Source organism: Symphalangus syndactylus, chromosome 13 (genome assembly GCF_028878055.3).
Source record: "Symphalangus syndactylus isolate Jambi chromosome 13, NHGRI_mSymSyn1-v2.1_pri, whole genome shotgun sequence".
NCBI classification, from domain to species: domain Eukaryota; kingdom Metazoa; phylum Chordata; class Mammalia; order Primates; family Hylobatidae; genus Symphalangus; species Symphalangus syndactylus.
In genome coordinates this window covers 39,124,040-39,263,391 of record NC_072435.2, presented here as the reverse complement: position 1 = coordinate 39,263,391, position 139,352 = coordinate 39,124,040, and the positions used below count along the sequence as shown (strand labels likewise).

The 139,352-nt window shown below is 53.3% G+C and overlaps 7 protein-coding genes across 22 annotated transcripts in view; 3 read left to right on the top strand and 4 right to left on the bottom strand.

Moving 5' to 3' along the window:
• NFIX (nuclear factor I X) overlaps positions 1–61,391 on the bottom strand; it is a 103,670-nt gene extending 42,279 nt beyond the window's left edge. The window contains exons 1-3 of one of the 13 annotated variants that reach the window (XM_063616366.1): positions 32,194–32,446; positions 31,324–31,855; positions 30,468–30,625 (exon numbers count right to left, since the gene is read on the bottom strand). In XM_063616366.1, coding sequence (XP_063472436.1) covers positions 30,507–30,625; positions 31,324–31,855; positions 32,194–32,397 — 855 coding nt within the window. In that variant the 5' untranslated portion in view covers positions 32,398–32,446 and the 3' untranslated portion in view covers positions 30,468–30,506. Of the gene's footprint in view, positions 1–30,467; positions 30,626–31,323; positions 32,113–32,152; positions 32,447–32,841; positions 33,546–44,543; positions 44,633–60,997 lie in introns of those variants that run through there. The other 12 variants (XM_055235712.2, XM_055235718.2, XM_055235714.2 and 9 more) reach the window with 12 other exon arrangements.
• A 22,370-nt stretch (positions 61,392–83,761) lies between these two features.
• DAND5 (DAN domain BMP antagonist family member 5) lies at positions 83,762–86,990 on the bottom strand. Its single transcript, XM_055235745.2, has 2 exons — positions 86,667–86,990; positions 83,762–84,789 (listed from the first exon to the last, which is right to left on the bottom strand). The coding sequence occupies exons 1-2, from the start codon at positions 86,988–86,990 to the stop codon at positions 84,544–84,546; spliced, it is 570 nt and encodes a 189-aa protein (XP_055091720.1). The 3' UTR covers positions 83,762–84,543.
• A 13,729-nt stretch (positions 86,991–100,719) lies between these two features.
• On the top strand, positions 100,720–103,759 carry GADD45GIP1 (GADD45G interacting protein 1). Its single transcript, XM_055235742.2, has 2 exons — positions 100,720–101,110; positions 103,389–103,759. The coding sequence occupies exons 1-2, from the start codon at positions 100,761–100,763 to the stop codon at positions 103,705–103,707; spliced, it is 669 nt and encodes a 222-aa protein (XP_055091717.1). The 5' UTR covers positions 100,720–100,760; the 3' UTR covers positions 103,708–103,759.
• Positions 103,760–104,263: 504 nt separating this feature from the next.
• Positions 104,264–112,153, bottom strand: RAD23A (RAD23 homolog A, nucleotide excision repair protein). 3 transcript variants are annotated; one of them, XM_055235723.2, is made up of 9 exons: positions 111,871–112,153; positions 109,876–110,037; positions 109,527–109,708; positions 109,333–109,388; positions 109,072–109,199; positions 108,726–108,804; positions 108,477–108,610; positions 105,075–105,239; positions 104,264–104,992 (listed from the first exon to the last, which is right to left on the bottom strand). In XM_055235723.2, exons 1-9 carry the CDS (start codon positions 111,940–111,942, stop codon positions 104,879–104,881), a joined length of 1,092 nt encoding a protein of 363 aa, XP_055091698.1. In that variant the 5' UTR covers positions 111,943–112,153; the 3' UTR covers positions 104,264–104,878. The 3 variants fall into 3 exon arrangements, with proteins under 3 accessions (XP_055091698.1, XP_055091700.1, XP_055091701.1); XM_055235725.2 differs by having other exon boundaries at positions 108,477–108,607; positions 111,871–112,128; XM_055235726.1 differs by lacking the exon at positions 105,075–105,239 and having other exon boundaries at positions 111,871–112,051.
• A 1,267-nt stretch (positions 112,154–113,420) lies between these two features.
• Positions 113,421–119,414, bottom strand: CALR (calreticulin). Its single transcript, XM_055235722.2, has 9 exons — positions 119,155–119,414; positions 118,692–118,793; positions 118,298–118,501; positions 117,788–117,882; positions 117,483–117,692; positions 117,281–117,394; positions 117,048–117,191; positions 114,278–114,370; positions 113,421–114,194 (listed from the first exon to the last, which is right to left on the bottom strand). Exons 1-9 carry the CDS (start codon positions 119,243–119,245, stop codon positions 113,994–113,996), a joined length of 1,254 nt encoding a protein of 417 aa, XP_055091697.1. The 5' UTR covers positions 119,246–119,414; the 3' UTR covers positions 113,421–113,993.
• A 258-nt stretch (positions 119,415–119,672) lies between these two features.
• LOC129459248 (large ribosomal subunit protein uL13-like) lies at positions 119,673–121,909 on the top strand. 2 transcript variants are annotated; one of them, XM_063616136.1, is made up of 3 exons: positions 119,711–120,196; positions 120,838–121,041; positions 121,137–121,909. In XM_063616136.1, exon 3 carries the CDS (start codon positions 121,272–121,274, stop codon positions 121,881–121,883), a length of 612 nt encoding a protein of 203 aa, XP_063472206.1. In that variant the 5' UTR covers positions 119,711–120,196; positions 120,838–121,041; positions 121,137–121,271; the 3' UTR covers positions 121,884–121,909. The 2 variants fall into 2 exon arrangements, with proteins under 2 accessions (XP_055091719.1, XP_063472206.1); XM_055235744.2 differs by lacking the exon at positions 120,838–121,041 and having other exon boundaries at positions 119,673–120,196.
• Positions 121,910–125,646: 3,737 nt separating this feature from the next.
• Positions 125,647–137,612, top strand: FARSA (phenylalanyl-tRNA synthetase subunit alpha). The gene is made up of 13 exons (XM_055235721.2): positions 125,647–125,879; positions 129,285–129,422; positions 129,507–129,605; positions 129,684–129,802; positions 131,169–131,261; positions 131,352–131,480; positions 131,558–131,673; positions 134,890–134,974; positions 135,061–135,160; positions 135,257–135,425; positions 135,565–135,642; positions 135,828–135,942; positions 137,205–137,612. The coding sequence occupies exons 1-13, from the start codon at positions 125,655–125,657 to the stop codon at positions 137,341–137,343; spliced, it is 1,605 nt and encodes a 534-aa protein (XP_055091696.2). The 5' UTR covers positions 125,647–125,654; the 3' UTR covers positions 137,344–137,612.
• The last annotated feature ends 1,740 nt before the right edge of the window (positions 137,613–139,352 follow it).

The following is a 139,352-nucleotide window of genomic DNA, read 5'->3' as shown; positions in this document are numbered from 1 at the left end:
TGGGCTCCCCTGAGTGGAAGGACAGGCAAGAGGGTCCCACCCCATCCCAGGGAGGCTGAGTTTCAAATGAAGCAACCTAGAAGGTGGGACTCCACGCAGGATCTTTGTGAAAACAAAGTGCTCCTAACACCCTTTAACAGTAAGAGTGAATGTCACCGGGTGGGTGGGCCCACCGTATGCGGGCCCACCCTATGCAAGCTCACCTCTTTAAGCCCTCTGCACACAGTGAGCACCTCATAAGTGCAGCAGAACTGAGCAAGAGAGAAAGGAAATCCCTCCCCCACTCCCTCCTCTGCCTCCCAAGGATCAAACGGTCGGGTCCGGAGCTAAGCTTGACCCTCAAACTCCTCCCTGTGAGGCAGAAGAGACTCTTCAAGGTGTGTGCATATAGAACGGGGCTGGGGGGAGCCTGAGTCATGTGCAAAGCCCGCTCCTCCCCCTGCCCGCCTGCTTCCCCAACTCCTTCCGAAGGGCGGGTACTGCGGCAGCAAAGTTGGCTGGGGCTGGATGCAATTTCAGCCGCAGAGCAGGGCTCCCTGGCTGGAAGCAATTTTCTCATTAGGACCCCAAGCCTGCTTGCTCGTTGCTTTTCAGCCCTCACTCCCCTCCTGCGAAACCGCACCCCACAGGCCTCCCCACAGACCACTCACACGCACAGGGAACCACACGTGCATTGAGTTGGGGGGCAACTGGGGGGTCACCCCCATGGGGCTGGGTGCAAGGAGAGATTTGCTGGCCAAAGTCCCTGGCCAGGGAGGCTCGAGGTGAGATGAGGACTCCTCACCCAGGCTCCCACACCCAGAAGCCGGTCCCTCCTGGCCTGACCTACAGAGAGGATCCTAGACTGCAGGACCCAGAGGAGAGGCTGGGGAATCTGGGGCCAGCCGAGCCTGAGGGCTGGCCTCACTCGACACTCCCAAAAGAGACCCCCAAGCACTCAGCCCGCTCCCCTTCTTCCTCAGTTAGGCCTGGGGCGAGCAGATGGGCTCTCAGGAGGCAGACCCCCCCTCCCCCAGCCCTGAGGCTGCTCCAAGTGGAGGGTGGTCTTGACTGAGGGAGGAGGAGAGCCGAGGCCCCGTGAGGGGCGGCTCCTCACTCCGCAGACACATGTGGTTGGACTTAAAAAGCTATTAGGGAGCAAGGCACTGGCGGGAGTGCGGCCGGCCCTCGCACCAGAGGCAGGGGGAGGGCAGATGCCGAGGCGGTGAGCTCAGCACTGCCCTCCCTGGTGGGGCCCCCGGATGCAAGAAGGACTAGGGGGACCCTCACCCTGCGGGAGAGTGGGGCAGGCCCTCAGGGAAGGGCAGGCAGGCTGCCGGGCCTGGGTCCAGGCACAGATTCTGGGAAGCTTAGCAATCTGAAGACTCTAGGCCTGTGGGGGCCAACCTCTCAGTGGGAGGGAGGAGTGGGGGGGTGGAGGGTTGTGCCTGGCGCTTGGATGGGGCCCAGGAGGGCACAGACAGGTCCTCGGCTTTCCTCCAGCTTTCTTGGGGTGACAGCCGGCGGGAGGTCTCCTAAAGGGTGTGTGTGTTTGGTGAGGCTGGAAAGGGGGGATTATTAGGAGAGCGGGGGAGAGAGAGAAGGAAGGGAAAAGTGGGCCCCACCCATCACGAGGCCAGAAAGAACCGACGGAAAGTTCCCTAGAGCCGCCAGCTTGTAAAAAGCTCCTTTTCTTTCCAAATTATGAACATTTTTTAACAAGAGGGGGGGGAACCCCCCAGAGCAGTGATCTAGGACTTCATTAGGACCGTGTGTGTCTCTGTGTGTGACTGTGGCTGGTGACTGAAGGGTGTGCATCTGCTGACATTCGAAAGTGTTCTCCAAAAGCTGGGCCATCCTTCCTTGGACCCCCTACCCCCGCCCTCCTCAGGTCTGCTATTTTCAGGGCTCTAGGCACCAACCACCCTGCTATGCCTAACCCAGGGAGGACACCCCACTGCTGTTACAGAATGACATGGATGCCAGGAGCGGCTGGGGGCACACACAGCAGGACCAGGCCTAGGACAGGCAGGCCACTTGCTAGGGACCCAGCTCCAACTCTTGGAGTAGGACTCCCTGGGATACTGGCCTCAGCACTCCCAGGAGTGGGTCATAGGTTTGGGGGCCCCACAAGAGTGCAGGGAAACGTCCCACCCAAGACTCTGGAGACTCCTCTGAGCTCCTCAGCCACCCACCAAGCCCACCTCCAGCCCCCTAGGAACCCAGGGAGCAGTGCAGAAATGGGGAGCTCGAGTTACACACTGCCTCTTCCACTCTGCGGCAAGCAGGAGCTCTGTGTTTTGGAGACATTGAATCTGCCTGATAGCCCCAAGGGGTGGTTATTTTCCCCATCTTTACATATGAGAACATATCAACAGAGGCTCAGGGAAACCCACCAAAGTCAGCTGGAGCCGGGATGGAGTTGAACCTCCACTTGTCCCCCAACCCCCACCGAAGGCCCAGTGGCCAAGCTCCTGGGAGTTTCCTTTCTCTGTCCAGATCTGTCCACGGTAGAGACGGGAACTGGGGAAGGACCCTGGGCAGGACAGGAGAGGGGACTGCTCTGAGCCACCAGGAGTCAGGCCGGGAAGCAGGCTGGGTGGGGGAGGAGCTGACCACGAAGCTGGGATCCATGCTCAGGAAACACGCAAAGAATGCCGTTGGCCGCAGGCCAGTAGGCCAGGACCACAAAGAGGCCTTTGTTTTAGGAGGTGTCCAGGGAGTGGATGGACAGAACGGTAGAGGTGGGGGCAGCACCCCTTGAGGGTGGGACTGGGGGAGGGCAGTGATCCCTGTACTGTCCTCACACACCACCCCCTCCTCTCTGTTCCCCCACACCTCAACCCCAGCAGTGGCAGGTTCTTCTATCAGGCCCCAGACTCCCGGGGAGGGCGCCCTTGGCGACGGGTTCTCCTACTTCTCAGCTCCTGACCTCCCTCGGCTGGTGGGGGGATATGTCCCAAATCCACCCTTCTGAACCCCAGAAGTTCCTAGGTGCCCCACTGACATCCTTCTCTGCCTCTACCTCTACATGCTGCTGGGGGCTTTGGGAATGAGGATGGAGGATGGGCTGGGGGGTAGCAAGGGTGGGATGGTTAGGGGCCTTTCTGCCTTCCAGGTGGACTGTCTGAGGGCACCAGAGTCACCCTGCTCCCCTAGTTATCCTCGCCTCCAGGCGGAAGGGAGGGAAGGCCTTGGAACATTTCCTCTCCCCTTCCCCCCTCTGCAGTTGCAGTTTCCCTGGCCCCTTCTTGGCATCTGGAAAAGTTTGGGAAACTTAAAAAAATTTTTTTTGGAGTTTGTCTATTGCTCCCCAGCCCTGTGAGGGAGCTACAGCCAAGAGGAAGACAGAAAAGGGGTGGGTTGAGGTGATTAGGGGATAGAGAGTAAAGTCAAAGAGAAGCAGAGCACTCGGAAAGAGGGCAGCACCCAAGGGTGCTCCCTCAGCCAGCCTGACCCCCATCTAGGTTTCCTGGACCTATAAGAAAGACCCCCACAAAACACTGTCAAACCCACTCAGCACACCAGGCCCTGCTGAAGCCCTACTCCGCATTCTGCTTAGCACCTTCTCTGGGCCATCTCCTGCCAGGCGTGTGCACTCTGCAGGAGGGGCAGCCTGTGGCTGTGGGGCCACACGGAAGGAAGGGACGTCTTAAGGCTGGATGGCCAGAAGCAGTACCAGCAGCTTCAAGTGGAGATGGAGGAGAAGGCAGGTTTCTGTCTGGATTTCCACCTCCCTGTGAACAGGACGAAGGGAACATGGGAATACACAGACTCCTGGGGACTGGGACTGCAGTGCCAAGCAGAACAGAACTGTGATTAATGTCCCTGTCCCCATCATCCTCGCTCCTCTGGTCTCTGTGTGTGGACGGGTGCAGGGGGTGCCAACCTCATGGCCCTGGAGCCGTTCCAAGAAGCACAGAAGCGCAGCCTCAACTGGGTCGAGATGAGCACAGTATATGCAATTGGCAGGGTTAAGGCCAGGCTATGAACAACTCTAGGTTCAGCCCAAGAAAGGGCACATGTCTGACATGTGACTGTTTCTCTGAGATAATCTGGATTGTCTTATCTAAGCCAGGAGTATGCCCCCTTCACTCTGACATGGCCCTCAGCAGAGCCAGGGCCAGCAGCGCAAGAAGCTCACTGGCATGACCCCCAGTGACTCACGGTGGCCCTGCCTGGCAGCTCCTGCATCATCACAGGACATCCTTAGGTGACCCACCTGTGTTCTGAGAACAGGGGCATCACTCAGGTGGTTTGTGACATCCAGGTGGGCTCCCATCTGGGCTCTACCCCCAGCCTAGATGGCCAGCAGTGTGCCCCTACCTCTTAAGGATGGCTCCATCCCTGGAGACAAAAGAGCACACCTCAGAGAGGGGGCAGCTGGCAGAGGCAGGGGGACAGCCTGGAGGACCAACAGCACTTGGGTACTAGGTGGAAATGCAGACTCACGAGCCCTGCCCAGATCTACCCACTTGGACAAGCCCCAGGATCTGCATTTTAACAAGCCCCCAGAGGTGCAAGGGCAGGCAGCTGCATATCAACCCGGGCACCACCTGGATGCCTGGGGGCGTTTGGTCCCAAATCCTGCAAGCAGAGTGCACAGCAAAGGAAAGAAAGACAGAAGGGAAGTGGGGCACAGAGGAGTGGGTAATCGGCAGGAGGGAGGTCTGCAAAGGAAATGGAGAAACCTGGAGAGCACGAAGCCGGAGCGGAGAAGGCGGGCGCTGTGAGGAGGAGGCGGCGCCTAAGAAGTGCCTTCCTGCAGCCACCCGGCTGCTCCCGGGAGCCACCCCGCCCCCTCCAGGCACCTGCTAAGGCGGCAGCGGCGGGTTGTGTTTCTCTAACCCCTGGGGCCTGTTGACACAGATTAGTATCGCTGGTCAGGGGTCAATAGGGAAGGCTCTTGAGGTCAAGACCTGAACAACTGGAGTTGTAATGAGCCACGTGGGGAAGAGGCCCAGGGAGAGGAGAGGGCCAAGGAGGGAGGAGGAGGAGGGCTGGGCTTCTCCAAGGAAGGGCCTCTGGAGCTCACTCGCCTGAGAGGCTGTCTCCTCCCCGAACCTGCCTGACTTGAGGCTTGGAAAAAAATCTGGCTCACTGACCCGGGTGCGGGGGAGATGTCACTGGCTGACTAGAGCTGGAATCCCAGCTAGAGAAGGACAGGGGAGAACCAGCGGGAAGAAAAGGAGCAAAGGGCCACCTTGCAGGATGGCCGACTCGTGCAATGCTGTCAGGTCAGACAGCATTCCCCTCCTCTTCCCTTCCATCCCTAGTACCCTGAGTGAGCCCTGGGTAGTGGCCAGACATACCCCTCTTCCTCCTTGAGTCTTTGGCAGCACCGTGATGTGCCCACCTGAGGCATCTGCCTACCCTGGGCCACCTGGCAAAGCCAGAGCTGAGTGACTCATTTAGAGCCCTCTGGCCCTGAGTGGGGCTGGTATAGGGGCCAGACAGCATCCCAAACACCTGGTGAGACAGCCTTAGCCACACCTTTGTGATGAGATCTGCAGCACAGCACCCAAGCCATGGGGCAGCTGCTCCGTGGCTCCCCTGCTACTATCCTCCTGGAGGTATGCACCCTCCTTCCTCCACTGCCAAGTCATTACCAACAATACCAGGGTAGCAACTATGCTTTTCTCCTGGGACCTGGAGGCTGCTTTGGGGCCTGCCTTCTCCCTGCCCAGGGCCATCTCCAAGGGGGCTGGTCTGGATGGACGGAAGGGACAGGCCATCTGTCTGCAGGCTACTCAGCCACATGCTTAGAGGAGTGAAGGGAAAGACCTAAAAGACAGGTTGCATGTCCCCTGTGACCAGAGCTTCCCCAGCAGTCTGGAACAGTAGGTCACCTGTTTGGGTTAAAGGGGACTGGGTTTCCTCAGAATCACTCTGGAGTTCTCCAAGTCCTGTCTGGGTCACAGAGAAGCAAATGTGAGGCCACCGACACCCAAGGGTCCAGAGAGTAATGGGAGGTACACCTTGATTCTATATTCATTTGTATGTCTGCAGGGGCAGACATACAAATCTGTGTGGGTCACACACAGATCTGTGACATGCACACTTGGAAAAGCACATGCAGTGCCTTAAAGTTAATTCCACATGTGTTTGTTGGCACCTGCTAGACGCCAGGAACCACACAGATACAGAGCCAGAGAAGCTGCCTGGGTAACACCCCCCTGCAGCTGAAAGCTGGTGTGTAATGGACAAAATGGAGGCCCCCTCAGAGGGAGGGACTGGCCTCAGAGGATGAGAAGTGATGCGGGAGAAGCCTGCACCAAGGAGGTGACAGCCAGGCCGGGGGTAAAAAGATAGAGGCCGTCAGACAAAAGGGGAAGGGACCACGCCAGATACACATGAGCAGAAGCCCAAAGGCAGGAACAGCACAGCACACTCAGGGGCTTTAGAGAGCTCCAAATGCTGGAATACACAGTATAGGGGAAGTGAAGGAATGCGGTGATGGAAGGGTCAGCAGGGGCCCGACCCAGAGAGACCCTGGGTGCCCACTAAGGGGACAGCACCGCTGGGCAGACAAGATGCTCAAGGAAGGCAGTTACGAAACTCTAGGACAGGGCAATTCCTCTCTAAGTATATACCCTAGAGAATCCAAAACGTACATCCACATAAATGCTTGTACATGCATTTTATTGCAACATTACTCACACCACAAAGTGGAAAGAGCCCAAATATCCATCAATGTATGAATGGATAAACAAAATGTGGCACAGCCATACAATTAAATATTATTTGGTCTTAATAAAGAAGGAACTGGCTGGGTGCAGTGGCTCACGCCTGTAATCCCAACACTTTGGGAGGCTGAGGTGGGCAGATAACGAGATCAGGAGTTCGAGATCAGCCTGGCCAATATGGTGAAACCCCGTCTCTACTAAAAACACAAAAATTAGCCGGGCATGGTGGCGGGCACCTGTAGTCCCAGCTACTTAGGAGGCTGAGGCAGAAGAATCGCTTGAACCCAGGAGGCAGAGGTTGCAGTGAGCGGAGATCGCTACTGCACTCCAGCCTGGGTGACAGAGTAAGATTCTGTCTCAAAAAAAAAAAAAAAAAGGAACCACTGACACTTGCTGCTACAACATATAGGAACCTTGAAAACATTATGCTCCGTGAAAGAAGCCCGACATGAAGACCACATAGTGTATGATCTCATTTATATGAAACATCCAAAACTAGGCAAATCCATAGAAACAAAGCAGATTAGCGGTCACCAGGGCCTAGGAGGAATGAGGAATTGGGACTAACTACTAATAGGTATGGGGTTTCTTTCGGGAGTGATGGAATTGTTCTGGAATTAGATGGTGGTGATGGCTACACAACATTGTGAAGGTACTAAATGGCACTGAATCCTATGCTTAATTTTTATTTTTTTATTTTTTTTTAGAGGCAGAGTCTTACTCTGTTGCCTGCCCAGGCTGGAGTGCAGTAGCGTGATCATCGCTTGCTGCAACCTTAAACTCTTGGGTTCAAGCAATCCTCCTGCCTCAGCCTCCCAAGTAGCTAGGATTACAAATGCACACCACCACCATGCATGGCTAATTTTTGTTTTGTTTTGTTTTATTTTTAGACAGAGTCTTGCTCTGTCGCCCAGGCTGGGGTGCAGTGGCACGATCTCGTCTCACTGCAACCTCTGCCTCCTGAGCTCAAGTGATTTTCCTGCTTCAGCAACCCGAGTAGCTGGGATTACAGCCTGCATCACCACACTTGGCTAGTGTTTTTTTGTATTTTTAGTAAAGATGGGGTTTCACCATGCTGGCCAGGCTGGTCCCGAACTCCTGACTTCAAGTGATCTGCCTGCCTTGGCCTCCGAAAGTGTTGAGATTACAGGCATGAGCCACCATGCCTGGCCCTGTACACTTTAAAATACCGAATTTTATTATGTGAATTAAATCTTAATAAAATACAAATCCAAGTACTGCTAATTATTTTTTGTTTTTTGCAGAGATGAGGTCTCCCTGTGTTGCCCAGGCTGGTCTTGAACTCCTAGCCTCAAGCAATCCTCCTCCCTCGGCTTCCCAAAACACTGGGATTACAGGCATGAGCCACCATGCCTGGCCTTGTACACTTTAAAATAGTGAATTTTATTATGTGAATTATATCTTAATAAAAGAGAAATCCAACCTGAGGAGATGGGGAATTAAAAAAAAAAATACAAGAGAGAGGAGAAGATGCTGAGTTCAGAAAACAGCCTGGTGAAAAGGCAGGAAAGCTTCAGCCCTTTCACGGGTCTGTGGTTAGTCTGGTTGTGAGGGCTCAAGTGCTTGGCTAGGTGGTGATGCCCACAGCCAAGACAAGGAATGGAGCAGGGAACAGAGGGCAGCCGGGAGTACAGGGAGGTACCTTGTGGATATGGGGGCAAGCTGTCAACAAGGCGTCTGCCTAGTAGCTGGAAAGAAGAGTTTAGAGCTCACAGGGAGAAATCAGACCCTGAGATAAGCCAGGGTGGTCAGCAGTGAAGGGCAGATGTGCAGTGCGGGGACAGGCCCCGGGGCTGCTGCTCGCTAGCAGGTGGCCTTGAGCAAGGTTCTTCCATCTGCCAGCTTCTAGGTATAACACAAGGATTATAAAAGTGCCGAGTTCACTGGACTGTCATGGGCTTAAATGAGATAGGGTTCAGAGACACTGACAAGTGGCATTGCTGATTACAGGTGAAAACACAGGTTGAGAAGCAGAGCATGGGCAGACCCCAGGGAAATCAGCCTTTACCTTCATCGAGCAGATGGAACAAGAGGACCTGGGAAGGGTGCATGCAATTAACCGGGCCGAGATGCTGCCACCATGGGACAAAGAGAGGGGCCTGTCTTCCCCAAGTCCACAGACCAGCCATACCATGGGCAACTGCAGATGGAAAGCCAGGAGAGAGAGAGCATGGGACATGGCAAGTCCTCAGGTTCTTGACCCAAGGTACGTGGGGATGTCCGGGAAGCAAGGGTCTCCTCCCCATGGCCTCCTTATCCTATGCTTCCACACTCCTCACCCTGAGCAATAACCCTGCCCACAGTTCTGGGGCCTAGAGCTCAACACATGGCACCACTCAGTGGTTTCTGGCACCGAAGAGGAATTTATTTCCTGGACGAAGCAGCCAAAATCGTTCTGCACCTTTGTTCGCAAGCATGGTGTAGTCAGAGCCGACATTTTCTAATGGGGCCAGGGAAGAGCAACTCAAAATGGATTCAGGGAGGGTGTCAGCTGAGGAGCAGCTCAAAAGCAGAGCATTCTGTGGTCTGGAAAGCTGATGGTGGGAAAATGGATGTGGCCACATTTTTGAAATCAAATTGACCAATGTTTTTAGTGAGTTTGCTGTAAATAAAATCATAGGATAGGTAAGCTACCTGAAGCTTAACAAAGGAGCCCATCTAAAGCAACAAGGAGTCCTACTTTAAAAAAAAAAAAAAGAAAGAAAGAAAGAAAAAAGAATAAGGGAGTGGTCTTGCTGAGGAACCTGTCTCCAGGGAGAAATGAGTTTCCCATTCACGGTGGAAGACTGATATTGATCCCAAGAATCCAAGGCTCATCGTTGATGCTGGGCAGGAGAAACAGTCTCCACTATGACCTACCCTCAGAGCCTTAAGAGTCCTGGATAGGCCGGGCGCGGTGGCTCACGCTTGTAATCCCAGCACTTTGGGAGGCCGAGGCGAGCGGATCACGAGGTCAGGAGATCGAGACCACGGTGAGACCCCGTCTCTACTAAAAATACAAAAAATTAGCCGGGCGTGGTGGCGGGCGCCTGTAGTCCCAGCTACTCGGAGAGGCTGAGGCAGGAGAATGGCGTGAACCCGGGAGGCGGAGCTTGCAGTGAGCCGAGGACGCGCCACTGCACTCCAGCCTGGGCGACAGAGCAAGACTCCGTCTCAAAAAAAAAAAAAAAAAAAAAAAAAGAGTCCTGGATAACTAGACTTCAAGGTCAAGTTCCAGATCTGGCAGCCTTAGTGGGGAGTACAGCCCCATCATCCCATTCCAGCCCTCTGTGAATAGCCAACTCACAGCCACCTCGGATGGCAGTAGCTTCACTTCTGATGTTCTTCTTGACTCTTCAAGAGTTTGGAACTCTGACCCTCTTCTGATCAGGCTCTGTGATTTAGGCCAAGAAGGAAGAGAGCCATCCCAATGCCGCCAAACACCATCCCTCTTCTCTCTCCTCCCTTCTTCTTCCCTTCCCTTTCTCTCTGCTCCTGACATTCACATGCTTGGAGACATGCTCAGACACAAAAAGACGCTGGCATACACAGGGATCCATGTAGAATGACTGCCTCACAGCCTATTTACAGACATTTTACCAAACAAAACATCAACTCCCAATGTTTGACAGGAAGCCCCTCCCCTCCTGTCAGGAGCAATCCCTCCTAAAGGGGGTCCCCAGCGATGAACGGCAAAAGCCCCAGGAACGTGAAAGGGAAGAAAAAGAGTGTATGCAAGGAAAAAGAAGGTAAAATTATAAGGTTGGAGCTGTCAAGGCAAAAAAAAAAAAAAGCGGGGGGTGGGGGGGAAGGCAACGCGATTCCACTATTAGGGACGCGGTGTGAAACGCAGAATTCACAACAGCTGAAAATCTCCATGCTTTGTCTGCAGAAAACACAAGACACAGTGGCCCGAGGGCTGGGAGGGCATCAGAAGCCACCCTGCCCACAGCAAGCAGGCAGCACACATACCCTTAAACACAGGGCTGCGTTCCCACACCCATCTCACCCAGCCCCACAGACTATCCTCCACGGTGCCCTCCTAACCCACAGGCCTACCCTCTTTCCCAAGAACTCCTTGGTAGTGGGAGTCAAAGTTGAAAACAAAAGTGGAAAAGGAGGCAGGAGTGCTTGCAGGGATGCCCCTTTGATCAACAGGAATGAATGGTGGAAGAAGGCTTCCTACACTCCATCCAGAAAACAGCAAACGGGTTTACTTGCCAGGCCTCTGCCCCACCCAGCTCCATTTCTCAGAGCAGAAACTAGGCCAGATGTGTGTTAGGGAGAAGCCAGGGTGGGGCCTGTGTCCTTGCAAGATGGAAGCTGGAAAGTGTCAGCCCTTTCCATTTCTGCGTATCCTCCTCTGGACTCCTCCCACCTGGAGGGGTCCATGGGGCTCAAGCTGAGGAAGAATATCCAAGCCCTTCACTCCCAGGTGCCTCAGTCAGCAACGAGGACATGGAGAGGTGGGCAAGAGCAAATTCTCCAATCCTGGATCCAGCTCTTGCACTGGAGGAGGAAGAAGCCTACCAGAAAAGGGAGGGAGAACGGACAGGCGCAACCACAGCGTGTGGTCCCCTGATGCCCGCCATGGGGTCAACACAGTGCGGTTGTCAACCCAGTGTGCCTGCTGCCCCTCTCTCCTACCTCCCTGGCAACAGACTGCTGAGCACCGTGGGCCAAGGTCTCCAGACTCAGCATCAGGGAGTTCTTAGAGCCCTCCTTGGGCCTGGCTTGCCCTGCTGCCGTTCCTTTCCTTGGCTACAGTCAGGGTTTCTCAACCTCATTACCCCTCATGCTGGGGCTAGATACTGTCTTCTGTGGGAGGTCGTCTTGTGCAGTGTAGGACGGCTAGCAGCATCCCAGCCTCCACCCCACGAGATGCCAGTAGCAACCCCATCCCAAGTACTGACAACCAAAACTGTTTTCAGCCACTACCAAATATACCCTGGGGGCAGAACCACCCTCACTGAGAACCCCTGTGCTATCAGAAGCACATGCATCACACACAGCTCTGGGGCCCATGCTGGCCACAGACCAGGATACCTCTGTTTGTCCACCTAAATCCATGGTGGCTGTGGAGCTCCCTCAGAAGAGAGCCACTGTCTCACCCTGACAAGTGCCACCAGGTCTCTTCCATTCTATGCAGGTGAAGGCCTGTCCAGAAGTAAAGCAGCCTTCAGCATGGTGCCCATGTGGTCAGGGTGCTGAGCCCTGTGCTGCTCCCAGGTATCTGAGCTGCCGGCGGGCCACCGCTGTTCTCACCATCCTCAGTCCTGCAGTCATCCCGTGTCATCCCACAGCCTTCAGTGGGACCTTAGGCCACTCCTCACCCCCGGAACCTGACCTGCCTCTTGTCCCAGATCTCCTTAGGCCCCGGGAAGGGTTGTTGTCCTTGTGCCATATCCAAACAGAGGGCTTTTAATAGCAGCTTCCTGTGGGGCTGGGTTCCCCCCATCCCTTGCCTCTCACTCAGCTCAGTCCTGACGGTGGAGACGCAGCGCCCTGTAATTACGACAATTGTAATCTCTTTTACTAACAGGTAGATTAATAGCAAGGCAGGTTCACAAAGAACCCCAGAAAGGAACTGCTCAGCTGCTGAGCGAACGGGAAAGGCCTGACACTTCTCGGCAAGCACGCACGCCCTCTGACTCAGAAGCTACAGGCCACAGGGGCCAGGTTGGAGTTGGGCCCAGGGGATACATACCTGCTGTGCCCCCTACTCACTGCACTCCTACTACAGCTCATAGGAGTAACAAGAACTTGAACCTCATGACTGAGAAGTTTCCTCTTACATTCTTGGGGTGTGAATTAAGCTGACATTTATACACATACACCCCAACCCATACTTGTACACAGACACCCACCTCCTGACACTCAGACACCCACACAGACACCCGCAGGTTAGCACATCCTGAACACCCTGCAGAGGAAATAACAGAGCAAACCTCATGAACATATGCATCCCACCCACGACTGCATGGCCACAAGCCCTCTAGACACTGGATGGCCCACACTGCCATGCCACAGCCCCAGCTGAAGGAAGAAAGGGGAGAGACGATGCTGTCACCTCCCTCTGTCCTACACAACTACCCACCTCCACTGCTGCAATTCAAAAGCCTCTTGTGGGGCCTCAGGAGTCTTGAGGCAGCTCCCACCACCCAGGGCCTGAGGACAGTCAGGTTCTGGGTAAGGTGGAGTATCACAGAGAAAGGGTGGGGGACAAGGGTCAACAGAGGCTGAAGACACTTAAGCTTCCATGGGCCGAATAGGATGTAGAAAATGATATAAGGCCCAATTTTCTTTTTTTTTCTTTTTTTTTAAATTTTATTTTATAGAGATGAGGGTCTTGCTATGTGGCCCAGGCTTGAACTCCTGGGCTCAAATGATCCTCCCACCTCGGCCTCCCAAAGTGCTAGAATTACAGGTATGAGCCACCACACCTGGCCCTACAGCCGAGTTTTCGAGGTGAATAAGCATGCATATTCAGGCACACAGATAAGAGTGCCATGGCAGTGGGGACCAAGTCTGATGAGAGCATGCTCACTTACACACAGGGACTTGGGGCAGGGCACAAGGGGGCTGTGTGTCTCTGCCTGCATGGCCCTGGGGGACACTGTCTGGGATGCAAGGGTGAGAGAGTGGGTGTCTACGAGTGATGTCAAAGTCCACAGTCCACAGCAACAGCTCGCCCTCCCCTAGTCCCCCTTCAAGTCCTGGGAGGACACGTGCGACATTGGCAGCCCCAGGGGCCTGGCGGCAGACTGCGCAGCTGGCCTCAGGTGTCAGCAGCAGCTGCTTCCTCAGGAGGTCTCTGGCACGCGCTGACAGCCAGCATGGGCTTGCACCTCAGAAGTGGACCTGGGGGCTGCTGCCATTAAGATACCATGGCCAGCACCTGCTCACCACCAGACAGCCTCAAGAGCCACTTCTGCAGTCCCAAGGCCAGGAGCTGAGAGGAAACTGCCATGCCACGGTGACCCCCAAGGGTCCCTTCTCTTCTAGCAGTGCTAACAGGAACTGGCTGCAGAGGCCTGGAAGGGGGCACCTCAGATTCATAAAAACATGGATTGGAGGGTGTGAGAATATGGGCTGATGTCCATGATTAGCTTTTACAGTGGGTAACACCATGTGTCCATCAAGGAATGTGTGAGCTGATGCAGAGAATAAATACAGGAATGGGACATACACCTATGACAGGGATGGGAGACTTGACTCATAAAAGTGCATCCTGACAGGACATGTACGTGAAATGTACACGATATGTACAATGATAGCAACATCTTTCTGAGGCTCTGAGGAATAGGAGCAGGGTACAGGGACAGAGTGAGATGGATCCTTATGTGTTGCCTGAGGGTGTCAAGTTTCCAGATGGCAATTTAATCGGATAGACGAAGAGCCTTCAAGAGAGTCCATACCTTTTGCCTAGTAATTCAACTGCTAGAAAGCATTATCTGAAGGTAACAAATACAGCTACAAAGCTTGGTGCAATAGGATGTCCATCCCAGCAGAATTTACAATGGGGATGAACGCAACACAACTCAAAGGCCTCAGTGGGGGTGGGGGTGGGGTTTACATCAGCTCTGGCATGATGAAATCTCATGAAGCTGTTTAAAAGCATGTTTTTCTTTTTCAGGCCAGACATGGTGGCTCACGCCTGTAATATCAGCACTTCGGAAGGCTGAGGCGGAAAGATCACTTGAGGCCAGGAGTTCAAGACCAGCCTGGCCAACATGGTGAAATTCCGTCTCTACTAAAAATACAAAAAAAAAAAAAAAATAGCCAGGCGTGGTGGCGCACACCTGTAAACCTAGCTTCTCCTGAAGCTGAGGCATGAGAATTGCTTGAACCCTGGAGGCAGAGGTTGCAGTGAGCTGAGATCGTGCCACTGCACTCCAGCTTGGGTGACAGAGCGACTCTGTCTCCAAAAAAAAAAAAAAGCATGTAAAAGCATGTTTTTATTTTTCAGTAAGCACCTATTACACTTATAATAAGAGGTAATTTCTCATTTTCAAAAGGAATAGGGGACAGAAGTCATTAGAAAAGTTGACAATTTAGGGGTAACGCAGCTAATAAGAAAAGATGCTAAGGCTAGGCACAGTGGCTCACGCCTGTAATCCCAGCACTTTGGGAGGCCAAAGCAGGCGGATCACGAGGTCAGGAGATCAAGACCATCCTGGCTAACACGGTGAAACCCTATCTCTACTAAAAATACAAAAAAAAAAAAAAAAAAAAAAATTAGCCAGGCGTGGTGGCAGGCGCCTGTAGTCCCAGCTACTCAGGAGGCTGAGGCAGGAGAATGGCGTGAACCCAGGAGGCGGAACTTGCAGTGACCCGAGATTGCACCACTGCACTCCAGCCTGGGCAACAGAGCAAGACTCCGTCTCAAAAACTAACAAACAAACAAACAAAAAAACAAAACAAAAAGAAAAGATGCTAAACCACTAAAAATTAGATTTTGAAAAATAGTGACACGGTAGAATACACAATGGTACTGATTTTTTTTTTTTTTTGAGACAGAATCTGGCTGTGTCACCCAGGCTGGAGTACAGTGGCACGATCTCGGCTGACTGCCACCTCTGCCTCCCGGGTTCAAGTGATTCTCCTGCCTCAGCCTCCTGAGTAGCTGGGATAACAGGCATGCGCCTCCACGCCTGGCTAATTTTGTATTTTCAGTAGAGACGGGGTTTCACCATGTTGGTCAGGCTGGTCTTGAACTCCTGACCTCTTGATCTGCCTGCCTCGGCCTCCCAAAGTGCTGGGATTATAGGCGTGAGCCACTGCGCCCTGCAGTATTAAATTTTAAAAGCAGTATCCCTAAGTGTCTATACTATAAATTCCAGCAAAAAATAAAATATGTGCATGAATAAGTAAGGGAAAATGCAACAAAAGTTAATAGCAGTTATTTCAGTGGCAGAATTGTATAATTTCCACCTCCTGACTTCATGCTAATTTTGTATTTTTATTATGAATGTACAGTAGTCTTATAATCAGAAAAATAACCTTTTTAAAACAGTGGACAGATGAGGGAGTGTACGTACCAGGCACACTCCCCAAATCATAGAACAACATAATCAGCTGATTGTGAAACTAAGCCCCTGTGTGTCCAGAGTTTGTGAGAGGCAGGCTTGGCCTCCTGAACTTTCATGCTCAAGTGGACTCCAGCCCAAAGAGTGGTGGCAAGGAGGGAAATGTCCTCATGTTACTGTCATGCTGTGGCATGTGACACTACCAAGACTGGGTGCCTGGTGGGCCTCTAGCTACCCTTCCACTGAACAAGGAGGACTTTGGGGGGAAAACTGGTCTCAGAGAAAGTCAAGAACTGGCACATGGGGCCAGAGGAAAGAGGTTTAGGACCAGGTGAGAGGGGAGGAAGGAGCTATCTAGAGAGTCTTAAGGTGGAAAGTGGAGTGCTGGGAATTCACTCAAAAACTACTGGAAACAGTTCTAAGATCTGAGGCAAGCAAAGGTACAGCAGCGGCAGCAGAATCAACTTTAAGATCTGCTTCGAGAAGTGGCTGTGTGTGTGTGCAAGTGTGTGAGAGACAAACCTCCCTCCCTATTCACATTCCTTTAATAATTCATTGTTAATAACCAAACCCAGCTACCAGAGCCGCAAGCACATGTACCAGCTGGGGGACGGCAGTCATCTCTGACCTGAGAGGCCCAGACTGAAGGGGTCTCCAGGAGATGGAGGGCAGGAATAGCAGCCATGAGTCTGTCCACACAAGGAGCCTGGAGGCCAGGGCTCCTGAGGAGAGGGAGGGAGGCGAGGAAAAGCCTCAGAGCAAAAGGCAAGCAATCTCAGTGGGCCCAGGACTGATCCCTGCCAACCCCTGCCACAGGGCATCCGCCAGGCTAGCGTGGCAGGGAAGACCTGGCACGGGAAGAGACCCTGTCACGAGTGAGTTTGGCTGCTCCGCAGACCAAGTCTGGAGAGGACATGGCCTCTGGGGGCTGTGTGCTTTGTGGCCAAAAGGGAGGATGTCCCCAAAGATGACTATCTAGCAGGGACAGCCAAGGAGACCAAGGAAAGGCCTATGAGAGGGTGGGGTGGGCTGAGCCCACCAAGCAGTAGCCCCTGTAACAAGGTACCCAGTGGGGGCAGGGGTGAAGGAAGGGGCTGAGAAGGAGGCTGCTCCTTCCCCATTTTCCTGAGAGCTCATTCACGTAAAATAAAAATTAGTATTTTGAAAAACCAAGTCTCTTTGAACCCATTAACCCACAGCTTCTCACCTGCCTGCCACACTCCTTGCAGCATTCTGGAAGCTTCCACTGCCCCTCCTCTGTCAGGATTCTCCCCTCATAATGCCCACTCAGAGAGCACACCTGCCACTCTCCCATCTTGGCTCTCTTCCTTCATCAGCCCCCTTTCTGATTTTTATACCATCGTGAGCCTTTACATCATCTCAAGGATGGGCCATGGGCTGCTTCCCATCTGAAGGTAATTCAATATTCAAAATGGGTTTATGGAGCCTATAAAACTATAAGCTGGGCGAGAGACAGATGCAAAGGCGGACAAAACACAGTCCCAGCTCCAAGATTCCAGCCTAAGAGAAACTACAAAACTGCATGCTAAGTATCACAGCGGAGCAAAATAAACTGGCCCCCAGCTGAGCCCAGGGCCAACTTGCATAGAAACGGGGCCTCGCCCAGCAGATTGCTCCCCTCTGCAGCAGACTTTCCAAGGTCCCTGTTCTCGTGACAAGACACGTAAAGGCAAGACTTGCCACCATGGGGATGCACTGCCTCTCCCAGGGTGCACTGAGGAGGCCAACACATGCCTTCTGCCCCATTCACAGGCAAGGTAGCAGAGCTCAGGCTCACCAGGGGCATTTCTGCAGCCGGAGCACTTTGTTGAAGAGGAACACAGTTCAAAAGGCCTTGCCAAGCCAGGCTGGCATCTGAGTAATTGTATTAATTAATCTCTGAGTTACAAAATCTAATATTAGACAGTGGCTTCAGTACCATCATCCTCAGTTACTGTCCCACGTGGCTGGGAACACTCCTGGGCAGCAGCACGGCTTGAACAGACCCTACACACACACACACGTGTGTGTGTGTGTGTGTGTGGTGTTTAATTTAAAAGAAATGCATGTATTTGAAACTATGCCCAGAGATCTGTGTGCTGGGCCCACTTTGTAAACCACGATACCATAAATAAGTGAGAGAAATCTGGCCTTTGTCCTCAGGGCAGGGGCCTCTCTCTTGGCCATATCTTTTGGGTTGGCAATATCCTGAGGATTATTGCTCCATGGAGCAATGGCCTTTGTGTTCGGAGCCAGCACTGTTCCCCACAGAGTCCCCTTTGGCACAGCAGGCCTTGCATGCAGACCCCTGGGCCCTTCCTCCCCATCCACGCTTATTAGCTGCCTCAATCTCAAGTCCAAACTCAAAAGTTGGGCCGGACACACACAAGGGGTAGCCCACAGCCCAGCTGATCCCCTCTGTCTGGCCAAACCAGACCACTGCACCACCACCACCATCCTGGCCTTCATCTGTGGGCCCTGTCTGATGCCAGCAGAAATGATGACCCAGTTGGCCACGCTATGCATGTGGTCAAGGCCAGAGGGCGCCAAGTCAACTGCAGCCAGGTAGTAAACTAAACAGGCACTAAAGGCAGGTGAAAAACAGTGTCTGCTATGCTTTCATGATTACATTTCACATATGCTGGGCTAAACGGAAACTTCTATAAATGACATGAGAACACTTAGAACCTAGATTTCTGTAAACTCCATGTGCCAGAATAGGATTTGGCTCTCTTCTGTTCCTGCCTCATTTGTTTCATTTGGGAAGCCTCTTTGGGTGGCAGAGTCCAGCCCTGGCCACAGGGTCTGGGAAACTGGCTTTTATGGAAGTGAGTTCTCACCCTGGGACTGATACGCTCAGGAAGCCCCAGGAGCCGCAGTGGCCTGTTCAGGTCTATATGGGAAGAGTTGGCCTGAAAGGCAGGGAAAATGGGCAGGTTTTGCCTTTTAGAAACTCTTTGGTAGGCAATAAGGGATAGGTATTTGATGATTTTTCCATTCTTTTTTAAATAACAGATGAGGGATCCACACCAATACCATGCTGCCTGGCAAGGCTTGCTGTCAGCACTGTCTCACTTTGAGACAGCACTGTCTCAAAGGGTCTCTGAGCTTTGAAAAGGGAAAGACCCTCTCAGAAGCCACACGATTTCCTAGAAAAGGTTTCCAGGCCAAGAACCCTAAACACAACCAATCAAAGCACAGAAAACAAGAGCTGCAAGAAATTCAGGAAGGCAGCCAAGCAGCCCACTCTGCTAGCAGAGGCAAGAGGCGTCCTGAGGAGAGACCACGCACAGCAGGGTCTGCTTATTCTCCCTCTAAGGCTGGGTTTCTCCACCTCCGCACTTGTGACGTTTGGGGGCGAGATGATTCTTTGTTCCTGGGGGACTGTCATATGCACTAGACTCTTCCCACTAGATTCCAATAGCACCCTCCCCCCACAACTGTGACAACCAAAAGTGTTCACAGACATAGCCAAATGTTCCCTGCGGCACAAAATCGCCCTTGGTTGAAAACCACTGTTCTAGGGTGACCAATAATCCCGGTTTGGTGGAGACTGAGGGGTTTACCGAGGTGAGGGACTGGGAAACTCCGAGCAAACCAGGACGAATTGGTCATCCAGCCTTCTTCCAATCCCTTCATCTGCTAAAGGCAAATTTCCTCCTCTATGCTCAGGGCTATGAAGACTAGTTCTTCCCCACCCTATATGAAGCAATCTCCCATACACCTAAAAAGATTATAACCCACCTCATAGTTTCTTCTGGGGCCAGAATACTATCCTTGTCTCCTCTTTCTTCCCCAGGTGCCATCTCTCAGCGCCATTACTTCCACGAGGCTCGCTGAGATCCGCATCAAATTGCTCACATATTTCTTAGATTACTAAGGCTGAAACTGGCCTAATACATCTGGTAGGGGAAGTGGTCATGCCCTGGGGAGGATATGACCGGGTGCAGAAGTCGGGTCTCCCTTAAGCAAGTGGCCCCAGAGCCCTGTAGAGGTCACCTGGGAGAGAGAAGGACAGGGAAGACTCTGTAGCTCCCCTCTTCTCCCTGACACACAGCCAAGGCTGGCAGAATCTGCTACACACAGGAAAGGGGACTTGGGACCCCCTAAAGATGAAAGGAAACAGAGTCTACTGCCTTGCTTCACGTTGGGTCAAATACCCAAGGGCAGATGGCCTGTCTCACCCATTAAGGACTCTGCCCAGGAGACCCCACCCTGTTCAGCCCCAGGCTTAGCACCCACCCCCCACTCAAGCTTCCTATCCATTTGCCTCCTCCCTTTAAAGGCCTTTCTTCACTTGGTCCCCCGGGAGCATTCCTGTTACTAAGGAAACAATGATGTCATGTGTCCGGGTGGGGCCGCAGGTCCCTCCTACCACCCCCTAACTAGGTACCATGCCCGCTGACGTCACTGCTCAGAAATTTATAGCCCAGCACGGGTATTTATAAGGTGGCTCTGGTGTGACCACATATTTGGTGTGGGGCTGGTGGCTATTTATAGCCAGAGGATATACACTTATTACACCCCCTGTCTGTATTCTGGGCCACCTGTTATATAACTGCCATTACGCAATAACGCCCATTATATAATAATTATGTGCTAATGGGGATATAATCTGCAGGCATAATAAGGACACACTCCCCAAGGGCTGCACTCGGCTGGCCTCCTGCGGGTCGCCTCCGGGGATCTCCCGATCACTCCACACAGCTCCGCCCAGTCCACAAGAGTCACCAGGTGTCACCCTACTCTCGGCTGTCTGGAGAGCAGCCTTCTCCAGACTGGCAGACCCAACCGCAAAGCCCTCTCTGGATTCCTTCTCTGTCTTGTCCGGTTTCTCATTTCCACAGCCCCACCCCTGGCCTGGAGAGGACGCTCTTCTTCCTCTGCCACTCTTCTCTCTGCTGTATTGTTAAGCCCGAAACAAACAATTATGATGAAATAAATCCTGGAAGCATGACTGACGCTTCATCCCCCCATTTTAAGAAAGGAAGCCTCCTGGACACACCAGGCCAGTTGGTGAAGGGTCTGCTCCACACGAAGGAGAGCCCTCGCCTTCCTAGAAGACTTGGGAAGTCGACTCCAGAGGCCAAGCCAGCCAGGTGCAGCCAAGCAGGATACTTCCCAGGGGCCCCTCCCTCCAGCCGCAGCCCCCTTGGCGGGGATCTCAGGGCAGGCTGAGGCTTAGGCCCTGACTTCTGTGGTCGGGGTTATACCACCAGCAGGAATCCCCCAGCGTGGGATCCTAACCGCTCAGACAGCAGTACATGCCCTGCTGGTCACTCCTCCCAGGAATGACACGCTGAAACTGTCACCTCAGGGAAAAGAAGACAGGGACATTGGCTCTGCACTTGGGATGATGCGGGCAAGGGTACAAAAGGCAGCGGGTGGGAAGAGTTAAGACCACAATGGCACTTGACGGAGCCAATTCAATTAGCCCAAACATACCATCTGCTCTTAAAATAGATACCTCTATATTTAAAAGTTACTTGATATATGAATTGAAAAAAATTCGAAGAACTAACATGGATCTGCGAAGTGAAGTTGTCTCAGGCACAGGACAGTAGTTTGGGGAACCTGTCTGTCTCTCACATTCTCTATTGTTAAATTTTTACAAAGAATGTGTTTTACTACTATAATAAAAAAAAAATCAAATCATTTAAAAAGAGTAGTACTAAGACCCAGACAACAGTTCTGGTCTCCGTGCCTCATGCTGCAGAAACAAACGTCTGCTGTTCTTTGGGGTCTGATATGGGCCTGACAGGATTACCGGTTGCTGCACAGGCCTGGGTCAGCCCAGTAGCAGATCCCCTGTCCTGTTCCCCAGATCTGCAGCCCCAGCACACAGAGACCACTATGCAAAAAATCAGAGAGGAATAACTCAGTAGAGGACTTGGAGGCAGACTTACAGTTCCAACCAAGGGGAGGTGAAAGCGGAAAGCCCCCAAACTGCTTCAGCCCAGGGCTCTGCTATCCGGAAAAGCTAAAACAACACAGGATGCACAGGAGCAGACGATGCTCAGAGGTTCAGATGACATTCAACACAAGGTAAATGAGGACCTAAACTGGCGGTGAGGCAAGAGGTGAATGCAGGTGGCATTCTGTCTGAATCCATGTTTCTTCCAGGCCAGAGGTTCTCAGCCATGCATAATTCTGTTCCCAGGGAACTCTTAGAAATGTCTGGAGATATTTTTGGTTGTCACACCTTGGGGAGGGAGGTGCAACTGATTTCTAGTGTGTCAAGGCCAGAGATTCCGCTAAAACTATACAATGTCCAAGACAGTCCCCCAAGACACAGAATGATCTCACTCGAATGTCAACAGTTCCGCAGTTGGGAAATGCTGCTCGAGGGGAGCTGATATCAATGGTGAGAGGTAAGCCTCTGTCTAATTAGCCATGGACACAGAGGAAAATCTAGAGTGGTGAGCCATCCTCTCCCTGAACCCAGCCCTAGTCATGCTAGGAGAGTTTTTATATACACAGCCCGAGAGTTTTCCAACTTTAAGAAAGGGGTAAAGGTGAGAGTCAATGTGAAGGAGCGAAAAAGGCAATGAGTAGCAGATTATTGTAAAACTTCCAGCGATCACCTGGTTAATTATGATAATTACATTCATTTTTATTTCAAACTGATTCCAAGGACACTCCCAGGAAAAGGGTGTGACAGTGCAAGGATCAGGAATCCCAAGGTCTAGCAGAACCTGCCTGGCCTCACACCTAGACTTCCTGCCCCCTCTACCTGCGAAGGTCAGGTGGGATCCCTCCCCCATGCTCCAGGGAGGTATGAAAAGAAGCAGAGCTGGCTGCAGCAGGGTGAGAGCATCCAGCCAACCTGGCCCCTGTCTATGCTAGACTCAGCCCGTCTATGCTAGCATGCTGCCTCTCGAGGTTGGTGGCAGGGATCCAGGGAGCCATGGCCTGTCAGGAGGGAGGGAGGCCAGTGTCAGGACAGGGCCAGGTGCCCATTCTCTGTTTCCACCCCACATACTCAGCCACTGGGGGAGCCCTTGAGCTGAGCCGCAAGCTGGGCTCTCTTCTAGAGAGTGACAGAGACCACAATGATGAAACTGGCTCCAATAGGGACCCATGAGGTTTTCTCCTGTGAGACTCTGCCAAAGCCAGTAATCCTGATGAAGTTCAAGGAGCAGCGATGCCCTCAGAATGAGCTCGAGGTACCAGTGGCCTAGAACCTGGTCCCTTCTGCCGGAAACTCATCATGTGACCAGAGTCTCCTGACATCTCTGTACTTCAGGTCCTCCTCTGTACAGTAGATAAAATAATACCTGCCCTGTCTATATCACTCAACCATTGTGAGGAGGGAATCAGCTCCAGGCACACTGAGAAGGCTCAGGCAGCTGACAAAACAGCTAATTCCTCACTGTCTTTCAAGGTGCAGGTCAAGTAGGTTGTCTTCTAGGAAGCCTCCCTGGTCCCCAGGTCTGGTTTGCTGATTCCTCACTACACACATTATACACATCACCTGAGTGCACACACACCCAGCCAGGAGCACAGGTTTAAAACTAGAATCAGGGTGAGAATTCAGGGAATTAATATGTAGAGAGGACTTAGCCTGGTGCTAAAGCCATAGAGGGCCTTCAATGGAAAAATGGAATTAAAGCAGGGGATAGAGACCAAGGGCATGCCCACAGGGGACAAGAAGTTGTTAGGAGCCTGGACAAACAGGTATCCCTTAAGTTATTGGGTGTCCCCAAATAACAGCTAATAAGTACCCTGTACAGGGATGGTGGTGGCATGCCATGTCATCAGTAAGGCATCAGGAGTGAGAGAAGAGCCAAGATGCCCCCTACTGATAGGCCATGGCAGCTGGTGGTGAAATAAGTCACTTGGGAGACAGATCCACAAAGGGCAGCCCCAGAATATTTTTTAAATCCCCAAAGGGCCAGGAAATAAGGTACGAGATATCCATTATAGACAAAGTAAAGAACCCAGGCACCTGGGGTGTAAGGTCCAGTCCAGCCAAACTTCTCCTCCCTAGGCCCTCCGCCTCCTGGGACCCTATTCTAATGCCAACAACCCTTAAACTCAAACATGCTTAAAATGGCGACGGCGGCCTGCAGGGCCGGGCGTTTGTCGTGCTGTTTTCCACGGTGCCCTTGGTGCCAAGAAAAACCTATCATCAGAAATGCCATCAGCTATATTTATCTATCTCTCAGCCCCCCAGCCTCCTCCTCCCGTCTGCCAACCAGGCCCTGCGAGCCCCCCCTCACCCAATGGGCACACTTCCCTGTTGCTGATGCCCGTGACCACCTGCCCGAGTCTCGGTCTGTGGCACTCTCTTCCCAAGCCCTGACAATTAGACCTCCATACGGGCATGTAAACCAGCAGGCTGCACCTCTTCTTACTGGGATGTAGGGAGGTGCCCACATGTGTTAAGGTACGCACCCCAACAGGCACTGGTTTGGGTGTCTCTTGTTCCAAACCTTGGGCAAGCATGGCCTTCCATCTCTTTTCGGCCTCAACTCCCTACTCACCAAGGTCTCAGCAGTACTGACCTGCCCTCAAAGTCCAAAACAAGCTGTGGGCCCAGGTCCTCTGCACACCATTCCCAGGAAGACACCTAGCTGCTCTATAAACCTCTCACTCCCTCTCCCTCATTCTCTGATGTAGAGTGGGAAGCCCCAACCTGTATTCTGAAGTACTGAGTCTCCAAGAAGTGTGTATGCTAGTAGAACCCCCTTTAAAGGCGGAATCTGGGATGAAAAAGGAAAAATAACAAAGTCAAAGTTCACAACTGTGCAAATCCACAGCTGTGAGGAGTCCTCGAAGGATGCAACACACAGGGGAATGTCATGTGCCAGACACCTCAGACCTTTCCTCTACCCAACAGGCAGGGCTACCCTTAGGCCTAGCACATAAGATCTGCCCAAAGTGTTTGTAGGGTGAATCAATAACTATATTTAAACCCCTATACCTCCCCCTGTCACCCTGGGAGCCCCACCCAACCCTCCACTCTTACACTAGCCCTCTCTTCAGAAGGCTGCCGTTCAACTCCGAGCCCCCAACTCAGAAAGGAGTTCCAGGGAGACAACTCCTCTGAGAATGAAGCAACCCAAATAAAAATTTTAAAACCCAGAAGCTCTTTCTCTCCTGCCCCCCTCCCCCTCCACTGGCAAATGAAAACAAACAAGAAATCAAAGAGGCCTTTTGTGCGAGCACCGCGCTGACACGGCTGGGGCCTTTGAAAAGACTTCTGAATCGGACACTGAAGGATAAAATAACTGAAGCGTGGCAGCTCCTGAGACAGAGGGGCGGGGGTGGAGCGGTGGGACGGACAGGGCAAAGAGAAAAAGGGGTGAGGAGGGAGTCACCTTCTTCCTTAGGCAGAAAGGGGGACACTCAGCTGTCCCCTCTGCCCAGCTGCTACCGGACGCCAGAACAGAGGGAGAACGTGGCGCTGGCCTCATTACCCCTTCTAACCCATTCTTCCTCTGGCATCCCAGGTCTCTGTAACACTAGAGGGTGGCCAAGAAGGACCTTGCCTCCCACTTCACAGCCTACTGTGAGCTATCCCCCAAATAAGGCCCTTTGGGCCTTCCCTCCCCTCCAGCATGGGTCACTGCAGGTTCACGCCTATGCCTACGGGAGGAAGCCTTCTAGAAGACATCATCGGGCCTTTACCCAAAGCCTGCCAGGTACATGCAAGATTCTCCTATTCTTAGAGATCTAGGAACCCCTAGGCCAGGGCCTTGCTCACAGTAAGTTGACTAAGTGTGCATTTCATGGATAAAGGGAATTCTACCATGCTTTGGAAGTGCCAAAAAGTAAACCATGTTCTCAGGAAGTCCTTCTGCACGTCTGGACCCCAGCCCTCCTGCTGCAGAGTAGCCCTGTTTCCTCTGGGTCGGCAATAGAGCACAGCTGCTCACCATGCCCACAATTATGGGATCAGGCCTCTAGGTCCCCTCTGGCTTGTTCACGGTCGGCGCTTTGCTGGCTCAAGCTCCAACAAAGGTGGCTCTTTTATCCCCCATGCCATAGCCTCCAATTCAGCCAGCAGAGCGAGCGCTCTACTGAGACACCCCCTGCATGTTGTAGGCAATGGGAGCTCTTGACTGGTTGGGTGGACAGCACTATGAACAAAAGGGACAAGAGCAGGTGGTCAAAGGAGTCTTAGAATAAGACCAAGCCCAAGCATAAGGATTGGGTCTGGGCATTTCTGTTCTCCTCTTTGGGGTCATGCCCCACTCTGAGGCCAGCCTGAGCCCCATCATTGTTCCACACCACCCAGACCCAGCACCCCAATTTGTATTAACAGACACGAATGTCCAAAACAAAGGCGGCCTGGGCCAGCTTCATGGGTGTGCAACCTGCGTGCCCCCCACGCTTGGTTAAACGCTCTAACTGATGTCGTGCTGTAATTCCTAAAAATTTTGAACAAGGAGCCCCACATTTTCATTTTGCACTGAGCCCTGCAAAGTATGTAGCTGGAAGGCCCTGAAAATTATGTAGCCACCATGGCTGGCTAGGATCTGATCATGCTTGGAGTTTCTGTGTTCAATTCTGAACTCTCTAGTTTCAGAAATTTTATGAATCAGAGGGACTAAAACCAGAGGGCTTCCAGGAGGTGGTTACCAAAATGGCGAGGGCACTAGGAACCACGCGAAATGTGGGAGGCATTAGGGACTGGTGACATTCAGGCTGGAGAGGAGACAGCTTCCTGGGGAGAAGGGTGCAAGGGAGACATAAGAGCTGCCTTTGGGATTTCAAATGCTGTCCTGTTACGGAAAAATCAGCTTTCACTTGGGTCATCCCTTAAGAGAAAAAAAGATCAACAAGTAAAGGTGACAGAGAGTCAGCCTTGGGCTCCCTAAATCATAACAATTGTTCTCAATCACAGCAGCTGCCATCCTGCTATGTGCCGGTATCTTTACATATTAGCTGGTTTAATCCCTGGAACCATCCTACAAGCTAGACATGGAAGAATGGAAGAATTTTACAACCAAAGCTGACCTTTGAATGACAGTGACACCTCTTCTGGGATGTTCTAAAGGGGACCCTACACTGGGTTAAAAGATAATCTGTAGATCCTGCTAATTTTAGGTGTCAGTTCCAGGGCCCTGCGATCTTTGTCAGCCCTGGCACCAGATGGCGCTGCCTCAGAGACGCAGACCAGTGGCATTTCTGGGACTTGAAAAAGGAGGCAATGGATGAGGCGGCACAGGGTCCATGGTGGGGGTGGACCCGGAGAAAGCGGCGGGTGCTCCTGTGGACCCTCCCACATACTAGTCCCAGAGCCAACAGACGGGTTGGGCATCCAGCAAAGGCTTGGGGAACCTCGCTGGCACCAGCCCGGTCTTGGCAGTATGGACACAGCTGAACAATGCCCTCCACCGCCAAGGAAGGATGTGGATGGGCAGCCCTCCCTCAGACCTGAAAACTAGTGCTTGCTACAAAGCCCCAAACCCTAAACTAGAGTGCCGAAACCAAGAGGCTCTCATACCTGAGAAGGCAACCCCACAGGTGAAAAAGTGCACTTGGACAAATCCTCAGGTGCTAACCCATTTCCTGCAACAGGACCTGAAGGTAGGGAGGGAGGGGAGGCCAAATCTGCTCTCAGAGCACCACACTCACTGAATAACCAGGGGCAGCGCAGCCTGCAGAGTCCAGCTGAGGAAACCTCACAGGACAAACAACCTGTTTCCTTCAACGACAACAACAATGACAACTGCCAGAAAAGAAACCAAGACTAAGGAAGAGGAAGAGGAGAAGGACTACCTAGAGATTATGATGAGTCTTTAGAGACTGATCAACCCATCGCAATGCAGGACCGACCCCATCTGGATCCTGATTCAAACAAACCATAAACAAAAAATTAAGTGATATTTAGGGAAATGTGAACATTAACCAGTATCTGATGATACTAAAAAAAAATGCTGAATTTTTAATGGGTATAATAGTGGTATTGTGGTTTGGTTTTTCAAGAGTCCTTATCTTTAGAGATGTGCACAAAAACATTTACAGACGAAAAGCTATAATGCCTGGATCTTCTAAATAACTCAGCGTGGGTGGGCAGTTGGGAGGATGGTTGAATTGAGATTGGCCGTGATCTGGCGATTGCTGGCACTAGTGGTGGGTGCACAGGAGTTCTTTCTATGTGGGAAGCGCTCCATCATTAAAGAGTTTAGATAAAGAAAAGAGCCACCACTCAAATACCTGGACTTCGTGGGGATTCCGCTGCATGCCCACAGGAGGGATCTGACAGGGAGACGCTGACAGTTCCATTCGCTCAAGTATTTTATTAGTTTTGGATTTTTTTTTTTCTTTCCTAGGACCAAGGCTTAGGTGTCAGGGAAGGTCTGAAGGCACTGGTTCACCTTCAGGGTGCTGGAGAAACTCTAGAGATAGTCTAGCAGCAGTTCTAGGCCAGCTCGGCCATCCTTTCTCACACAAGCAGAGGTCTCTCTCCTGGCCCTCCCCAGCTCACCCATCCCCAGCCACCTGTTCTGGGATACCCACTTTGAATGGAAGGATATCACCAGGAAATGGATACCCTCCTCCCCACAGCAGCTCTCTGACCCTGCCCTGCCTCAACCTCCCTTCCTAAATACAGACAGACACACAGAGAGACTCCTTCCCAGCAGGAAGGCCAGCCTCACGGCAGCCTTTTGGACCTAGTATTCTGTATTTGGACCCAGTATTCTGGGAGTGGAGTTTCAACGCCAAACACACGTCCTTTATTCCCTCTCAAACATGTCATCTCTTGAAGCTTCATCTGGGACATAACAAGGGCTCAGGAAGGCCATGGGTGACAATGGCACCTGGGAGCAAAGCCACACCCCCACATTTACCACCACGTCACCGTTACTGTCATCAAACCCAGGACCCCCAGCTCAGCCCAGATCTGGCTCTTCAGCCCTGTCTTAAGAAAAGGAAAAACACTTATTCCAGAGTCCAAAGTAGCTCTTGTCTGAGCCTGTGCCATCCCGGCCCCTGTCCCCAGTTTATCATCCTGGAAGGAAAGAGCAAGTGGCAGCTCTGCTGAGTGTGTCTGGCAGGCATGGGCATGGAGAAAGTGGTGCCCACAGATCGATGCTGTTTGGTGGCTCAGCCACAGAAGACATTTTCTAGCAAAGTGGGCCAGCTCAAGGCGGAAGCCATGCCTGCTCTGCGCCATCTCAAGACTACCCAACCCAACTCCAAAGAGGAACAAGTGATGCGGCCCACTGGTGGCCTGAGATGCACCAACTCGCCCCAACTCACTTCAGGAAGGCACACTCAAACTAAAGCAATTCCAGTGAGAAAAATCCTACCTTCACTGAAATTATCTAGAGTCTGGGGCCTGAATGATATAAAATACACCCTTAGTTCCCTACTCTGCTTTTGTAGAGGAGACTTGGCCTCAGCCCCAGCCCAGAGAAGTGGCCTCGGCTACATGGAATGGGGTATGAATTCATTCATATTCCTGGGCGAATGATTTCTTAAGCTGGCAGGGAGGCATGGGAGGCCTTTCTTCTGGCCAGGAAACGGTCTCCTTCCTCACATACTTTTCATCTTACCTTAGCCCCACGCTGGCAGCAGTCAAGAATTCGGCCTAAAATAAAAGAGGCCAGGGAAACAACTCAGCTACAAGGATCCAGTCAGAGAGTGGGGTTGGAGGAAGCCAGCTCAGAGGAAGATGAGTGTTGATTTTCATCTTAGATGCTCTCGAGCCCCTGGTTCTAAAATTGGAAGGTGCAGAATCCCCTTGTGCAGAAGTATCTGATGGCCACACTGGTAAGCTCGAGGCTCCGAGCCTTCTGCAAGCCACCAATCACCTCCAATACTACCAGGCACACACCCTCCCTACTCTGGCTTGCTGTATAGACAGAGAATGAGGGGATAACATTTTTTTCCCTCTCAGTCTGTTTTCCAAAAAGAAAAAAGAAAAAATTCAAGCTGAAGGGAGGGGGAATGACTGGCACCTGGCCCTTCTGCATGACGGGTCACGATGGTCACACAGGGCCGGGTGCAGGCCTAGAAAGATCCACAGAAGTAGGCAGGGACTTGGGGGGTGAGAGTGGTGTCCCCTCCTTCTAACCAGTTACCAAAGCAACCTCTCAGGACAAGAATTCCAATACCACCTTCTCCTCTGCACAGTTCTCCAACATATAAACTCAGGGCTCACTCTAGTCTAGATTACATTCCTGATGCAGTGCTGAAAGCACCCCCAAACCCGAATTTTATTTCTGGATCCAGTTATATCATTCCTCCCAACTTCCCAAACAGGCAAGGGGGTGACCACAGCCATTGTGAATCGCTTTTCTTTTTTGTGAATGAACAGGAAGGAAGACACAGAGACACACACTCGTGGGGAAACAACCTTTGCGAGAGTTGAAGTTAGGCCACATTCTCTCAAATTCGCATAGAGAGGAAGAAGGGAAATGAAGGGGGAAACAATACTGGAATGGTGGAAAGGAAACACACACACACACACACACAGAGAGAGAGAGAGAGAGAGAGAGAAAGGTTTGGTAGCCCTCTCATTACAAGTTGGTTGGGCATAATGTAAACACACTTCTGCCTTGCTTAATCACAGAGTGCCGCCCGTTTAGGTTTCAAAGGCAGCAGTAAATTGGGCGTAGCTGAGTGGAGGCTAAAAATTAACCAGCCATCTCTGTTTCAATTTGTAAGAAAACAAAAGCGGAAAGAAATTATAAAAAGGGAAAGGGTAAGGGAAAAAAAGGAACAGAGGAGGAGAACTAAACCACCCTGACCCAAAATGCAGGGTAAAACTGGAAAAGCAAAGAGAAGCAGAACTACTTGGAACACAAAAGGAAAAGGAGATTTTACAGAGTTTTTTATTTGTTTGTTTGCTTGTTTAAGATCTCTTCCACAGCAACACTGCTCCCTGCCACGCCTGTGCCCCGAGAAAGCCTCTCTGCTCCCCAGCAGAGTGCCAGGGCTGTGGGCATCCATCCTGAGGCCTTGCCACTTTAGCTGAAATAAGGAGAAGGGAAAGAGCTCAAGGAATCTCGTGCTTGTTTTCACTCTCTATGAAATCAAATTACTTTCATACTCTCTGACAGCCAAATCCCAGCCAAAACAGCTCCCGCCTGAGTATTTAGGCCACAGAATCTGTCCACTACTGTCTTCTCTCCTCTTTTCTGTTCATTCAGTCTCATATCCCAGGGTTTCACATGCCCCTTCTCTCCACCGAACTCCTGCCCATCCCGCTTGTACCAAACCCATTTTTTCCTGGGACTGGAGGTGAAGCTGCAGTAAAACTAGCACCTGCCCCTCAATACTTCTTCTGACTCATTTTAATAAGAGCAACTATTGGTTTGCTGTTGTTGTTCATCTCAAACTCTCACCATCATGGATAATTCTGGGGGCATCATGTCCCCAATCCTAAGACCTGCAGCATCTTTCTGATCAGATAAGTCCTCCAAAGATGGAGATGCACAAAGTCGATACCATGGCCAGGGAGCAGAGGAGGAAGAATAGAACAGGTGTGGGGAGACAGAAGACAGGAAAAAGGAAAAAGGCCCATAGTACGTGTTGCAGGCCCCGCAGGACGGGCATACACCAGTTAGGCCCGTGGTGAGTTATCGCTTGGAAATTAGAGGAACAATAAACAGAACAAATGCCAGCAAGGAAAATAAAATGAGGGGGAAAAATGGTTGAGAACGACCTACCCGGAGTGTGGACAAAGTAAGCCAGATAAAGATCCAGTTCTTTGATTGTGACTCCAATGTGATGTGGCTGGACGCACAGGCCGGGGTTCGAGCACTGAGGCGACTTGTAGAGCCGCTCCCCATCAGTACTTTCCAGGGGGATCCCCTTAAACAAAATCACCATGACCAGGTCCAGCCGCCACACCTTGTCAGCCTGGCGCAGGCAGTCAATCCGCCGGATCTTGCCCTTCTGGTCGGGGTTGGAGAGCACGCAGCAGGGGGGCTTCTTGCCCGTGATGGTCAGCACGAAGTCCTCGCGGAACTCGGGCCGGATGTCCTTGCGCAGCTTGGCCAGCAGCCGGGATGCCCACTTCTGCTTGATCTCGGGCTTCTCGCCCAGCAGCTCGTCCTTCACCGCCCGCTCCTCGTCCTTCGACATCCGCTTTTCATGCTTCTTGAAGTACTTGCGCTTCCGCGCCTGCAGGTTGAACCAGGTGTAGGAGAAAGCGCGGACGTGAGGCAGCAGTGCCTCGATGAACGGGTGGAACTCATCCTGCAGGCGGCAAGCCGGGAGCATGCGGGGCGAGGGAGGACGGGAGGAGGGGAAGACGGGATGAGGGGGAAAGAGAGAAGGAGAAAAGCAGCGTTAGAAGGGGGGGCACAAGGAAAACCGCCTTCTCCTCCTCCTCCCTCCCCCCAACAATTTTCTCTTGCGATTGTTCTACAAAAGTGTGGTTTGAAGCCACCACCAGCTTCGCCAGCCACTTGCTCCCATCTCAGCCTCAGCAGCCAGATAGAGGCACCGGGAGACTCTACACACACCTATTCTCTCTCTCTCTCCCTCACTCACTCACACACACGCGCACAGACAACGTTGCCGTCCACACACACACGCTGCTGGTATCCCCGCCAGGCTCTGTCGCGCCCATGACATCTCCATGTTCTATCGCAGCCGTGAACTCCTGTCAGCTCGCCCCGGCGCAGTGTCCGTCTGCACAGACGCCCGTGGACGCACACGCGGGGGCGTGCGGGGCCGCCTCTGGTCCCCGACACCGGTCGATTTTTGGCCGCCCCCAAGAAGAGAGAAAATGACATCCACGAGCAAGCGAGTGAGGAAACAGATCAGGCTTCCCTCTCCCCAGGCTGTTTTCATTTTCTTTTCTCCTGATCCAGTTGGAACATCCACCCCAGCATTTTTTAATCAGACCTAAATCCTAAATATGTGATTTCAGCTTTGTTATCGACACCAATACTAATGTTAATCACAGTAATAATGAACAAAACACTTCTTGTTAGCACAAATAAGGTGCTTGTCTCGGCCACATTAGGGTTAAAAGCTACATGGGTCTTCTTGCGACCCCTTCCCCAGCCTCCCACAACCCCTTCACCCTCTTTCCCACTCAGTCAGGTGACAGAAGGATGGGCTCTCTCGGTTTTGTTTGTTTGTTTTTTTTTTTTTTGGTTGTTTGCTTGTTTGAAGTTTAAATAATAATTGATTTCTGTTTACAAAAATAAAACTGGAAAAAATTAAATAATTACCATTGATCTGAAGCACCCGGCAAAGCCCAACGCCCGATTCTGAGATTCTGGACTCAAAAGAGTTGTGAGTTGGGGGCGGGTGGGGGGAGGGGGGAGGAGGAGGAGCGGGGAGGAAGGTAAATGTTTTAAAGGGGGTTATTATTGGTGTTCTGGGGAATAGGGGCCGGGCTTGGGTGGATTCTCAAACCCTTCCCCCTCCTCCCCCCCCCATGCTCCATTGCACAGAAGGGGGAAATTAATATTTTTTTTGAAAAGGAGCAAAAAGAAAGAAAGGTCAGGGATAGCAAGCAGAGAGAGGGAGCGAGCCGGTTGCCACACACGCCAGGTAAACAAAAGCCAACAAATTTTTTTTTCAATTTCTTCCCCTGTGCATCCTCTTCCAGTTAAAAAAAAAAATGCAAAATTTAAAAATCAAAACCAGCCTCCCACCATCTCCCCGCAACCAACAACGCACCCCACCCCACCCCCCGTGCAAAACAAAAACAAAAACAAAACCCAGGAGGGAAAAAGCGGCAGCTGAAGAAAAAGGCTTTCGGCTTTGGCAGCGGCACAGGGGTGTAAACTTCGAGCTGCCTGATCGGAGGAAAAGGGGGAGCTCGCAGATTCCCGGGGAAGAGGACGAGTTCTGACCGGCTGCAGACCGTTGCTGGCAGACGCGTGCAAAAGAGAGAGAGGGAGTGAGGGAGGGAGGAAAGGAAGCAGGGGGGGGAGGGAGAGATCGAGGATCGAGGGAGGACGTGGATGGGATGGGGCGTGTGTGTGAGTGTGCGCGTGTGTGTGCGCACTGGTTGGGTTTTTGGGGTGTTTTTTTTTTTTTTGCTCCTTTTCTCTCTCTCAAACTCCCTCTCTCTCTCTCCTTTCAGGCTCAATCCCCATCCATTTGCTTGTGCCAAGCCAGTAAAAAGGGGTGGGGGGAGAAAGAGACAGAGAGAGAGAGAGAGAGAGAGAGAAGGATCCACCTATTTGGCAAAGAGACATCTGCGAGCAGCCAATGGCTGCGTCCAAGGGGAGGAGGGAACCGGGTGAGCAGGGAGGGTGGGGAGAGCCCCCGGCAGTTGGAGACCAAAAACAATTTGCCCAATCGACAAGTTCACGTCTAATGAACAAGCAAAGTCCAGCAGTTATGAATTTTTCATTCCAGGCTCCCACTCGGGTCCATTTGGCAGCAGCCACCCAGCAAATCTGGGGGTGGGGTGGGGCAGTGCGGGGGAACTGGGATTGTGGAAGACTCGAAATTTTTTTTTAAGCCTGAAAAATAAATAAATAAAGGCCTGACTCCGGGCGGGCTGGCGGGCGGGAGCCCCAGAAGGCCTTGGGGAAGCAGCTGCGCCTTCTCTCTGTGTTTTGGTTTCAGTCTTTCTCTTGGGCCTGCACACTCTCTTTTTCTGTTTCTATTTCTTTCTTTCTTTTTTTTTTTTTCTTCCTATGGAGCACACAGGGGCGAGTGGAAGTTTTCCTCCCTGGCCACATACACACGAGCCTGCAGTGCTATGAATAGAAATAAGAAGAAAGCTCAGAAAGTGTCCATGCCAGCAGTACTTCCAGGGCAGGGATCTGGTGCCCAGGGTACTGCCACCTTGTGATGCCCCCAGGTCTGGCTGCTGAAAGAGCACTCTCAGACAAGGCAGAGGCCAGCACCCCACATGTCCCTCCCTTCTCCCCCAGCCCCCAGCAAGCTCAGCCTCCTCCTTCGGCCCACACCCAGCCACGCACGCTCCATTAGCGGTGACGAGGGATGCCAACGCAACACAGCTCGGCTCGAGAAACTGCAACAGTTTATTAAAATAGCCTCCTGTCACAGCACTCCGCCTGACAAGCTCTACACGCAGGCACAAACAACAGCCAGACCCGGGGAGAAGTGACAAAGCCAAAAAGATGGACACTACCTCTGAGCAGAGGCAAGGAATGTAACCAACGCCCCTCACCACTGCACAGGCATTTAATTCTCCAGATCTGCCCTCTCCAGTTGACCTGAGATTCGTTTTCTTACCTGTCTCCCAAATCAATTTAGACTAAAGGGCCCAAACCCTAGCAGTGCAAAGTGCAGAAGTATAAAATGAGAAACCCAAATGAAAAAGAAAAGAGCTAAGAAAGGACACAACAAAGAACAGCAAAGGGCTCTATCAAAAACAGGCCACCTGGGGGAAATCAAGTCACAGAGAAGGGACCCACCGGAGAGCCCCTGCTCTGGTCCTCCACTTGGGACCTTCCTCACAGCAGGCAGAAAGGGTGACCACTGGGGAGGGGAGTCCCCCTTCTGAGGGGGTCTCTCCAGTTAGAGCTATGGAGCAGCCATGCTTGAGGCCTTCGAAACACAGTAAGAAGGAAATAGATATGACATGAAAGGAAAAGCAGAGGAGGAAGGATGTGGCTGCAGACAGGGAGAAAGGGATCCAATTCCACTCAGAACCGCATCCCTACAGCCGCCCTCTCCCCCAGCGAGGCTCAGTCCTCAGCTGGCAACGGAAAAAAGGTCACTGCTCACTCGTGCCCCTTTCTTCCCCAACTGAAACCCTGTGCTTTGTGGCCTTTATGTTGGCAGAAAGGTTCCCGGAAGAGCACCTGGGGCGTGCCAAAATAAAACATCCAGCCCTGGGCTGGCGCTGAACCCTGACAATGGGAGAGGGGCTGCCCAACACCTGGGACCCCAGTCTGTGCCCTGAATGATCCATCTCAAGTGAACTGAGCTCATGGCTGATCCCTGAAAGAAACGGTTAGACGTGAGAGTACAGAAGGCAGGTGGCATCAGAGACAGGCCTCTTAGGGTGGTGTCCAATAATTCACATCATATTAATAACCAGCTTCAGTCTAATCAGCCAAAGATGTTAGCTTAGCGACATGACATAAGGTACCAAATCCTGCCTCTCCACCTTGTGGAAATAATTTTACCTTCTAAAGTCAAGATGAGGTCATTAAAAATTACAAGTGAGTTTATATTTGGCATGGAGATGTTTTTCTTGAATTCTGATTTATACTAAATATTAGACACCAAACATAAAATGGCCAACACGAGCCTCCTGGAGAATCCTGGCATGTTCCGCTTCACAGACCACAGTGCCACAGTAGAAGAGACATGCTCGACATGGGTTGAATCTGAATCTGGTGGTACAACTGGGTCAGAGATAGAGGTGGGGGCAGCAACAGTCCCACAGCTGGGAGATGACAGATGGAAAGATCCATGTAGAAGTTAGGGAAACAGGACAAGATGCATGACTGGCTCCTGGAGAAGGGTTAGGGGTCAAAACTCCATGGAGTGGCGGAGAGATCAGAGGAGAGGCGGCAGAAGAGTGTCTCAATAGAGCCTCAGGGACCCACAAAGAGCCCCAAGCACCCCCTCAAGGCTCTCTTAACAGAAGAAGCAACAGGCCTTTCCCAGGGCAGAAAGTTGGAGGAAGAACAATTGTCAATTGTCCTTCTCCTGCCAGTGGCTATAACCTTGCAGGTGGGCAGAAGATTCTCAGGCAAATATTTTCCCCTCACCCCATTCTCTCCATGGGCTGCTGGCTCCCAGTGGGGGAGGCCTTTCTGGAGGAGTGGCCAGGACATTCTGATGCTTAGGGAGATGAGAAGGTCTCTTTCTCTATTTCCCTCTCCTCCCTCCCTTCCTCCCCTCCTACTTTGGGTGCACACAGAGGAATTGCTCAGGTTCCATTAGAAACATTTCAAGCACCCTCCACTGCGGGCCCCCTCCTCCTGCATGCCACTGGTGGCGGCCATCAGCCCAGACACGCCCCTCATGAGCCCTAGACAAAAGGAAACTGTCCCCCTTTTGTTAAGAGAGTGGAGGCTCCTGTTGGAAGATTACCTGTTCCCGGCCCAGCCTCCTTCCCTTCTCCCCTCCAGCCCCAGGCAGGAGATCAGACTGCTTTACATCCTGCACCAAAGACCAGAATCAAGACAAAAAATCCCTCATACGTTTCAAGGCTTCTCCAGGTCTGAGTCACTGGCAAGTGTAAGAGTTCAGGTGATGGAAGGAGCGAGGGGACATGCAGGCCACAGAGTAGAAGGACGTGGCAAATGGGGAAAGGAAGCCACTGATGCTGGTAATAGGAAGAGAAAAAACAGAAAAGACAAAGGGGGAAAAAGGGAAATGCAGGAAAACATTGGGGGGGAAAGTTATTTCCCCCATTGGAGAGAAAAATCATTGAGAAGCCGGAAATAAGACTTTTTAAAAATTCACATGGGCTTTTGGTTTGTGGAAAGCGATTTTGCTGCCTTTATGGAAGAAAAGCCTCTTTTATTGTTGAGTACTATTTGGTTAAAAAAAAAAAAAAAAAAAACCAGCAACAGTTTTCACTGAAACATTTCTAAAATACATACCCATGCCAGTTTCAGCCATTACTAGGAGAAATGTGCCCCCAACAGAAAAAGACTGAAAGGGCCACGGAGAAAGAGAAATAGAAGGAGAACGAAAAAAGAGAAAAAAGCCAAACCTGGAGAGAGAGTGCCGAGCTGGGCCCACAACTGCAAAGAAAGAAGGACAAAGATGGAGGGAAACAGAACAGCAGAGGAAGAAAAAATAAGAAGACAGAAAAGGGCTCTGCACCGCGGCAGAGAAAGAAAAACCAGTTAAGGAAAATGACCGCTTCTCCATGAGAAGAAATGCATGGTTTTCAAAAACTCCACACAACAGACCTGTCCACTGAGGCTGTATGGATTATTTGAGGAAAAATAGGAAAATATGTACAGTACCTCACTCACATATACATTGTTAAAAATTCTTCAAGGAAACAAAATAATCTTCCCAGACTGAGATAGGTTTTGCAACCTGCCCGCACCTACCTATAGTGAAACATCTAGAAGCATAAGAAGTTGTATATTTTAAGACAGGGCCAATTTTAGGAGGCTTCTTTATCTTAAAAAAAAAAAAAAATCCTATTTGTCCACATCCTGCTGGCTTTAAGGCCCAGATTTATTCTTTCAGATCCTGGACACTTGGGCCCATGTTGATCTGGGTAACTACAGGCAATTAGAGCAAATAACTTACAAAACTTCACAGAAATGACCAGATATTCCAGTATCTATTTTAATAAAGCATATCTGCAGCCTGGGTATGAAAGGACACGGGAAATTAAAAAGGCCATAAACAGGGCCCCAATTAGTTTGCTCAATTGTTGGAATTTTATAATTCAGCCTTGGTCTGAACCAAAAGAAGCCGGCTTCGTAACCCTGAGCTCTCCCACCTTGTCCCAAGATTACCGCGGCTTCGTGGAAGGCCACAAGAAGACAGTGGCCAGACAACGGCCAGAGATGGAAAGGGAACTGCAGACATGACGCAGCGGCAGCACTGGGCAGCCAGGGAAGGGGCCCTGCTGCTTATCCTAGAGGAGGGTGGGGCCTCCCCTCAGTTGGGGGCCAACGAGAAGGGGCTCTGCAGTCAGAACAAAATCATCCAAGAGTCTGGAAACTCCAGGAATGGAAACCGGAAAATGCACTTTGCGAGGGAGCTCGGATAATTTGGATAAAGCGGGTTTTTGGCTGACTTGGGCCTGTTTTCCTCTGCTCAGGAAAGGCGGCTCTGCGCAGTTTCTTTCTAGTGTCCTCATGCTGGCTGAATGGATTCGCCCCACACCCCGGTGCTGGGGCTAGGACAGGGTCTGCCTCACAGCCAGGCCGCACACTTCTCTCCTGTAAACCGCGCCCCCCCCTTCCTTTTCTCCTCCAGACTACAAACCAGGAGCGGTGGCCTGGGATCGGGCCAACAGGCAGCCTCGTTCTGGCTCCAAATGCTCCTCTGCTCCAGGCACATCTCCCTTACCCTCTTGGCACAGAATAAAATAGGGTAGGAATGGGGATATTAGGGGAGACAATCTATTCTCTCTAGGGTAACTGGAAATTGTTTACTTTCATCTCATCCTCTACAAGGAATGGGAAACAAAAACCCTAGTCTTTAATTCATTATTTAGCTTGAAACTTCCTTGTGTCACCAAATAGAAGTAAAAGCCGGGAAGGCCAAAGCTCTCTTCTCCAGTCGGCAGGCTGCATGGGGATGAAACCCTCCGAAGTGCGTGAAGGACAGATGACAGGGAAGGGCTTCCGGGGGCAAGGGAAGTGCAGAGCCTCACACCCCTAACCGGCTTGGGAAGTGTCACTTCATGGTGGCCAAGGGCCCGGGAAGAGGGAAGAACTACATAGGCCAGCTTCACAACTCTTTCTGAAGAAGAACTGAAAAAGTGACAAAAGGCAAGGCAAAGAGAGACCAGCGCATGAAGATGAGGTCTGTGCCCAGCACACTGTGAAAATATATGGAAGTTGAGAGAGAAGGCCAGAGCAAATGGCAAAATGCTGAAAACTCACCCCAGGCACCACAGCAAATCCCCTCCTTCAGAGGGGTCAAGGCAAGGTGACAAAACCCAAAAGGCAGGGGTCTTCCCAGTCCCTCGGCAAGAGCTCCATCAGGATCAGTCCAGACACCCCCCTTCATTTTTTACCAGTTGTTTCCCCCGCCACAGGAGAGACAAGGAGCAAGGGAGGATTTCTCCTCACCACCTGCCCTCAGATCTGCCTGGCACCCCTCGGTCCTGAGGGAACCTCTTTCTTGCAATTGCTTCAGCCACAGGCAGTGGCCAGAACCCCAAAATGTACAATTTTAGGAGTTAGAAAGAGGTCATTTTTCAATTCCTCAAAACGTATTGCTCCCGCAACTATTTTATTATCAGGATCATTGCCCAGGAAACCCAAGAATCCACATTTCCCTGGTGTCTAGCTCCTGCAGAGAATGACACTGGGGGTGCCTTGAGGAGCTCGGACCATGCCCACCCCTCGGCCACGCTCCGTCCCTCCCCGGCTGCCTTTCTTTCTCACCCTCTCTCCCCCTCTGCGTCCTTCAGCTCCAACACAAACTGTTTGCACGGGAAGTCTCCCTCTATGACCCGATTCAGCACACACAAGAGAAAACTGTGGGCGACAGACCCAACGTCCTAACGAACTTGAGTTAATTAATGCTAAGGAAGAAAAGAGGCGCCCTCGCTCTGTTGAATCACGGTTCACTAGCCCTTTCAGTTTGCTGTGGGTGGAGGAAAAAAAAAAGAGGCTTTTTGGTTCAAATATTTTTGGGGGGCGAAGAGAAAACAAAAACACCACAGAAGGGCCATGGAGGGCGAAGCTGTCAGTACCTGCCCGGAGGAGCAGAGGCGAAAGGAAGGAGCCCGGCAAGGGCTGCCGAGCGTCCTCCCCCTCACTGCTGGCCTGAACAGTTCTGGGAAGACAGAGAGGGCGAAAGAAAAGGGAGGGGATTATCAATGGCTCCTGGGCCTGTTTAAATAAATCCCTCCAAAAATTATACTGTCAGACTACAAGATCCATTAAAAAAAAAAAAAAACTCAAACCCAACAACCCAATTTGAACAGAGCCATGGAATTGTTTTAACAGTGCAGAAAACCAAAGTATAAATGGCAAGCGTACAAAAAATTTAAGTGTGCAGAAAAAAAAGAAGAGGTGGCAATGCGGGGGGTGGGGGGCAGGGGCAGAGAGAACAGCTGCAATTTAGCTTTCCAGATGTTGACAGCAAAATGTAATTGGCAAGTAACTTACTCCTTACCATTTCTTATCCTTTAGCCCTGAGATGTTAAAATCCTACCTCTATACCTGTCTGTAGGTGGTTTTCAGGCACTCCACACGTGTGGACGGGTCAGGATGCCTCGTGGACCACATGCCTGCTAGCTTTTATATCAGCCCGCTATTTTTTACAAGCCCTCCCACCATTCCTAGCAGGAAAGACTAAGCAAAGCAGGCTGGAGGAAATTTTTATTTAAATTTTTATTATTATTTTGTAATGCACAGGTTTTTCTTTACCTTTGAGAGTGGGGCTTCTTTTTTTAAGTAAACTTTTTAACTGAAGCAAGGCAGGTATAAAAAGTGCACACACTGTAAGTTAGGCCGCTTGATACACTTTCACAAAGTGAACACACCCATGTAACCCCACCCAGATTAAGAAATAAACATTTTCAGCACTACTGAACAAGCCTTAAATTTTTAAGCTATACAGTTCTCATAATTTATATGGCTTAGAAATACCTCCTTGTCACACCAGTATCGTCAAATGCAAACACCTATGTGCATACACGTGTTACAGAGCAGAGTGTGCTATTCATGTGACCACAAAAATGCGTGGCAAATAGAAGCCCCTCTCATCCTCACTGCTGCAGAGTGTGTGTGTATGTGTGTGTGTGTGTGTGTGTGTGTGTCTTCTCTCTATGCCTGCCCAACTCTGATCCCATCAACAGGGCAACCAACTGTGCAGCAGATTTAGCAGACTAACAGGGCATGTATGGGGGGACAAACAGGACCCGCCGAGCTGAAAGCCAAACAGCCTTAGTGTCTGAGGGGAGCAAGGGCCCCTCCTCTCACTCTGCTTGCCTGGCAGGCAGGGAATGGGGGGCCTCAGTATGTAGGTCATGAAGGAAAGTGACTCTGCAGAGCCAGGAGTTCCCAAAGGGAGAATGGGCACCCACTGGGATACACTGTCCCCATCCCTGTCCACAAGAACCCTGAAGGAAGATGAGGGGAGCAGAATGGCATCAAGAGAAGAGAACAGAGAGAGTGAGCAAGCGACACCAGGCTGGGCGTAGGGTCCTGGGGCGGGGCTGCCTCAGGAAGGGAGGCAGAACCCTGCCTCTGCCTACCCCTTCCCTGGCTCCAGCCCCAGCTGGTTCCCCCCTCACTTTCACTAGCACTAAATTTACTTTATAATTTTAAAATTAAATTTTAAAAAAAGCAGGAAAGAGAAAGCACTGAAGGCAAAATACCTCCCACAGTATCTCTCTCAGGAGGAAAAAAAAAGTTTCTGCTTATGTAAAAAGACGAATACAAGGGATCGCTGAAAAATCTAAGGACCAAATAACAAGGAAAATAAAAGGGAAACACATGTAATGAAAAACACCTGAAGCAAATAAATAAAAAGCTCCCTTTGCAACTCAAAGGCACTTCACAGCCACTAGTGCCTGTGGGCACTAGCCCCTATGCCCATTTATTGCCAATTTTTCCCACTGCTTTCTCACAGGGAGCTGTTTCTTCCCCAGGCACTTCAGGATCCCCTTTCCCTTCTAAGCGGTCTACCCCACACCTGGCGGAAGGGCCACCGCAGCCACCTCGCCTACCACCAGCACCCCATCACCAGCCCAGAGCCGAACCTCTGCAGCGCTGATAAAAAGTCCTTTCCCCAACTCCCACATCTCTCCAGGCCATCCCCAGCCACTGGCCCTGGACCCTGCTCTTCCTCCCCAAATCCAGGCCCTGTGGCCAGTGGCAAGAGCACTCCTCTGGGGCTGGATGCCAGGCCCAGCCCAAGTGGGCAGCTCTCTCCTCTATCAAGGGCACAGGGTTGCCAAGGCGGGCTCTCCAAGACCGCATTTTCTCTTCCTATTGCATATGGGGCTGGAAAGAGAGAACTGTTCAATTTAACTTAAAATATGACAAGGGATCTGAGCCCTCTGAGCAGGCGATCTCTAGAAATACTTGATTCTTTTTAGGGGAGAGGATGCACAGTAGGCAGCGAAGTTGCTTCCCCACACCCGGGTTTGACTCTCCCACCAGCCCGCCGCCTGGGAAACGCGCCCTCGGCTGGCATCGGGGTACCAGAGCCCGGCTCCTTTCTTTCTTTCTTTTTTAAACGGCTCTAGCGCAAACCAGGCAATGGGTCAGGGCCCAGAGGCGGGGGAGGGAAGAGGAGAGGGCTGTCTCCAACTCGGGGAGAAGAACGGCCGGCCGCAAGTTTCCCGGTTTGTGCCAGTTTGGGGATTTGCGAATCAGACCGGAGCGGAGGGAACGGCGGGTGAGAAAAAAAGCCCGCATTAAAAACTAACCAGCTCTGCCGAAAAGCGCGCTTTCCGCCCTTAAATAAGACAATGCAGAATGGAGAGGAGAGAGGAGAGACGAGTTATTTCTCACTCTTTAATTATTCCAATGCTTAGCATTATTTAAAAAGAAAACCACACACATTAGCCGACGATATATTCTAACCCTCAACAAAGCTGGTATTTTTCTCTGATTACAGACTTTGCCGTGGCAAACCCGGGCTCCGACGACAGAGGCAGCGCAGAAGCTCGCTCCTAAATGAGACAATTTTATTAAAATCATAATTCCTTGCATTTCTATAGCGCCTTTTCAGTGGCAGAGATCTCAGGTGCCCCACGCCCAGGTCTACTAGAGAATCCGGGCGACCGCAAGCTTAGTCGCGGGGCAGGAGAGGCTGGCCAGCTCCACGAAGCGTCACCGGCACGTATTTTTCTTTTTTTAACAGCCTGTTTCTACCATTCAGCCTCTGTCTCACATGCTTTATATAAAAAAAAGTAATAAAACTCCTTTAAATTAAAAAAAATGTTTTTAGAGAAGAAGAAAAAGACTCGAAGAGTAAGGGGGAAAAAAAAAGCTAAGTGTGGTCTGGGAGCTTGGGGCGGGAGGTGCTGCTGGGATGGGCCGCGTCTGGGTCCAGGGTACAGGGCGCAGCAGGGTCAGCCGCTGCCCCAGGGTCACCTCCCCGGGCGCAGCTGCAGCGGGCTGAGTCATCCGCACGTGGAAAAGGACCGAACACCATCAAAGCTCATTTAAGTAATTCGGGTGATGAGAAGTCTGGTTTATGACCGGCTTCCGAGGGGACTGGGGACGGGCGGCTTTCTCTGAATGCTCGGGGGCTGCTCTGGCTCCGGGGGTGGCTTGGGGGACTTCAGCCCGAGGCCAGCTTCCTCCTCCAACAGGTTAAGTCGGGTCCGCTGGGCGCACACGTTCTTTTTCCACTTTTCCGTCCTCTCCCCTGGCCTGCCCAGGAAGTGCTGCAAAAGGGCTGGTAGCACTGGATGGGGAGGCCTCAACGCCCCAAATTCAAGAAATCAGCCCTGAGAGGGAAGGTGGCGTAGATCGAAAGGGACTTGGAGGGGAGGTTTTGGGTTTTTAAAGGTTTTTTTTTAGAGGCTGCGCAACTCCCCGCGGCCCGAAGGCACAAGAGAGAGAAAGGGAAAGCGCATTTTCTGCCATTTAGTCATATTTCTTCCCCGCGCTCGCTGGAGGACAAACTCCCCCAAACCCAGCCAACCCTGAAAACAAACAAAAATCTACCCTGGTAAATTTCCCCGCCTTTAGTCCCCCAAAAGAGAAGGCTCGGGGATTGAAGGTGAGGCCCTCGGAAACCGGGGTAGTCTAGAGATGACGACGCTCACTATGCGACGCGGAGAGATCCTCTCCGAAGGGACGCCCCCAAGCTGTCCTCGGATTTGGGGGCAGTTAAACCCCAAACTCTCCCAAGCACCCAAAGAATCACAGCAATCATCAACATCGCATTCACAGCTAAAGCCCTCCAACGCGCATTATCCTCCGTCGGATGTCAGGATGGGCGCAGGAGGAGAGAAACTGAGGCACAGGCGGCCCTGAGCCCCCAACCCCCGCGCGCCTGGGGGACAAACTAGCCTTAAGGCAAAAATGCCGACATCGGAGCCCCTTTTCGCAGCGGCCTTTGACGCAGCAAATGGTGAACCGGGACAGTCCTCCATGCCCACCAGCGCGGGGTCACTTTTGGGGGGTTGGGCTGGGGGGGTCACTGTGAGGGGCAGGCCGCGCCCCGGCAAGAGGAAGCCCAGCTTGCACAGCAAGGGGCCGGGAGGACGCCACCCAGACCGACCAGAGGGCCTACGGTGCCTGGGAGGGATCATTGAGAAGAGTGGCGGCGCAAACGGTCGAAAGCCTGACCTAGGCTCCCAGTTTCCCCTCACCTGCCCCCGGGGTCCGCGGTCCCCACTCTCCACTCAGCACCCATGGCGGTTCCGTCGTCGGAGCCACCCTGGCACATGCCACACAGGTCGAGTCCCACATCCGGGGCTTCGAAGCGCCGCTTCCCGCCTTTTCGTCGCTGCGCACGCGCGCGCCGGGCTTTGCGCACGGCTCGCTGGTGTCCCGGGGCCCCTTCGCGCCCCGGTTCTGGGCCTTCTGCACGGTCTAGGCATGTGCTGTCCTCTCCCACCCCTCAGTGTGCGATGCAAGTGACAGTGACCCATTTTGCCCATTTTGTCAGCACCCATTTTGCCCGCGACATGGAAAGCACACGACCTTCCCTCCTCCTGCCTGGGCCCTGGGGAGACCTCCCCACCACCTCTACCTCCATGAGCCCCCTCCCCCCAGTCTTGAGTCAGTTGCAGGGGTCCGGGAAATGCCAGGCGCCTTGAGAACCTCCAGGGAGGCTACAATGAAAGGAGCCCGTGGGCGACAGGCACCTGTCGAGGGGCGCACTTGGCGGAGGGGCTGTCTCAGGTAGGGTACGTACAGGCACGCGACCTACTGCACAGAGGCACTGAGGAGGGAGTGTTCGTGCCAACATGGGGTGCAGCCCAGCTTCTCTCTTCCGGGGACCCGGTGGAAACGCTGGAGTACCATCTAACTTTCTCCAGCCGGGCTGGGATATCGAAGAGCTATGATTGGGCAGTGGAGCGTCTGGAGAGTCCCGGCACAACCCCCTGCCTCTGCTCCCACCCCTCCAAAACCCACCCACCCTCACTCCTGAAGTCCATGATGCGCGCAGGGAACTCGCCTCCACCGCCCGGGCGCACCTGGAGCGAAGGCCTGGAGGGCGGGTAGCTTGCGGCCCGAGCTGGACTCGGGGGCAAGTGGAAATTTCTCCCGAGGTGGGGTGGTGGGGGGCATTAAATGGCCTCTTTGTGGCGAATTGCAAGCCGTCACTCAGGGTTAATTTAAGCGGTAACAGCAAACACACACCGAAAAGCAACGTCTCGCCGCCAGCACCCACCCCCGCGATTGTGTTTCTGGGGCTGCAGGATTTGGAGCTGCAGTCCGGCCCTTGGGGGAGGGGGGTCCCCGGTCTTTAAGAACGTGGGATGTCCGTCCGCAGTGGAGAGGGGGAGGGCTGCTCCCGAATCCCCCTACATCCCTGCCTGGCGAAATGGTTTTTGCAGGTTTGGGTCGAAGCCTAGTGGGGGTGGTAAAATCCAAGTACAAACGTGGAGCGGGAAGAGGGGGGAGCGGTTCTTACATATAAAAAGTATATATAAAGGTACACATTTCAAATATAAATATAGCACATACAGGGGCGCCACTGGGCAGCGGCAGTTCTGGGATGTCCCACCTGTGCCCCAGGGACATATGGGGAGGCGGGTGTTCCGAGAGGAATGGGGGAGGTGGGAATTAGGCCTCCCTTCCCTGCCGGCTCCCGCAACAACCTGAATGCCGCTTTGAAGCCAGATGCCCTGGGCGGCCTGGCAGGTGTATGACTCATGTGAAACACGCGTGTGCAGGCTGGGGAGGTGTGTACCCGCGTGGGCCTGGAGCCACGTGTGTGGGCACCAGAGCGGGCTCACGGACCCACCTGGAGCTCCCCCTTCGGGCGCAGGGCACGAGTACCTGTGCTCAAAAGCTCCATCGGAGGGAAAGCAGGGGAGTGAATGCTTGTGTTGGGGGGGGGACCCCCACGTGGTGCCCGATAGGGGCATGTTATGGGTGTAAGTGCGCCAGCCAGTATCGTTGGGATGTCAGGCCTAGGTGCGCATATAAGCTTCCGGTGCCTGAGATCCCGATTGGGGGCGCCGGGCAAGGGCATGCTGCGGACCCAGGTGGGAGCAACTGTACGAGGGCGTGCTTATGTGCGTGCGCACGTCCGAGTGCCGGGCTGGGGTGTCAGACAGGGACGTGCATGAGCGCGCCTAGGTCCCCTTCGGGGCCGCAGGGCCGGCGGGGTGTGCGAGTGCTTGCGCACGCCGTAGGAGTAGCCACGTGCGCGGGGGCCGCTGTCCGGACCCAGCCGAGCCCGCATCTGGCCCCTGAGCAGGCCATGGGGCAGGGCCGGCCGCCCGGCAGGCCAAGGCGGGATGTCGTTGGAGCCCTGTTGGTTTTGGCCGAGGCAACTCCAATGGGGGAAGCCCCAGGAGCAGGCGGGGGAGGAACAAAGAAGGAGAAAGCAAGGGAAAAGCGGGTTGCAGAGGAGGAAGTGCCCTGGACCTCGGAGGGCCCCTGGGGCGGTGGAGGCTGGGGCCTGCCTGGGCCAGGGGGCTCCTGGAGGCCCCCGGGCCCAAGGTGGGCCACTCCACCTGTGTGGACAGGGCCAGGCTGTTAGTTTGAAGTCCTGAGACTTCTCTTCTCTGCCTTTGAAGACCCCCGTCCCCATTCTACCCACCAAATCCCCCAAAGGACCACAAGCTGCCACCACTTCGGATCAACTCCAGCCCTCCACATGGCCACTCACACATCAGACACTCAAGCGTAGTGCTACTGTACTTGTAGTTGCCCCTCTGATAGCCCTCACACTGCCCATAGGTTTTTCAGTGCCCATCAGTACCCCACTTGGAGCCAAGTAGCATTTGGTGGGGAGGGCGTGGCCCTGTTTTCCCAGCCAAGGGCAGACAGTTTGAACACCCTTAAGCGGGGAACCAGGAAGCCTCTTCCTCCTGTTTCTTGCTCTGGGCTTCTTAGAACTGAGGAATAGGAAGGGAATTCCCATGGGAAGGCCAGAAGGAGGAGCCTCAGGTGGCCAGAAGGGGGTTGAAAAGCTGGAGTGAACCTGTTTAAGTCTTGCTCACTCCTGGGAATCCGGCTGGGTAATCCCCACCACCCTGCTTCTAGCCCCATGACCTTGGCACTTGACCTTGCAGCCTCTGTTTCCTCATCTGTAAAACAGGTTACTCATACCTGCCTCGTGTTGGGAGGGTCACAGGAGGTCACGTATGCCTGCCTTCCCCCCCACCCACCCGCTGCCCAGGCATAATTGCTCTGGAGTCGGTAGCTGTTATTTTTATTGTGAGGAATCTATGGCTGTGACAAGCTGTGACGCTTGGTGTGATCGCGTGAGGCTGGCTGTGTGTGCGACTGTGCCGCTGTGTGTGTGTGTGCGTGTGTGACAGGTTGTGTGTGAGACTGTGCGTGGACGACAGATTGTGCCGGTGTGCGGCGGTGCTTGTGACAGGCTGTCACTGCGCGACAGACTGCGGGTGGCGGGGTGTTGCGGGCGTTGACTATGAGTGGGGATGAGGCGGTGTGTGGGACTGGGACTGGGAGACCCCCGCAAATCTACCTCGGTGAGGACCTGGCTACAGCGAGGATGGGGAGGCTCTCTGGAACTGCAGGAGGAACTCACTCCAGTTTCCTCTTGGGCCTTGGCTTTTCCATTGCATTCAGTGGGCCTCCACCTGTTTGCAAACCTTGGAGGTGATAGGTCTCAGAGGACCCTGTGACAGAGCCTCTCCTTCACCTACTGTGTCAGCTCAAGTGCCCAGCCTCCAGCTTCTTGCTGGGGTTTGCGGGGGGCCAAAGGAGGGTCATCAGGGGGCTCAGAGCATGGAGGACTGTAGGCCTGGCTGGCTTCAGTGAGGGATGCGTACCCTATGCCTGTTTCCCACGTTTTCCCTGAGCTCCAGGCCTGGGCAGGGCCAGCGGAGACCTGGAGAAAGAAGAAGAGGGATGTGGGGAAAGATCAAGAAAAGCTAGGAGAGAGAGGAACAAAGTGAGAAAATCAGAGAGAAGGGAAGATTGGAGCAAGCGAGTAACGTCAGCGTGGGCTCCTCCTGGGACCCGGAGAACCCCAAGCTGCTTGGGGTCAGGGCCACCAATCAGGATGAAAACACACCAGGTTTATGGGGTCAGGACTGGCAGAAATGCCTGCCGACACTGGAGCATTGCTTGTATACCAGGCCCTGTGCTCAGAGCCCACTTTTAGGGACTCATCTTTAGGGATGCAGCCCTGCCAGGGGGATGAAAAAACCCAGGCTCGGCTGAAAAGTCCACAGTGTCCCTCTATGGATGGGGAAACTGAGGCTGGGGGCCTCATCCCAGCACCCCCTCAAGCCCTGGAGTCACGAGAATACAGGACTCCAAGGATCGGAGCCGTACGTTTTTCCCAACATAGCGAAACCCCACCAGCTGGAAGAATCCCAGGACTCCATGGGCTGGGGGGTAGTGCCCTGTCACCCCCTCCTACTTCCTTAGCGTGTCAACATGTGTGTTTGTTGTATGTGTTATGTGTGCCATGCTCCAAGGCTGTCCTGCAGCTGTCCCTGGTGTTTAGGCCACAGGATGATCTCTGCGTCTCTCTGTAGGCACAGACCTATGTGTGTCTGCTCTGTGTGTCTGTGTGTCCGTTTAGGGCCAGCCCCTGCCACAGAGAGGGGAGTGGTATTGGAGCACCCCCCGCCGAAAGTGTGTCTTTGATACTTGCAGCCTCGGCAGCGAAAAACAAGTTTCCACAGGGCCGCCTTGGGTTGAGGCCAGGCCGTCCTCAAATAACATTTGAAGTTACTTAGCAAACTTTGTTTAGTGCCGAGAGAGGCGTGGGCAGCGGGTGTGGGGTGGGGGGGAGGGCAATAAACCGGTTCCTCCGAAGTCCCTTGCCCCATCTGGGGACACAAGTACCCAAGGTGAGCCTTGGTTCCCCCACCCCAGCTCTGGGGAGTGGAAGCAGGAATCTTGGAACCTTGGGGGGAACTTAGGGAAGGGGAGAGGTTGGGGCACACCACTGATGAAGCCTTGCCCTTGCCATGCCCGGGCCTGGGCTTGGGCAGAGATGCCCACCCTGGCCCCCTGGTGGCCCAGATGCCAATACCAGGTGCAGGGCAATCAGAAATGGGAAGGTCTTCACTTTTGCTGCAGTCCTGCTCTGCAAGCTTGAGGCTAAATGAAGGGGTGGATGGAGCGAGCTGGCTTAGAACATGTGTCCTCCAACCCCAGACATACACACGAGCACGCAGAAAGCCCCTGATGTCCACATGCCCGGCCCCCACCCCCAAATTCCCATTTCCAGGTCCCAGCCCCAGGCGGCAGAGAAGGCCAGAGAGCCAACGATGGCGGCGGGTTTGGAAGTGAGGTTGGCGCCTATGGGAGGGGGAGGGGGAAGAGATGCCAAAAATGGTGAGCCATTACAGGCGAGCAGGCGAGAGAGGGAGGAAGGGAGGGAGCGAACCGGGAAGATGGAAGCCAGGCTGGCATCCTTGCTGAGCTCCAGGCTGCAAAGGGGCAGTGGAAGAGGCAGCCCGGCCCTTCCAGGGAACAGGCATGGGGGGATGATCCCCAGGTGGCACGGGACAAGCAGGGGCCTGGAGACACCCAGCACTTCCCCACCCCCACCTCAAGCTTCGAAATGGAGACTGGCAGCAGCAGCCGCTCGGCTCTGCCCGGGCATGGGGTGGGGGTGGCAGGCAGGCAGGGCGCCAAACCAAATGCCACCAGGCTGGGCACGGTGGTTGCCAGCCTGCAGTGCCGACCCCGCCGGGCCCCAGCCCAGAGCTCTCGAGCCTGGAGCTTTGGGGGTGGAGAGAATCTGGGGCCCTGGTGGGAGTTGGGGAACCCAACAGACAAAGCCTGATACCCCCAAGCTGTGGGCAGATCCCCAAGACCCTGCAAAGATGGCGCAGCCTGGTACTGCCAGGGTGACAGGCTGGGGTAAAAATAAACCCAGCCCGCCCCGGGGGAGCTAAATTGAGGGGCCCAGGTGGAAGTGCCACTCTGGGCCACCAGCTGCCCCTGCCCCATCCCCCAGCTCAGAGCAGCAGGGTTGCGAATACCCAGTGCCCATCAAGCCCCAGTTTCTGTAAAGGAAAGGCCTCGGCCATCTTGTCCCCAGGTTTTGGGTGGGCACCGTATGGCATATCCACAAATATGGATAATAGATGAGCTCAGATTGAAGAAATGACAGGCAACATGGTCTGGGCAAATGATGGGCATGCCATGCTGAGCCACACACCCTTGACCTCTAGTCCGCCCCTTGGAGAGAGAAAGGGGCCTGACAGGCTGCACTTGAGCTATAGCAAGGCAACGTTCAAAATCATCATCTCACCATGAGGCCTCCCTGCCCACCTCTGCTAAAACCACAGCTACCCGGCACTCCTGAGGGCCCGGCCGGCTCTGTTCTCCCCACAGCACCTAGCGCCATCTCAAGGACTGGACACTCCCTTGTTTATCAGGTTCACGGTCTGCCCTCCCATCGGGGCTGGCATCTTTGCAGATTTTGCTCCCTGCAGAGCCCTCGGGGCCTAAAACAGAGCCTGGCACCCAGGAGGTGCTTGATAAATATTTGTCAAAGGAATGCACAGGCTCCCGGCTGCACCCCCAGCATTTGAGCTCCGGCTGGGTGCCCAGCAAGGTGTGGGAGAGGACGTTTGGACCTGCGGGGGCGAGGGCAAGCCTGGCCAGCAGGGGTGCAGAGGGGGTGAGACCACCATCCACCTTTATTCTGAGCCTTGGATGGAAGAAGATCCGAAGGTCAGGGTGGTAAGAAGGTTCAAGGGCCAACCACTAGGGCACGTTTCAAATGGGGGTGTGGGGGTGTGCAAGCCCATTCTGAAATTTGGGAAAGGCCAGAGAACAAGCTGCAATTCTGTCCCATCAGCAGGATTTAGGGTGGTAACAATCTTGAAGAAGGAGTTCCCCGTCCTTGACCCTAGCACTGGATACCTCTACTCTGAGTCTTGGTTTTTCATCCATAAAATCAAAGCAGTTTTTTCACATCAAGCACAGTTTTAAAGCATGTGCTGTGAACCAACTCCTCAGATCCTTACCACAGCCCTGCTTCCTAGATACAGAAATTGCGACCCAGAGAGGTTAAGCAACTTGCCCGAAGTTACACAGCTAGTGAGTGGCAGAGCCAGGAGTCAAACCCAGGAAGCTGGCTCTGCAGGCCCCACTCTCCTAATAACAGTACCTATTGAAACAGGATTCAAGAAGACAAGCTGGGAAGGCACTTAGCAAGGGCGCAACGCAGCAAGCACACAGTTCACATTAGCTGTTGCTACGATTTTTAGGACAAACATTTATTTTGCTATTACCCTATCTTCTTCTACCATTCTGCCGACCTCTGTCTCTTCTGTCTTTCTCTGGCGTCAGAACGGGGGAGTCAAAGGCCAAAGGATTAGTGAGACAGCCCCACGGAGGACAGGAGTCTCAGAACTTAGCTTTGTTGGCCAGGCACAGTGGCTCACGCCTGTAATCCCAGCACTTTGGGAGGCCAAGGCGGGCGGATCACTTGAGGCCACGAGTTTGAGACCAGCCTGGCCAACATGGAGAAACCCCGTCTCTACTAAAAATACAAAAATTAGCCAGGTGTGATAGTTCACATCTGTAATCCCAGCTACTCGGGAGGCTGAGGCATGAGAATTGCTTGAGCCCGGGAGGCCAAGGTTGCAGTGAGCTGAGATTGCACTACACTCTAGCCTGGGCAACAGAGTGAGACTGTTTAAAAAAAAAAAAAAAAAAAAGAACCTAGCTTTGTCCCCATCCCTTCTCTCGGTGGCTGCCAGGAGCAAGGAGGTGAGGGTGGAGCCCTCGACCACTGAGTCTAGAAGACTGTGAGTGTCCTGGGCAGGGATGGGCATGTGGTTTTTCCAGGCTTTGTCTCACCCCAGGCTTCTACAAACCAGGGCAGGGATTTGGGGCTCCCATTTCTATCCTGAGAAGTCGGGGTGGCTGTAGCTGCTGCGCAAAGACAGCTGGTTGTGGCTGACAAGCAGAGGGGAGGTGCCACCAGGGCAGGTCTCAGCTCTCAGGCACCATTTCCAACCACTGCCAGGTGTGGCCCAGGTGCGAATGTGTGTGGGGGTGTGGCTCTCGTCCCTGTGTGCTGGGGTAACACCGGACTGTGTACATGCCATGCTGACTGTGCCTGGGTTTGGCAGGGGAAAGGGGTATATATGCGACAATGCCTGGGTCCTGGTGAGGGAGAGTGTGTGTGTGTGACACTGTCAGCTGGCGTCTTGTTTGGGTGTGACTGTGTATGTGGGTGCATGTGTAATGGGTGTCAAGGGTTAGTTGTGCCTGTGTGTGTTACTGTGTATCTGGGGATGCATGGCAGGGTTTCCAACCTTGGCACTACTGACATTTGGGGCTGGATCATTCTTTGTGGTCGGCGAGGGTTGAGGGGTTCCATTGTAGGGGACTGAGCAGCGTGCTGGGCCTCCACTCACTAAATAGCACCCCCTCCACAAGTGTGACAACCAAAAATGATTCCAGGTCGGGCATGGTGGCTCATGGCTCCCAGAACCTTGGGAGGCTGAGGCGGGAGGATCACCTGAGCCCAGGAATTCAAAACCAGCCTGGGCAACAAAGCCAGACTTCGTCTTTACTAAAAATTAAAAAATTAGCTGGGTATGGTGGTGCTCGGCTGTAGTCCCAGCTACTTGGGAGGGTGAAGCAGGAGAACTGCTTGAGCCCAGGAATTCAAGACCAGCCTGGGCAACATAACGAGACTCTGTCTCTACAAAAAATTTAAAAATTAGCCCAGTGTGGTGCCATGCACCTGTAGTCCCTGCTACTCAGGAGGCTGAGATGGGTAGATTGTTTGAGCTTGGGAGGTCAGGGCTGCAGTGAGCTGAGATCGCACCACTGTGCTCCAGCCTGGGCTACAAATGACAGTCTGTCTCTAAAAAAAAAAAAAAAAAAAAAAAAAAAATGTTTCCAGACATTTCCCAGTGGGCAAAATCACTCCTGGTGGGTGACACTGGGTTAGGGAGAGTGTGGGGTGTTTTGTGTGTCTGAGAGCGTGTTATTGCATGCATGTGCGTGTACCTGTGTGCTTGGTGGTGTGTGCGGGTGTATCGGTGCTCATGTGTGTGTTTTGGGTGCCTGACATTATGACTGAGTGCGTGTGCCGTGTGTTTCTAGCTATGCCTGTGGGTCTGAGCATTTGATGGTGGCAGAGCCTGTGTCTGTGCTGTGTGCTTCATGGCATGTGATCGTGTGACTGCGTGTGTCCCATGTGTCTGCACCCACGTGCACGTCCCTGCGTGTGTAATGCCGCATTGATGTGTTCGGGTGTGGCCGGGTGCCTCAAGGTGTCTGTGAGTGAGGGCAAGCTTCTTTGTATGGGGACGCCTGTGTCTGTTTGATTGAGGGAGGTGCAGCATGCCAGTGTGTGTCAGCGTGATTCTTTGTGCCCGCATGTGCCAGTGAGAGTGTGTGACTTTGTGCGAGATGGACCCGGAATAAACCCCCCCCCCCCACTCCCCGAGATGATTCGACCAAAGCCGATATTTGGACGGAACCACCTGGATAATTTGGCCCCCATCCCTAGCTCCTGCCTGCCTTGGACTAAAAGGCCCAGGGGGGTCGGGTGCACCTCCATGCTGTCCCTTCCTCCAGCTTGGCTCGCACAGATTCAGGTGGGGACAGACAGATCCCCGCTCTTGCCCGATCTGTGCCAGGAAGGCTGGCACTGAGCTTCAGCTGAGGGGGCTGGGTCCTTGGCGATGGTGGTGGGCACTGCCCCCTGCCCGCTGCTGGCCACCACCCCCGGCTCCCCTCAGGGTGGGGCCCAGTGGGGGGAGAGCTCCCCAGTGCAACCCCGGCTTCCGATTGGCTGCAGAGCGCCGCAGTGCCCGCTACCCGCCTCCCCTCCCTGGCTGGCGCAGCCACATCGGTAGTGGTGGCAAACGCAACTTGGAGTTCTGGGCACAGCTGCGCCTCACAGAGGCCTGCCAGCCCCACCAGAAGCCAGACACCCCAGCTCCGTGCCCCCGACCCCTCCCTGCCCGCCCGCCCCGCCGGGCAGCTCAGTCACCCTGCCCATTGCCTCCCTCTGGCTGCCAGGCCCTGTCCACCCTGCTCCCTCACCCGCCAGGCCTGTGCCCCCCTGGCCAAGCCCACTCAGGGGGCCCAGGCCCCTGCACGAGGCCACTCCCGCCCTCAGAGGGGCTCCTCAGGAGGGGGGAGGTGGTGAGGAAGGGGGGGTTGGGGAGCTAGCCCTTCTTCCTTTAGTGAACGCGCCCAGAGCTGGAGCCAAAAATCGAGGAGAAGAGATATTCAGACGGAGCCAAGACGCGTTTGGCAGGAGGAGAGAGAGAGGGAGAGAGGGAGAGGGAGGAGGGGAGGAGGGGAGGAGAGAGGGAGGAAAGAGAGAGAGAGAAAGGGGGAAAGAAGGGGGGACCTCAGTTTCCAAATCCGCGCCCTCAGAGCCTCGGAGGGATGGCAGGTGGCCCAGGGGTGTGGGGCCCAGGGCCTGCCTGGCTGTGGGGGCAGCGGGGATAGTGGGCTCAGGCCCACGGAGACAGCCGGACACCCAGCTGGCCAGGCTAGAACGGACACAGGCAGAAGCCAAGATCAATGTGAGCCGGGCAGACAGAGGGAGGCCTGTGGGCGGCCCGAACGCACGCCCGCACCTCGCCGCCGCACAACGGGCTTCTGTCCACGCCAGGCCAGGGGCACGGGCGGGGCCCCCAGCAAGGCCACCGTGGCCGCTCGACCTCATGGGAAGGGACTGAGCGGCCAGCCCGCTCCCAGCCGCTTGCCCGGCCGCCATAGCAGGCATCTTGCATGGTGCTCGGAGGCCAAGGGAATGCCCAGGAGAGGCGCCCGTGGGGTGAGACCCACAGTGATCGTCACGGGGACAAGTCCAGGAGGCACAGTGATATGAGGGTGGTGACACTGGAGACACGTGCGTTGACACGTATGTGGACACAAGTTGACACGGACAGGCTAACACGTGTGTGAGACACACGGATACACTCTTTGCTGTGACGCACAGACACCCAGAAAAACACTGCTGTAGATGTGACGCATGTCACTGGGACACTGTCACCCCAGATACAAAGCACAGATACAAAGATGGTGACCGGTACACCAATACCCGTTGACGCGCACAGCGCCACCGTGACACAAAGACTACATCCGGCACACTGACACGCATGGTGGCACACTCCCCGACCCCCACTACCAAATACACAAGAGACAGGGCGTGCGATGATCCGTAGAGCCACATGCAGGTAGCACCCAGTGATGGACACTGGGAGACATGGAGAGGCATGGAGAGGGACCCGGGCAGACACACGCTGCCACACAGACATCCGCGGCAAAATGGTGGCTCTGAGGCCTGACATGCCGATTAACACGCACACCAATCTGGGAGAACCCAGATAGTGGCTCATAGCTGTCCCCCTGGCCCACTTGCCCCCACATCCAGGGCTTTGGGGGCAAGAAAATGAAGACACCCCTCTCCTTTTCCCCACCCCAGCTGGGAGGGAGGGGACAGACGGCTCATCTTCAGCACCTCACTGGAGAAAGTGCCCAGCCTCCTCTACCTCTCTGGTCCAGCAAGTCCCCAGATTCCAGCTTCATGGGGGTGGGGGAGACAATATCTGAGCAGATTTAAAAGGCCAGGCTCCCTGTGGGTTAGATGGGGAGGACGGCAGTCAAGACACCAACCACGGGGGCATTTTGCCCACAGCCACGGCGCCATGGCCAAACACCCAGCATTGCTCCCACCCGCAATGCGCGCTGATCCAGCCAAGTGCCCACATAGGGTCCTGCACATGTGTCCTGTCTCCATGGCGGGTCCAGGTGACAACGCCCAGGTGCAGACGCAGAAAATTCTGGAGCTTGGGGATGTCCCTGAAGTCATCATCTAGATGCACTAGGTCTCTTTGTCCCACGTACATTTGGATGAATGCGTGCACACATACTCTTATACCAGGACTCAGGGCCCCCAACCAGGGTATCTGGTCCTCATGGAACAGTGGAAGCCTCGTCTCTCCCCTCCTGCCCCCCACCCTCCCCCACCATCTCTCCCCTATCTTGAAGTCGTGCCGCCCTCTGCTTGGCCTACAGGCCCCCATCCAAAGGTAAAAGAGCTGGGCCATGTGCAAACTCTCATCCTTCCAAACTCTCCTCTTGCCTCCTCCTCCTCCAGGCAGTCCACTTGGATATCTATGGTTGGGAGGTGCTCGATCGTGTCTTCTACCCCTCAGAGGCATCCCTCTCTCAGCTGGGAGGGTCTGGGAGTTTGACAACCAACAATTGGCAACAATTACCATTTCTGGAGCACGCACTATGTGCCAGGCACCACATTGAGCCTAAGTACAGCCCAAGAGATAGACACTGGTTTTTGCCCATTTTACAGGCCAGGAAAATCCTGTGCTTCAGGTCACAAGATTAGAGCATGTAGAGCTGGAGCTCGAACCCACTTCTGTCTGATGGCAAAGCCTAGCCCTTGACTCTGCTCCTGCAGCCTCCGTCTGGGAGCTCTTGAGGCTACACAAGACATTCCAGGCCCTAGGGAGATTGGAGCACTCTGTTCCCAGCAGAGCCCTCGGCTCTGAGCTCGGCCCAGCATCAAAACATCTCACGGAGCCCCAGCTCATCTCATGAGCTACCCCATCCCGGCCCACACCTGGGCACACCTCCCACCCCAGCAGTAGGCATGAATCAGGCAGGGCCAGAGCCGGAGAGAAAATGCCAAGTGCCATGAAAACAGGGCACCAGGCCGGAGCAGGGACAGAGAGCTGTAGCTTCGCAGGGACAGAGGGGTGGCCAGAGTGACCAGAGAGAAAGCTGGAGGAAGGGGGCATCAGGGAAGCCCCTGCCATCTCCCTCCCATGGAAGGAGTGTGGGGGGAGCTATGCAGACACAAAAGTACAGGAACATTTGGCTGCTTGTATGGCCAAGAAAATGGGCGTAGGTCGCTGCGTGTCTGAGAGCGGGTGTATCCGTGTGTGCGCCCATGTATGTCTTTGTGTGTGTCAGCAAATGTCGGCATGTTTGCCTGTTTATCCCCGTGGCAAGGAGGGGGAAGCACGCATTAGTGTGTGTGTGTGTGTGTGTGTGTGTGTGTGTGTGTTTGAAAAGGTATTTGTGGCCGGGTGCGGTGGCTCATGCCTGTAATCCCAGCATTTTGGGAGGCCGAGGCAGGTGGATCATGAGCATGAGGTCAGGAGTTCAAGACCAGCCGGGCCAAGATGGTGAAACCCCATCTTCACTAAAAAATACAGAAATTACCCGGGTGTGGTGGCGGGCACCTCTAATCCCAGCTACTTGGGAAGCTGAGGTAGAGAATTGCTTGAACCCAGGAGGCGGAGGTTACAGTGAGCCGAGATCACGCCACTGCACTCCAGCCTGGGCGACAGAGCAAGACTCCGTCTCAAAAAAAAAAAAAAAAAAAGAAAAAGAAAAAGAAAAGGTATTTGTGTACACACCTGGGCGAGCCAACTGCATTGTGTCTCTGTGCAAATATGTCTATCCATCCATCTGCCTGTCCGTCCTTGGGTCCATGTGAGCGTGTGTGGGGGTGAACACACATTTGTGTCTGCCTGTATCCAAGCATGTGCTCAGGGCTCCATGAGTCTGGGAGGTGTTGTGGTCTCCATGTGCCTTTGTCGCTATCTGTGTCGTCTTGAGGGGTTTGTGAGTGTTTATGTGTGCGCTGGGGGTGGTTGTGAACACAAGTCCACTGTTTCCTGTGTCCATACGTGCGTCAAAGAGGTACTGCTGTGTCTCTAAGCCTACACCAATATACATGTCCCATTTCAAGAGTTGCGTGTGTGTTAATGGGTGTGTGTGTGACAGTGTGAACACAAGTCATCGGTTTCCTGTGTCCGTAGGTCTGTAGGCTTGTCGATGGTCATGGGTCTGGACATCGGTGTGAACAGGACACTTACATCCCCATCTTGGCGGTGATGGTGGTGTACATGAGTTCTCGTCCTGGTTGTGTCTCTGTTTCTTGGCGGGATCGGGATGGGGAGGGGGGTCCATCCATCCACCCCCCGCCCCTCTCTCTGCCTGAGACTCAGGACCGTGGCTACAATGCACTCCAGCAGCTCCAGCAACCGCCCCACCCGGCCGCCCTGAATTTTGATGCTTTTTCTAGAAGGAGATTTTTCCCCCCGCCCTTCCCCCTCGCCCACAGTACCTTTCCCCGCCAGGGCCCCGCAGCTCCAAGCTCGTTCCTGCTCAATCATTTATTGACTTTAAAATCGAAGCCAATTCTGGTTTGAAAAAAAGGAAGAGAGAGAGAGGGAAAGAGAGAGAGGCAGGCCAGAGAGACAGAGAGAGAGAGAGTCCGAGACGCCAGTGGAGGGGGGAGCAGAGATGGGGCCAAAACTGGAATCAGAGACAGAGACAGACAGAAACAGTCAGAGATATACAAAAGGACAGAGATGGAGAAAGAGAGATGGAAAAGGGCAGAGTACACCAGAGACCGATAAAAACAGACCGAGAAAAAGACAGCGAATGAAAGAGGTTGTCAGAAAAACAGAGACCAGCGGGGCAAACTATGGAAGCAGAAAGATTTGTAAAAACAGAGATGTGATTGTTAGGAAGGGGCAGGCCAGACCCCACTGACCAGCCGACAGCAGCCACCTGCCCAGAGCTGAAGGGTTTCCCTGCCCACCATGAAGGGCTGGCAGCCTGGTGACACCATGCCCACTCCCCTCTCCAGCCATCCTGGCACACTGGAGCTGTCGTAACCTGGGCCTACAGTCACACAGAGCCAAGCACCGGCCATCGCCCTGGGTCTAACAGCCGCCCCAGCCCCTTCCTAGCCGTGTAACCGGCGTATCCGCAGGCATTTTCTTTCCCAGGGTGCTGTGAAATCTGAGGGGTGGGTGTCTCACCCAAGCCATGGGGGAGCAGGCTCAGATGTCTGGCATGCTTGGCATGGGAGGCCGGGCTGGCAGCCTGGTGGGCAAGGGGCTGCTTGAGCGTGGGGTCTTGGTCCCACTAGGCCCCAAACATCGGCCACACAGCCCAGCCAAGCGTAGCACCAAAGAGGCCCAACTCAGACACCGCTGGGTAGGCAGTTGTTGTGAGGGGCGCCCAACATGGAGTGGCTGTGGAACTGGAGGTGCAGATGTGGGGGTTCCCCACACTGCCATGGTGCTCAGGGTGCCTGCTCACAACTGCATGCACACTGCAACATGTATGCATGCCCGTGCGCCCTCGCCAACACGTACTTGGGCCTGCTTTCTACAGGAAAACCCGCTCCCTGGGCCATACACACGGCCATGCCACGCAGGCCTGCCCATGGCCGGCCCACAGGGCCTACACACAGACTCTAGATTGATTCACACTGGCATACACTCTCACCTGTACATACAGGAGCGTGTTGACACACACCCCGACAAACCCCTCGCCCTTTGACACCACTGCACACTCCCAGTACGACCCAGACAGAGTAGGAGCCATACCCATGTGGACTGCCACTGTAAGCTGTGGACACACTTGGCACATGGCTGACAGGGATCAGGCTAGGCAGAGGGGACAATTAGGGCCTGGCCTAGAGAACCCCCACATGCAGGCCTGGTTGGCAGCAGGGCTAAGCAGCCCCTAGATGTCCCCTCTTCGGAGACTTGTTACCAGCTGTGGCCTGGCCCTGCAGGCAATGCTGTCAGGGCCACTGTGGGACTCTGGGCAGCTTCTGAGCCCTCTTAGAGCCTCAGGCCACAGCCCCGGGGAGAGTTGGGTGGCCCGACAGGCATCCTCGAAGCTTTTGCCGCAGCCGTGCGCCGCGCAGGGAACTTCGCTGCAGGCGGGACGCGCTCTAGCAAAGCGCCAAGGTCGGCGCTGTTGTGCCCGAGGCTGACCCGACGGTGTGGCCGCGGCACTGTAGGCTGTGTCCACTGCTGCCTCCCGCCCCTCCCGCCTCCAGGCGACGGGACGGGATTCCCCAGGCCTGCCGGGTCCACTCCGCAGCAGCCCAGGTCGCTGGGGCCAGAAAGTTTGCGCCGAGGAAAGTTTGGGGGTGGGGGGGCAGAGGCTGCGACGTCCGGGGTCGGAGAGGCGCGGCCACCGCTGGCAGCGCGCCCGCCCCTCTCTCCCCTCCCCTGCCCCTCCGAAATTTGGGAGCCCCGCCATTTTCTTAGCCCCGCTCCCATGTGAGGCCTGAACAAAGACTTTGGGGAGACGCCCGGGCCGCTCGGCCAGCCCCAGTCACCCCGGCCGCACGCAAGAGCCGCCGCCACGCACGCCGGCCACTGCCACCCTCGGGAACCGCTGCACCCGCCCCAGGAAGCGTCGCGGGACCCAGTGTCCCCTCTGCGCCCTCAGGACTACCCTCTTGCCACTCTGTCACCCCCGCAAACACTGCCAGCGGCCACGCTGCCCGGGTGCGCGCTACAGTAGCCCACAGGTCGGCCGGAGTCCCGCTGCCCATCGCACCCCAGTCGAGCGCACACACACACACACACACACACACACACGTACACGCACTCCCGCCTGCGCTCCAGGGGCAGCGCCACGACGCAGCTGGCCACCCCCGGAGCCCCCAAAAGGAGTCCGCCCGGTGGCCAGGGTCGCACGCGCACGGTGACGCCCGCACGCGTGCCTGGGCTCCCCGCGGCACAGCCTGCACCCCTCGGCGGCCGGCGGGCTCTCGGCCCCCCCTTCCCGGCCGCCGCGCGTCCCCTCCGCCCGCGCCGCCGGCCGGCCTCCCGCGCCCGCTCCCCTCCCTCGGTCGCGCGGGGGCGGCGGCCGGTACCTGGGTGAGGCAGTACGGGGAGTACATAGCTGGGCGCCCGGGCGGGAGCGCGGCGGCCGGCCGCGGCGAGGGGAGGCCCGGCAGGCGGCGGCCGCGCTCGGGCTCGGGCTCCGGCTCGGCTCCTCCGGCCTCCGCCGCGCTGCGCCCGCCCGGCCCGCGGCCCCGCGCTCGGCCCGGCGCCGCTCCGCGCTCGCCGCTCGCAGGCTCGGCCCCGCCGGCTCCGGGGCCGCCGCTGCCGCCGCCGCCGCGCTCGCCGCTGCCTCTCGCGTCCGCCGCCGCCGCCGCTGCCGCCGCGCGTCTACTCCATGCCGCCGCCGCTCGGCCGGTCACCCTCGCCCGCCGCCGCCGCCGCCGCCGCCGCAGCCGCCGCGCTGTGAAAGTGAAAGTTTAGACAAAGTTTGGAAGCGGCGCACTCCGGGGAGAGGGAGCGGGCGGGCGGCGCAGGCGGGAGGAGGGGCGCGGGGAGGGGCGGGCAGGGCGGGGGAGCGGCGGTCGGCGCACACACACACGCACACACATGCACACACACACGAACACACGCACACGCGCGCGCGGGGGCGCACACCGACGCGGCCGCCCTGACACGTGCTGGCCCGCGTTCCAGCGCAGACACACGCTGACACGCAGCGGGACTCGGACCCCGCCACACATGTCACGTCCAGAACGCCTGGCCACACGTTCTGCGTTCGAACACAAAGCACACTCGGACACCAATGCACACAAGGCACAGACACACAACCCCTACACACGGGCACTCTCACACACACCAGTCTGGGAAAACACCCACGACCCACTCTCTGACATGCACCGTCCCACCATGGTATCCAGGCACACAACAAGGAACCGCGTATAGACATACACCAACGCAGGTGTCACGTAGACACACACTGATATACACGAAGACACACCAGTGCATGACACATAGAGATGCACACTGATGCACACACACTGACGCATGTTCCTGCAGAACACAGACACATGCAAGATCACACAGACACACGCTGACACCTTCCAGACACCAATTCCTACACGCAGACACATACACAACACACACACATCGCAGTGCCAGAATACATTGGCAGTTATGGCAGTACACTCTGATGTACAGAATGACACTGATGATTGGGAGGCCGAGGCCAGTGGATTGCTTGAGCTCAGGAGTTCGAGACCAGCCTGGACAACATGGCAAAACCCCTCTCTACCAAAAATACAAAAATTAGCTGGGTGTGGTGGTGGATTCCTGTGGTCCCAGCTACTTAGGAGGCTGAAGTAGGGGGATCCCTTGAGCCCAGGGAGGTCAAGGGTGCAGTGAGCCATGATAGTGCCATTTGCACTCCAACCTGGGTGACAGAGCAAGACCCTGTCTGAAAAAAAATAACTAAATAAATAAGAATGACACTAATGAAGGGAAGATACACAATGTCACATAAACACACAGCAAACACCTGGAAGTGAATGCAAAGGACCCCAATACAAAGAGATACACAGTGTCACAGATACAAAGCAACACTGGCTGTCACAACACAACACACAGACACACACACACACTGGGTTGCCCAGATGTACCCACAGGCCTTGGATACACTGACCAACTGTCTGATGCCCAGGCGGCTGACAACACCCCTGGGAGAATCATCTAGCCATGCACACAGGGATCACACACATACACCCATGTCCCTTAGATGCCCCCCACACACACACTTATAATGTGGCCCTGAGCATTGACAAAGGCGAATATAGCAGGAGACCCACAGCTCAGCTGTCAGGGACAGAATTGGGCATGAGGGCCTCCGTACATGTACACAAACACACATTTTGGTGAGGTTCCAGCCCCTCTTGCAGGCCCCGATGCCTCATTTTCAGAATATAAAGGCCTGGGGTGAGAGGTAGTGCTGGGGACCCTGGAGCAAGGGGAGAGGAAGCCCTCTGGTAACCCCCAGGGTGGGTGGGGAGGCAGTGCCTACAGCCCCCAGGCAGCTCCTGCTGAGACAAAACACCCGCCTGCTGCCAGGTGCAACCAGCACCTTCTTGCTCTCTTGGGCCAAAAAGCTGTGGCAATTCTCAGCTATGCATTGTCTGTTAAAGGGGGTGTCAGTGCCCAGGGCGGGGGTTGCGCACGCACACAGGGTTGGCTGTGCCCATTGGGCTCTTGCAAGCAGGCACAAAAGTGTGCATGTGCACGTGAGTATGTGTGTAAATGTCCCAGAAACGATATGCTCCTTGTCACAATACTGTATTAGGCTGTGTGGCAGGCAGTGTGTCTGTGGGTGTCTAGATGGGTCTGGTGTCTTCTGGGGACACTGAAGAAATGCAGGTCATGATAGGTGCAAGAGTCTGGCCGGGCGTGGTGGCTCATACCTATAATCCCAGCAATTTGGGAGGCCGAAGCGGGTGGATCACCTGAGGTCAGGAGTTTGAGCCCAGCCTGGCCAACATGGTGAAACCCTGTCTCTACTAAAAATAAAAAACTTAGCCGGGCATGGTGGTGGATGCCTGTAATCCCAGCTACTAGGGAGGCTGAGGCTGGAGAATCACTTGAACCTGGGAGGCAGAGGCTGCAGTAAGCCAAGACCATACCACTGCACTCCAGCCTGGGCGACAGAGCGAGACTCCGTCTCAAAAAAAAAAAAGAAAAGAAAAAAAGAAAGGGAGAAAGAAAGAAAAGAAAGAAAGAAGGGAGGGAGGGAAGGAGGGAGGGAAGGAAAGGAAGGAAGGAAGGAAGGAAGGAAGGAAGGAAGGAAGGAAGGGGAGAGGAGAGGAGAGGAGAGGAGAGGAGAGGAGAGGAGAAAAGAAAAGAGAAAACAAACACCAGCTGGGCGCGGTGGCTCACGCCTGTAATCCCAGCACTTTGGGAGGCCGAGGCAGGTGGATCACGATGTCAGGAGATCGAGACCATCCTGGCTGACACAGTGAAACACCGTCTCTACTAAAAATACAAAAAGTTAGCCAGGCATGGTGGCGGGCACCTGTAGTCCCAGCTACTTGGGAGGCTGAGGCAGGAGAATGACGTGAACTCGGGAGGCGGAGCTTGCAGTGAGCCGAGATCACACCACTGCACTCCAGCCTGGGGGACAGAGCGAGACTCTGTCTCAAAAAAAAAAAAAAGTGTCAGTGTAGGCTGGACGCGGTGGCTCACGCCTATAATCCCAGCACTTCGGGAGTCTGAAATGGGCGGATTGCTTGAGGTCAGGAGTTCGAGACCAGCCTGGCAACATGATGAGATTCCATCTCTACTAAAAATACAAAAAAAAAAAAAAAAAAAAAAAAGCCAGGCGTGGTGGTGCATGCCTGTGGTCTCAGCTACTCCAAAAGCTGAGGTGGGAGGATGGCTTGAGCTCAGGGGGCGGAGGTTGCAGTGAGCCATGATCACGCCACTGCACTCCAGCCTGGACAACAGTGCAGTGTCAGTGTATATGGGTCTGTGTGTGTGTGTGTGTGTGTGTGTGTGTCTTGGAGTGTGATCATGTGAGTGACTGTGCAAGGGTCCCAGTGGGTCTGGGGCCTGCTTGCAAGAGCCCAATGGGCATAGCCAGCCCTGTTTGTGATCAGGGTCTGTGGGGCAGAAAGTGTCAATGGGTGTCACTAGGTGTGTGTTTTGCTATGTGGATCTAGGGCAGTGATGAGGATCTTTGTGTACCAGGGTGTGTACACAGGTGCTCAGGAGTGTCAGGGATCAGGGCTGTCAGGACATGGGGGCTCTGTGTGTCAAGGATGTGAGCCTGTGTGTGTCAGGCCATGCCAGAGAGTGTGTGTGTGTGTAGCCATGCGTGTGTGTATGTTTGTGTGAGAGAGAGAGAGCGAGGCCATGTCGATGTGTGTGTCTGTGTATGAGGGAGGAGGTCTCTGTGTGTCCAGATATGTGTGTCTGTCTGTGTCAGGTCGTGTGTGTGTGTCTATGTGAGGCCATGTTAGTATATGTGACTAGGTGTGTGTATGTGTGTGTGTCAGGGAAGGGGGAGTCCCTGTGAACTTGTGTCAGAGATGTGAGTCTGTGTGTGTCAGGCCATGTCAGTGTGTGTGATTAGGTGTGTGTGTTCATTTGTCAGGGAGGGGCGGTCTCTTATGTGTCTGCGTCAGACCATGTCAGTGTGTGTGTGTGAATCAGGCCATGTCAAAGCGTTTAACTATGTGTGGGGGTGTGTGGGTCTCAGGCCATGTCAATGTGTGTGTCTTTGTGAGGCCGTATCAGTGTGTGTAACTAGGATTGTGTGTGTGGGTGGGTGTGTGTGTGTGTGTGTCGGGGGGTCAATGTAAACCTGTGTCAGAGATGTGAGTCTGTGTGTGTCAGGCCATGTCGGTGTGTGTATACACACACTGGTATATGTGTGTTAGTGTCAGGGAGGGGTCTCTGTGTCCTGATATGTGTGTCTTTGTCAGGCCATGTCAGTCTGTGTGTGACTAGCTGTGTGTGTGTGAGTGTATGAGGGATCGCATCCCTGTGTGCCTGAGGGTGTGTCTGGGTATGTGTGTGTCTGTCATTCTGTGCTTGGGGGCCTCGGAACCCGGGCTCCCACCGGTCTGGTGTCTGTGGTGTCTCACAAAGACACACACATTGACATGGCCTGACACCCACACACCCCCACACATAGTTAAACGCTTTGACATGGCCTGATTCACACACACACACTGACATGGTCTGATGCAGACACACAAGAGACCGCCCCTCCCTGACAAATGAATACACACACCTAATCACACACACTGACATGGCCTGACACACAGACTCACATCTCTGACACAAGTTTACAGGGACTCCCCCTTCCCTGATACACACACATACACACACCTAGTCACATATACTAACATGGCCTCACATAGACACAGTCTGGGCCTCCCCACTGTGCCTGAGGCCGCCACGCCACCGAGGCAAGGCTGTGGAGCAGGGAATCGATACGTCCTTAAAAATTCAAGGGTTTCTCGTAAACAGAAACTTTTAACACCGTTTAAAGTTTCAAGAGTGCTGCGGCTGCCTGCCTCCACACCACCGCTGCCCCAGAAGGGGGAGGGGGCTCCCAGGGGCGGACGGGGGAGGAGTTGGAAGGGGGGGGTGCGCAGAGGGGAAGGGGCGGGGCCCCATGGGGGGCTGGGAGCGGTAAGGGGCTGGAGGAAGGGCCAGGAAGGGATTTGGGGATCGAGGGGGCTGGGCCCCTGAGTGGATGGTTCTGGAAAGGGGTAGAGGACAGAGTGGGGGTCCAGGTGTAGGGAGGGGAAGGGAGCTGGAAGAGGCAGAGGGGATGAACGGAAAAGGGTCTGGGGGCTTTTGAGGGGCCCTAGAGGGGCTGGGATGTCTGGGAGAAGGAGTTGGGGACACGCGGGCTTTGGGGGAGTGATGGGGGATGGAGGCAGGGCGGGACCTCGGATGGCTGTGGAAAGGAGCAGAGGCAATGTCTGGGGGATCTGGGGGTCCTGGGTGAAGGGGACAGCAGAGCAGTGTGGGTCTGTGGGGGGACTGAGGGGGAAGCTGTGGGAAAGGGCCCGGGGAGGTGTGAGACCCTTCATGGAGCTGGGGGCTTGGAGGATCTTGAGAGCCAGGCAGATCCTGCCCACCCCCCTGCAAATGGCTGTGAAGGGGCACATGGCTCAGAAACCCCAACTCCGGCTGCCCTACCCCACCTGCCAGCCTGTGCTCCAGCCCTGACCACCAGCCCCCAGGCCCCAGGCTCCTGGGCTGATGGTCCCTCATGGCCTTCCTGGTCCTTGCACCTGGCCCAGACCTAGGCTCTGCTCAAACCATCAACCCAGCCCCACTGCACACACCATGCCCATCCTTCATCCACACACACAACACCCAGCCTTCACACACACACAAAACACTCATACTTCATCCACACACACAATGCCCATCCTTCACCCACACAAATAACACCCAGCCTTCATCCACACACACAACACCTATCCTTAATTCACATACACAACACTCATCCTTCATCCACACGCACAACACCCATCCTTCACTGACACACATGCACAACACCCATCCTTCATTCACACACACAACATCCATCCTTCACTGACACACATGCACAACATCCATCCTTAATCCACACACACAACATCAGCTTTGCATAAGCACACACAACGCCCATCCTTCCATATGCACACACACAACACCCATCCTTCCATATGCACACACACAACACTCATCCTTCATCCACACACACAACACTCATCCTTCCATTTGCACACACACAACACCCAGCCTTCCATATGCACACACACAACACTCATCCTTCATCCACACACACAACACTCATCCTTCATCCACACACACAACACTCATCCTTCATCCACACACACAACACTCATCCTTCCATATGCACACACACAACACCCATCCTTCCATATGCACACACACAACACTCATCCTTCATCCACACACACAACACTCATCCTTCCATTTGCACACACACAACACCCAGCCTTCCATATGCACACACACAACACTCATCCTTCATCCACACACACAACACTCATCCTTCATCCACACACACAACACTCATCCTTCATCCACACACACAACACTCATCCTTCCATATGCACACACACAACACCCATCCTTCCATATGCACACACACAACACCCATCCTTCATCCACACACACAACACTCATCCTTCCATTTGCACACACACAACAACCAGCCTTCCATACTCACACACACAATACTCGGCCTTCCATACGCACACACACAACACCCAGCCTTCCATACACACACACACAACACCCAGCCTTCCATACACACATACACACACACACACACACCCAGCCTTCATCCACACACACAACACCCAGCCTTCCATACGTACACACACAACACCCATCCTTCATCCACACATACACGACACCCATCCTTCATCCACACACATATCTCTCCTACTTTTTTTTTTTTTTTTGAGACGGAGTCTCTCTCTGTCACCTGGGCTGGAGTGCAGTGGTGCGATCTTGGCTCAGTGCAAGCTCCGCCTCCCGGGTTCACACCATTCTCCTGCCTCAGCCTCCCGAGCAGCTGGGACTACAGGCGCCCGCCACCATGACTGGCTAGTTTTGTTTTTGTATTTTTAGTAGAGGGGGGTTTCACCACGTTAGCCAGGATGGTCTCAATCTCCTGATCTTGTGATCCGCCTGTCTCAGCCTCCCAAGTGCTGGGATTACAGGCGTGAGCCACCGCGCCCGGCCATCTCTCCTTCATTTTTACACACACAACACACCCTTCATTCACACCCACACAACACTCATCCTTCATTCACACACACAAACTTCTCCTTCCATTCATACACACAGGACACCAGACTTCCAAAGGTGCACACACACACATCCTTCACACACACAGTCACGGACTCTATCACACTCAGTATCACACCAGAACACCTATTTCCTTATTCACACACACAACTCATCCCTCCATTCACACACAAAAACACACACTTAACACACACACTTCCATTTGTATACACATATTCCTCCCATAACACCCTCCCCATGTACACGCCACACACTCACACACTCTTCCTTGTATTCAAACACAACTCTTACACCACATCCACACTCACGCAGACAAGACACTCTCACACTCACACACACATCCTCAAAGTTCTTTCCCCACACTCAGCACCCCTCCTCTACACTGACAGCACCCTCCTACACACACACACACACACACACACACACACACACACTTCCTCACTCTGCTCCCCTCCACAACTGCAATGGGAAGAATTTATAGGAAGGCAGAGGGACTGCCAGAGAGGGCAGCGCTGCCCCTCCCTGTCCCCCGCTCCCCGGAGCCCAAGTATTAGGGTACACCTGGCCTTTGAGAAATCTCATGGGAGGAGGGTGCTGCCAGGGGGCTGGGCACAGCTGGCGTGCCACAGCTGGAATCCCCCACATTCCTCTCTGCCAGGCTGCCCACCTGGCTGTGGCTGGCAGCAGGTGTGTTTCTACCATGCAGGTGTGTTGGGGGAGGAGGAGGAGCGGGAAGCGGCAGCCAGGCCCATGGCACTACCTGGCCAGATGCTGCGGGCAGTGTGGGTGTGGGTGGGGGGGAGGGCTGAAACATCTGGGCTCTGGCAGCCACATTCCGGGGCACAGAAGGTGGGGCTGGGCAACGTGAGGCTCCAGGGCTGCTTGGCAACTGAGCAGGGCTCTTGGGCGAGGTGGGCAAACATCTGGCATGTAGCATAGGCAGGGAGCCAGGCCATGGGTGCTGCCAGGCTGGGAGAAAAGGGTGCTCTAGGCACCCCCAGTAGGGCCTGGATATCCCCACTCCCACCAAGAGGGCCTGATGTCCCCGTACTTAGCGTGGTAGGCATGATCTGTGCTCCGGGCCTGGGGTCCTAGCCTTGAACTCACTGTCTGCCTTCCAGGGTGATCTAGAAGCCCCTATCAGGGACTCAGTCTGGGGAGTTACAGGTTGTTGCTTCTAAGGCACACCCTGAGGGACACCCACAACCACACCACACACGTGTGGATGCAGACACCAGATTCTCACTATCACACTCACTCAGGGGCACCCAAACATACACAGGCACACTCAGACACACAGAAATACAGACCCTTCTCCTTCCCTCTCCCCTCCCCCATTTTCCTCTCCTCCTCTGTTTCCACAGATAAAATCCAGAATGACACACAGACACAGGGTCACCCAGATACCATCACACACCCTTCTAGAATATCACACAGACGTACAAACACACACAGTCACGCCAAAAATCCCACACAGTCCTTCCCAGAGCCACCCACAGAGTGACAGCTAGGTCATACACACAAAGATCTTCACCATCATATAGATCCCCATAGAGACCCAGACAATACACCAAGTTGCAAAGACACACACAGACACACAGTCACATGGACTCCCAGAATCTCATGCTGAGCCCAGTTACACAGGTACACACAGGCCACACTAAGTCACACAGGTTCACAAAAATCTCACACAGGACTGCACGTACCCGATGGGTCACACACGTTGATGTTCTCAAAATCATCCACAGATATAGCACACAAAAAGTCACTCAAAGGCCAGGCGCCATGGCTCACGCCTACAATCCCAGCACTTTGGGAGGCCGAGGCGGGTGGATCAATTGAGCCCAGGAGTTCAAGACCAGCCTGGGCAACGTAGTGAGACCCTGTCACTACAAAAAATTTATAAATTTTCCAGGCATAGAGTGTGCATCTGTGGTCCCAGCTAATCTGGTGGGAGGGTCACTTGAGTCCGGGAGGTTGAGGCTGCAGTGAGCACTCCAACCTGGGCAACGGAGTGAGACCCTATCTCAAAAAAAAGAAACAGGCCGGGTGCAGTGGCTCATGCCTGTAATCCCAGCACTTTGGGAGGCTGAGACGGGTGGATCACCTGAGGTCAGGAGTTTGAGACCAGCCTGGCCAACATGGCAAAACCCCATCTCTACTAAAAATACAAAAATTAGCAGGGCATGGTGGCACACACCTGCAGTCCCAGCTACTCAGGAGGCTGAGGCAGGAGAATCACTTGAACCCGGAAGGCAGAGATTGCAGTGAGCCGGGATTGCGCCACTGCACTCCAGCCTTGGTGACACAGTGAGACTCCGTCTTGAAAAAAAGAAAAAAGAAAAAAGAAACAAAAAGTCACACAAAGATATCTAGATCACGCACACACACAGGGAAACACAGACACACACTCACACTTGCCCAGGCAGCACAGCCTGATCAGGGCCTCCTGTGGCTGTCGCTCATCTGGAGACGAAAGGGAAGGAGTTGGGGAAACGTTTCATTTGCAGCGGGCCAGCCAGAGACCCACCCGCCCTGGAAACCTGGCCCTGGCTCCTGAATGGAGCCTCTGTGCGCTGCCGCTGGGGCCGCCAGCAATGCTCAGCCGTCCCAGGGTGTGGGTATCAGAGCGGGTGAGTCGGCCACACTGAGTTCCTGGCCAAGCCACGTATGCTGGGAACCTGGGGCCTCCAGGGCCACCCAGCCAGAGGCCAGAGTCCCCTAGACCAGAGAAGCACATCCCACCCCACCCCCTGCTGGTCCCAGCTGCATCTAGAGGCCACTCCTCCAAACCCAGCCTATGGAGGGGAAGATGGAGGGAGGAGGGTCTGTGCCCCAGCTGGCATCGGATCTCCAGGTGTCCCAGTCTCAGGCTGACGTGCGGCCCCTGGCAAGGCAGCTGCCAATCCCATGCCAGGAGCCCCCTCACTCCAGCACCCGGCTCCCTGTGCAGCCTGGAAGTGAGGGTAGGACAGTCATAGCCCTTTGGTTCAGATCATCAAACACAATCACTGTCACACCTTCAACCACACAAAGATCCACGCAGTCACTGCCACAGTGTCACCTGCACAGCAACACCATCACACCCTCAGCTACTCTGTCACATGAAGAACTACGGTCACACCCTTGACAATTCTGGTGACACACACCTCAGCTGCACGGTCTCACACATCCTCACAGGAACCCCGACCCTCTGACCCTCACACCACATCAGCGTCACACTGGCCAGCAGAGGCACACTGACATACTCAGTCCGCATGTCCCTGCAGCTGTGCTAGCCACGTGGCTACACGGAGTCACCGCCCCACCCAGTCACAAGGAGGAAAAGCAGCTCTGACCACTGCCTCCCCAGGGTGCAGACCGCAGCTGTCCCTTGATCAAGGTTTGAACCAACCCAGTTATTCCAATAGCACCATAACACACCCTTGTTGTCACTGTGTCACAGAGCAGGCAGCCAGTAGGTACAGACCACTGGTCACAGTCACTCCAATAGCACACACTCACAGTCTCCCTTTTGCAGGTGACAGGTACACATCTCACTCACACTGCCACACAACGCCCACAGTCCCTGGACCAAGGAGCTACAATGCAACCGTGGGTGACAGCCTCACCACGATTACAAGGACAGCCTGTCACACAACAGTCATTCTCCCAGTGCCTGTCACAACATTGAGACAGCCCCTTAGCCGTCCACACAAGCAGCCAGGCATGCTGACTGGGCCCCCACGATTGTCCCTAGGACACCCCCACCCCCGAGTCTTGGAAACAGGGACAGACACACGCCGACACCCCCCCCCCCTTTGCAGTCAGTATGGGCAGAGCAGGGAGGGGGACTAATGGACGTGCAGCTGTTGGCAGTGGGTGCCAGCCCCCCCACCTCATGAATATTCATCAGCTGGGGCTCTCCTGAACCTGTGGGGAGTCGGAGGTCCCAGGCAGCTGGTCACCCCCTTCCATGCCAGGAGGCCCCCAGGTGGGGGAGGGAGACTCGGCCAGGTCCCCGAAGTCCTCAGAACCCACACCAAGTTCCACACAGAAGCACATGTGAGTTTGTGAACACAGACCCCCTGACACGCAAACAACATTCACACAAACTCACAATCACACCCAACAACACAGCCATCCACCATCACAGACACACATACACCCATACACACACACACCAGGCATGCAAACACAGCCACACACACCACAACCAAACCATAGACACCCACCACACACACACACGCCAGACATGCAAACATGGTACACACACAGTCACATGAACTCACAACCATACAACCACACCCAAACCACAGACACCCATCATACACATACACACACCAGACATGCAAACATGGGTTCAGTTACATGAACTCACAACCACACCCAAATTACAGACACCCACCACACACACACGCACACACACACCAGACATGCAAACATGGGACACATAGTTCCCCGAACCCACAACCGCACCCAAACCACAGACACCCACTATATACGCACACACCAGACAGGCAAACATGGGGTGCACAATCACAGGACCACAAACACACGGACACACTATCACACACAAATAACACCAGCTAATACCATCACACACAGGCGTGCAAATACGAACACAAACACTTCCAAACACATGGGCCCCCAAGTCACCCCCAAATTACAACCAACCACTTCTCAACTTCTCATAAAACACCCACACAAGCGCACAAACATGGACCCACAAATTCACACACACATATATCCACTGACTCATGCAAACTCAGATACACAACCATCCCCAAGGAGCACCGCTGCCTTCTTCCCCTTTCTCCCTTTCTCCTTCTCTCTTGCACACTGCGATCTAGCTTTGCCCATCGCCCCCGTTTTACAGATGGGGATACTGAGGCACTAAGCAGCTGAAGGCCCCTTGAAGCGGGGAGGACCGCCCCTTCTGACTCCGTGCAGAGGCTACTGCCGCGCGCCCCCTGCTGGCCTGGCCCCTCCCTGCAAGAGCGCGCGGGACGGCGGCGCGCGCGACGGGCACGCGCCTGACGTAACCATGGCATCCTCTTGGCACGCGCGGCCTGCGCGCAGGGAGGGCGGGGCGGGAGCGTTGCCATGGCGCCGGCGGCCCGCGTGAATGGGGCATTGTTCGCCGCGGCGCCCGGGCCGGGCCGTCCCGGACCCACCCGGACCCATTTGGGCCGACAGAGACGGGGAGACCGGGATGGGGAGAGACAGAGAAATGGGGAGAGTAAAGGAGGAGAGACAGGGAGAGACCAGAGATGAGAGAGACGGAGACGGGGAGAGACAGAGAAATGGGGAGAAAAAAGAGAGACAGGGAGAGACCAGAGATGGGAGACCCAGAGATGCGGAGAGAGATGGGAAGAGACAGGGAGACCTGGTGGGAAGAGACAGAGATGGGGAGAGATGAAAAGACACTGGGAGGGCCGGAGAAAGCTGGAGAGATTGAGAGAGAGAGGGATGGGAAAAGAAACAGATGAGAGAGGCCGAGCGCAGTGTAATCCCAGCACTTTAGGAGGCCGAGGCGGGCCGATCACGAGGTCAGGAGATCGAGACCATCCAGCCCAACATGATGAAACCCTGTCTCTACTAAAATACAAAAAATTAGCCAGGCGTGGTGGTGCGCACCTGTAGTCCCAGCTATTCGGGAGGCTGAAGCAGGAGAATCTCTTGAACCCGGGAGGCAGAGGTTGCAGTGAGCCAAGATCTCCCCACTACACTCCAGCCTGGCGACAGAGTGAGACTCCATCAGAAAGAAAGGAGAGAGAGAGACAGAGAAAGAGAGGAAAGAGAGAGAGAGAGAAAAAGAAAGAAAAAGAAAAGAGAAAAGAAAAAAGAAAAGAAAAGAAAGAAAGAGAGAAAGGGGGAAAGAAAGAGATGAGAGAGATGGGGAGAGAGAAGAGATGGGGAGACAGGGAGATGGAGAGACATGGGGACTGGGTATGGAGAGACAGAGATGGGGAAAGACAGAGACACGGGGAAAGATGGAGAGACTGAGAGACAGAGAAATGGGGTGAAAAAGATGGGAGAGACAGGATGAGAGAAGAGATGCGGCGACAGAGAGATGGAGAGAGACAGGGAGACCAGGCAGGGAGAGGCAGATAAGGAGACACTGGGAGAGAAAAAAGACAGGAAGAGACAGAGATAAAGGGAGAGAGGAGGCCGAGCATGGGGGCTCACACCTGTAATCCCAGCACTTTAGGAGGCCAAAGTGGGCGGATCATTTGAGTTCAGGAGTTCAAGACCAGCCTGGCCAACATGGAGAAACCTGTCTCTACTAAAAATACAAAAATTAGCCGGGTGTGGTGGTACGTGCCTATAATTCCAGCTACTCGGGAGGCTGGGGCACGAGAATTGCTTGAACGTGGGAGGTGGAGGCTGCAGTGAGCAGAGATGATGCCACTGCACTCCAGCCTGGGTGATAGAGCGAGACTCTGTCTCAAAATAAATAAATAAATAAACAAGAGAAAAAAGGGGGAGAGATAGGGAGATGAGAGAGACAGGGAAAAATTAGGAGAAAAGGAGAGAGATGGAAAGAGACATAAACAAGACAAGATTTAGGGCTGGGAAGAATGGACAAGAGGAGATAGAGTGGGAGAAATGAGACACAAAAGGGGAAAGAAGGCCGGGCACAGTGGCTCATGCCTGTAATCTCAACACTTTGGGAGGCTGAGGCAGGCAGATCACGAGGTCAGGAGTTCGAGACCAGCCTGACCAACATGGTGAAACCCCGTCTCTACTAAAAATACAAAGATTAGATGGGTGTGGTGGCATGCGCCTGTAATCCCAGCTACTCGTGAGGCTGAGACAGGAGAATCTCTTGAACCCGGGAAGGTGGAGGTTGCAGTGAGCCAAGATCATGCCACTGCACTCCAGCCTGGGCGACAGAGCAAGACTGTGTCTCAAAAAAAAAAAAAAAAAAAAAGGCCGGGCGCGGTGGCTCATGCCTGTAATCCCAGCACTTTGGGAGGCCAAGACAGGCAGATCACGAGGTCAGGAGATCAAGACCATGCTGGCTAACATGGTGAAACCCCGTCTCTACTAAAAATACAAAAAAAATTAGCTGGGCGTGGTGGAGGGTGCCTGTAGTCCCAGCTACTCAAGAGGCTGAGGCAGGAGAATGGCGTGAACCTGGGAGACAGAGCTTGCAGTGAGCCGAGATCGCACCACTGCACTCCAGCCTGGGCAACAGAGCAAGACTCCGTCTCACACACACACACACACACAAAAGGTGGGGAAAGAGACAGAAGAGAGATAAAGACAGAGACAGAGATAGAGAAAGACATGGGGAATCCAAGAGGGAGAAACAATGGGAGAGACTGAAAGGTGGAGAGAAACACACCAATGAGGAAGGACAGGTGGAGGGAGGAGTCCACAGAGAGGCAGAGCCCAGGAGCAAGATGGGAGAGGAAGGGCTGGGCTGAGAGACGGGACAGGACCAGTCAGCCGATACCCCTGGACCCTCCTTGCCTGGTGTGCTATGCTTAGCAATGGGAAAAATCAGGGGATGGGGGGTTGGGTGCGGTGGCTGATGCCTGTTATCCCAGCACTTTGGGAGGCCGAGCCGGGTGGATCATTTGAGGTCAGGAGTTCAAGAGTAGCCTGGCCAACATGGTGAAACCCTGTCTCTACTAAAAATACAAAAATTAGCCGGGCAATAGTGGTGGACGCCTGTAATCCCAGCTACTCGGGAGGCTGAGGCAGGAGAATCTCTTGAGCCTGGGAGGCAAAAGTTGCAGTGAGCTGAGATTGCACCATCGCACTCCAGCCTGGGCAACAGAGTGAGACCCTGTCTCAAAAAAAAAAAAAAAAAAATCAAGGGAATGGGGATCCCCAGACAAAGTCAGAAGTGCTGAGAGGTCGGAGGACACCCAGCCATAGAAAGACATAGTGGCCAGGTGTGACGGCTCACATCTGTAATCCCAGCACTCTGAAAGGCCAAGGTGTGTGGAATGCTTGAGCCTAGGAGTTTGAGACCAGCCTGGACAACATAATAAGACCTCATCTCTACAAAAAACATGTTAAGGGCTGGGCGCAATGGCTCACACCTGTAATCCCAGCACTTTGGGAGGTCAAGGCGAGTGGATCATCTGAGGTCAGGAGTTCGAGACCAGCCTAGCCAATATGGCGAAATGCCATATCTACTAAAAATACAAAAAATTAGCCGGGTGTGGTGGCATGCACCTGTAATTCCAGCTACTCGGAAGGCTGAGGCAGGAGAATCGCTTGAACTTTGGAGTCGGAGGTTGCAGTGAGCCGAGATTGCACCATTGCACTCCAGCCAGGGCAACAAGAGTGAGACACTGTCTCAAAAAAAAAAAAAGAAAAGAAAAGAAAGAAAAAGAAAAAAAAGAAAAGAAAAAGAAAAAAGAAATTTTTTTAATTAGCCAAGCATGGTGTCCTGCACCTGTAGTCCCAGCTACGGCTAAGGTGGGAGGATCACTTGAGCCCAGGAGTTTGAGGCTGCAGTGAGACATGATCGTACCACTGCACTCTAGCCTGGATGACAGAGCCAGACCCTGTCCCAAGGAAAAAAAAAAAAAAAGATATAGCAAGATGGAGGATGAGATATACCCAGATGTGACGGAATGAAGGAGAGAAACTTGGAGACAACCCCAGCTCCCTGCTCTGAGAGTCTCTGGTCCCACCTGCCCCTTCCACTTACCCTGGTTTGATACTGTCAGAAAGCATACCCTCTGTCCTACACACCTTCACACAGCCCCTGATAAGACACCGTTGACACAGACGCTCAGCCTTCAGGAACACTGCTTATTTATTTATTTATTTATTTTGAGATGGAGTCTCACTCTGTCGCCCAAGCTGGAGTGCAGTGGCGCGATCTCAGCTCACTGCAACCTCTGCCTCCTGGGTTCCATGATTCTCCTGCCTCAGCCTCCCGAGTTGCTGGGATTACAGGCACATGCGACCACACCCGGCTAATTTTTGAATTTTTGGTAGAGACCAGATTTCGCCATGTTGGCCAGGCTGGTCTCGAACTCCTGACCTCAAGTGATCCGCCCATCTCAGCCTCCCAAAGTGCTGGAATTACAGGCATGAGCCACTATGTCCAGCCATATTTATTTATTTATTTATTTTGTTTTTTGTTTTGTTTTGTTTTGTTTTGTTTTTGAGACGGAGTCTCTCTCTGTCGCCCAGGCTGGAGTGCAGTGGCGCAATCTCGGCTCACTGCAAGCTCCGCCTCCCGGGTTCACGCCATTCTCCTGCCTCAGCCTCTCCGAGTAGCTGGGACTACAGGCGCCCACCACCACGCCTGGCTAATTGTTTTGTATTTTTAGTAGAGACGGGGTTTCACCGTGGTCTCGATCTCCTGACCTCGTGATCCGCCCGCCTCGGCCTCCCAAAGTGCTGGGATTACAAGCGTGAGCCACCGCGCCCGGCCTATTTTTGAAACAAAGTCTTGCTCTGGCACCCAGCCTGGAGTGCAGTGGCACAATCATAGCTCACTGCAGCCTTGAACTCCTGGGCTCAAGTGATCCTCCCACCTCATCCTCCTGAATAGCTGAGACTACAGGTGCGTGCCACCATGCCCTGCTAATTTTTTAAATTTTTTTAGAGACAGGGTCTTGCTATGTTGCCCAGGCTGGTCTTGAACTCCTAGGCTCAAATGATCCTCCCACCTTGGCCTCCCAAAGTGCTGGGACACTGCTTTTTTTTTTTTTTTTTTTTGAGACAAAGTCTCGCTCTGTCACCCAGGCTGGAGTGCAATGGCATGATCTCAGCTCACTGCAACCTCTGCCTCCCAGGTTCAAGCGATTCTCCCACCTCAGTCTCCCTAGTAGCTGGGATTATAGGCACACACCACTATGCCTATACTAATTTTTGTATTTTTAGTAGAGACACTGTTTCACCATGTTGGCCAGGCTGGTCTTGAACTCCTGACCTAGGTTCTGCCCGCCTCAGCCTCTCAAAGTGCTGGGATTACAGGTGTGAGCCACCGCACCCAGCCAGGACACTGTTTCTGACACTCCAGGACACCGTCACCCAGTGACACCTCCCCCAGATGGTCCCAGTCATACCTATGGATACCTATAGATGCCTAGTGACACAGTCATAGATGCAGACACATGAACATGACACGGACTCATACGGGGGCTCCTGGTGACATCTCCCAGTTACAGACACAACCGTGTAGGTGCACTGTCTCATGAGGACCTTGTCAGACATGTGAATACAGTGAGTGGTGGCCACACACCATCCAACACACAGGTTCACATTTTTGTTGTTGTTGTTTTGTTACATAGATGAGGGCTTGAACACCTGGCCTCGCTTTTTTTTTTTTTTTTTTGAGACGGAGTCTTGCTCTTGTTGCTCAGGCTGGAGTGCAATGGCACTATCTCGGCTCACTGCAACCTTCGCTTCCTGGGTTCAAGCAATTCTCATACCTCAGCCTCCCCAGTAGCTGGGATTACAGGCATGTGCCACCACGACAGGCTAATTTTTGTATTTTTAGTAGAGACGGGGCTTCACCATGTTGGTCAGGTTGGTCTCGAACTCCTGACTTCATGATCCGCCCGCCCGGCCTTGGGCCTCACTTTCTTATGTGCCAGGACAACAGGCCTCAGCCACCGCGCCTCCCAGGCTCACACTTCTTAACAATGCTGTCATATGTGGCCACTCCTGATGAACGGTGCACCCTCGCCTTCACACCTGGACACGTTTTCAGACACTCATTGTCACCCTCATGGACAAGCGTGCCTTCAACCCTGGGTCTGACCTACTCACTGGGCAGGCACCTTGTCCCACGGTCCCGTTCAGAACGCTGTGGGGGTGCTCAGTCCAGTTCTCCACGTTTGAGTCAGTGGGGGCTGACAGATTTCAGGTCCCAGCAGATACTGGGATGGAAGGGGAGGAAAGTGATATCCAGTCCCTGGTCCCCCTGAAAGGGCTGAGTCCAACTAGGCCACGATGGTCCCAGACTCCTCCTCCAGTCGGGCAGCTTGGACCAAATGTAGACCAAGGGTGTCACCTGGTGGCCATAGGTGGTCTCTGCACCCATCCATGGAGGGACGACAGGCAGCCGCCCAGTTGCTGAACTTGGAGCTGTGGACAGAGAGGACACAGAGCACACAGGCCCAGAGACTGGAGTCCAGAAGCAGGAACGCAGACACAGAACTAAGAGCCGGTAATCCAGATCCCAGGACCCAGGATCAGTATCTAGAGTCCAATCATACCGGGCTGGGTGCGGTGGCTCACGCCTGTAATCCCAGCACTTTGGGAGGCCAAGGTGGGCAGATCACTTGAGGTCAGGAGTTCGAGACCAGCCTGACCAACATGGCGAAACCCCATCTCTACTAAAAATATAAAAATTAACTGGGTGTGATAGTGGGCGCCTGTAATCTCAGCTACTCAGGAGGCTGAGGCAGGAGAATCGCTTGAACCTGGGAGGCGGAGCTTGCAGTGAGCTGAGATCGCGCCACTGCCCTCCAGCCTGGGCAACAGAGCGAGACTCCATCTCAAAAAAAAAAAAAAAAATTCCAATCATACCAAGATTTACACTCTAGATCCAAGAACTCAGCCAGGCGCGGTGGCTCACAGCTATAATCTCAGCATTTTGGGAGGCCAAGGTGTGAGGATCACTTGATGCCAGGAGTTTGGGACACTATAGGCAACATAGCAAGACTTTATCTCTACAAAAAACTTAAAAATTAGCTGGGTGTAGTGGCACATGTCTGAGGTTGCAGTGAACTATGATGGTGCCACTGAAACCATACTCCAGGATTCAGATTCCAAAAATCTAAATCCTATTAATCAAAACTAGAATCCACCAGACCCAGAATCTAGCTCCAAGAATTTAGAATCCAAAGGCTACCTTACAAAATTGAGAGCTTTTTTTTTTTTTTTTGAGACAAGGTCTGGCTCTATCACCCAGGCTGGAATGCAGTGGCACAACCGTGGCTCACTGCAACCTCTGCCTCCCAGGCTCAAGCCATTCTCTCACCTCAGCCTCCTGAGTAGCTGGGGTTCCAGGTACACATCACCATGCCCAGCTAATTTTTTTTTTTTTTTTTGAGATGGAGTCTTGCTTGTCTTGCTTTGTTGCCCAGCCTGGAGTGCAGTGTCACCATCTTGGCTCACTGCAACCGCCGCCTCTTGGGTTCAAGCGATTCTCCTGTCTCAGCCTCCCAAGTAGCTGGGATTACAGGCATGCACCACCACGCCTGGCTAATTTTTGTATTTTTAGTAGAGACGGGGTTTCGCCATGTTGGCCAGGCTGGTCTTGAACACCTGACCTCAGGTTATCCACCCGCCTCAGCCTCCCAAAGTACTGAGATCACAGGCATGAGTCACCGCACCCGGCGCCCAGCTAATTTTTTATATATTTTTGTGGAGACATAGTTTCGCCATTTTGGCCAGGCTGGTCGCGAACTTGTGAGCTCAATGAATCCACCTGCCTTGGCCTCCCAAAGTGCTGGGATTACAGGCGTGAGACTCCTCACCCGGCCAAAATCCAGATTCTTAAGCCGTCCTCAGAGCCCTCCAGATCACAGCCACGTAGCAGGAGTCGGTGAAGATAGAAACAAAGGGATAGCTGAGGAGCTCAGCAGTACTGCACATGGCCTCTCCCAAAGCTGATACCCCCTCCCAACCTGCCCCTGTGCATTTACACACACACACACACACACACACACACACACACACACCATCAGGTTGGGTGTGGTGGCTCATGCCTATAATCCCAGCACTTTGAGAGGCCAAACCAGAAGGATGGCTTGAGCCCAGGAGTTCGAGACCAGCCTGGGAAACATAGTGAGACCCTGTCTCTACAAAAAAAATAAACAAAATTAGCTGGGCGTGGTGGCATGAGCTTGTAGCCCCAGCTACTCAGGAGGCTGAGGAGGGAGGATCACTTGAGCCCAGGAGTTTGAGGCTGCAGGGATCAGGCCATGATCACTCCACTGCACTCCAGCCTGGGTGACAAGGCGAGAACCTGACTCAAATAATAATAATAATTAATACTACTAATAAAAGGAAAATAAAAAGACACACCATCATCCAAAGACACACCTTCCTCCATACATTCCTGTCCCAGCATGCAGATGCATGAACATCTGTGCACCCACAAAATCTCACAGCTCCGCCCCCAGCCATCCCACCAAACTCCTAGACACACAGCCACCACGGAGACACACACAAACCTGATTTCCAACCCTGCACCCGGACACACTTGAAGAATTGTGGAGACTGGGATGGGTGTGCGCGCACACACACACACACACACACACAGACATAGTCCCCTAAGAAGCTCCATGCCTTGGCAGCCACGCAGCCCCTGGGAAGGGGACCCCAGGGATGGAGCTCACCACACAACCCCGTGCCCACCCCAGCCCTCCCCTGCCTGGCCGGCTGGCGGGCTTTAATACAGATGCCAAACTCATAATTGTAACTGAGGGTGACAGGGTCACCTTGAGCCCCAGATGCTCGTGCGGTGACAGATGGCGTTGGCAAACCTGATTAGCGGCCCCCGTGCCAGCGCCTGTGGCACCTGCATCCCCTGCCCCTCCCCCGCTCCCCCAGCACTCATTACCCACCCATTACTGGGCCTGGGGGGTGGGGCGGGGGCCGGCTGGCACTGCCCAGAAGGGGGCAGGGACTCTGGGGACCCCCCTGGCACCAAGGTTCCCAGCTGGCTCCCCTGGCTGGCAGGAGGTGGGCACAGCAGAGGGAGGGAAGGCAAACGCCTCATGCCCACCGGAGGGGGGCTTGCCCATGGTGCCAGGGCTGAGCTGCCCACTCGGACACTGCCTGGGGTTTGGCACAGAACTCTGGAGGGAACAGGGATGGGGCAGCCCCCTCAGAGCCCTTCATGACCCTCCCCTCCAGGGCCCTTCGAGCAAGGGGCCTTGGGAGCTGCCTGCCTGGCCCGTTCCCATCTCTCTGTGAGGCCTGCGAGGTCAGGGGTCTCAGGCTCCCACGCCCCGCTGGCCCATCTGTTTCCTCAGGTCCCCTCCTGCTCCCCTCACCTGAGGCCTTCCTTCCTGAGGCAGGAAGAGGGCTGAGAAGGGCCCGGCAGGCTCCCTGCCCCACGCTCCGGGGGGCATTTGGAGGCAACACTGACAACGCCACATGTCCCTGCGTCTGTGCCAGACAGGCCCATCTGCCACGGCCCTGGTTCCAGCCGCCCAAAGCCAGGCCGCCCTCGCCCGCTGAAGACCCTGAGCCCCAGCTGGGGAGGGAGCACTCAGATGCCCACACCCTGTCATGGGGCCACCCATTCCCAGGGAACCCCACTTGGAGGAACAAACAGATGCACGTATAGACAGCTGGACTCAGCCAACCTTTATGGTTTCTGTGGAATGCCACGCCAGGCGTAGGGCTCTGTGGAGACTCAGGTGGGGGGTCTGAGAGGGACACAGCAGCCATTGTCAAGGCAAGAGGCAGCTGGGAACACGAGGGTCCTGCCTCTGTCTCAAGGACCCCAGGACTTCCCCCAGCAGCTGTCTGCCTGCCTGCTTTGGTTTGCGTTTTGGGTCTGGGGTGTTTTTGTTTTTTCTTTTTTTTTTTTTTTTTTTTTTTTTTTTTTTTTTTTTTTTTTTTTTTTTTTTTTTTTTTTTGAGACGGAGTCTCGCTCTGTCGCCCAGGCTGGAGTGCAGTGGCGCAATCTCGGCTCACTGCAAGCTCCCCCTCCCGGGTTCACGCCATTCTCCTGCCTCAGCCTCTCCGAGTAGCTGGGACTACAGGCGCCCGCCACCACGCCCGGCTAATTTTTTCTATTTTTTTTAGTAGAGACGGGGTTTCACCATGGTCTCGATCTCCTGACCTCATGATCCGCCCGCCTCGGCCTCCCAAAGTGCTGGGATTACAAGCGTGAGCCACCGCGCCCGGCCTGTTTTTTCTTTTTTGGTGTCCCTAGGCCGAGGTCATCGCTGTGTCTCTCGGTCTGGGTGGGGCCATCTACCCTCCCTGCAACTGGGAGTGTCTTTGACCTCATTCTATGAGAGACAGTTCAGCCTAATGATTAACAGTGGATTTGATCCCAGCACTTTGGGAGGCCGAGGAGGGCAGATCACCTGAGGCCGGGAGTTTGAGACCAGCCAGGCCAATACGGTGAAACCCCGTCTCTACTAAAAATACAAAAATTAGCTGGGCATGGTGGCGGGTGGCTGTAGTCCCAGCTACTCGGGAGGCTGAGGCAGGAAAACTGCTTGGGCCTGGGAAGTGGAGGTTACAGTGAGCCCAGATCACGCCATTGCACTCCAGCCTGGGTGACAGAGAGAGACTCTGTCCTTAAAAAAAAAATAAGGCCAAGGCAGGCAGATCACCAGGTCAGGAGATCGAAACCATCCTGGCTAACACGGTGAAACCCTGTCTCTACTAAAAATACAAAAAATTAGCCAGGCGTGGTCGCGGGCGCCTGTAGTCCCAGCTACTCGGGAGGTTGAGGCAGGAGAATGGCGTGAACCCAGGAGGCGGAGCTTGCAGTTAGCTGAGATCGCGGCATTGCACTCCAGCCTGGGTGACAGAGCAAGACTCCGTCTCAAAAAAAAAAAAACAGAGTGGATTTGAATCCTGGCTGTGCTGCTTACTGTGGTGTGACTCTGTACTGCGGTGTGACTCTACTGCAGTGTAACTCCTCTGTACTGTGGTGTGACTCCTCTGTACTGTGGTGTGACTCTGGGTGAGTGGCTTCGCCACTCGGGGCCTCGGTTTTCTCATCTGTAAAATGGGGTGATGTTAGCCCCTATCCCATTGAGCTGCTATAAGGATTACACGAGTTAGTATGTGTCAAATGCCTAGCATGGGGCCTGGTAAACAGTCAGTGGTTGGCTGGGCATGGTGGCTTACGCCTGTAATCGCAGCACTTTGGGAGGGCCAAGTGGGGGCGGATCACTTGAGGTCAGGAGTTTGAGACCAGCCTGGCCAACATGGGGAAATCCCATCTCTACTAAAAATACAAAAATTAGCCGGGTGTGATGGTGAGCACCTGTAATCCCAGCTACTCAGGAGGTTGAGGCAGGAGAATTGCTGGAACCCAGGACACAGAGGTTGGAGTGAGCCAAGATTAAGCCACTGAACTCCAGCCTGGGTGACAGAGCAAGACTCTGTCTCAAAAAAAAAAAAAAAAAAAAAGAGTTGTCAGTCATTGTGTGCTGCGACTATCAGTGGTGCAACTCCAGGATAGGCACTGTGTCTAGTGTCTGGGGAGCAGGGTGAGGACTCTGGGGACCTGTCTGCCTAACCCTGCATCCCTGGTCTCTTGACCCAGAGTACATCATCCAGGTCCACGTCTTTCTTGGTCCATCTCCCCTCATCTCTCCAAGGTGCGTGTCTCCGTGCACCCATCCACATGCTCAGTTCATGCCTTCAGGCTGCAATGACACTCCTCGATCAGCATGGTGGATATCTTCACCCGTCGATGGGAGGCTGAGCTGCCAGTGTGACACCACAGGACCACGGGTGCCCAACGCTTGCGAGCAGGCATACAGCTGTTGCACAGGACTAATGGGGTGGGGTCCGAGCCAGGGATGTAGAGAGAGGAGCAACGACCAAAGCACAGATGATTTCGGAGGCGTGTGGCTGAGCAGCCAGGCCGGGAGAACACCTGGGGCCGGAGGCATGGAGACGGTCAGGGTGGCGGAGTTTGGGGCCAGAGTGGCGAGGATAATCACCTGTCCACTTCCACCCCATCTTGACAAGCATGGATGCTGCAGCCAGGCTGCCTGGGTTCAAATCTCTTAGCTGAGACATGGGGCAAATTACTTAGCCTCTCTGAGCTTTTGTTTCCTCACCTGTAAAATCATTGAAATTCAACAAGGGCCGGGCGCGGTGGCTCACGCCTGTAATCCCAGCACTTTGGGAGGCCAAGGCGGGTGGATCACGAGGTCAGCAGATCAAGACCATCCTGGCTAACACGGTGAAACCCCATCTCTACTAATAATACAAAAAATGAGCCAGGCATGGTGGCAGGCACCTGTAGTCCCAGCTAATCGGGAAGCTAAGGCAGGAGAATGGTGTGAACCCAGGAGGCGGAGCTTGTAGTGAGCCGAGATTGCACCACTGCACTCCAGCCTGGGGACAGAGCGAGACTCTGTCTCAAAAAAAAAAAAAAAAGAAATTCAACAAAGACAGCCAGGCGCGGTGGCTCAAGCCTGTAATCCCAGCATTTTGGGAGGCTGAGGTGGGCGGATCACTTCAGGCCAGGAGTTTGAGACCAGCTTGGCCAATATGGCAAAACCCCGTCCCTACTGAAAATACAAAACTTAGCCGGGCATGGGCGCGTACATCTGTAATCCCAGTTACATGGGAGGCTGAGGCAGAAGAATTGCTGGAACCTGGGAGGCGGAGGTTGCAGCAAGCTGAGATCATGATTGCACTCTAGCCTGGGTAACAAAGCGAGACTCTGTCTCCAAAATAAATAAACAAATGAATTAATTAAATGAGAAAAAGAAGAAATCACTTTAGGCCTTTCAACAAAGAGGACTAATTCAGGGAATTGGTTACCTGGGAGTTAAAAGCCAAGGGCGGGATGTGGTGGCTTGAGACCAGCCTGGGCAATATAGTAAGACCTTGTCTCTACAAAGAAATTAAAAAAAAAAAAAATTAGCTGAGCTAGCCAGGTGCAGTGGCTCATGCCTATAATCCCAGCACTTGGGGGGCCGAGGCAGGTGGATCACCTGAGGTCAGGAGTTCGAGACCAGCCTGGCCAACATGGCCAAACCACGTCTCTACAAAAAGTACAAAAATTAGCCGGACATGGTAGTGCACATCTGTAATCTCAATTACTTGGGAGGCTGAGGCACGAGAATCGCTTGAGCCCAGGAAGTGGAGGTTGCAGTGAGCCGAGATTGTACTGCTGCCCTCTAGTCTGGGTGACAGAGTGAGACTCTGTCTCAAAGAAAGTTGGTATATCAAGCAAGAGACAGGGGCTCACACCTAGAACTCAGGAGGCTGAGGTGGGAGGATTGCTTGAGGCCAGAAGCTCAAGACTAGCTTGGGCAACATAGCGAGACTCCCTTGTCTAAAAAAACAGAAAGAAAGTTGGTGTCTGAAGAAAAGGAGGCTGATGTGTAGAAGCAAAGTAAGTGAGGGGGAGAGTGGGAGGAGGTGAAATCAGGGAGGTAACAGGATCAGAGAGTACAGAAATTTGTGGGCTGTGAGGAGGACTTGGGCTCCTGAGTAAAGTGGGAGCCATGCAGGGTTCTAGGGGGAGGAGGAACCAGATCTGACTCTGGTGTTCACAGGCGCCCTCTGGCCGCTGAGTGGAAAAATAGACTTGGGGGTGGAGAGGGGCATGATAGTGGAATCAAGGAGACCAGGATAGAGGAGGCTTGGGTCACATTTTACAAGGGAAGAAACTGAGGCACAGAGACATTCAGGTGGAGGATACAGGACTTGAACCCAAATCTTTCTTGGGCCACAGCCTGTGCCTTCTGCCAATGGTGAGACCCAGCCCTCTCCTCCCCACACCCACCCACTCACCTGAACGAAGGGCACAGCCTTACACATCCCCTGGATCACTTCCTGAGGGTTCAGCGGCAGAGTCACAGCAGCCACCTCGTCTTGCCCACGCTGCAGGCTGCCCATCCCCAGCTGCCTGGCTTTCTGCAGGCCCAAGAAGGCCTTCCAGCTTCCAAGGGCAGGAGCTGGCACCAATGGGGGCGGGGCCCCTGGGCCCAGAGCCCAGGTCTGATTGGCTGCAGCCCAGGACTGAGGTCGGGGAGACTGGGGTTCAGGCCTCCCTGAGCCTGTAGGCAGGGCCCCGCTAAGCAGGCACAGAAGAGTGGATAGCCGGCCAAGGAGCATCTGCTTGTCCGTGCGTCCGTCTGTCTGTCCAGGACTGGGCTCAAGGTCACTAGCAGTCGACCCTGCTGTCTGGTGAGTGGCATCTGAGCCCTCTGAACCTGCTTTTAATCTCTTGGCCCCTCCTGGATAGCCTGGGAGGCATTTCTGTAGACCCACAGCGGGGGAGGAGAGTAAATTCAGACCAGCTGGGTTCCCACACCTCCTCCCAACTTGCTGAGAGACATGGGGGCTGGTCCCGCTGTGTGCGAGCTGTGGGGACCAGGAAAGACAGGTCTGGGGCCAGGGGCCGAGACACACAATGTCTGAAGACCCTGGGCAGCTGCATTTCCAGTCCTGGGACCCCGATTCTCCAATTAGCAAAAGCACACTTTGGGCCAGGCTCAGTGGCTCACACCTGTAATCCCAGCACTTTGGGAGGCCGAGACGGGAGGATCACCTGATGTCAGGAATTCAAGACCAGGCTCGTCTCTACTTTAAAAATACAAAAATTGGCCAGGCGCAGTGGCTTACGCCTGTAATCCCAGCACTTTGGGAGGCTGAGGCGGGCAGATCATGAGGTCCGGAGATCGAGACCATCCTGGCTAACATGGTGAAACTCCGTCTCTACTAAACATACAAAAAATTAGCCGGGCATGTTGGCGGGTGCCTGTAGTCCTAGCTACTCGAGAGGCTGAGGCAGGAGAATGGCATGAACCCAGAAGGCGGAGCTTGCAGTGAGCGGGGATCAAGCCACTGAACTCCAACCTGGGCGACAGAGCGAGACTCCATCTCAAAAAAAACAAAAACAAAAATTCGCCAGTTGCGGTTGCGGTGGCTCACGCCTGTAATCCCAGCACTTTGGGAGGCCGAAGTGGGCAGATCACGAGGTCAGGAGTTTGAGACCAGCCTGACCAACATGGTGAAACCCCGTCTCTACTAAAAATACAAAAAAAAATTAGCTGGATGTGGTGGTGGGCGCCTGTAATCCCAGCTACTCAGGAGGCTGAGGCAGGAGAATCGCTTGAACCCAGGAGGCAGAGCTTGCAGTGAGCCGAGATCGCGCCACTGCACTCCAGCCTGGATGACAAGAGTGAGACTCTGTCTCAAAAAACATTAAAAAATAAATAAAAATACAAAAATTACGGCCAGGCGCGGTGGCTCACACCTGTAATCCTAGCACTTTGGGAGGCTCAGATGGGCAGATCACCTGAGGTCAGGAGTTCGAGACCAGCCTGGCCAACATAAGTGAAACCCCGTCTCTACTAAAAATACAAAAAGTAGCCAGGCGTGGTGTCACATGCCTGTCATCCCAGCTACTTGGGAGGCTGAGGCAGGAGAATCGCTTGAACCCGGGAGGCAGAGGTTGTAGTGAGCCGAGATCGCGCCACTGCACTCCAGACTGGGCAACAGAACGAGACTACGTCTCAAAAAAAAAAAAATAGCATACCTTGCAGCCAGGTTTCTTGGGTTCAGCCCAGGCATTGCAATTTCCTGGCTGTGCAACCTTGAGCAAATCCCTTAACCATCCTGGTCCTTACCTTCTTCTTCTGTAATTGAAGATAAAACAGTCCCTATCTCATTGGGTTATTCTGAGGACTCAAGGAGGTAATTTATGTAAGGAGCTTAAAACAGAGGTTCCTACACAGTAACACCATGAATCAGCTCTGAGTAACATTGTTGCTGGGGTTTTTGTTCTTTTTTTTTTTTTTAGACAGAGTCTCACTCTGTCTCGTCTCACTGCAACCTCTGCCTCCTGGGGTCAAGTGATTCTCCTGCCTCAGCCCCCCAAGTAGCTGGGATTACAGATGTGAACAACTATGCCCAGCTAATTTTTGTATTTGTAGTAGAGACTATGTTGGCCAGGCTGGTCTCGAACTCCTGACCTCAAGCGATCCGCCCACCTCAGCCTCCCAAAGTGCTGGGATTACAGGCATGAGCCACCACGCCCAGCCAGTTCTTTTTATTTTATTATTTTTTTATTTGACACAGGGTCTCACTATGTTGCCCAGGCTGGTCTTGAAGAGCAGGTCTCAAAATGCTGGGAATATAGGCACAGGAGGCTATCTTGCCTGACTTGTTTTCCTCTTTTTCTTTCTTTTTTTTTTTTTGAGAGTCTCTCTGTCACCCCCAGGCTGGAGTGCAGTGGTGTGATCTCAGCTTACTGCAACCTCCCCCTTCTGGGTTCAAGCAATTCTCCTGCCTCAGCCTCCCGAGTAGTTGGGACTACAGGCCCCTGCCACCATGCCTGGCTAATTTTTTTTTTTTTTGTATTTTAGTAGAAATGGTGTTTCCCCATGTTGCCCAGGGTAGTCTTGAACTCCTGAGGTCAGGCTATCTGCCCGTCTTGGCCTCCCAAAGTGCTGGAGTTACAGGTGTAAGCCACTGCACCTGGCTTTTTTTTTTTTTTTAACAGGGTCTTGTTCTGTCACCCAGGTTGGCGTGCAGTCCCACAATCGCAGCTCACTGCAGCCTCAATCTCCCAGACTCAAGGAATCCTCCTGCTTCAAACCCACCGAATAGCTGAGACTACAGGTACACAACACCATGCCTGGCTGATTTTTAAATTTTCACAGAGATGGGGTCTTACTATGTTACCAGGTTTGTCTCAAACTGCTGGCTTCAAGTGATCCTCCTGCCTCAGCCTCCCAAAGTGCTGGGATTAAAGGCACATGCCACCTTGCCCAGCTGTTTTTTTTTTTTCTTTAACATTCAGTATAGGCCAGACTTAATCCTGAGCCCTGGTGATACAGGAGGACAAGACAGAAAATGGGTCCTCACTGCCATTATTTTACACTGTGCAGAAAACAGACAATAAAAGATAATTAAGAGGCCGCACGCAGTGGCTCATGCCTGTAATCCGAGCACTTTGGGAGGCCGAGGAGGGCAGATAACTTGAGGCCAGGAGTTCAAGACCAGCCTGGACAATATGGCGAAACCCCACCTCTACTAAAAAATACAAAAATTAGCCAGGCAAGGCTGGGCACGGTGGCTTACACCTGTAATCCCAGCACTTTTGGAGGCTGAGGCGGGTGGATCACCTGAGGTCGGGAGTTCGAGACCAGTCTGACCAACATGGAGAAACCCCGTCTGTACTAAAAATACAAAATTAGCCGGGCATGGTGGTGCATGCCTGTAATCCCAGCTACTCGGGAGGCTGAGGCAGGAGAATCGCTTGAACCTGGGAGGCGGAGGTTGCGATGAGCCGAGATCACACCATTGAACTCCAGCCTGGACAAGAGTAAAACCGCGTCTCAAAAAAAAAAAAAAATTAGCCGGGCGTGGTGGCATGAGCCTGTAACCCCAGCTACCTCTGAAGGCTGAGACACAAGAATTGGAGGCGAAGGTTGCAGTGAGATAGGTCGCACCACTGCACTCCAGCCTGAGTGAGAGTGAGACCTTCTCAAAAATATTAATAATAATAATAATAAAGATCATTTCAGAGTCTTGATTAAGAAGCTGCTAAAACGGGATGTTCCTTAGAGGCGTCAGGGCGGGGACTTCTGTCTCCAGGGTGGTCAGGGAAGGCCTCTCCGAGTAGGTGGCATTTTTACAGACACCTGAGATGGCGCTGGAGGCGGTGGGAACAGTTTGGTATGGGGGTGGAAGTTGGGAGTGTTAGAAGCAGATAAAGAGGGTGAGAGTCGTATCCCAGGCTTTGGGGCCCCAGAGGTGTCTGGGGGGTCCTGGCTGGATCCTGGCACCTCTATCTCGCACCCAGGTGAGGAGCTTGGAGGCCGCGGGGGCCGTGGGAAGAGACCAGGCCAGCCTTTCCCGCGCCCTCCCCTCCACCGAGCTGCGAGTGCGATGCGGCGTGCTCGCCCTCTGGCGGCGGCTCCCGGGACTGCGCGGCGGCCGCGCCCAGGACACCCGCCTCCCAGACGCCAAGACTGGAGGGGCGGGCGTGCTTCCCACCCAGCTCTGCTACATCCCAGCTCCTGACTGTCCCCCAACCTGCCCTTCTGCTGTCCTCTAGACCCAGTTAAAGGCAGCTCTGTCCTGCCAGGTGCTAAGGCTCCAAACTTTGGAGAGCACTTTTGACCGATCTCTTTCTCTAACACCCATCCCCGCCCCCAATCTTATATGACAGTAACTCCGGTCAGCTCCAGAATCTACCCAGAATCCGCCCGCTTCTCACCCACTCCTTGTCCCCCTACCTGGATCAGTGCAGTCGCTTCCTTCCAGGTCTCCCAGTTCCCGCCCTGGCCACCAGCCCCCCCCCAGTCTATTCCCCCCACAGCGGCCAGAGGGCGCCTGTGAGCACCTGAATCAAGACTGGTCCCTCTGATGAGAACCTTCCATGGCTCTCAAATCCCTCAGAAAAAAGCCTTAGGAGGAGGCCCACGAGGATGTGCCCCCATCACCTACCAACCCTCGTCTCCCCACAAGCCCCCCTTTTCTCCCTCCAGCCACACTTGCTCATTCCATTTTTCCAAACGTACCAGGCACACCCTATAATACTATGCCAGCTATACAAGAATGCAGAAGCTCTTTAAGTTTTAGCATGGAGAGATATCCCCCCAAAAATTAACTAAAAAGGAAAAAGTTCAGAATAGGCTATCAGAAATTCTAAGCTTTTGGGGAAAGAGAAAATAATAATTTACAACTATTGTTTACTTGTATTTGCATGTTGCAAAAAGCAACCAGGTTTTCCTACTGAGGAGGGAGATGGTATAAGCGAACCTCACTCTAGACTATAAAAATTGTGGCCAGGCATGGTGGCTCACGCCTGTAATCCCAGCATTTTGGGAGACCGAGGCGGGCAGATCATGAGGTCAAGAGATCGAGACCATCCTGGCCAACATGGTGAAACCCCGTCTCTACTAAAAATACAACAATTGGCCGGTCGCGATGGCTCACACCTGTAATCCCAGCACTTTGGGAGGCCGAGGCAGATGAATCACGAGGTCAGGAGATCGAGACCATCCTGGCTAACACAGTGAAACCCCGTCTCTACTAAAAACATTTTAAAAATTAGCCGGACGTTGTGGCGGGCACCTGTAGTCCCAGCTACTCGGGAGGCTGAGGCAGGAGAATGGGGTGAACCCAGGAGTTGGAGCTTACAGTGAGCCGAGATCGCACCACTACACTCCAGCCTGAGCGACAGAGCGAGACTCCGTCTCAAAAAAAAAACAAAAAAACCGGCCGGGCGCGGTGGCTCACGCTTGTAATCCCAGCACTTTGGGAGGCCGAGGCGGGCGGATCACGAGGTCAGGAGATCGAGACCATGGTGAAACACCGTCTCTACTAAAAAAATACAAAAAATTAGCCGGGCGTGGTGGCGGGCGCCTGTAGTCCCAGCTACTCGGAGAGGCTGAGGCAGGAGAATGGCGTGAACCCGGGAGGCGGAGCTTGCAGTGAGCCGAGATTGCGCCACTGCACTCCAGCCTGGGTGACAGAGTGAGACTCCGTCTCAAAAAAAAAAAAAAAAAAAACAACTTAGCTGGGCATGGTGGTGCGTGCCTGTAGTCCCAGCCACTCAGGAGACTAAGGCAGGAGAATCGCTTGAACCCAGGAGGCGGAGGTTGCAGTGAGCCGAGATCATGCCACTGCACTCCAGCCTGGCAACAGAGTGAGACTCCATCTCAAAAAAAAAAAAAACAACAACAACATTGCTTTAATCAGGCCAAGCACGGTGGCTCACTCCTATAATTCCAGCACTTTGGGAGGCAGAGGTGGGCAGATCACCTGAGGTCAGGAGTTGGAAACCAGCATGGCCAACATGGTGAAACCCCGTGTCTACTAAAAATACAAAAAAACTAGCCAGAAGCCATCTCAGCTACTCAGGAGGCTGAGGCAGGAGAATGGCTTGAACTCGGGAGGTGGAGGTTGCAGTGAGCCAAGATTGTGCCACTGCACTCCAGCCTGGGCAACAGAGCAAGACTCCATCTTTAAAAACAAACAAACAAACAAACCAAAAAAAAACGCTTTAATCTCATGACTCTTAGCAGATTTTTTTAAATTATTTTAATTATGTGCAATGTACTGTCAATTCAACAAGAAACTTAAGAAAAAGTCTCCCTGTCCTCCTAGAAACAACCACTGTTACTTTCTCGTAAATATTTATATATTTATCTCTTCTAGTCTCTCGTTTTTTAACACAAATGTGCCCAGGCTGGAATGCAGTGGTGCAATGATAGCTCGTTGCAGCCTCGACCTCCTAGACTCAAGTGATCCTCCCTCCTCAGCCTCCAGTTAGCTAGGAGTACAAGCACGCACCACCATGCCTAACTAATTAAAAAAAAAAAAAAAAATTCAGGGCCAGGCACTCCAGCCTGGGCAACAGAGACTCCATCTCAAAAAAAGAAAACAAACAAAAAAAGATGCTAGGCACTTCAGCCTTGTTTTCTTGAGACGCAGCCACCATTCTGTGAGGAAGCCTAAATTGGCCCATGCAGAGAGACCTCCGTGTAGATACACCAGCCGACAGTCCCGCTGAGGACCCAGCCAGCATCAGTCATTAGACATGAACGAATGACGTTTCCTGATGATTCTGGCTGCCAGGTTTCAGGTTGCCCCAACCTTCAGATCTTCCCGGCTGGTGGGGCTGCAGATAGCAGTGAGCAGGGACAAGCTATCCCCACTGGGCCGCACAAAAAATCCTAATCCACAGAATCCATGGGCTTAATAAAATGGGAAAGTTTGTTGGCAGCAATTGGAGCCAGAACACCAGTACATACACACATGTATATGTGCCAGAAATGAAAGTTTTTATAAAACAATACTTATGCTTACTACAGTGTAATAGTAATTACTAGAAACAATCTGCTAATTTTATTCTATGCTACTTTATTTCATTAAGAATAAAATCCTGAGGCCGGGCACAGTGGCTCACGCCTGTAATCCCAGCACTTTGGGAGGCCAAGGTGGGTGGATCGTGAGGGCAGGAGATCGAGATCATCCTGGCTAACACGGTGAAACCCCGTCTCTACTAAAAATACAAAAAAAAAAAAAAAAAAAAAATTAGCCAGATGCGGTGGCAGGCGCCTGTAGTCCCAGCTACTCGGGAGGCTGAGGCAGAAGAATGGCGTGAACCCAGGAGGCAGAGCTTGCAGTGAGCTGAGATCACGACACTGCACTCCAGCCTGGGTGACAGAGCGAGACTCTGTCTCAAAAAAAAACAAAAAAAAAGGAAAACCTGGCTGGTCACAGTGGCTCACGCCTGTAATCCTAGCACTCTAGGAGGCCAATGAGGGTGGATCACGAGGTCAAGAGTTCAAGACCAGCCTGGCCAACAGGGTGAAACCCTGTCTCTACTAACAATACAAAAATTATCTGGGCGTGGTGGCACGTGCCTGTAATCCCAGTTACTCGGGAGGCTGGGGCAGGAGAATTGCTTCAACCTGGGAAGCAGAGATTGCAGTGACTCGAGATTGCACCACTGCACTCCAGCCTGGGTGACAGAGCAAGACTCCGTCTCAGGGAGGAGAAAAAGAATAAAAGCCTCAGCACTTTGGGAGGTGGAGGTGGGCAGATCACTTGAGGCCAGGAGTTTGAGACCAGTCTGGCCAACATGGTGAAATCTCATCTCTACTAAAAATACAAAAAAAAATTAGCTGGGCGTGGTGGTACACACTCCTGATCTCAGGTGATCCACGCACCTTAGCCTCCCAAAGTGCTGGGGTTACAGGTGTGAGCCACCGTGCCCAGTCATACTCCCAGTTACTTGGGAAGCTGAGGCAAGAGAATCGCTTGAACCTAGCAGAGGTTGCTGTGAGCCAAGATCGTGCCACTGCACTCCAGCCTGGACGACACAGTAAGATTCTGTCTCAAAAAAGAAAAAGAAGAAGAAGAAGAAATGCTGTACACCCATGTTCATAAGATCATTATTCACAATAGGCAAAAATTGGAGGCAGCCCAAATGTCCACGTACAGATAAATGGGTAAACAAAATGTAGTCCATTCTTTTTTTTTTCCTCTGGAGACAGAGTCTGGCTCAGTTGCCCAGGCTGGATGGAGTGCAGTGGTGCAATCTTGGCTCACTGCAAGCTCCACCTCCCGGGTTCACGCCATTCTTCTGTCCCAGCCTCCCGAGTAGCTGGAACTACAGGCTCCCGCCACCACGCCCGGCTAATTTTGTGTATTTTTAGTAGAGACAGGGTTTCGCCGTGTTAGCCAGGATGATCTCGATCTCCTGACCTCGTGATCTGCCTGTCTCAGCCTCCCAAAGTGCTGGGATTACAGGCATGAGCCATCGTGCCCAGCCTAAAATGTGGTCCATTCTTTCAGCCTGACATCTGCAATTGGAAAAAAAAAAATATGGTCCATCCATATAATGGAATAGCATTCAGCCTTAAAAAGGAAAAAAAAAATTTTTTTTTGAGACAGTCTTGCTCTGTCACCCAGGCTGGAGTGCAGTGACATACTCACAGCTCACTGCAGCCTTTACCGCCCAGGCTTAATTGATCCTCCCACCTCAGCCTCCCAAGTAGGAGGGACTACAGGGATGCACCACCACAGCCAGCTAATTTTTGTATTTTTTGGAGAGACAGGGTTTCACAATGTTGCCCAGGCTAGGAAAGAAATACTGACACATTGGCCGGGCGCGGTGGCTGAAGCCTGTAATCCCAGCACTTTGGGAGGCCGAGGCGGGCGGATCACGAGGTCAGGAGATTGAGACCATCCTGGCTAATGTGGTGAAACCCTGTCTCTACTAAAAATACAAAAAAAAAAAAAAAAGACCGGGTGCAGTACAACATGGACGAAACTTTAGGATATGCCAAGCATGGTGGCTCACACCTGTAATCCCACCACTTTGGGAGGCTGATGCGGGCAGATCACTTGAGGTCAGGAGTTTGAGACCAGACTGGCCAACATGGTGAAACCTCATCTCTACTAAAAATACAAAAATGAGCCAGGTGTGGTGGTGGGCACCTGTAATCCCATCTACTCGGGAGGCTGAGGCACAAGAATTGCTTGAACCGGGGAGGTGGGGGTTGCAGTGAGCCAAGATAGTGGCACTGCACTCCAGCCTGGACGATAGAGAGAGACTGTCGAAAGAAAGAGAAAGGAAAGAAAGAAAGAGAGAGAGAGAGAGAGAGAAAGAAAAGAAAGAAAGAGAAAGAAAGAAAGAAAAGAAAGAAAGGAAGGAAGGAAGGAAGGAAGGAAGGAAGGAAGGAAGGAAGGGAGGGAAGGAAGGAAGGGAAGGAAGGAAAAGAGAGAAAAAAAGAAAGGAAGGAAGGAAGGAAAGAAAGAAAGAAAGAAAGAAAGAAAGAAAGAAAGAAAGAAAGAAATTAATTTTAGGATATTACACTAACTAAAATAAGCCAGCCCCAGGTGCAGTGGCTTACACCTGTAGTCCCAGCTACTCAGGCGGCTGAGGCATGAGAATTGCTTGAGCCTGGGAGGCGGAGGTTGCAGTGAGCCGAGATCACGCCACTGCACTCCAGCCTGGGCAACAGAGCAAGTACTCTGTCTCAAAAAAAAAAAAAAAAAAAAGACCGGGTGCAGTGGCTCACACCTTTAATCCCAGCACTTTGGGAGGCTGAGGCAGGAAGATCACAGGTCAGGAGATCGAGACCATCCTGGCTAACATGGTGAAACCCCGTCTTTACTAAAAATACAAAAAACTAGCCGGGCGCGGTGGCAGGTGCCTGTAGTCCCAGCTACTCGGGAGGCTGAGGCAGAAGAACAGTGTGAACCCAGGAGGCAGAGCTTGTAGTGAGCCGAGATGGCGCCACTGCACACTAGCTTGGGCGACAGAGCGAAACCGTCTCAAAAAAAAAAAAAAAAAAAAATTAGCCAGGTGAGCACCTGTAGTTTCAGCTACTTGAAAGGCTGAGGTGGGAGTATCACTTGAGTCCATGAGGTCGATGCTGCAGCCAGTTATAATAATCGTGCCACTGCACTTCAGCCTGGGCAACAGAGCAAGACTCTGTGTCAAAATAAAAAATAAGCCAGTTACAAAAGGACAAGTACCATATGATTCCACTTATATGAGGTACCTAGAGTAGTCAAATTCATAGAAACAAGGTAGAATAGTGACTGCCAGGCTGGGCACGGTGGCTGACGCCTGTAATCCCAGCACTTTGGGAGGCCGAGACGGGCGGATCACGAGGTCAGGAGATCAAGAACATCCTGACTAACACAGTGAAACCCTGTCTCTACCAAAAATACAAAAAAATTAGCCGGGCGTGGTGGCGGGTGCCTGTAGTCCCAGCTACTCGGGAGGCTGAGGCAGGAGAATGGCGTCAACCCAGGAGGCGGAGCTTGCAGTGAGCCGAGATCATGCCACTGCACTCCAGCCTGGGCAACAGAGTGAGACTCCGTCTCAAAAAAAAAAAAAAAAAGTGACTGCCAGGGACTGGGCAAAAGGGAAACTGGGGAGTGAGTGTACAGAGTTACAGGTTTGCAAGATGAAAAAATTCTGAGGTCAGGCATGGTGGCTCATACCTGTAATCCCAACACTTTGAGAGGCCAAGGTGGGAGGATAACTTGGGTCCCAGAATTCAGGACCACCCTGGGCAACATATTGAGACTCTATCTCTACAAATAATACAAAAATTAGCCAGACTTGATGTTGAGTGCCTGCAGTTCCAGCTATTTAGGAGCCTGAGGTGAGAGGACCACTTGAGACCAGGAGATTGAGGCTGCAGTGATACGCCAGTGTACTCCAGCCCGGACAACAGTGAGACCCTGTCAAGAAAGGAGGGGAGGAGAGGGGAGGTGAGCCCAGGAGTTCAAGACCAACCGGGGTAACACAGAGAAACCCCGTCTCTACAAAAAAATTTAAAATGTAGGTGGGAGTAGCGAGCGGTTCATGCCTATGGTCTTGCTACTCAAGAGACTGAGGCGGGAGGATTGCTTGAGCCCAGGAATTCAAGGCTGCAGTGAGCTATGACCCAGCCTGGGCACTCTAGCCTGGGCAACAGAGCAATACCCTGTCTCAAAAAAATAAAATAAAATTTAAAAAGCAATCATATAGGTCCTCTTCCTTTGTTGCACATTGTGCTTATAAGCATCATCCATCTTGCTGTGAGAAGATGTAATATCTGCTCTTTCATTCCTGTGTAGTATTCCATTGGCTGAAACAGCATAATTTAGGTGTCCATTCTATTTCAGATGGACATTGGGTGTGAGCTATTTCCAGCTTGGTAATGACATATATACGTGGTGTTGCTATGAACATTCATGTCTTGAGAAAATTGCAGTTATTTTTTGCGGGGGTAGAGAAGGTGTGCATGTGTGGGATTAAAAACAAAAACAACAGGCCGGGCATGGTGGCTCATGCCTGTAATCCCAGCACTTTGGGAGGCCGAGGCGCGTGGATCACGAGGTCAGGAGATCGAGACCATCCTGGCTAACACAGTGAAACCCCGTCTCTACTAAAAATGCAAAAAAATTAGCCAGGCATGGTGGCGGGCGCCTGTAGTCCCAGCTACTCGGGAGGCTGAGGCAGGAGAATGGCGTGAACCCGGGAGGCAGAGCTTGCAGTGAGCAGAGATTGCACCACTGCACTCCAGCCTGGGCAACAGAGCTAAACTCCGTCTCAAAAAAAAAAAAAAAAAAAAAAATTGGCCAGTCATAGTAATCCTAGCACTTTGGGAGACTGAAGTGCGCAGATCACTTAAGGTCAGGAGTTTGAGACCAGCTTGACCAACGTGATGAAACCCCATCTCTAGTAAAATATGAAAATCAGCCAGGCTTGGTGGCTCCAGCTACTTAGGAGGCAGAGGCTCGAAAATCCCTTGAATCTGGGAGGCAGAGGTTGCAGTGAGCCAAGATTGCGTCACTGTACTCTCACCTGGGAGACAGAGCGAGACTCTGACTCAAAACAAAACAAAACACAAATTCTCTCTATTTTGTATATTTTACAATATAAAATATATTATACATTTTTTTTTTTTTTTTTTTTTTTTTTTTTTTTTTTTTTTTTGAGACGGAGTCTCGCTCTTTCACCCAGGCTGGAGTGCAGTGGCACGATCTCGGCTCACTGCAGGCTCCGCCCCCCGGGGTTCCGCCATTCTCCTGCCTCAGCCTCCCGCGTAGCTGGGACTACAGGCGCCTGCCACCTCACCCGGCTAATTTTTTGTATTTTTAGTAGAGACGGGGTTTCACCATGTTAGCCAGGATGGTCTCGATCTCCTGACCTCGTGATCCACCCGCCTCGGCCTCCCAAAGTGCTGGGATTACAGGCGTGAGCCACCGCGCCCGGCCTGTATTATACATTATAAGCAATAACTCCCACTCCTCCACCCCCAACCCCTGGAACTCCTAATCTACTTTCTGTCTCTATGAATTTGACTACTCTAGTTACCTCATATAAGTGGAATCATACAATATTTATCCTTTTGTGACTGGCTTCTTTCACTTAGCCTAATGTCCTTAAGGTTCATCCATGTCACAGCACGTGACAGAATTATTTATTTATTTTGAGACAGAGTCTCGAACTGTTGCCCAGGCTGGAGAGCAGTGGTATAATCTCAGCTCACTGCAACCTCCACCTCCCGGGTTCATGCGATTCTCCTGCCTCAGCCTCTCGAGTAGCTGGGATTACAGGTGTGCGCCACCACGCCCAGCTAATTTTTGTGTTTTTAGTAGAGATGGGGTTTCACCATGTTGGCCAGGCTGGTCTCAAACTCCTGACCTCAGTGATGCCTGCCTCAGCCTCCCAAAGTGCTGGGATTACAGGTGTGAACCACCGCGTCCAGCCACATTTACATTAAAAAAATAATAAATGCTAGTGGGTTGTTTGTTTGTTTAGACAGAGTCTCGCTCTGTCACCCTGGGTAGAGTGCAATGGCACGATCTCAGCTCATTGCAACCTCCACCTCCCAGGTTCAAGCGATCCTCCTGCCTCAGCCTCCTGAGTAGTTGGGATTACAGGCGCCCACCACCACGCCCAGCTAATTTTTGTATTTTTAGTAGAGACGAGGTTTTGCCATGTTGGTCAGGCTGGTCTCCAACTCCTGACCTCAAGCGATCCGCCCGCCTCAGCCTCCCAAAGTGCTGGGATTACAGGCGTGAGCCACCAAGCCCAGCCTAATAAATGCTAGTTTAAATGTATAAAAGTAAAGTTAAAATATAATTTTTACCCAAAGAACACTTAACACTTAAAAAAGAAAAAAATATACACACATATATATTCGTAGCCAGGTTAGCATATACATATATATATGTATGTATGTATGTATTTTTATTTATTAATTTTTTTTAGACGGAGTTTCGCTCTTGTTACCCAGGCTGGAATGCAATGGCACGATCTCGGCCCACCCCAACCTCCGCCTCCCGGGTTCAAGCGATTCTCCTGCCTCAGCCTCCCGAGGAGCTGGGACTACAGGCATGTGCCACCATGCCCGGCTAATTTTGTATTTTTAGTAGAGACGGGGTTTCTCCTCTCCTCCCGGAAGGCGGAGGTTACAGTGACCCGAGATCACGCCATTGCACTCCAGCTTGGGCGACAGAGCGAGACTCTGTCTCAGGAAAAAAAAAAAAAAAGTCAGACTGGTCTCGAATTCGCGACCTCAGGTGATCCGCCCGCCTCGGCCTCCCAAAGACTGGGATTACAGGCATGAGCCACCGAGCCCGACTAAAAATATATATTTTTCAGTGTCAGTGTGCAGAAAGGAGAAGAAAAAAAGTGAAAATTGAAAATGACTTTAATCAGTAACTGCTTAACTAAAATTTAAAGCTATACTTGGAAACCTATAAAATCCATCCTATCCCCTACACCGCCCTCGCCCGAATTGAGGCAGCAGGGACACCCCGCGCCCTGCCCTGGCCCACACCTGGCCTCGCGCTCAGGCACCGGGCGTGGACAGCCCGCCGGGCCTGTGAGGACCCCGCACAGCCAAGATGGCGGCTTCCGTGCGACAGGCTCGCGGCATACTAGGAGTGGCGGGGACCCTGGCCCCGGGGTCCCGTGGCTACCGGGCGCGACCGCCCCCGCGCCGCAGGCCGGGACCCCGGTGGCCAGACCCCGAGGACCTCCTGACCCCGCGGTGGCAGCTGGGACCGCGCTACGCGGCTAAGCAGTTCGCGCGTTACGGCGCCGCCTCCGGGGTGGTCCCCGGTTCGTTATGGCCGTCGCCGGAGCAGCTGCGGGAGCTGGAGGCCGAAGAACGCGAATGGTACCCGAGCCTGGCGACCATGCAGGAGTCGCTGCGGGTGAAGCAGCTGGCCGAAGAGCAGAAGCGTCGGGAGAGGTGCGTGCGTGCAGGCAGACGCGGGACTGCCCTCTGGGCCCCAAACCGTGCTTAGCCCTTCGTGGTCACGTCGCAGCATCTGCATGTTGTAGATTTATGTATACGCTCACCTGGCCGCAAAACAAACTCAGAATAACAGTCCATTTAGTCATTCATCAGCAAGTTTTTTTTTTTTTGGAGACAAGAGTCTCGCTCGGTTGCCCAGGCTGGAGTGCAGTGCAAGATCTTGGCCCACTGCAACCTCCGCCTCCCGGGTTCAAGCGATTCTCCCGCCTTAGCCTCCCGTGTAGCTGGGATTACAGGCGTGCACCACTACACCCGGCTAACTTTTGTAATTTTAGTAGAGACGGGGTTCCACCATGTTGGCCAGGCTGGTCTCAAACTCCTTACTTCAAGTGATCCACCCGCCTCAGCCTCCCAAAGTGCTGGGATTACAGGCGTCAGCCATCACGTCCGGCTATTATCACCAAGTCTTTACTGAGCGCATACCGTGTGCAAGACCCTGTCCCAGGCCGGGGGCGGTGGCTCGTGCCTGTAATCTCAGCTATTTGGGAGGCCGACGCAGGCCCCAAAAGGGCCCTTAATATCAGATGGCGACAGCCGACAGGCAAGATAATACCAATGGTGACAGTCGACTATTAGGAAGGTAAAAGAGTGAAGAGTGTGTGCCCGAGGGCAGCTTTGGTTTGCGAAGCCTCAGGCCTGAGGAGGTGATGTTTAAGCAAAGACCCGAATAACCAGACTTAGCTATGGGGCGATCTCTTGGGTAAAGAGTTCCTGGTAAAGGGAACAGCTGGGGCAAATGCCCTGAGATAGGATATGCCTTAAAGAACAGCCAGGAAGCCAGTGTGGCTGGGGAAGAGTTGAGGGCAGGAAAGTGATGGGTCCTGGAACCAAGAGGGCAGAGGTCAGATACAAGGGCAGGTCTGAAGGACCACGGGCATCTTTTTTTGGTTGTTTTTTTGAGGCAGAGTTTTGTTCTTGTTGCCCAGGCTGGAGTGTGATCTCAGCTCACTGAAACCTCGGTCTCCCGGGTTCAAGAGATTCTCCTGCTTCAGCCTCCCGAGTAGCTGGGATTACAAGCGCCTGCCACCACGCCCAGCTCATTTTTTTGTATTTTTAGTAGAGATGGGGTTTCGCCATATTGGCCAGGCTGGTCTCAAACTCCTGACCTCAGGTGATCCGCCCGCCTCAGCCTCCCAAAGTGCTGGGATTACAGGCGTAAGCCACCGCGTCCGGCCAGACCAGGGGCATCTCTTATAGATAATGCCACATCCTGGAGGGTGATGGGGGTAGGTCAAGTGTGTTCTTGGTGTTTAACCTTCTTGTTTCCCCAATAGCCTTAAGAGGAAGAAGCGATTGCCCTAATTTTAGAGATGAGGAAACTGAGGCTTGGTAAAGTGAAGTCATGCGTCTGATCACCCAGGCAGGGAATCATGGAGCAGGGACTCCTGTTTCTGCCCCTCCTCAGCCAGATGACTATTATAGGGCTTAATTCTTTTACTTTTCTAATCCTTAAATGAGGCTGTCATAAAAAAGAATGAGATCATGTCCTTAGCAGGGACATGACAGGAGCTGGAGGCTATCATCCCTAGCAAACTAACACAGGAACAGAAAACCAAATACAACGTGTTCTCACTTGTAAGTGGGAGCTAAATGATGAGAACACATGGACACACAGAGGGGAGCAACACACACTAGGGCTTTTTGGAGGGTGGAGGGAGAGGATCAGGAAAAATGACCTCTGGGTACTAGGTTTAATACCTGAGTGATGAAATAAATCTGTACAAAAAACCCCCATGACACAAATTTACCTATGTAACAAACCTGCACTTGTACCCCTGAACTTAAAGAAAAAAATGGGGCTGTGACTGGTAGCTACAAACTCAAGGATTGGTGGGAAATGTCTTTCTTGCTTTCACTCCTGTGCCTAGAATTGGGCCTGGCCTCTGTACAGGAAGTGCTCAGCAATGTCTATGGAAATTATCCACGGGAGTGGCACTTGGCTTGCTCAGTAGGCAGCTCAGTGAAATGTTGACTTGGCTTTGGCACCTGGGGTTTACTGCGGCTTGACATGCCCTTGTGATCAAATTCATACACAGGTAACCTTCTTATCATCTATTCCTGTTTCTTCACTTGTCAAGGGCTTTTCCTGACAGTTAATCTACTGGGGGAGTTGAGGCAGGCTTGTGGGCAAAGGCCTATGGGTGAGATATGGGTGGGTGGGCTCTGCCCTGGCTGAGTGCCAGTGTCACAGCCCACTCTCCCTCCCCTGCAGGGAGCAGCACATCGCAGAGTGCATGGCCAAGATGCCACAGATGATTGTGAACTGGCGGCAGCAGCAGCAGGAGCGCTGGGAGAAGGCCCAGGCTGACAAGGAGAGGAGGGCCCGACTACAGGCTGAGGCCCAGGAGCTCCTAGGCTACCAGGTGGACCCAAGGAGTGCCCGCTTCCAGGAGCTGCTCCAGGACCTAGAGAAGAAGGAGCGCAAGCGCCTCAAGGAGGAAAAAAAAAAACAGAAGAAGGAGGCGCGAGCTGCTGCATTGGCTGCAGCTGCGGCTCAGGACCCAGCAGCCTCTGGGGCACCCAGCTCCTGAGGCTTTGTCCCTTCCCAATAAAGCCTGCTACCCGGCGGTACCCCTGAAGAGATCTACGTCCTCTCAAGGTGTGCCTCTCTGGGTCCCCTGGTTCCTTCCCCAATACTTAAGGGCTGGGGAATCCCCCACTTGGCTGTACTCAAAAGGGGACAGGGACTCTAGGCCCTGCTGACTAACTGGGGCTTCAGGGGGAGGAAAAGGGGGGGTGCAATGGGCAAATAATGGAGAAGCAGATGGCAGAAGAAGGCTTCTGTTTACCAACATTCATCTCCAGTAATTAACCAATTACAAGGCTGGTGGGGGGGGAGTATAGCCAAAACAGACTGTGGTGATGATGGTGGGGGCTGAGGAGAAACAGTCCTTGCAACGTTGGGCTGGGGTCCACTGCCTGGAAATGACACACTGGGGGAGGAGACACTGGAAGCCTCAATCTGCAGGGACTCACAGACTCCTGTCCCCCTTCCAGGCACCCATCACCATGCCTGCCTGTGCCCAGCCAGCCCCCAGACCCAGACAGGCGGGCACGGGGAGCCCCAGCAGGCACAGACCATAGGGCTGGTTTTTAAAACTTTATTCACTTCAAAACCTTTATCAGAGACACGGTTCTGTTCTGGGGTGGGGGTGGCCTTGACAATGAGCTGATGTTAACCCTTCTCCAGGCTGGAGGCCAAGGCCAGACTGGGGAGGGGGCCTTGGGCCTTTCAGGACTTGCCCTAGATGGAAAGATTTGGGCCACTCCAATGGAGGATCAAAGTTTGGGGCTCCAGCTTCCCCTCATCCTAGAAGAGGAAGGGGTTGTGGGGGTCCTCAGGGGTTCTTCGGAGGATGGAGAGGCAAGCAGCCGCCTTTCCATCTGGCTGCAGAGCTGGGACAGAGGCCAAAAGGGGTCCATCTGTTGCCTCCCAGTCCTGCCAGCTTCTCTGAGCAGGCTGGGCTGGGGAGGAGGACGGGGAGGACAGCTGTCTGGCCTGGGTCTTCTCAGACTGAGATGGGAACAGGGTCCACTTTAGGAGGACAGGAAGCTGGACTGTTTGCTTGGTTTTTTTTTTAAGGTTTTTGATTTTTTTTTTCCATTTCTTAAATAAACATGAATATATATATATTTTTTCTTTTATAAAACTTTCATGGAATAAGGGTAGGGTGGGGGCTTAGGTGGCCTGGCCTCCTGGCATCACTCGTCATCAAAGTTCTGACTCAGGAGGAAGTTGGCAGCCAAGTTCTCATTTTTTTCACACGCGAAATAGGCCTGGATGACCAGGCTCTCTGGGAAGCCCAGGGCCTTCAACTGTGGGAAGATGGGTTAAGTGTGAGCAGGAGAGGGTAGGGGTCCTACCCACCTGCAGTCACCCCTCAGCCAGGCCTCTTACCCTCTCTATAGCTTCTTTCTCCTGCGGCGTCACCTGGATGTAGTTCATCTGCGGGGCCTCCTCTCCTATGGCGCCCACCTCCCCCTCCACATCTGAGATGTCCGCCAGCTCCCCAGGGGGCTCGTTCAGCATCTGGATGAACTGCTCCTGGTGCCTGCTGATTTGCTGCAGGAGAGGGTGGGGAAGGGAAGGTAATTCACAGCCCTGGTCCCCTCCTCTCCCCAGGTCATCACAGCCCTTGCTTTTTTCATTCAGTCAGGCAAATATCCAGAGGAGCCTATTGTGGCCAAATACAACATAGCAGTCGACACAAGCCCCACCCTGGAGGAGCTGATGATGTGCTTTTAAGTGAGCCAAGAAATAAGCCAGGCATGGTGGCTCACGCCTGTAATCCTAGCACTTTGGGGGGCAGAGGCAGGTGGATCACTTGAGGTCAGGAGGTTGAGTCCAGCCTGGCTAACATGGTGAACCCCCATCTCTACTAAAAATACAAAAAGTAGCCAGGTGTGGTGGCAGACGCCTGTAATCCCAGCTACTTGGCAGGCTGAGGCATAAGACTGAACCCAGGAGGCGGAGGCTGCAGTAAGCCACTGAACTCCAGCCTGGGCAACAGAGCAAGACCCTGTCTTGAATAAATAAATAGATAAATAGGCTGGGTGCAGTGGTTCACACCTGTAATCACTTGAGGTGATTCGCGACCAGCCTGGAGTTCGAGGCCAGCCTGGCCAATATGGTGAAACCCTGTCTCTACTAAAAATACAAAAATTAGCTGGGTGTGATGGCACGTGCCTGTAATCCCAGCTACTCAAGAAGGCTAAGGTAGGAGAATCACTTGAACACGGGAGGCGGAGGTTGCAGGGAGCCGAGATTGTGCCACTGCACTCCAGCCTGGGCAACAGACTCTCAAAAATAAGTGAGCCATGAAATGAACCAGACAACTGCGAGTGTCTGGCTAGGAAGGAACTGCAGACGAGGGCTGGAGGAGAGGCCTGCAGTATGGGGGATGCAGAGGGTTTCCTCCAGGTAAAGCAAACAGCAAGTGCAAAGGCACAGGGTGAATGCATCTGGGAAGTCTCAGAAACAAGCAGGAACAGAGTGAATAGGGCTGGGCACGGTGCCTCACGCCTGCAATCCCAGTACTTTGGGAGGCCGAAGCAGGTAGATCACCTGAGGTCAGGAGTTTGAGAGCAGCCTGACCAACATGGAGAAATCCCATCTCTACTAAAAATATAAAATTAGCAGGGCATGGTGGCACATGCCTGTAATCCCAGCTACTCTGGGGGCTGAGGCAGGAGAATCTCTTAAACCCAAGAGGCAGAGGCTACAGTGAGCCGAGGTCGTGCCACTGCACTCCAGCCTGGGCAACAAGAGCGAAACTCCATCTCAAAAAAAAACCCAAAAACACAGAGCGAACGAGGGAAGGGGGAGGAGGCAGACAATGACACCAGAGAGGAAGGCCCAAGTCAGACCCATTTTCTAGAGCAGGGGGAAGCCATGGTGGCGAGTTAAACTGGAAAAGACGTGGTCTGTGGATCTTTTAGAAAGGTGGACTTGGCCAGGTATGGTGGCTCACGCCTGTAATCTCAACAATTTGGGAGGCAAGGCAGGAGGGACTGCTTGGGCCCAAGAGTTCAAAACCAGCCTGGGCAACATAGACCCTGTCTCTATTCCCACCTCCCAGCCCCCAAACCGAAAAAAGTGAACTCATCTGGTGTTGGGTTTAGGTATCTGGAAGTTCATTTGTTCATTTTTGTTTCTGTTCTGTTTGAGACAGTCTCACTCTGTCACCCAGGCTGGAGTGCAGTGGGGCAATCTCGGTTCACTGTAATTTCTGCCTCCTGAGTTCAAGTGATTCTCGTGCCTCCGCCTCCTGAGTAGCTGGGACTACAGTGGCCTACCACCATGCTCAGCTACTTTTTGTATTTATAGTAGAGACGGGGTTTTTGCCATGTTGGCCAGGGTGGTCTAAAACTCCTGACCAAGTGGTCTGCGTGCCTTAGCCTCCCAAAGTGCTGGGATTACAGGCATGAGCCATTGTGCCCTACCTGGGTATCTGGAAGCTCTGATATAACTCTACTATTGTCTACATCTGATCATTTTCACATTAAAGAAGAAAGTGCTTTTCAGTCAGCCGGGCGCGGTGGCTCACGCCTGTAATCCCAGCACTTTGGGAGGCCAAGGCGGGCAGATCACAAGGTCAGGAGATCGAGACCATCCTGGCTAACAGGGTGAAACCCCATTCTCTACTAAAAATACAAAAAATTAGTCAAGCGTGGTGGCGGGCGCCTGTAGTCCCAGCTACTCGGAAGGGGGCAAGAGAATCACTTGAACCCGGGAGGCGGAGGTTGCAGTGAGCTGCGATTGCGCCATAGAACTCCAGCCTGGGGGACGGAGCGAGATTTCATCTCGAAAAGAAAGTGCTTTTTAGTCATCTGCCTCATGGTTGAAAGTGGACTGTGGGACTGTGCAGTGGCAGAGGCCCAGGAAGAGGCTGTCAGGGAGCTGGAGTGCAGCGAGGGGCTGAGTGGGAAGAGCAGACAGGACAATGGGTGGACCCCAGCAGGTCCCCAGGGCCTGGGGCTGAAGCAACCCCAAGCTAATCCTTGCAGAGATCAGGGAGGACTGGGGAGGTCTGTTCTAAGTCTTAGAAGTCTAGTCTAGGGAGCACTTTGATGGAGAGATTAAGCCAGCCATGGAGTGTGGCATTCAGAGAGGCCTGGGCTGGCTACATAGATTTGGGGGTTCCCATACAGATTAAAGGCCCCAGGACGCTATGAAGAAGGACTGAGTGCAGATGAAGAACACGACCAACCAGGAGGAGCTGGCAAGGGACTGAGAAGTGAGAGGAGAAGGGGAAGACAGCAAGGTCCTGAGCCAAAACCAGTAGGCACTTCACCGAGAACCCGGAGGAACCTACTTGCACCCAGGGGGCCATTCCCCCACTCTTCCTGTGAACCTTCAAGGGCAAGGTGGAGCCTCACTGAGCAGAGTCATCCCAGAGCCAACTGGGGCACAGCTGTCCTGGGTGATGTCATGCCACCTTACAGACATTTACGCAGCACCATCTGTATGTGAAGCCAGAGCCCCAGCCCAGGACCCCGAGGCAGCAGGCAGACACACACACTACCAGCTGCGTGACCCTGGGAATGACAGGCTGCTCTAAGTTTCTGGTGTCCTCTTCTGTGGGAGGTGATGTTGACAGCACCCACACCTTAGAAGGTGGTTGGGAAGACTGATAAACCGTGGGGGTCAACAGGTCACAGGAAGCACAAGGGCGTGGGGGAAGCACGTGCTTAGTCCTGCTTTCCAGGCCTAGAATGATTCCTACGTGTTATGAACTCTGGTGCCTGCAGGGAAGGGTAATGGTGGCTGCCCTGGCTCCCTCTGCCCTTGGGACCACACCTGTAAAAGCTGAGGGTTCTCCTGGCCCAGCTGCTGGAGCAGGGCGGGCAGCAGCGCAGGGTTCTGCTGAATCACCTGCCGCATGTTCTGGAACTGGGGCTGGTCCCGCAGGAACTCCAGGGGGTTCTCTCCTGCTGGTAGTAGGAAGGGGTGCAGTCAGATACAACGCTGGGCTCCTAGGAGCACTGCGGGGTGGAGTGTGATGTGAGTCAGGTACCTGGAGGGCACATGCGGCACGTGCACACCCACCTGCTTCCGTGGCCGGCTGCTCGGATACCTGGCTCTCCTGGACAGAACCGTGTTCCAGCTCGGGGCTCGCAGGAATTCCCTGTCAGGGGTCCTGTTTAGTTCTAATGCACAGACCTCCTGCTGCCACCCTCCTCCATGCCCTGGCAGGACACAGATGAGGCCTCGGCCCTGCCCTCCAGAGGCCCACCCACCACTCACATACAGCCTCCTGTGGGAAGCCTTTAGTGGCTAGAATCACTACCCAAAGGCTTTTCAGGGCAGGTTTTGCCTTCCCAACCGCCCATCAGGGCAGTGACGCCCAGGTACTCCCTCAAGGCCTCCCCGGGAGGCGGAAGCCCCACCTCACCGTGAGCAGATACTCCACGGCTCGGTGGGGGTTGTTGTAGCTGGCTCTCAGGGCGGCCACGACCCGCTCCCGCTCATAGCCCATGGACATGATCTCCGTCAGCATCGTCTCATACTCAGAACCCGTCACTGTGAAGGGAGCAGCAAAGCCTAGGTTACCAGGAAGAGGAAAGGGCAGCTCCCAGGCCCTCCCGCACCCAGATGAGGCCCAGCTGATGGCTGGGGCACCCAGTCGCCTCTGCCCTGGGGACCACCCACCCACCTAGCGTGGAGGCCGCGTCTTCCTCTCGCCCGCTGCTACCTGAAGAGGGAACAGAGCTGCAAATTCAAGAGAGAGAAATCGGACCCTGGCTTCTGGCGGCTTACCCTCCCTCCAGGTGTGTGGGACCACTTATGTGGACGCTGGAATGTGCTAGGAGGACAGGGCCCAAGCTGGGACTGCTGCCCCCGCCTTACCCTGACACAGACTCTGGGGACGTCGTGGGGGCAGATTCCTCCGATGGGCTCTTGTCCTCTCTGGCGGCAGGTGGGGGATGGGACATGCCTGAGGTGGGGGCAGGCGGGAAGGATGTAGAGGACTCTGGGGCAGCTGTGGGTGAGGCCTCTGGGGGTGCTGAGGTACCCTGGCCGGCTTTGGTCTGTGACAGCAAGAAAAAGGGAGCTGGCATCAGCAACCCTATCAGACCCAACAACCCGCTCCGCTGTGGCCCTGCCCTGTTCATGGCTAATCTCTTCTGGGCACACAGGCTCTTTAACAGCTCCCCAGCTCGTCCACCCACCCTCCCAGCCAGCACACGTCACCCACCTTAGTCACCATGACGACCACAAAGTTCTTCTCATCGATGCGATAGTCCCTGATAGGGACATCATCACTCAAGATCTTGCCAGCATAGATGAGTTTCTGTCCAGCCACGGGGAAGGCATCACGACCCTTCTCAGCTTCTATCTTCTCTTTTAGCACCTTCACCTAGAGGGAGTGGTACAGGCAGTCACTGGAGACCCCAAGATTCTCTCTTCCCTTCTAGTTTAGGACGGAGAAACTGCAAGCCCTGATGGCAGAAAGGCAAGCATGCTGGGTTTTTTAAGCTTTCTCAGCATCTAAAGTATGCTAGATTTGAATTCATTCAATCATCATGCCATTCAACACAGTATTTATTTATACTAAACACCTATTATGTGCCAGGTGCTGTTTTAGACACAGAGGCCACAGCACAGAACAAACTCAACACAAGTCCCTGCTCTCAATGAGAGAACACTAATGTGAAGAAAATGTAATTTCGGGTGATATAAAGTATAATTAACAGAATAAAGGGGACAGTCCCCCACTCTACAATCTACCTTGGACAGTAACAGTGACTAATAGTTGATAGTGATATTTCTTTTTTAATTTTAAGGGGCAGGATCTCGCTGTCGCCCATGCTGGATTGATGTGGCACGATCATAGCTCACTGCAGCCTCAAACTCCTGGGCTCAACCGGTACTCTCGCCCAGCCTCGGGAGTAGCTAGGACTAAAGGTGCACACCACCACTCCAGGCTAATTAAAAATATTTTTTTTTTTTTTGTAGATAAGTGTCTCCCTATGTTAGGCTGGCTGGTCTCAAACTCCTGGCCTCAAGCAATCCTCCTGCCTCCCCCTCCCAAATCATCAGGATTACAGAGGCACGAGCCACCGTGCCTGGCCAATAGTGCTACTGTAAATGTGTATGTGTCATACCTTTTAAGCTTCCTATGAAATACATTTAATTGGCCTCATTTTATTTATTGATTTTTGTTTCTTCTTTTTGTAGAGAACGGGGTCTCACTGTGTTGCCAGGATGATCTCGAATTCCTAGGCTCAAGCGCTCCTCTTGCCTCTGCCTCCCTAAGTGCTGGGATTACAGGCGGAAGCCAGCAGGCGACCAGTTCATTTGATATTTGAGAAAACGGAGGCACAGATAGGTAGACAGGTTAACCTGCCCAAAGCGAAACACTTGAGCTGATCAAAAAATGTGTTTCCTTTTCTACAAAAAGTGGACTTCAATGTCTCCCTCACTGTGCAAAAAGTGCCAGGTACCCAACAGACATTCAGTATGTTTGAATTATGTCCTAATTCTACTTTTGACTAAAAAGGCAGCATAATATTTATATCGTGGACGCTCACATGAGGCAGAACCGAATTTGAATCCCAGCTCTGCCATTACTTGTGTGTGACTGTGGCAAAGTTCCTCAACACCTAGGTTTCCACATCTGTAAAATGGTCAGAGGTCCCCAATGACAAGCCCGTTTTGCAGAGCGGTAAAACAACACTAAAACACTCGGTGACTGATAAAAAATAAACGGCCAACAAACACGGACCACCAAAATTATAAAGACTGAGACCCGTTTATTATCATTAACATCGTTGTTCTCGTCACTACTCAGTATCTCCTGGTGATTACTCCTAGATTCGACCACCAGTGTCCCAAGGAGACGCCTGCAAAGCTGGGAACGTGGAGCCCCGTCCTGGAGAGCTTGGCCTGCCCAGGAATCCGAGCCTGTGACTCCCGCGCCCCGCGAGAGCGCTGAAATTGGAGCTGGGGCCTGGCCAGCGCCCCAGGGGTGGGGCCTCGCCCGGAGACCGGCGCAGGAGCGCCGCCCGATCGGCTGGGGGCTGGGCCAAAGGCCATCGGGGGGTCCAGGGAAGTCGGGCAGGTCTGGGGTCTGGGCAGGGCCGACCCGCGCCGTCCTCCCTGCCCCTCCCGTTGGGATCCTAGCCTCCCCGCCCCCACCCCATCCCCGAAACCCGTCGCTCCCGCCCCCGGGCTCCGGCCCGGCCCGCACCGTCTCGTCAGGCTCCATGCGGATCTTGAAGGTCTGCTGCTGCAGCGTTTTGAGCGTGATGGTGACGGCCATGGCGGGGCCCGAGCGACGCGGCGGCCCCAGGATCCTCACACAACATGCAACTCACGCCGCCGCCATCTTAGCGCCCAGGCACCCCGCGCCGCGCGCCGACCACTTCCGGGGCAGGCAATGCGCGCGCTGACCACCGGCGCACGTGACCTGCGCGCACTCTCCTTGGCCTTTGTGGACATGCGCACGAGCGCGTTCTCGAGCAAGGCATGCGCAGACTAAACTCCGCGTTGCGGGCGGGGCTCTTTGCTCGGCCTGCACACGTGGTCTCCTGAGTGGCGCCATGCTCGTTAGCGGTGACGTCACAGGGCTGCGAAGTGACTCTGGTGTCCTCACTCTCACGCTCAAATGAATTTTCGTTGAACAAAATTTTTATGTACCTGTACTTGTTACAGACATTTGCATTTCTTCTGTATAAACCTCATTTTTTGCCTCTTCTAAAAGGTTTTCTTTGAAACTGTCACCCAGGCTGGAGTGCAGTGGCGCGATCTCGGCTCACTGCAACTTCGATCTCGGCTCACTGCAACTTCCTCCTCCCGGGTTCATTCAATTCTCCTACCTCAGCTTCCCGAGTAGCTGGGATTACAGGGACCCCCCCCCCACCACGCCCGGATAATTTTTTGTATTTTTAGTAGTCACGGTTTCACTATGTTGGCCAGGCTGGTTTCCACCTCCTGACCTCAGGTGATCCGCCTGCCTGGGCCTCCCAAAGTGCTGGGATTACATGCATGAGCCACCGTACCCGGCCCCCAAATGAGTTTTATTCTGGTCTGGGTATCCTGGCAGGAACCCTTGTAGAACAGTCAGAATGGAAGTTACTCAGACTAGAAATACCTGAAAGGCCACCAAGCAGAGAAAAAAAACCTTAAGTTGGAAGCGGGGGCAAAGTGCCATTTTGTAGCCTCATTCCTTCTTTAGGGATCTGGATTTTTGGAATGAACCTACAATTTTAATTCCTGGATATCCTGCCAGGAGTACTGTTGTACTATCCCTAATCTGACCCCAAAAGTATTTAAAGATCTTAACTCTCAAAGCCTCGCTACATTATACAGAATTCTCCCTTGGATCTACCAGTCCTGGAGGCATCCCAGAGGGGTTGGGCTGAGCCACAAGACCCCAAAGGAATAGAAGCATGAAGGAGGCCGGTTTAAGGGGCAGGGTGAACCACATTGAGCCACTGTACGCCAGCCTGGGCAACAGAGCGAGAGTCTATCTTAAAAATAAACAAACAGAACCAAAACTTACCAGTTAGGTTCAAGGATTCAGTAAGTTAGTATGTGGAGTATTTACAGCAGCAACAGCCATTCCCCCGTTGGTTTTGAGGGTTATAGGGTAAATAAGGGTCCCTGGAATCTTGTGGAACACTCAGCAACCTCTCTAGCAATAGCTGAAAAAGGAGATATACTGGAAAACCCCCCCACCCCAAAAAGACCACTTCTGCATTTCCTTAAGTCTGTCTTTCCCCAGAAGGAGACACAGGATGGAGACACAAAACTTAATTTAATAGAAATTTTGTTTGTAGTTCTTACATTCTCAGTGTGAGCCAATCTGGGACCCACTGCCCCACTCAGAAGTGGCCCAGTCCTGGGGACAGGGGAGAAAGGGAGGGGTGAAATGAGAAGAGCCCCGTTCTTCCTCAGTGCTGGGGGGTTGAAGACACCACCCCCTTCTGCTGCCCTCCTCTGGGCTCCAGGAAGGAGAGCAGATGAAATCTCAGGCCTGTGGTTTCTCCACACCACTGCCCCCCAGGTTGGAGGGGAGCTAAGAAGTGAGACAAGGGGACAGCGGCAAGAAAATATGTTGATCAAGAAAGATGAGTACTGGGGTGAGGACTGAAGGAAAATCAAAGATAAAACACCAGTTAAAAAAAAAAAAAAAAAGTCAGGGAGGGGGTGGGGGAGAGTGGAGGAGGGGAACAACAAAAAAATCCACCCCAAATCCGAACCAGCCTGGAAAAAAATGGAAGTTCTCGAGTCTCACAGAGACATTATTCGGCGCGGCCAGCTCTGCGGCGGGAGCGCTCAGGCTCAGTCCAGCCCTGGAGGCAGGCCTCTCTACAGCTCGTCCTTGGCCTGGCCGGGGACATCTTCCTCCTCATCTTCCTCCTTGTCCTCCTCATCCTCCTCATCCTCATCTTTGTCTTCGTCATCCTCCTTGTCCTCTGCCTCCTCCTCCTCTTTGCGTTTCTTGTCTTCTTCCTCCTCCTTAAGCCTCTGCTCCTCGTCCTGTTTGTCCTTCATTTGTTTCTCTGCTGCCTGCAGGCAGAGCACACACCTCAGGGCCTCGAACCCTGCCAGCCCTGCCCGCCCCAGACATCAGGACCAGGACCAGGCCTCACCTTTGTTATGCCCCACGTCTCGTTGCCAAACTCCTCGGCGTATGCCTCATCGTTGGTGATGAGGAAGTTGTCAAAGATGGTGCCAGACTTGACCTGGAGGATGAATGGGAAGGATGGTCAGAGGTGATACCCGATAGCCCTTGCTTTGGACAGGGTTTCCATCTGTGTTCCTATAACCACTATATCCTGCTGCCTGCATCTGCAGAGAAGACAAGGAACACTGCTGACATTGCAGTTAAAAAGATGGAGAGGCCAGGCGGGGTGGCTCACACCTGTAATCCTCGCCCAGAGGCCAAGGTGGGCGGATCATGAGGTCAGGAGATCGAGACCATCCTGGCTTACACGGTGAAACCCCGTCTCTACTAAAAATACAAAAAATTAGCCAGGCGTGGTGGTGGGTGCCTGTAGTCCCAGCTACTTGGCAGACTGAGACAGGAGAATGGTGTGAACCTGGGAGGCAGAGCTTGCAGTGAGCCAAGATCATGCCACTGCACTCCAGCCTGGGCAACAGAGCGAGACTCCGTCTCAAAAAAAAAAAAAAGATGAAGAGACGGCCAGGGACAGGCTCACACCTGTAATCCCAGCACTTTAGGAGGCCATGGCGAACGGATCACTTGAGGCCAGGAGTTCGAGACCAACCTGGGCAACATAGTGAAACTCTGTCTCTACTAAAAAAAATTAGCCCAGGGTCTGTGATGGCGCATGCCCGTAATCCCAGCTACTCAAGGAGGACGAGGCAGGAGAATCGCTTGAACCTGGGAGCGGAGGTTGTGGTGAGCCTCCGAGATTGCACCATTGCACTCCAGCCCGGGCAACAAGAGAGAAATTCCATCTCCAAAAAAAAAATGCCGAGCGTCGTAGCGCATGCCTGTAATTCCAGCTGCTCAAGAGGCTGAGAAGAATCACTTGAACCTGGAAGGCGGAAGCTGCAGTGAGCCGAGATCAAGCCACCACACTCCAACCTGGGTGACAGAGTGAGACTCTTATCTTTAAAAAAAAAAAAAAAAAAAAAAAAAAAAAATGGACAGACTCAGGTGCTGTACTGCCCAGGTTCAAACCCCAGCTTTGTGGTTTCCTGCCCCCATGACCTTGGGCCACTGACTTCAGTTCTCTGCACCTGTTTCTTCTGTTTCTCACTCTTATTCAGGTATTTTTCAGGTACCTACTACATGCCAGGAACTGTCTTGGGCACAGAAGGTATTTCAGTGACCAAAACAGACAAAAATTCAGTCCCAGCCTTTTTTTTTTTTTTTTTTTTTGAGACAGAGTCTCGCTGTCACCCAGGCTGGAATGCAGTGGCCTGATCTCGGCTCACTGCAAGCTCTGCCTCCCGGGTTCACGTTGTCCTCCTGCCTCAGCCTCCCGAGTAGCTGGGACTACAGGCGCCTGCCACCATGCCCGGCTAATTTTTGTTATTTTTACTAGAGATGGGGTTTCACCATGTTAGCCAAGATGGTCTCAATCTCCTGACCTTGCGATCCACCCGCCTTGGCCTCCCAAAGTGCTGGGATTACAGGCGTGAGCCACTGCGTCCGGCCAAGTCTCAGCTTTTTTTGAAAGAGGGTCTCACTCTGTCACCCAGGCTGGATTGCAGTGACACGATCATGGCTCACTGCAGCCTCGATGCCCAGGCTCAGGTGATCATCCTTCTTCCTTGGTATTTGGGACTACAGGTATGCACGACATCTGGCCAATTTTTAAAGTTTTTGTAGAGGCTAGGCAAGTTTTTGTAGAGGCTAGGCGTGGTGGCTCACCGCTGTAATCCCAGCACTTTGGGAGGCCGAGGCAGGCAGATCACCTGAGGCCAGGAGTTCGAGACCAACCTGGGCAACATGAAGCCCTGTCTCTACAAAAAGGCTGGGCGCGGTGGCTCACGCCTGCAATCCCAGCACTTTGGGAGGCCAAGGCGGGTGTGTCATGAGATCAGGAGATGGAGACTATCCTGGCTAACACGGTGTAACCACGTCTCTACTAAAAAAAAAAAAAAAAAAAAAAATACAAAAAAATTTGCCAGGCATGGTGGCAGGCGCCTGTAGTCCCAGCTACTCGGGAGGCTGAGGCAGGAGAATGGCGTGAACCTGGGGGGGGTGGTGCGGAGCTTGCAGTGAGCAGAGATCACACCACTGCACTCCAGCCTGGGCAACAGAGCAAAACTCAGTCTCAGAAAAAAGAAAAAAAATTAGCCTGGCATCCATAGTGGCACATGCCTGTAATCCCAGCTACTCGGGAGGCTGAGGCAAGAGAATCGCTTGAAACCAGGAGACGGAGGTTGCAGTGAGCTGAGATCATGCCATTGCACTCCAGCCTCAGCAACAAGAGTGAAACTGTCTCAAAAAAAAAAAAAAAAAAATTTTTTTTTTTTGTAGAGATAGGGTCTCCTCCCTATGCTGCCAAGCATGGTTGAGTTGTCTAACTCCTGGCCTCAAGCAATCCTCCTGTCTCAGCCTCCCAAAGTACTGTGATTATAAGGGTGAGCCACTGTGCCCAGCCCCAGCTAACTGGGTTACCTGACCACCTTCTAGGTCTTTGGGGGTATTTAAAGAAGTTGATTTGCATAAAAGTACTTGGGGAAGTACTTGGTGCACAAAAAGTACCACCTCAAAGGGGTTGCTGTGAGGACTTCACAGGGACAGACCAGGAAGTACTGTTTACAAGAAGTACCATTTTTGAGTCAGACCCACCTGGGATGCCTACCCTATCCCTTTCCTCTTGGGTGATCTTATGCACTTGAGGTACCCCAGGGATCCTCCTTTTTCCTCCCAAGTCTCACCTGCCAGAGGTCCAGGCCCAGCACACCAAAGTTATCATAGGCATAGATACTGGGATCAGGAGAATACTCAGGGTTGTCAATTTCTGGGTGGATCCAAGTGCCCTTGTAATCTGGGTTGTCGATCTGCCGGGGCTTCCACTCACCCTGCAGAAGGGAGAAGGGAACCGAAGGGTGAGTAAGGTCGGTGCACTCCCCACTGCGAGCCCCAGCCCTGCTCAGAGCCCCAAACTCACCTTGTACTCAGGGTTCTGAATCACTGGGGGTTCCCACTCTCCATCCATCTCTTCATCCCAGTCCTCAGGCTTCTTAGCATCAGGGTCAGGGATATGCTCGGGCTTGTCCCAGTCCTGTGAGGTAGATGAAGAGGTCAGAGTTGGCCCAGATGTCCTCCACACCCTCCAACGTGGAGAGCAGAGCCCCTGCCCCAACACCAACCTCAGGCTTGGAGTCTGTGGGATCATCGATCTTGGCCCGCTCATCCCAGTCTTCTGGTTTTGAAGCATCAGGATCCTTTATCTTCTTGGGTGGCAGGAAGTCCCAATCGTCTTCCAAGGAGCCGGACTCCACCTGGCTGTTGTCAATCTTCACCTCGTAGGTGTTGTCTGGCCGCACAATCAGTGTGTACAGGTGTGTAAACTCATCATCCTGAAGAAAGAAGAAGGTGAGCGGGGGCCACCCCCCAATCAGGCTGACCTCTGAACCTCCCCATGACAGCCATTTGCCACCACCCCCAGACACACCTTGCAACGGATGTCCTTGTTGATCAGCACATTTTTGCCCTTGTAGTTGAAGATGACATGAACCTTCTTGGTGCCAGGGCCACAGATGTCGGGACCTAGGTGTGAAGCAGATCCAGTTAAGAGTCAGAGACTACCCATCATCTCGAGGCCCTCACTCCTCTCTATAAAAGGAAGGCCTGGTTCTTAAACTCGGGTCTGTCAAGGCTGAAAAGAAGAACTCAGACCCTGATACTGTCCTGAATGGGTTGTGGGTGGAGCCTTAAGTTTAAAGAAAAAAAAAAATCAGTGCTCTAGAACTCAAAATTCTCATTAGTAAGATTAGGAAATAACTATATACAATCACAAATTAAATTAACAGCCTAGATCTGCGATCATAATGCAATAAAGTGTTGCTAGAACTTATTCTTTTAGCTCCTCTTCCAAAGAAAATCATTATTAAGAAAGTCAATGGGGTCTGAGTCTCTCTCCAACTAATGGGACAGAGGTCAGCACCAGGAAGCAGGCCCTCACCAAACATGATGTTGTATTCTGAGTCTCCGTGCATGTCCGTCTGGTCCAAACTATTAGGAAACAGCTTCACATAGCCGCCCCCACAGTCGATGTTCTGCTCATGTTTCACCGTGAACTGCACCACCAGCGTCTGGCCTTTGTTGCTGAAAGGTTCGAAACTGGCCGACAAAGCATAAAAGCGTGCATCCTGGCTTGTCTGCAAACCTGAGACGGGACGGTAGTGAGGTCACCGTTGGGCCCTGACCCGCGAGGACCCTCGACTTAGGGAAGAGGCGACTCCCCCATTTCCTCCACCTGTCCTCCTCCTAGGGGACTGTCCCGGCTGTGTGTGTACAGACAAGGACTTCTGCCAGGAAGTCCTCCCGGATCTGAGCACCCACTCCTAAGCTCTTACCTTTATCTTTCTCCTCGTCACCGTAGAACTTGCCGGAACTGAGAACGAATTTGCCAAAATCTGACTTGTGTTTGGATTCGATCCAGCGGGAAGTCCACCCATCTAAGTGGGGGGTTAGAGGAGTAGATCAGCGCGGCTGTGCTAATACCCCCCACACCAAACATCTGCCGAGAGCCACAAGATGCTGGGGAAAGGAAAGGAGATCCCCGACTCTCCCCATCCCAACCTCTAGTTTGACACGGAGGGTGCCTTCAGAGATCCTCGGGCTAACCCTAACTCCCGCCGCGGGAGGTCGCTACGCCCTCCGCGCTCCCCAGGGACGCAGAAGAGGGATCGCCCGCGGCTCTAGTCCCCGGGAGCCACCGTGTTGGACCTCTAAACGGTAATTACAGGCGACAACGCAGATCCGGGATGGGGGCCGGCCACGTCGTCGGGGCGGCCTCGAGGCGGGACCAGGCGTTACCTCCGTCCAGAAACTGCTCCTTGAAGTAGACGGCAGGCTCGGCAACGGCCAGGCCGAGGAGGCCGAGCAGCAGCGGCACGGAGAGCAGCATGGTGGGCCGAGGGGGCGGTGGCGCGCGGGCCCTTTAAAAACACCCTCCGGCTGCGGCTCTGCAGTACGGACGGACGCCGCCGCCCGCCTTGCACTTTTATACCCACCCGCCTCTCAAACCAACCTGACCCAGCCCTTGGGCCCGCCCCTGACACTTTGTCATTGGTCTGTGCCCACGGCCGTCTTTTTCCATTGGACCTTTATCGGCTCACTACGTTAGGTTGCGCCTCGGAACGCTGGGTTCCCAGATGGCCGATTTCTATTGGCCTCACCACCGACCAATGATGGTCGACCACGCGTTGGGGGGGACGCCCACTGGTGGGGTTGGGGCCGCGAGTACTTCAGGCCAGGTCATGTGACCAGATCTGGACACCCGCCCCCCCCCCCCAACCCCGCCCTCGTCCGCGCGCGTCGTTCCCCGTCTGGGCGTTTAAAGAACCCGCGGGAGCGCAGGTGTCTCCACGCGGGACCGGGACCCTGCCCTCAGCTTCTCTCCCTCCCATTCCCTCTAGGTGGAGGGGCTGGGCAAGGCTTTCCTAGCCAGTTCTTATCTTGCATTTGAGAACTAGCACCCCACTGCTGCTCCCCCACCCCCGCCCGGGATACGAGAGAGCTCACGGGTTGGGGCCCTGGGGCTTCGCTGCACCCCGGTGCTACAGCCACGCGGGCCAGTGGGAAGAATGCCAGCCCTCTCCTCCTTCTGCCCCTAGAGCCCTGGCAGCCTATCGGACTGCTGCTGTGTGACTGGGGCAAGTCACTTAAGCTCTCTGAAGTGACAGACGTTCTTGAGCAGACAGAGGGGGCGACCCTGGCCAGATGCTACCCAGCAGAAATGCTTTTAACGTTTTTGAAGCTGTCCTGGGACAAAAGGGGCTTAACGATGTGACTGTGACTCCTGGAGTGGGGATAGGGTTAATACCCCAGATTGCAGCAGCCCCGTTCCTCTCAACCGGTAAATGAAGGGGGTCGCTGTCTGTGGTCTCCCACAAACGGCCTGGCTTTTGCAATTAAACGGCTATAGGCGAGAGGGCAGGGGGTTCCGTTTGGGGAGGGAAAAAAGACACAGATGGTAGGGACGATAAGATGCTAGGGAGATGGGCAGGACCCACCACCCCCCCCCGCCCCGACCCCAGTCTAGAGTCTTCTTCTGAAGCCAGAGGTACGTGACTGGCACCAGTACCCTGCCCCCACGCTGTAGAAAGGAGGAAGGATAGCTGGGGGTTTTCCAAACTCTGGGCAAATAAGCCCTGGACCTGGGAGCGCGGGAGTGGGCTATGGAAGGAGGGAATGAGGGGGATCCAGGAAAGAGGGTGGGGAGGAGGTGCTTCCTGGCTAATGGTTGTGACTCAGAAAAGAGAGGAAGGAAAAAATAAAAAAAGGAAAACAAAGTGGAGTGGGGGGAATGACTTGGCAAGGGTCTTTGGTTAAAAAAAAAAAAAAGAAATGGTGGCCGGGCGCGGTGGCTTACGCCTGTAAACCCAGCACTTGGGGAGGCCGAGGCGGGCGGATCATTTTAGGTCAGTTCGGGACCAGCCTGGCCAACAAGGTGAAAACCCGTCTCCACTAAAAATAAAAATTAAAAAAAAAAATTAGGCGTGGTGGCGGGTGCTTCTAATCTCAGTACTCGGGAGGCTGAGGTGGGAGAATCGCTTGAACCTGGGAGCCAGAGATTGCAGTGAGCCACGATCACGCCACTCCACTCCAGCCCACCAGCCCAGCTGACAGAGCAAGACTCTATCTCCAAGAAAAGAAGGGGGAGAATGAACTGCGAAGCTGGGGTTCTACCACTTCCTCTAGGTAGTATTCAGTATTGCCTAGTCTGGTCCCTCCCATGAGGATCCCGGGTACCATCCCAGGCCTCTTGCTGACCCTTCCTCCTGTTCCTTTGTCAGGCACCTGTGGGCTTGGCGCTTCCTGAGGTTAGACACTGCCTGTTTTGTTCACTTTGCATCCTCCAGTGTCACCTGCAGCACCTGGCACAGAACAGGCTTAAAAAGTACTTGCTCTTTCCCAAGCGGCTGCCGAAGATGGCGGAGGTGCAGGTCCTGGTGCTTGATGGTCGAGGCCATCTCCTGGGCCGCCTGGCGGCCATCGTGGCTAAACAGGTACTGCTGGGCCGGAAGGTGGTGGTCGTACGCTGCGAAGGCATCAACATTTCTGGCAATTTCTACAGAAACAAGTTGAAGTACCTGGCTTTCCTCCGCAAGCGGATGAACACCAACCCTACCCGAGGCCCCTACCACTTCCGGGCCTCCAGCCGCATCTTCTGGCAGACCGTGCGAGGTATGCTGCCCCACAAGACCAAGCGAGGCCAGGCCGCTCTGGACCGCCTCAAGGTGTTTGACGGCATCCCACCGCCCTACGACAAGAAAAAGCAGATGGTGGTTCCTGCTGCCCTCAAGGTTGTGCGTCTGAAGCCTACAAGAAAGTTTGCCTATCTGAGGCGCGTGGCTCATGAGGTTGGCTGGAAGTACCAGGCAGTGACAGCCACCCTGGAGGAGAAGAGGAAAGAGAAAGCCAAGATCCACTACCGGAAGAAGAAACAGCTCATGAGGCTACGGAAACAGGCCGAGAAGAACGTGGAGAAGAAAATTGACAAATACACAGAGGTCCTCAAGACCCACGGACTCCTGGTCTGAGCCCAATAAAGACTGTTAATTCCTCATGCGTGGCCTGCCCTTCCTCCATCGTCGCCCTGGAATGTACGGGACCCAGGGGCAGCAGCAGTCCAGGTGCCACAGGCAGCCTGGGACATAGGAAGCTGGGAGCAAGGAAAGGGTCTTAGTCACTGCCTCCCGAAGTTGCTTGAAAGCACTTGGAGAATTGTGCAGGTGTCATTTATCTATGACCAATAGGAAGAGCAACCAGTTACTGTTAGTGAAAGGGAGCCAGAAGACTGATTGGAGGGCCCTATCTTGTGAGTGGGACATCTGTTGGACTTTCCACCTGGTCATATACTCTGCAGCTGTTAGAATGTGCAAGCACTTGGGGACAGCATGAGCTTGCTGTTGTACATAGGGTATTTCTAGAAGGAGAAATAGACTGGGAAGATGCACAACCAAGGGGTTACAGGCATCGCCCGTGCTCCTCACCTGTATTTTGTAATCAGAAATAAATTGCTCTTAAAGAAAAAAAAAAAAAAGTACTTGCTGCATGATAGAAGAGAGGAAGGAAGGACTCTTGTGGAAATTAACTAAAAACACACTGGGCACAGTGGCTCACGCCTGTAATCCCAACACTTTGGCAGGCCAAGATGGGAGGAACGCTTGAGGCCAGGAGTTCAAGACCAGCCTGGGCAACATAGCAGGAGGCCATTTTTACAAAAACATTTTTTTTTAATTGCCAGGCGTGGTGGCACCTGCCTGTGTTCCCAGCTACTCAGAAGGCTGAGGCAGGAGGATCACTTGAGACCAGGAGGCTGACGCTGCCGTGAGCTGTGTTGTTGTCACTGCACACTCTAGCCTGGGTGACAGAGCAAGACCCTGTCTCAAAAATAAATAAAAATAAGCCGGACATGGTAGTTCACACTTGTAATCCTAGCACCTTTGGAACCTGAGGCAGGCAGATTGTTTGAGCTCGGCAGTTCAAGACCAGCCTGGGCAACATGGTGGAACCTCGTTCTTAGAAAAAATATATATATACACATATATATTACATGTGATATGTATAATGCATAAATATATAAATAGTATATTATATATAGCATATGTTATATATGATACATATCATGTATAATATATATTATATTGTATAATATATAATATACATAACAAAAATTAGCCTGGCCTGGTGGCACACACCTGTAGTCCCAGCTACTCAGGAGGCTGAGGTGAGAGGATCACTTGAGCCCAGGAGGTAGAGGCTGCAGTCAGCCAAGATCATGCCACTGCACTCCAGCCTGGGCAATAGAGTGAGACCCACTCTCTAAATAAATAAATAATCAACAAAAAAATGGGAGGAGAGAAGGGACTCTGAGAAATGTATCCTCAATACAGAACCTTATATAGGGTCAGGACTGGGGGATATGAGTAATCCCATTTTACAGACTCAAATAATAATTGTGATGTAAAAGGAATAAATGTGTTCTGCTTATAAGAGCGTTCAAACATGGGCCACACTCAATTTAGTAAGCAGTGTGAATATGTGTGGGCATTTAATTCTCACAATAACCTGGGCTCCAATCACCTCCATGTGAGCAAGAAACTGAGGCACAGAAAGATTAAGCCAACGGCCGGGCGCGGTGGCTCAAGCCTGTAATCCCAGCACTTTGGGAGGCCGAGGTGGGCAGATCACGAGGTCAGGAGATCGAGACCATCCTGGCTAACACGGTGAAACCCCGTCTCTACTAAAAATACAAAAAAGTAGCCGGGCGTGTTGGCGGGCGCCTGTAGTCCCAGCTACTTGGGAGGCTGAGGCAGGAGAATGGTGTGAACCCAGGAGGTGGAGGTTGCGGTGAGCCGAGATCGCGCCACTGCACTCCAGCCTGGGGGACAGAGAAAGACTCCATCTCAAAAAAAAAAAAAAAAAAAAGAAAGATTAAGCTTTCTGGTTGAATGACATAAATAACAGATCTAGGATTCTTTTTTTTTTTTTTTTGAGACAGCCTTGCTCTGTCACCCAGGCTGGAGTGCAGTGGTGCGATCTCCGCTCACTGCAAGCTCCACCTACCATGCTCAAGTGATTCTCCTGCCTCTGCTTCCCGTGTAGCTGGGATTACAGGCACCCCCACTGCACCGAGCTAATTTTTGTGTTTTTAGAGGAGATGGGGTTTTGCCATCTTGGCCAAGCTGGTCTTGAACTCCTGACCTCAGGTGATTCGCCCGCCTCAGCCTCCCAAAGTGCTGTGATTACAGGTATGAGCCACTGACCTGACCAGCAGATCTAAGATTCTAATCTACCTGTGCTGACGTTAAGTCACCACTGCCCACATATGACTACTGACCATTTGAAATGTGGTTGGTCCAAATGGAGATGTGTTGTAAGTGTAAAATACACATCAGATTTTGAAGGTTTAGTATGAAAAAAAAGTGCAATTTTTTTTTTTTTGAGACAGAGTTTCGCCTTGTCACCCAGGCTGGAGTGCAATGACACGATCTCAGCTCACCACAGCCTCTGCCTCCCAGGTTCAAGTGATTCTCCTGCCTCAGCATCCCAAGTAGCTGAGATTACAGGCATGCGCCACCACGCCCTGCTAATTTTGTATTTTTAGTAGAGACGGGGTTTCTCCATGTTGGTCAGGCTGGTCTCAAACTCCCAACCTCAGGTGATCCACCTGCCTCGGCCTCCCAAAGTGCTGGGATTTGACAGGGGTGAGCCACTGTGCCCAGCCGAGTGCAAAATATTTTATTAGTCATCTTTTTTTTTTTTTTTTTGTAAGAGTCAGGGTCTGGCTGGCTGGGCGAGGTGGGTCATGACTGTAATGCCAGCACTTTGGGAGACCGATGCAGGAGGATAACCTGAGCCTAGGAGTTTGAGACCAGCCTGGGCAACATGGCCGAATCCCATATTTACAAAAAAAAAAAAAAAAAACTGGGTGTGGTGGCGTGCACCTGTAGTTCCAGCTACTCAGGAGCCTAAGGTTGGAGGATCCTTAGAGCCTGGGAAGTCAAGGCTGCAGTAAGCCATAATTGCACCACTGCACTCTAGCATGGGTGACAGAGCAAGACCCTGTCTCAAAAAAGAAAGATGTTTTGCACTGTATTTCTATAAGACAGTGCTAATCTAGGCCATGCAGTATTTGCACTGACGTTGCTCTCAGCGCACAAGGGTGGGAGGATCTGGAAGGTTTATAATTTATGACTTCATTTCCAACAACTCTCTGTAGAACCTTGGGCAAGTCATACCACCCTCTGAGCCTCAGTTTTCTCACCTGTGTAATGCGGCTATATCAGTATCTACATCATAAAGTTTTGGGGAGAAATGAAATACTACACGTGAAGTACTCAGTTCTGGGCTAAGTACTACCACATACCAGGTAGTCCACATAGGTTAGGTGCCACCTTGACTTACTAGGTGAATTCCTTTCCCCTCTATAAAAAGGGACGGTACCTACCCAGCCTTCCTTTGAAATTTTAAAAGTAGATGACATCGCCAAAATGACCATCTCTGGAGCCCACCACCCACCGCCTCTCCTAGGGCAAGAGAGAATACCAGAAGGGCAGAAGGTTCTTTAACCCAGAGAGGGGGAAGTCCAAGGTCACATAGCCCGCTGAAATGAGGCTAGATAAAACTCAAAACAGGGCGGTGCTTCTGACCTTGAGATAATCAATTTTACCTCTCTGGTCAACCAGACGCCACTGATGGAGCCAGGGTGGAGGTGGGAACTGAGTCCCGTGCACCTTTTGAGGATCCGTCGCCACACTCAAGATGACGACACATTGAGCCCTGCTCTGCGGTTAGACACATTCAAGATGGCGGTACACACGCCGGGTTCCGGTTCCGGTGGCTCAGACCCCGGCCTGGACAAGCTGAGCACACTAGAAGCAGCCATGGCGGATGGTCCAGTGGCGGAACTACTGCTCCGGCGGCTGGAGGCGTCTGACGGCGGCCTGGACAGCGCCGAGCTGGCGGCTGAGCTGGGCATGGAGCACCAGGCGGTGGTGGGCGCCGTGAAGAGCCTTCAGGCGCTGGGCGAGGTGAGCCGGGCCCATGATGCCGGGCCGCCTTGCCCTTGCACCTACAGTCCCCTTGCCCCGGGCGCTCTACGTCCAAGCCAAATTCCCCCAGGCCTAGTTTGGGGTAGCTGTATATGTGTTCACTCCGGGATGTGCGGGCGGGAAGTGGGACGAGTGAGGGCCCAGACGCACGGATGTTCCTCATGCGATAAACGTTTATTGGGGCACAGTCAGCGTGGGTAGGGGGTACGATGATGGACGAGGAAGCGCGGTTGCTGCCCTCACGCAGGTTGCAACCTAATAGGAAGGTGCTTCAAGAACCAGAGTGATGGGGGAAAACAGGGGACCCAGCTGTGACAGCTGACCCAGCCTTGGGGGTCAGGGAGAGCGGCCTGGGCGGTGCAGGTGACGGTTCTCTGTAGAGGAAAGTGATAGCACTTTAGAGATCAGTGGCCGGGATCTTGGGGGATGGCAGGCGGCGAGGGAGACCAGCATAGCTGTAATTGCAAGGCCTCTTAGGTCTTTACCTCATGAGGGAACTAGGGAGCGATAGCAGGAGCTAGAGCCGGTCAGATGAGTGTGCTATCCACATCACCTTTGGGAAGAATTGGCATGGACAGGACTGGAGGTGAAGGGATGAAAGCAGAAGCTGGCGCTTCCCCAAGCTGGAGGGCATGATGTCTGGCTATGGGAAGGAAGCTTGGGGGAGGTGGGGAAGGCATGGGATTCAGGACAAGGCAGGGAGCGCACAGATGAAGTCCAGCCTTCTGACTTGGGCAAGTGGACAGTAACAGAATCACAAGAGTAGGATGCTGAGGGGCCCGTGGGCCACCCAGAAGGCTAGATCCATGGGTCCAGGATCTGGGCTGTTTATCCCTAGAGCTCATGTTCTGTGCCCCACTTTGGTCTCAGCTTGTTTGTCCAATCCATTCCATAATCCTGGCTGATGGCCATGTTATTCCCATTTTGCAGATGTGACAATTGATGGTCAGTAACATAATCAGTGTGAATAGAAGAGGCCGATGAGCCCAGATTTGAAATTAGGCACTCAGGCTGCAGAGCCCATAGTCCTCAATGCAGAGGAGAGGTGGCAGCAGTGTTGTGTGGGGTGACAGTGCCTTGATCAATATGATTTGACATTTGTATACGTCACAGAGGGTTAAATAATATAAGGAGGTGAGGTTCAATCTAATGACAGTAATAGCCATAAAAATATTATAGTAATTAGAATTTATGCTGGGTGCAGTGGCTCACGTTTGTAATCCCAGCATTTTGGGTGGCCGAGGCGGGTGGATCACGAGGTCAGGAGTTCAAGACCAGCCTGGCCAAGATGGTGAAACCCCGTCTCTACTAAAAATACAAAAAAAATTAGCCAGGCGTGGTGGTGGGTGCCTGTAATCCCAGCTACTTGGGAGGCTGAGGCAGATAATTGTTTGAATCGGGAGATAGAGGTTGCAGTGAGCCGAGATCGCACCACTGCACTCCAGCCTGGGCAACAGAGCAAGACTCTGTCTCAAAAAAAAAAAAAAAAAAGAATTTATGCAGCGTTTGTCACATAGTAGGCACTATATATTCTTTCTGAGTACTTTTTTTTTTTTTTTTTGAGATGGAGTCTCGCTCTGTCTCCCAGGCTGGAGTGCAGTGGCGCTATCTTGGCTCACTGCAAGCTCCGCCTCCCGGGTTCACGCCATTCTCCTGCCTCAGCCTCTCTGAGTAGCTGGGACTACAGGTGCCCGCCACTACGCCTGGCTAATTTTTTTGTATTTTTAGTAGAGACGGGGTTTCACCGTGGTCTCGATCTCCTGACCTCGTGATCCGCCCGCCTCGGCCTCCCAAAGTGCTGGGATTACAAGCGTGAGCCACTGCGCCCGGCCTCTTTCTGAGTATTAATTTAGCTACTCCTTAAAATCTTCTGAGGTAGAACCCGTCACACCTTTCTCTTATGGATGAGAAGAGTTGGCCGGGCACGGTGGCTCACGCTTGTAACCCCAGCACTTTGGGAGGCCGAGGCGGGCGGATCACGAGGTCAGGAGATCGAGACCACGGTGAAACCCCGTCTCTACTAAAAATACAAAAAAATTAGCCGGGCGTGGTGGCGGGTGCCTGTAGTCCCAGCTACTCGGAGAGGCTGAGGCAGGAGAGTGGCGTGAACCTGGGAGGCGGAGCTTGCAGTGAGCCGAGATTGCACCACTGCACTCCAGCCTGGGCGACAGAGCGAGACTCCGTCTCAAAGAAGAGTCACTGAGAGGTTAAGCAACTTTCCTGAGGTCACACAGTAAGTGAAGGGCAGAGTTGGGATTAGAACGAAGTGGGATCCAGGCCCTGTGCACTCTGCTTACCCTTGTTGTCCTTGTCTTCATGACTCTGGACCTGGAACCTCAGTTTTTGTTTGTAATGTGGACCTCCAGGGCCCTTCTCTGACATTCTGGGCACTGACATGTGAACATTTAAACATGGAGACAGGCTGGGTGTGGTGGCTCATGCCCATTATGCCAGCACTTTGGGAGGCTGAGGAAGGAGAATCACTTGAGGCCCGGAGTTTGAGACCAGCCTGGACAACATAACAACACCCTGTCTTTAAAAAGTAATTTAAAGGGCTGGGCGCAGTGGCTCACGCCTGTAATCCCAGCACTTTGGGAGGCCGAGTTGGCTGATTACGAGGTCAGGAGTTTGAGACCAGCCTGGCCAACATGGTGAAACCCCATCTCTACTAAAAATACAAAAATTAGCTGGGGGCGGTGGCGGGCACCTGTAATCCGAGCTACTTGGGAGGCTGAGGCAGGAGAATCGTTTGAAGCCAGGAGGCAGAGGTTGCAGTGAGCCGAGATCGCACCACTGCACTCCAGCCTGAGCAACAGTACAAGACTCCGTCTCAAAAAAAAAAAAAAAAAAAGTAATTTAAAAACTAACCAGATGTGGCGGCACGTGCCTATAGTCCCAGCTACTTGGGAGGGAGGCTGAGGCGGAAGGATCGTTTGAGCCCAGGAGGTCGAGGCTGCAGTGAGCTGTGATTACACCACTGCACCCCAGCCTAGTGACAGGGTGAGACCCCCATCAAAGAAAACAAAAACAAACAAAAAAATGTGGAGACAAATCAGTTCACCTAATTTTTCACATTAAAATCTGTCACAGGTTCAAAACTGACAGTAAGAATTTGTCCTCTGCCAGGTAACATCCTTAGTGGTGTACTTTACCCCGGGAGGTGTAAACTATCATTATTACTACCCCTGTGTTACATAAGGGAAATAGAGACACAGCAAGGGGAAGTCTTTCCCTTGAGACCACTTGGCTGTAAAGTTGTATAGCTGGGATGTGAAGCTAGCTTTAAGGGTTGTGCTTTGAACCTGGGACTCAGTGCTGCAGAAAGGGGGTGCCTGGCTCTGAGCCTCACCCCTGCCTCGACCCCCTCCCCACATTTCCCTTTAGGTCATCGAGGCTGAACTTCGGTCCACCAAGCGCTGGGAGCTTACTGCGGAGGGCGAGGAGATTGCCCGGGAGGGCAGCCATGAGGCTCGTGTGTTTCGAAGCATTCCCCCAGAGGGCCTGGCCCAGAGCGAGCTTATGGTAGGAGCTGCGGGGTGAATGGGGAGTGAGTGATGGGATGAAGGTGGCCCTCGTGCCCCACTCACTGCAGCCTCTCTTTTCCAGCGACTGCCCAGTGGCAAAGTGGGCTTCAGCAAGGCCATGTCCAACAAGTGGATCCGGGTGGACAAGAGTGCGGCCGATGGGCCCCGAGTGTTCCGAGTGGTGCGTTCCTGCGGGCTGGTCAGGGGGCAGGTGGATGGGCACGCGGGCCCCTGGCCCTCACACCGCTTATCCTGGCAGGTGGACAGCATGGAGGACGAGGTGCAGCGGCGGCTCCAGCTCGTCCGAGGGGGACAGGCTGAGAAGCTGGGGGAGAAGGAGAGGAGTGAGCTGAGGAAGAGGAAGCTGTTGGCTGAAGTGTGAGTGGGTGCCCCCTGCAGGCTCAGGCCCCCACCACCTGCAAAGCATGGTGGAGGCATGGTGGGAGGGAGACATCTTGCCCACACCAAGCACAGGTGTGGCCAGTTTCCTCCCAGCTCGCTTAATGCCATAGTTGTTAAGCCTGCGTGCCTTGGGGTCTTTGCCCATGAGGACTCTTCTGCTGAGAACTGTTTCCCCTCTGATCTTCAAGATAGGCTCCTCATCAAGTCTCTCTCCTGTGTCCCCTTAAAGAGGCCACCCTGACACCCCTCCTCTCCCCTTGAGTTCCATGAAGCCCATCGCCCCTAGTCTTCATCTTTGGTGCTTGTTCATTTCTTTCGCTGTCCTTAGTGTGGTCCAAAGTTTAATGAGCACACACCAGACAGGCTCCTGGAACCTAGATGGGCTAGGGGCTGTCCTCTCCCAGGACAAATGTCCCCTTTGAGCAGACACAGAGTGACAGAGAGAAGAGACTAGAGCTGGGATGCCTAATTGAAGTTCGGGCTCTGTCACTTAACTAGTTTTATGACCTTGGCCAAGTCACCTGGCCTTTGCTGGTCTCAGTTTCCTTATCTATAAAATAGCCTGGGCCAAGTGTGGTGGCTCACATGTGTAATCCCAAGTACTCAGGAGGCTGAAGTGTTAGGATCACTTGAATCCATGAATTCAAGGCCAGCCTGGGCAACACAGAGAGAGACCCCCATCTCAAAGAAAAAGGGGCCGGGCACGATGGCTCATGCCTGTAATCCCAGCACTTTGGGAGGCCGAGGCGGGCAAATCACCTGAGGTCAGGAGTTGGAAACCAGCCTGGCCAACATGGTGAAACCTCGTCTCTACTAAAAATACAAAACTTAGCTGGGTGTGGTGGCGGGTGCCTGTAATCCCAGCTACTCTGGAGGCTGAGGCAGGAGAATCGTTTGAACCTGGGAGGTGGAGGTTGCAGTGAGCTGAGACCGTGCCATTGCACTCCAGCCTGGGAAACGAGCGAAACTCCGTCTCAAAAAAGGAAAAACAAACAAACAAACAAAAAACTGCCCTCTTTCAGGGGCTTGTGGGGAGACTTTCGCAGAACAGAGCCTGGCACAGAATAAATCTGCTCGACTTTCCCTAATACCATCACTCAGTCGTGTACTTAGCACCTTGAACAGACCCTGGCACACATTAGGTTCTCAATAAGTGTTGAATGAATAAGTGAGTGAATACAGGGAGATAGGGCATAGCCATATAGGAGGATTTCAGGTAGTGATAAATGTCAGGATGGAAATAAAGCTGGTAGGTAGCATGGGGATCCTCATCAGACGGGAGATCAAGGAAGTCCTCTAGGAGGAGATGGCAGTGGCGTCCCCTTCCTTCCCCTGGCCACAGGACCCTGAAGACCTACTGGGTGAGCAAAGGCAGTGCCTTTAGCACCAGCATCTCCAAGCAAGAGACAGAGCTGAGCCCAGAGATGATCTCCAGGTAGGGGGCAACCCCAGGGTCAGGGCGTGTGGGAGCTGGGCAGGGGGCAGGGGTGGGCAGCCCTTACCAGGCCCTTGCATCCTCCCCCAGTGGCTCTTGGCGGGACCGGCCCTTCAAGCCCTACAACTTCTTGGCCCACGGTGTCCTCCCCGACAGCGGCCACCTTCACCCGCTGCTCAAGGTCCGCTCCCAGTTCCGACAGATCTTCCTGGAGATGGGGTGAGCACAGGGCTGGGGGCGGGGCCTGGTGCTTCTGCTGGGTACAGGCAGAGCAGTCAGGCCGCGTCTCCCACCAGGTTCACCGAGATGCCGACCGATAACTTCATTGAGAGCTCCTTCTGGAACTTCGATGCCCTCTTCCAGCCCCAGCAGCACCCAGCCCGTGACCAGCATGACACCTTCTTCCTTCGAGGTGGGTCAGCCCCTAGGGCCTCCCTGAGACATGAGAGACACCAGGCCAGGGCGGAGCCTTTGCAGGATGGGCATCCCATTTTATCAAATTAGGTCTAGAACTGGGCACGGTGGTGTGCACCTGTAGTCTGGCTATTTGTGAGGTCAAGGCAGGAGGATTGCTCGAGCCCAGGAGTACAAATCCAGCTCAGGCAACATAGGGAAGAGTCTACCTCTAAAAAAATTAATTAATTGAGTTAAATTAAAGTCCATCCTTGGATGTGTCAAGCTCTGTTCTTATTATGCCACCTGCGTCTTTTTTTTTTTTTTTTTTTTTTTTTTTTTTTTTTTTTTTGAGACAGGGTCTCACTCTGTCACCCAAGCTAGAGTGTGCAGTGGCACGATCTTGGCTTGCTGCAAACTTTGCCTCCCGGGTTCAAGCGATTCTCCTGCCTCAGCCTCCCGAGTAGCTGGGATTACATGCACCCGCCACCACACTTAGCTAATTTTTGTGTTTTTAATAGCGACGGGGTTTGCCATGTTAGCCAGGCTGGACTTGAACTGCTGACCTCAAGTGATACTCCCATCTCGGCCTCCCAAAGTGCTAGGATTACAAGCGTGAGCCACCACGCCTAGCTCAAAATTAATGTATTTTTGTTTTGTTTTGTTCTCACTGTGTTGCCCAGGCTGGTCTCAAACTCCTGAGCTCAAAGACTCCTCTTGCCTCAGCCTCCCAAAGTGCTGGGATTACAGGTGTGAGTCCCCACACCTTCCCTGCCCCCATGTCTTCTTTGGGCATTCCAGGCTGTGCATACCTCAGGGCCTTTGCTTATGTTCTGTCTTTAGCCGAGAGCTGTTTTCTCCCAGATCTTCAAGGCAGGCTGCAGCCTCAAACCTCTGCTCACGTGTCACCAGAGACAGACCAGCCTAACACGCTCAGGCTCACCCTGAGTTCTACAGAAGCCCTTCTCCCCTAGTGTTCATTCTTCTGTCCCATTTCTTTCTTTCATTGCCCTTAGCACTGTCTGAAATGGAATGACTTCTCACAATGGGGTGGCCTTCCTGACCAAGAGGGCAGTTGAGGTCATTGGGTGCGCCAGCTTACCTGGCCAGAGGAACAACATCATTCTTGTCATTGTTGTCATAGCACCCAAAACTTACTAAGCAGTCATCATCACATGCTAGCCACTGTTCTAATCTTCCTGCCAACTACTGGAAGCAGTACTGTTACCCCTTTTTACAAAGAAGGAAACTTGGCCAGCCTCAATGGGTATAATCCCACTGTTTGGGAGGCCAAGGGAGGAGGATCGCTTGAGCCCAGGAATTTGAGACCAGCCTAAGCAACATAGAAAGACCCCATCTGTACAGATGAAATTAGCTGGGCATGGTGGTGCACACCTGTAGTTGCAGCTACTCGGGAGGCTGAGGTGAAGGATTGCTTGAGCCTGGGAGTTTGAGGCTGCAGTGAGCTATGATTGCATCACTGCACTGCAGGCCAAGCAACAGAGCAAGACTTCATCCCTCTAGATCGGGCGCGGTGGCTCACGCCTGTAATCCCAGCACTTTGGGAGGCTGAGACGGGCGGATCACGAGCTCAAGAGATGAAGACCATCCTGGCTAACATGGTGAAACCCCATCTCTACTAAAAATACAAAAAAAATTAGCCAGGAGTAGTGACAGGTGCCTGTAGTCCCAGCTACTCGGGAGGCTGAGGCAGGAGAATGGTGTGAACCCGGGAGGCGGAGCTTGCAGTGAGCCAAGGTCGCGCCACTGCACTCCAGCCTGGGCGACAGAGCAAGACTCCGTCTCAAAAAAAAAAAAAAAAATTTTTGTCCTTTTAAAAAAAAAAAAAAAAAACAGGCTGGGCGCGGTGGCTCACGCCTGTAATCCCAGCACTTTGGGAGGCGGAGGCGGGCGGATCACGAGGTCAGGAGATCAAGACCACGGTGAAACCCCGTCTCTACTGAAAAATACAAAAAATTAGCCGGGCGTGGTGGCGGGCGCCTGTAGTCCCAGCTACTCGGAGAGGCTGAGGCAGGAGAATGGTGTGAACCCGGGAGGCGGACCTTGCAGTGAGCCGAGATTGCGCCACTGCACTCCAGCCTGGGCGACAGAGTGAGACTCCGTCTCAAAAAAAAAAAAACAGGCCAGGTGCGGCTGCTCACACCTGTAATTCCAGCACTTTGGGAGGCCACGGTGGGTGGGTCACAAGGTCATGAGATCGACACCATCCTAGCCAACATGGTGAAACCCCGTCTCTACTAAAAATACAAAAATTAGTTGGGCATGGTGGCGTGTGCCTGTAGTCCCAGCTATTCGGGAGGCTGAGGCAGGAGAATCACTTGAACCTGGGAGCTGGAGGTTGCAGTGAGCCAAGATCACGCCACTGCACTTCAGCCAGGGCAACAGAGCGAGACTCTGTCTCAAAAAAAAGAAAAAATAAAAAGGCCGGGTGCAGTGGCATAATCCCAGCACTTTGGGAGGCCCAGGCAGGGGGATCACTTGAAGTCAGGAGTTCGAGACCAGCCTGGCCAACATGGTGAAACCCCATATCATGAAAAATTAGCTGGGTGTGGCAGTGCACTTCTGTAATCCCAGCTACTTGGGAGGCTGAGGCAGGAGAATCGCTTTAACCTGGGAGGAGGAGGTTGCAGTGAGCTGAAATCATGCCACTGCACTCTAGCCTGGGCAACAGAGCAAGACTCCATCTCAAAATAAATACATACATAAATATTTACATACGTAAATAAAGCCCAGGTGCCGTGGCTCACGCCTGTAATCCCACCACTCTGCGAGGCTGAGGTGGGTGGATCACCTGAGGTCAGGAGTTTGAGACCACCCTGACCAACATGGCGAAGCCCCATCTCTACTAAAAATAAAAAAGTTACCCAGGTGTGGTGGCGTGCACCTGTAATCCCAGCTACTTGGGAGGCTGAATCAGGAGAATTGCTTGAACCTGGGAGGTAGAGGTCGCAGTGAGCCAAGATTGACCCATTGCACTTCAGCTGGGGCAACTGAACAAGACTCCGTCTCAAAAAAAAAAAAAAACAACCCAAAAACACACACAAATGAGAAAACTGAGGCACGAGAATCACTTGAACCTGGGAGGCAGAGGTTGCAGTAAGCCCAGATTGTACCACTGCACTCCAGCCTGGACAACAGTGAGACCCTGTCTGAAGAAAAAAAAGCAGGGGGGAAATGCTCGTTGACTGACCTGATGTTGCTCTGTCCTGCCCAGATCCAGCCGAGGCCCTGCAGCTTCCAATGGACTACGTCCAGCGGGTCAAGCGGACCCACTCTCAGGGTGGCTATGGCTCACAGGGGTGAGGCAGGACTTACCTGGTATGGAAGGGAAGGAGGCTGGGGACCCCTGGGCCATTGCATGGACTTCCCACCTTCCCTCCTGAAGGTACAAGTATAACTGGAAGCTGGACGAGGCCCGGAAAAACCTACTGCGAACCCACACCACATCAGCCAGCGCCCGTGCACTCTACCGCCTTGCCCAGAAGGTGCGGTTGGCCCAGGTGGGGGCCAGAGTGGGGAGAGGGTGCTGTCAAAGGGACCTTCTGACCCATACCCGGGCCTGGCTTGGTTGTCACCCCTAGAGGCCCTTCACGCCGGTCAAGTACTTCTCCATCGACCGCGTATTCCGGAATGAGACCCTGGACGCCACACATCTGGCTGAGTTCCACCAGATCGAGGGCGTGGTGGCGGATCACGGCCTCACCCTGGGCCACCTCATGGGCATTCTGCGGGAGTTCTTCACCAAGCTGGGTGAGCAGGGGGGCAGGGGGGCAGGGGTGGGCCATGGTGGTGCGGCAGCAGGCAGGTGTGTTGATCACCAGCATTATCCTCCAAACCCCTGCTCTCCTGCCCGCCCCCTGCTCCCCTGCCCGCCCCCTGCTCCCTGCAGGTATCACGCAACTCCGCTTCAAGCCAGCCTACAACCCATACACAGAGCCCAGCATGGAGGTGTTCAGCTACCACCAAGGTCAGGGTGGGCCCTGGTACTGGGGTGGGAGGGAGGTCTCAGGCTACCATGGTTCGGCCTGGGTCCCCCCATTGCCACGCCTGTACCCCACCTCTCAAGCTCACCACCTAGACCCAGAACCTGTACCAGCAGTGCCCAGAAACTCAACACGCACTGCCCCTGTCTTCTCTGTCCTGCCTCTGCAGGCCTGAAGAAGTGGGTGGAGGTTGGAAACTCGGGGGTCTTCCGTCCAGAGATGCTGCTGCCCATGGGGCTTCCCGAGAACGTGTCGGTCATTGCCTGGGGCCTCTCCCTGGAGCGGTAAGTGCCCAGGTGGAAACTCGGGGTGTCCAGCTGCTTCAAACAACTCTCCAGGTATAGGGGCCTGTGTGGTTTCAGCACCACCCATTCATTCATCCAATGGACAAAACTTTCATCGTAAGTACAAACTGAATGCCCAGCCCCGTGCTGTGAACATGACAGCTCACGGCCCTCCCTCTGAATCTGGGGTCCCAGTGGAGCAAGAAGGATGATAACTAGCAAGACCAACAAGTACATCAGGCCAGTCGTGGTAGCTCATGCCTGTCATCCCAGTGCTGTGGGAGGCCAAGGCAGGAGGATTGCCTGAGCCAGGAGTTCGAGATCAGCCTGGGCAATAGAGCAAGTCTCCGTCTCTACAAAGAATAAAAACAGGCCAGGCATGGTGGCACATGCCTGTAATCCCAGCACTGTGGGTGGCTGAGGCAGGTGCATCACCTGAGGTCAGGAGTTTGAGGCCAGCCTGGCCAACATGGCGAAACCTCATCTCTACTAAAAATATAAAAATTAGCCAGGCATGGTAGCAGGTACCTGTAATCCCAGCTACTTAGGAGACTGAGGCAGGAGAATCGTTTGAACCCAGGAGGTGGAGGTTGCAGTGAGCCAAGATCATGCCACTGCACTCTATTCTAGCCTGGGCAACAGAGTGTGACTCTGTCTTTCGTCTCTACTAAAACTACAAAAATTAGCCAGGCACTGTTACGTGCGTCCGTAGTACTAGTCGTAGGTACTCGGGAGGCTGAGGTATGAGAATCACTTGAACCCGGGAGGTGAAGGTTGCAGTGAGCTGAGATTATGCCACCACACTCCACCCTAGGTTACAGAGTGAGACTGTCTCAAAAAAACAAATGCACTCAGTGAAAAAAGACAAAAGTGTGCACCAGGGCAGTAAGTGGTATAGGGAGGGCTAAGGCAACTACGTGGTCAGTGAAGGCATCATGGAGGAAAAAGTGCCACCTTAGCAAAATCTGGGGATAGATAAAGAGGTAAACCATGAGAGTATCTGGGGAAGGGTGTCCCAGGTAGTGGTCACAATCAGTTCAAAGGCCCAGAGGTAGGAATGTGCTTTTTGTATTAGGAGAAGAGTGAGGAGGCTGGTGTGGCTGAAGGCGGAGAGTGAGAGGTGATAGAGCAGTTGGCGCAGGGCCCTGTGGGTCATGGGGAGAACTTGAACTTTTCCTCTGAGGAAGATGGGAGCCATGGAAAGCTGAGCAGAAGGGTGCATGTGCTGACCTCATGATAAACTCTGTTCCCTCCCCCACAAGCCCAACGATGATCAAATATGGCATCAACAATATCCGGGAGCTGGTGGGCCACAAGGTGAACCTGCAGATGGTGTATGACAGTCCCCTGTGCCGCCTGGATGCCGACCTGAGGCCCCCTCCCACACAGGAGGCTGCGTGACATGGGCCACTCGAGGACAGCTCATTCTCCCGAAGTCCCTGCTGCTGCGTTCCTTTGCATCCCTGGCCAGTGACCTTGTATTTATGAGGCCTCTGTGAGGCCAGCCCCCACCTTCCTCTTTCTCACCTGTCCCAGGACCAGAATCCCAGGGACAGAGGACTGGGTAGCAGGTTCTTTCTGTTGTCCTGTGTGGTGTGTCTACTGTGAGGGTGGGCCCTGAGGAGACCTGTGGGCCACCTACTGTCTAATAAAGTGGGCAGTTGCCCCCATCTGGTGGCTTTCCTTAGGGGTGAGGGGTCTTGTTGGGTCCCCCTAGCTCAGTGTGCCACTTGATGGTCAAAAATCTGGGTACTGGGCTGGGCGCGGAGGCTCACGTCTGTAATCCCAGCACTTTGAGAGGCTGAGGCAGGCGGGTCACGAGGACAGGTGATCGAGACCATCCTGGCTAACACAGTGAAACCCCGTCTGTACTAAAAATACAAAAAAAAAAAAAAAAAAATCTGGGTACTGAGCCAGGCACAGTGGCTCACTTCTGTAATCCCAGAACTTTTGGGAGGCCAAGATGGGTGGGTCACTTGAGGTCAGGAGTTCAGGAGCAGCCTAGCCAACGTAGTGAAACCCCATCTCTACTAAAAATAAAAAAATTAGGGCCGGGTGCAGTGGCTCACGCCTGTAATCCCAGCACTTTGGGAGGCCAAGGTGGGTGGATCATGAGGTCAAGAGTTTAAGACCAGCCTGGCTAACATGGTGAAACCCTGTCTACTAAAAATACAAAAAATTAGCCGGGTGTGGTGGCGGTCGCCTGTAGTCCCAGCTACTCGGGAGGCTGAGGCAGGAAAATGGCGTGAACCTGGGAGGCGGAGCTTGCAGTGAGCCGAGATCACACCACTGCACTCCAGCCGGGGCGATAGAGCAAGACTCCGTCTCAAAAAAAAAAAATTAGGCCAGGCGTGGTGGCTCACACCTGTAATTCCAACACTTCGGGAAGCCAAGGCAGGCAGATCGCTTGAGGTCAGGAGTTCGGGACCAGCCTGGCCAACGTGGTGAAAACCCGTCTCTACTAAAAATACAAAAAAAAAGTCAGCTGGGCGTGGTGGTGAGCACCTGTAGTCCCAGCTACCCTGGAGGGTAAGGCACGAGAATCACTTGAACCAGGAGGTGGAGGTTGCAGTGAGCCAAGATTGTGCCACTGCACTACAGCCTGGGTGACAGAACAAGACTCTGTTCCAAAAAAAGAAAAATACAAAAATTAGCCAGGCATGGTGGCAGGCACCTGTAGTTCCAGCTACCTTGGAGGCTGAGGTGGGAGAATCACTTGAACCCAGGAGGTGGAGGTTGTAGGGAGCTGAGATCACACCACTGCACTCCAGTCTGGGCCACAGAGTGAGATGTGTCCCCAAAAAAACAAAACAAAAATTGGCTCAGCATAGTGGCTCATGCCTGTAATCCCAGGTACTCCAGAGACTGAGGTTGATCACTTGAGCCTGGGAGGTCGAGGCTGCAATGAGCCTTGATTACACCACTGTACTCCAGCCTGGGCAACAGAGTGAGACCCTGTCGTTAAATACATATTTATGTGTCTAAATAAACATAAGTACCCTGGAATCTTGCCATTTCCATCAAATCTGAACTTTGGCTGTGTAGGGATGAAGAGAAAGCTTCCTTATTGCCCTCTGAAGTTTCACTAAAAATTATTGACAAAAGGCAGATTAATAAGAGAAAAGGAATACGAATGTATTTGATCATAGTGTTACCTGACAAGCCTTCAGAATGAAGACCCAGAGATATAGGGGAAACTGTTTTTTTGTTTTGTTTTGTTTTGTTTTGTTTTGTTTTGTTTTGACAGAGTCTGGCGCTGTTCCCCGGGCTGGAGTGTAGGGGCGATCTTGGCTCACTGCAGCCTCAGCTTCCCGAGCAGCTGGGATTATAGGTGCCTGCCACCATGCCTGATTAATGAAAAGTGTCTTATGCTTAGGTTCAACAAAGTTTGAACACCCAGGTAGAAATTT

Coding starts and splice junctions, on each gene's coding strand:
- CALR (XM_055235722.2), bottom strand. CDS start 119,245: ATGCTGCTCTCCGTGCCGCTGCTGCTCGGCCTCCTCGGCCTGGCCGTT. Junction 118,794..119,154: donor GGAGCAGTTTCTGGACGGAG/GTAACGCCTGGT, acceptor CCCCCCACTTAG/ATGGGTGGACTTCCCGCTGG. Junction 114,195..114,277: donor AGACGTGGGGCATAACAAAG/GTGAGGCCTGGT, acceptor CTCTGCCTGCAG/GCAGCAGAGAAACAAATGAA.
- LOC129459248 (XM_055235744.2), top strand. CDS start 121,272: ATGGCGGAGGTGCAGGTCCTGGTGCTTGATGGTCGAGGCCATCTCCTG.
- GADD45GIP1 (XM_055235742.2), top strand. CDS start 100,761: ATGGCGGCTTCCGTGCGACAGGCTCGCGGCATACTAGGAGTGGCGGGG. Junction 101,111..103,388: donor GAGCAGAAGCGTCGGGAGAG/GTGCGTGCGTGC, acceptor CCTCCCCTGCAG/GGAGCAGCACATCGCAGAGT.
- RAD23A (XM_055235723.2), bottom strand. CDS start 111,942: ATGGCCGTCACCATCACGCTCAAAACGCTGCAGCAGCAGACCTTCAAG. Junction 109,709..109,875: donor TGGTCGTCATGGTGACTAAG/GTGGGTGACGTG, acceptor TTGCTGTCACAG/ACCAAAGCCGGCCAGGGTAC. Junction 105,240..108,476: donor AGAACCCTCAGCTTTTACAG/GTGTGGTCCCAA, acceptor CCTCTCCTGCAG/CAAATCAGCAGGCACCAGGA.
- FARSA (XM_055235721.2), top strand. CDS start 125,655: ATGGCGGTACACACGCCGGGTTCCGGTTCCGGTGGCTCAGACCCCGGC. Junction 129,803..131,168: donor AGGAAGCTGTTGGCTGAAGT/GTGAGTGGGTGC, acceptor CCCTGGCCACAG/GACCCTGAAGACCTACTGGG. Junction 131,481..131,557: donor CAGATCTTCCTGGAGATGGG/GTGAGCACAGGG, acceptor GTCTCCCACCAG/GTTCACCGAGATGCCGACCG.
- DAND5 (XM_055235745.2), bottom strand. CDS start 86,990: ATGCTCCTTGGCCGGCTATCCACTCTTCTGTGCCTGCTTAGCGGGGCC. Junction 84,790..86,666: donor AGGCTGTGCCCTTCGTTCAG/GTGAGTGGGTGG, acceptor CTCCGGCCCCAG/GTGTTCTCCCGGCCTGGCTG.